The sequence below is a fragment of the Harpia harpyja genome, chromosome 10, assembly GCF_026419915.1.
Source record: "Harpia harpyja isolate bHarHar1 chromosome 10, bHarHar1 primary haplotype, whole genome shotgun sequence".
Lineage (NCBI taxonomy): Eukaryota > Metazoa > Chordata > Aves > Accipitriformes > Accipitridae > Harpia > Harpia harpyja.
This window is the reverse complement of record NC_068949.1, coordinates 40,586,882-40,731,060: the sequence shown is the minus strand read 5'-3', so window position 1 is coordinate 40,731,060 and position 144,179 is coordinate 40,586,882. Positions and strand designations below refer to the sequence as shown.

General features: G+C 38.9%; 1 protein-coding gene across 2 annotated transcripts; it reads right to left on the bottom strand.

Moving 5' to 3' along the window:
• Positions 1–38,944: 38,944 nt before the first annotated feature.
• Positions 38,945–106,862, bottom strand: PLPP4 (phospholipid phosphatase 4). Of its 2 annotated transcripts, XM_052799865.1 has the most exons (8): positions 106,435–106,862; positions 101,986–102,192; positions 86,214–86,322; positions 81,174–81,264; positions 77,698–77,761; positions 76,018–76,142; positions 49,287–49,457; positions 38,945–42,000 (listed from the first exon to the last, which is right to left on the bottom strand). In XM_052799865.1, the coding sequence occupies exons 3-8, from the start codon at positions 86,217–86,219 to the stop codon at positions 41,801–41,803; spliced, it is 657 nt and encodes a 218-aa protein (XP_052655825.1). In that variant the 5' UTR covers positions 86,220–86,322; positions 101,986–102,192; positions 106,435–106,862; the 3' UTR covers positions 38,945–41,800. The 2 variants fall into 2 exon arrangements, with proteins under 2 accessions (XP_052655825.1, XP_052655824.1); XM_052799864.1 differs by lacking the exon at positions 101,986–102,192 and having other exon boundaries at positions 106,435–106,858.
• Positions 106,863–144,179: the final 37,317 nt, after the last annotated feature.

The window sequence follows — 144,179 nt, the reverse complement described above, 5'->3', positions numbered from 1 at the left end:
TCAGAGGTTACAGTAAAACAGCTGCAGTCAATGGACACATGTTAAAGCACGGAAAATTGCTTCAGGCACTGGGGTAAAATTCTTCACAGTATGAGCGGTTTAGCATGGAATAGAGCCCAGAGAGGCTGTGAAATTCCCAGCCTTTGAAATACTGAAACCTTGGCTGGAAAGGACCCGAGCTACCAGATCAAGCTTGAAAATGGACCTGTCTTCAGAGTTGGCTCTGTCCTGGGTTGGGGGGTGGGACTCGAGCAGATGTCCTCTGGACATTCATTCCAACTTAAATTTTCTATGATTCTGTGATACAGATCTGAAATTGCTGCACTGAAACTGGGGGATGTGCCTACACGTTTTGAAGAACCGAGTACACGGGCTGTCTAACAACAAAGCCAGTCGCTGCTTGAACTATACAGGAATGAAAGCTGAGGAGGAAGGAAGCAGCTCAAAGCTAGGCTGAGATAGAGTATTGGCTGTAACATGACAACTTTTTAGTGGTGAGCTGTATCTTAAGCACCAGATATGCTGCATTAAGATCCCTAAAATCCAATTGGTTTCACCAATGATGGAAAGCTCACACAATGTTTCACAATGGTGGGATAAACGAAGATAATCAGAACAGTGGAATAAAATCCTCATAAACATTCACAGCAACACTCCTTAAAAAAAAAAAAGTGCCTTATGTGTTAAACAAAACACGTTATATATCTCTAAATTTGCACACTATTTACTTTAAGGTTACAGGTTATTTTAAGAAAAATCTTGTATCAAGCCCATTTCTGTCCATGACAAAAATGTCTGTTCTCTCCAAGAATTAATGGAAGCAGCTGAGAAGGAAGGATGGCTGTGAGAAAGACTGAGTAGAGGTGCAGACAATGCAGCCATAATCTGGACCTTGCCCTTAGTTTTTGGTCTGTATAGTTGGAACTCGTCTCCACTAGATGAGACACAAAATCTTTCTATAAATAGAAGAGGAAGGAATTTTTGAAAGCAATTTTACTGACTCACCTCTACTTCTGCTCATGTGAGTGGCAGGGACACAAACAGGGTAGCTAAGCTCAAACGCATATCACTTTTTAAATTCCTACCTTAAGATGAGAGGTAGAAAGATGAAGGAGTAGGGGAGGTTATAAGATATGTAATAGAGGTAGTACATCTAATAAATATTGCCAATCGCACCTAAAGCTTTTTCTTACTTTGCTTCATACCATATTAAGGCTTCTGAATCTTATAAAGAAAGTCATAATTTAACCTTGTTCTTTTGGGCAACTTTAATAATTTTAACATTTTTTCCAGTGCATTTTTATAAGTCATGCAGTAGAGTGTTTGCAGAAGAATACCAAAAAGTTTCAAATAATGACTAATATTACTGAATAAAAATATTCAGATATTTCTGACATTATTTTACATTACAACAGTATATTTCATGCGTGGACTGCCTCTTAGCTTCTTCAATCTTATGAATAAATACTGCACTAGTCAGGCCAGGCTTGCAGAGTGCCTTTGAAATAAGTAATATTGCCTTCTCCCAGAGAAATTTCCCACCAGAAAATCCAGGCTTTTCCTTTGAAATCTGCTGTACGCAAACTGGCCAGTTCAAAGTTAGTCAAGCAGTAAAATGACCCCATAAATCACACAATGATGAAGGCGGCAAGTAGAGTTCCTCTGTGGCAGGTGATAGATAAATCTGACAAAAATGAAAGTAATTTTGAAGGGTTCATATTCTTTCTTTCTCTATATTGCTAGCTCTGGGTTATTCATCAGACCTAAACTTTGGTAAATACATCCCTGATAATATTCTTGCCCATGGCTAAAACAACTTTCCTATACAAGATGGGATAATTTGTTTGGTCAGTCATGTAAATTCAGAAAATGCAATTAACATAAGTAATACTTTTTCTAGTCTGAGCTTTGGGAGAGCCCAGCCCCCATAAAGAATAATCAAATTTGTATAATTGTAAGTGCCGTTGGTACAAGCTGGTTTTACTTTTTTTATTTTGTTACTTTTTTACATCATCTGGATTAATGATATTGTGGAAAATTACAGCCCATGCCATTTAAACTCAAAGCATCTACAATTCTTGATGGTGCTCATGTATTCCATTTTATTTGCTATTTGTGCACCAGCTAAACAAAAAACTACATAAAATGGAAGGTGATTATAGTTCTCTTAGAACCATATACTTTCCCACTGCTGCTCTTTTGATAAATTCTATTTGCCACTCTTGTTATTGGAATCAAGTGTTTATCATGTCCAAAGACTTTTTCATTAACTAGGCTCTCAGCCTAGTAGCTTTCCCAAGCTGTGGTCACTGTATTCAGCTCGGAGAGAATTTTGGAAAGCTGGAGGCATGTATTACTTCTTTGTTTCTTAAGAAGTCTGTATGTATTTGCTTGTATTCAAATGTTGAATCAGAGTGACTTTTGATCAGCTCTTAGCTTTGTATTTGTTGCTGAGAGAGAATACAAACCAGTTCAATTTCTCACCTCAGAGCAAACGTTAAATCTGTGTACAACTTTACTGTTTCACTTACCTAATGTTTTTTCATCCCACCAAAAGATAAAACTTCTGTGCAGAAGTGCGTAACACTTAAGCCGAGATTTTCAAACAGGAGCCTAAATCTCATTAAGTCTCAGAAGACTTTGATATACTTAACTTTTGACAATTCCAGATTTAAATAATAATATAAAGGAAATGCTTTCAAGTAAAGACAATGTTTTCAGATACAACTCAACATGGATCTGAGCTGCATTTTTGTGTTCATCTACCAGGCACCCACCCAGCACTTAGAAAGAACATTGACTTCACGTGGATGCCACTGAGGAATAAGTGTAATTGAGAATCTGCTCCCATATTAAATTTCCTGATTTATAGAACAACAAGGCTGGAAATAACCAGAACCACCACCTTTCTGATCAAAGACTCTAAAAAGAAGGGCTGTGCCCAGGAGCCAATACCCAGCTGTACCTCAGTGACTCTGAGATTTCACTGATGGCTTGAGATGCTGGCAGAGTCAATAAAATTCTTAAACATATTGACCCATACAACACCTCAACACTTTGAAGTGCATTTCAGCAGTCCAGCAACTAGCTTAAGCTTTCGTATTGCTACATTTCAATCCTTTCAGATTTTTAGGTTTTTGGTGTTTTTAGAAAGAGTGATTTGAAATTATTTATCACCAGGCTTTGATCTTCTTTGAGAGTTCCAGGTATACAAAATACCTTTTTTTTTTTTTCCCTACCAACAAGTTTGTTCTGGGTTAATATAAGATTACTACAAGTCAGTTGAGCGTTCATTAAAGAAAAGGAGATTTAGAACAGTCACAGGTGTCACATTTGCAAATAGAAACACAAACTGGGGACATGTCTGCTTGTATGGCAAGTCTGCCTGTCCTAAAGCAATGCCACTTGTGCCTGAACAGCTACCTCTCTTCAACCTTCAGATTAGATCAAGAAGAGGTAGGACCTAACTGAACTTTTCCCAAAAGTTTGTTTCTATCAAGTCATTCATGAATATAAAAGTGATGGTCTTCACCAGAGCCTCAACCGTGGGGTTATAAAATCTTTTACTGCTAAAGCAGAAATATTTATCACCCATCCAAGTTTCTGCCTATGACTTCATGTACTTTCAACAACATCTGTCAAAACGAGGACAAGAAACATCAGCTCTAGGAAAACTCAGAGCAATGACATATCAATTTTATCTATTTACAAGACAACTTTTAGCACTTCCTAACATGGATGTGACAATTTCATTCAGATAATTCTTTTACACTCACATTTCCACTCATTGTCATTTTTCTATGGTTATATTCCTATTGCAACTCAATGATGTATTTAGTTACTAAAAACCATCCTAGGAGAAATATAAATAGAAACTGGAAAAAAAGTATTTTTCTCTTCTTTCTAATGAACAGTAAGATCCCAGTAGGTTTTCTAGACATTAGAATAGTTCTGTATATCAGCATAACTAAAATTTACTTCACTTGTATCAAGCAAAGTACTTAGACATAAATTTTCCATGCATGCCTTTCTAAAATGCTTAAGAACTATAAAAGAGTCAAGAAAACAATCTGAGAATTCTGGTTTTTACACTTGATTTCTTTCAACAGTGGGATGTGTAGAAAATTTTTACATTTTTATATGGTACCCAGATGGTTTGATAACCATGGTGAGGAAAAAGAGGACAACAAAGCCAGAAAGATAATGAACTGAGAGATTAAGTTGTGTAAGGCTTCAGAGGGACTGTTTCTCAAAATAGGCTTTTAGCAAAAGTCTAACCTTTCAAATTTTTATATTCATGAAAAAAAAAGTTACCAAAATCTAATTAGGAAGGGTATAACCTGATTTCTGTGAAGAACAAAATAGAATGATGTCACAAGGGAAAGAACCTCCAGAGATGTATTTTAAAGAGCTTCTCTCAGAAACATTAAAAAGGATAGAAGTTAAAATTAGAGCTAAATAAAATGTTCATAGCGAGACTAAAAGGCCAGGAAGAGTTAAAAAAAAAAAAAGTTGGGAAAATGTGTAGACCTATCTTAGGCACTGATTTCCAGGACCAGGTTTTATTTACTGGTACATCCTCCCTCACCATTGCATAAAAGTGACTTTCTGTAACAAAGTATAACAAAGAGCTGATGCCAGTATCTTGCACAGATCTTCTCACTACCATCAATAAAGTTAAAATAAGCAAAATGGAAGCAATTTCTCTCCAAACTAATTTCTTTCTTTAATCTTAAACATTTTAGCCATTTGCCTTTGTCAATATTAAGTTAAATGATTTTTGCAGAGTAGTTAAGTTATATGAATATTAAGTTAAATGAAGTTTGTAGAGATAAGTAAGGATGTCACCCCATTTTTTTTTTCAGTTTTTAGAAAAAATGACAATTTTTAAATTATTTTCCAAATATGTTTGTGTAGAGGCTTTTCTTTTTTAAAGACCTGCACTTAGCCATACTTCTATAATAAGCATTTAGGAAAGAAAAGCAACACTGGAATTTCCATTGGACTGATATTCTCAACTACCATGAAACTTTTCCATCTTATAGGGTCTCTTATTATGTGCTTGCTCTTCAGATTTATCTTTGCTGCTCCTGATGTTCCAGCTGAGGCTGGAGATGGGGCCAACTGCTCTTCTGGCTTTTTACCAAGGCAGGGCACCTCACCACAACCTAGAAGCAAGTTGTCACCTGTCAACTGTCACATACTCTTCTCAAAGGGTTGTCTCCACAGAAAATACTTGCTCCCTACATCTTTTTTTTTTTCAGCTCTCAGTAAATATACCGGGAAATTAACAGATGGAATGAATGCGTCACCTAATTATAGTATTAATATTATGCAAGCACATAAGAACCAGCCATGGTGTGCATGGAGATAAGTCTGAGGAAATGCAGTCTTCAGCAGAGTGAGCAGGAGATGTCTTCAGACATTACTTATAATAATCAAAAGACACGACTGTTTAAAACGCATATAATGTGAAAGATAGCACGTATCGTAGCTGCATACAGAGGGCTCATAGGTCAGATATACTGATTCATCTGTAGTTGATTACTTAAAATAAATGGGGGGTTTGTGGCTATTCAGTGGGGTTCCTGAGGCACACCAGCCTAGCAGAGATTATAGCATTTGAATATGGAGATTTGATGCAGAACCATTACAAAGGCACAGGAGCTCACATACAGGGATCAAGGCATGAAGCATGGGGTCTTCAGACCCCATCATGAACGTGTTTGTGCATATAGGGAGCTTGAATTTCAGTCCATGCATATGCATAACTTTTTGCTTGTCTCTGAGTGCTGGAAAGGAAAAATTGCAAAAGCGATTAAGTGAGAGGCTTTCCTTAAATTTACTAAAATTCAGTGTCAAACATCCTATATTCCAGCTCCCTTACTCTCAAGAACAGAATGACTAGGTTTGTAGTATTTAGGAAGAAATGTAGATGCTTTAGGAATGTCTGTAACCATATATGCTATCCACATGTTAACAAAGCTCCTAGCCATCCATACCTTCTATTTGCCATGTGCTTGGTGCTATGCAGGAGCAACTGGATGCCTGTTTAGCCACTCTTTGAACAGGTTCCCCTGCCAGCTACTCTGATTGTCATTTATTTCCCAATGCTTTTTAATAAGCTGTGCAGGACCAAGGCATTAACACGTTGCATCTGCTGGCCAAGAATTGCAAGGGGTGCCAAATGCCAAGTCTGAGCTCAACTGCATCTTCCGCTAAAGTAGAGAGGCCAGCTTCGCTGGAAGCTGATTTATTGTCACTAGGCAAGGATACAGATCAGGCGGTTCTCTCCACAATCTGAGCCATCTCATCTGGGGTAACCACAGAACCCTGGAGAAAGGGAAATGTGCCTGAACAATATACCTCTAAATCCCAGTAGCCCAAGGCTTGTAAGGTAATACTGCACCCACTTCCTTTCATTGCATATTTTCTGCCTTTACTGACTGATATCAGAAAGAACCTGATTTACCCCCTCTTCATCATACACTTCAATGTAGTGAACTCTTGATAATGGACCAAATCTACTTCCCTCCATTCTGTCACCAGTGGGGGTATAACCCAGAGCATCTGATCCATGCTGAATCTGTTGAACAGAAAGCTTGAGTGGGGATATAAAAATCACCATACGGGATAAGTTGTGATATGGAAATCCTTGTGAGTACATGAAATTTAAAATAACCTGGAGGGTTATAATCTGGTTATTTTCCTCACTAAATGCTTGAAGCAAAGTTAATTGGCCTCTCTAAATAGTTTGGCAATACAATTTTGTAGTCCTCAAATGTACAGGCAAACATTTACTGGAGAGATTATATTTACCAATAGATGCTTAATATTTACTGGTGTACGCAGAAGTCCTCAGGAAAGCCCATCAGCTCTTCATCTTTGACATTCTAACAAAAACATTTCCTGCAAAAACTAAAGCAAACCAAATATTATATTCTAAAGGAGAGACAAAAGGTGGCATAAACAGCATGGAGGAAGTTAGAACTAGAAATAACACCAGAATCACTAAGTCCCTGCTTCCAAAATCCAGGCAGCAAGGTAGAAGGAGCAGGCACGTGAGTTGTTAAACACCCTGTAGAGCCACACCCTCACTGCTTATGATCAGACTTGGCCCAAGTATTCTGGGACAAGTTTTTATTTTCTTACAATACTGCATATTCAGGTCAACCAAAATTGATGCACTAGGTCCCAAGTCCTCTGACATCCTAGAGGAACATTATCATTTACAAAATACTGAAATGGACCATTTTGATTTCTGTTTATATTAAATATACTTTCCGAAGAAATGCATCAGATTCACACCAGACAATTTAGCTGGCCTGGCTGGCCAGATATAGCCAGTCTATTTGTAATTAAAAGATCCATTAAACACTTAAGCAGTTTTCAATTTTTTTACTTGTCTTAGAAATACTTTTTCAAATAAACTACTTAAATACAGGAATGGATACAATATCCATCTGAGATTTAAAATAATAGATTGTACCCAAATATATCAAAACAAGGTGATACACTACAGCACTTTTGCCATCACTATTTTTATTGCTTTCTGGTATCTTGGATGCTAATTCTGTATTCTTCTCATGATTATGTCTGTGTGTGTGGATCTGCAACTGAGATATTCTGCTGTGAGAATTGCAGTGATTTGTCTTTCCTTCTTCTGTGACATGATGAGGAATACAAAAGTCTTACAATTTTTCTTCAGAAAACAATTTTACTTGGGCCTCCAACAATCAGTTAAAGTTTTCTTTTATGTTCTAATTTACATTTCACCTTCAACAACAGCGGCTTATGAGTGAGGGGTTTTTGCATAAGCATACAGATAACTTAGAGACTTCTATAATACAGAGTAAAGACTCTGGTTAGGGAATGGGCTCTATCTTATTAATGCTCTATGTTGCATTCTGCCTGCATGCAAAAAAATGTACTTGCTGCCTTCTCATTGTAATAGCCACTTAAGCACAAAAGAAACTAATTAAAAATATAAAAAGTGGTACTTTTTATAGCCTTCAGAAGTATTTTCATGAGCTGCACAGTGACTCACTGATCTAAACCCTCAAGGGGCATACAGGCTTTACATCAAGTACTGCAAACCCTAATTTTTAGTACCTGCTGCAGAAAGGAATCAGTAGTCCTGTATCAGATACTTTGACCTCGGTTTACAGTGCCCCAACAAAATTTAGGTGCTAGGCATTGCAGAGCCAACACTTTGAGCAGAGATTCATCTAAGTCAACCAAGCTGAGGTCCAAGCTGCCCCCGAAATGGTAAAATCTGGATGTGAGGAGTACCCCTCTTACCAAGGGGATTATGACCAGAGAAGAGCATTATGAGACCTTATTTTTTCTGCAGCACCCCATGAACAAAAGGTTAAAGCTCTCAGATAGGAAGCTGCAGGAATTTAATTTTGTCTGATCTGGAGAACATTCACTTGTAACCATACACCTTGGATCAGTTGGATTATAAATTCATAATACATATACATTGTTAAAGAATGGCTTTCCAAAGCTTGAGGTTAAAAACCCAAACCAACCCGTCTCAGCTGCATCATTATTAGACTTCCCTTCTCCAAGCTGTCCCAAGAATGACACTTTATCCACAGTGTTTCAGATGCACAGATGGCACTTTCTCTCCTATGCACATCAGACTATCATCACTTTTTTCCAGCCTAAGATACTGTATTTGCATATCCTGATTTGCACACAGGAAGACCCAGGGACCTATAGAATGACTCAGACTAATGGATTACAAGTCACAAAGGGAAGGAAAAGGTGCAAATGGACACCTCTGTCCTTGTTTTTCCACCTCCAGCTCACTTTGGGTCCTGAGGCAAAGGAACAGATGCTCTTCTCTGACTCATTCCTTCCCTTTGCCAAACAGCTGGGATAAAAGAGAGGCAAATTACATCTCTCCTCAGATGACAGGGAAAGGAAGAGGAAAACTGTTCCATGACTTCCCTTGACTCATTATGGACTGGAAATCTGAAATTCTGTGTCCCAGACCAGCATTAGAAAATGGTTGAGTCCTAACAATCTCCTCTACTCTGTAGTTTATTCCAGCTCCATCGTTTTCCACAAGAAGTCAAAGCATCCAGACATTAAAACCATGTTCTAGTTTCATAGAAAAGAAGCTTGCAGACATTTCCAGAGGAATAGCAAAAATAAAATCTATTTCCCAGACACTTTTGAAGGTGTTTGAAGGAGACATTAATGCATCCTTGGTTGATATATTGGGTCACAGTATGAAATAGCAAATTAATTCTGTATCAGAAAATACTTCTGCTTAGATTAATCCCTTTTCATGTAATGTTTACCAAGAAAGATTAAGACCTTTGGAAATATTTGTACTTTTAGACATAGCAGATCATTAGCTACTTTATTAGCCAACACTGGAGAGGGGGGCTGTAAAAAATATCATGTTGTTACCTAGAGATAATACAAGGGAAAAACAAATCAAATTTTTTGAGATTCTTTTGTAATAATTCATATATTTTCCCACTTAGTTTGCATAATTTTATCTTTTTCCTCCTCCATTCCTCAGACCTTTAGATAATAAATAAAAATAATAGTGTCCTCTGTAAACCCAGCAAGGTTCCACATCTCTTTTTTTCCTCAAAATCAGTTAAGAGAAGACGGCAAAAGTGGATTTTTTTTTGTGTCACTCCATGGCAGCCAATGAAAGATTATTTATCATCGGATTAAAATACAGGAAAGTTCAGCCCTGTTGTCTTAGGTAAAAGCAAGTAACACTTTGAAGATCTTACAATCCAGACAAATGGCTGAACACATTTACAGACAGAGAAGTGGAAGGCAGAGGCACTTTGAGGTTAAAGAGAGGTCTGAAATACCCTTCAGTGAAGCACACTCCAAGACTCCCATGCTTTCTAACTCCATGGATGGCCCAGGACCTTCCACACCAGAGTCCATTTCCCAGTACAAGCAGCAGTGTGTTAGAGACCAGGGAGCAATTACTGGAAGTCCTCACTGGATACATCTGACCTATAGATACTATGGTGATGAGTGGACTACATGAATGTATCCATAATATAACACAGAATAGAAAAAAAGGGAGACATAAGTCAAGCAAACGGTTCTTAGAGACGTTACACAACCATTAGAAGCACCCATCTCTCCAGTTTGGGACAGGATCTCACCATTTATGGAATGAAAAGCCCAGATCTCCATGAAGAGCAAACTCTTTTTTTTTTTTCCCCCCATCAAAAAGAGTTTGTCCAAACACTACTGTAGTAAAAGAAAAGTTTCACTAAAAATAACCCCCACCCTTTCTAGATGAAATTCTTCAGCCAGCTAAATGAGCTGTGCATTGAGCAGAACTCCCCCCCAGCCTACCTGCAGTTGCCTTCCTTACAGACCTCTAATAAACAGCTTAATACTTTGCAACTTCTGTCTCCTTTGTGTCCCAGGTCCCTCTAGAATCTCTCCAGATCTTTAGCATTATATTGGTCATGGATCATTTTAAGAGTGTTGTTCATAGCTTTCCCTGCTATATAAATGGAATACCATCTCCAATGCATCTAGTAATATAGAGTTGAATTTTCTTTATTCTTATGCCTTACTTGTCTCAAAATGAAGAACTGCTTGATTTCAGATGTTTCTCTGCATTCCCTCCATCCTCTGTGTTTTGTTTTCTGTGAAGCATTGCCCCTGCCTCCTAAGCAGAAGGTCTACTTTTAACTCTGCATCCGTATTTTGAAGTTTCAGCACCATGTTTCTAAAGAATACAGCTGTTATTAGTAAAGGACAACTAGTATAAAAAGCAAATATTCTGCTATTGTTACCATAAATCCAGCTCCGTGGGGTTTGCACTAAGAATGGTTCAGCTCGTTTGGCTTTAATCCCTCAATGTGTCATTTTCTCCATCTTTAAGCAAGATGCGGGAAGGGCAATAATTGGTGGTTCAGAAATAAAGAGGGCTAACTCTAAACCATATCACTACTGTGTAATATATTGTGCCTGAGCCCTGACTACAGGATTTTTCTTTCATAAATAATGATAATACCTAGCTCTGACGCAACATTTTGCACCAATAGAGTTCAAAGTGATTTATAAAAAAGCAAATAACATCTGAGGCTAACTCTGCTAGTTTGCCTAAAGGAAAGAAGTTTACCTTAAAATATAATAGTAAAATACAAATTAGAATTACGCCACTGAGTTTTCACACTTTTCCAGGCTCCTAGAGGTCATATATCAGTGTGACTAGGATTTTATGAAAGCTCCAGAAGCCAGCTTTCTGCAGCTAGAAAGGGCACAGCTAGCAGAGGAAACCATTCACAAGTGCAATTCTTACAAGCTATTTCTGGAATTTGCCCCTCCATCCCTGAAATTTCTTCTTATATTTAATCTTATGTGAGCAATAGAGCATATCTGCCTGGAGGAAATTTAAGGGACAAAAGCCTATATACTCTTCTCTGTGGCAACCAGATCCTGACTGGGAGAAAAAGAAACTGCCATGAACGCTTTGCAAGAAAGGGACTGTAATTAGCACTACGGCTGATAGGCCCAGAATTAAACTGTTAAAAAAAAATAGAAAAGAAACAGCAGCAATATAAAGAAACTAACTACTGCTTTTCTAAGTAAAAAGGATGTCTCAAAGAGCTAACTGTGCTATCGGGAGTCTTTGCAAGTGTAATCGGGGATTTATCAAAGCTGTTATCTTTAACATTTAAAGAGAAGGAAGAGGCGGATGAAAGGAAAAACACCGATGAGCCGTTGAACGCTGCAGCAGGACCAGAATGGAAGGAAAAGAAGAATTAATGCACAACTATGGTAGCATAGAGAAGCAACCTCTAAAAGTAATCACTTGAACTCTGGGAGCTCAAGACAATTGTGATCAGATTCAGGTGAAGGGGTGGAGATTGCAGAGCAGCCTTCAGGGAGAAAAATAAAAAGGTTAAAGATGAAATGAAGGCATGTGATTGTGAAAATGACATTCGGACTTGGGGTAGGGTCAAGGGACAGAGCGTACCCCAGGTCTCCTCTGTCTCAGTAGACCACAGCCCTCTCCTATCTGGTGGCATACCAGGAGGTCCCGGGATGTAGAAGAGACAACTATGAAAGCGACAGTAAAATAAGTGTGCCCAAATCTTGCTAGCGTGTCCCGTCCATCTTGTTCCACTTTTAATGTCTGTCAGCGTTTTCCCCACCCATTTCTCTTTGACCTGCAGCTGCATAGTCTGTCATTCAATGAACAAACAAGTACTTCAGAAACAAAAAACAATTAGGATGACTAATTGCCAGCTTCCTCCGTGCCATAAAGGTGTCTCTACTTCATTAATTTGCCACTCTCAGGATTTTGCATGCATGAATTAGTACATTTATGATACCCTCTAGTTCCTACCTGGGTTTCATTACACCCTTGTAGATCACGGACCTACCGTCAAATTAAACTGATTCCACCCAGCCTGAAAGAAACAGGGTGAAGTGAAGGGTGAGAAGTGTGAAGGATGAACCGAGGAAGAATCATCCTTTTGCTTTACTTGTGCTTTTTTCTAGAAAGGAGTAATGGAGCCGAATGTTCAGAAGACATCCATCAGAAATTGGGAGTAACAGAAGTAGTTAAATAAGGTTAAATTCCAAGATTATGGATCTTGAACAGCTTTTCCAAGATGAAACCCTCTTTCATTTTCAGTATTTAAAAGTGATCTAGTCTTCATTGTAAGTCATGAGACAGCCTTAGCATGAAGCACTGCCTAGCTAATCACCACAGAATCCTGCTTATTAGCAGAACGCCAAGTTCAAATTCACATGAAAAAGTCAGGACTTTTACCCATATACAGCTTGCTTAATATAAAAGCTGCTGAGAATAAAATGAAGTTTCATTATTAGCAAACTTGGGCATCTTCCAAGGAGGGAAAGAAAATTAACAAAATAGGTAGAAGTGTACTGTTTTTATTATAGAGCACAGATCACTATAGAAATACTTTTTCCTTTTGATACCTCTCTCTGATCTAGACGTCCTTGGTATCATGATTAAATTGTTGGGCTGTAAAACAACCTTCCCCCTCCCATTTATTTACATCCCCTTTTTCTCTTGTAAACACTTTTTATCTTTTCAAATAGCCTATTTGAAGTGTTTGTGTTCAGCTATTGTGGGAGTTACTGTTTGAGATAGCAAATAGCTAAAGGAAATATTTTCTTGAAAAGCACAGAAACAGACAAGAGAAATCAGACCCTTCACAAATAATGATTTAATAAAAATTATGTATTTTGGCCATAACCTCTGGAAATAGATTGTGTCTCCATTTTCTGTACTGTACAGGCTAAACATATTATCACACCTAATTATTAATTAATAACAGTTCAGTGAGCAACCTCAGTGTCAATTTTTCTACGTACTTGCAGAGACTACCACATTTGTTATTCGGTCCACGCACATCCTGCAGTATGAGATCATGATTACTCGATTTTCCTCCCATTTACTTTTGGTTTTATCCTAAGTGAATATTTTTAGGCTAATCAGTGTCTGTTGAATCAAAGCAGCAATTCCCTCTCATCAGTTCACATAAGCCTTCACTTTCAGCATTTAACTGTACATATCAGAACCACCACCTATATTTAATATAAGTTCAGGAATATTTGCCATATGAGGACAGAATATGCTGAGAAATTTTTTTTGAAATGCATGCAGCATTCAGCAACAAAAGCACAGAACACCACAGTATATATCACTAAATGCTGAAAAAAAAGTTACAGAAAAGGACGCTCTTTTACATTGCCATTTATCAAAAAGTTCATTTATTAGCCATCAGAGAGAGTAATGACATTCAGTGGGAAGGATGAATAGACACAGTGTAAGTCCCCATCGTCATAGGATGTGCTGAGCAGGTGGTAAGTCTGAAGGTATTAGAACTGTTCTCTTAATCATGTAAGTTATAAATAGTCACCAAATTTCACTGAAGGGAGGCTTGGTAAGGTAAGGCAAATTAGACCAGGAGCTTAGGTCATGTAATATTTTGGTGCTGTGATGCTTTTAAGTTCAAGTAGGAGAATATTTTTAATGCGTGCATCATTGCTGAGAATTGTATTTCTCCTATGAAGGACACAACCAAGATTGAAAATATGTTCATTTTTTAAATTTATAGCTTTTGGTCTATAAACCCTTGGGAATATTATAATGAAAATTGAAATATTTTGGCTGAAAAACCTTTTTGTTCAAAATCCATCCTGATGGAAATTTATTTGCAAGTTTGTTTTGACTGGCATGCATCGCAGAGAAATTTGGGATAACCCCTGTAGAGACGGAAACTCTCAAAACCCAGGAGTACTTTGCTAATACCAAAATGCAATCAACCAATTTAATTAATTGCTGAAGCCGAGTGAAGTAAAACACTGTGCAGAACCAATGTAACTCGTGAAAAGCCTTTTGCATAGGTGGATTGCCACGCAAGACTGAATCAGAAGGGTGAGTTGGCAGACGGAGAGCTGAGATACCCCTCTGCTGTGGGCAAAGAAAATCAGTACCGCTGGCAACCAAACAGGACTTGGAATTCATTAACAAAATACCAACTTTGTGCTCTCGAGGTAGTTGCTCACTACCTGGAGAAAGCACATGAAGGAAGGCTGTCAGCAAAGCACGCTGAGACCACAGTCACCTCTCCCTACCTGTAACAACAACAAAATTTAGTTCTTACTTACCTGAGATGTGTACCCACTTCTGTCAGGTCCCTCAAAGCTAGACTGTAATTACAGAACTGCTGCTACTAAGAGTATGTTTAAATAATGCCTGAAATTCACAGATACACAGATGTTAAGGATACAGAGATATACTTTTCATATACACAAGAGAAGATGCAGACCTAAGTTAAAAAAATGAGCTATCTAGCACTCTAAAACTTTGAATGCAGCCAAACAATTATCAAAAATGAAAAAAAAAAAAATTAAAAAAATCATTGCTTGAAAGCTGATTTGTGAGGCTTTGAGCATGGCTAGATTTCAGAAAATACAGAAAAAATATCACATAACTGGACTCGTGGCGGGCTGTTGACCCCATCTAACTGAGGAATCAAAACCAACTATATGACAGGGTGATTTAGAGATCTGCATCTCTTGGTATCCCCTCTCCACACTTTGGCATCTAAAGGTTTATGCCAAAAACCCCACAGAAATTGAAGAACGTTTATTTCTATTGTCTTGCAGCTGTTCAGACTTAAAAGGCTCCACATAAACAATTAGACCTTATAATATTTATACAAGATGAAACTACTCAAAGTTTTGGTATTAACTTGTCCCTTCTCTGCAGATTGTAATTTTTCAGCAGCAGCTCCTTACGGCGCAATTGAGTTGGAGGCAGCTCTGACTGGAGAGATCATGAGATGAACGATAGCATTAGCCCTGTGGTAAATCTCAAGGTTTTTGTGCTGAGCTAGTGGAATTAGTACGGTAAATTTCAAGTGATGGATGTAAATGATCCAAGGAATCCCAGCCTGGAGCATTAACTGCCTGTGAATTTGCTGAGTGTTTCTGCCTATGGAGATCCTTTACAGAGCACAAGGCTGAGGAGCTGTGGGCTGTATTCCACATTTAGGCACCGAGTCGCTGCATGGCCTCAGGTGAGTCTGTCCACTTTTCTGTACCTAAATTTCAGCCTTCATCCTGTCAAATTAGTAAATTATTAACAAAAAGGCCTTCCCCCTCCACAATATAAATCAACGAAGTCCTTTCTCACATGTGGTCTTCACTATAGATTACATAAATATTCATAATAAATGTTTCCCATTCACCAGTTAGCTTCCTACTCCATAAACTTATTTTAATATTGGGTTTTTTCTTAGTCTGTTTAAAGACCAAGATAATGACAGTATAAACAGAAGCACTTTCAGAGCAAAAAGATGTGGGACTATTATCTGAACGCTTTCCATTTTCCCTTTCATTAACCTTCTGTGATACAAAGCTGCTTCTAAGTCACTGTGTGTGATTTACTGGTGAGACAGAAATGCACCCTCTTCCAATCACTTGGAAAGATATTATATCCATATTTTCAGATAGAAGTACTAGTATCCAGACAAGTATGCATACGTGCCCGAGTGTCTTTCAGTGTTAGGAATTGTGTGGGGACATTTGCTGCAGAAATTCAACCTTGGCAGAAGGATCAGGCCAGGGACATTCCCATCAACCTTGCTGGGATGCCAAAACTGAACCTGTGGTCAGTGCTGTGGTACCCAGCTATGACAGTCCTCAGTCTCCTGCGTGAATTTGGTGTGTTAACTACCTACAACTCCATTTTTTCTAGTTTCAAGTAACACGTTTACCAAGCAAGTCTGTGTTGGAGCTGGTGAAGATTGCTGTTGACAGACTTGTAGCAACTGCCATGGGCTGGATGGAAACATGACAAGCCCAAACATCTTTGAAAAGCTCAGGGTAGTTTGGATTTAAGCCCTGGCCGTTAGGTTCTGATCTCAGACTTCTTGTTATGGTCTTTCTTTTAGGACAGCCTGGATCTTACAAATTAAAAAGTCCAGTGGGCATCAAGACTCTCTGCCTTTAGCAATGGATCTGGCAGCACACGGAGATCTAATTGCAGTGTTTGGACCATGGCACACATGCCCTTGAAAAATCGCTTGAATAGCTACATTCGGACTCCACTGCAGCTGCTCATACCCACAACCTTCTATACTTCAAGAAGGTGCAAGAACATGGAAAAAATACAAGGTCTGATTTGATTCTGGGAACAGCATTGGTGTCTGGACTAAAGCTTTGCAAGGTCCTCTTATCTCCCTTACACAGAAGTAGCACAGCCTCTGCAGGTTGGAAAAAATCAGAATGATACTCCCATTTGTGGACTTATTGACATATTTGAGTAAATTCCTGGAAATCTCATTTCATTTCAAATGTGCTGGTGAATATACTATTCATACCACCAAACTTGGTTTTGCAAGTAAACTTTTGTCCATGTCATGGGTTTTAAATTTTTAATCAAATTACCTGGTACAAAGCTACAGCTCAGTTTAAGGTGACAGAAGGTAAGGTTGGTTCAGTCTGTCAGACACAAATGAAGATGAAATCTACATTTGCAACACCAACCCAAAGCCCACCCAGTTATTCTGAGCCACTCCAAATTTCCTATCAACTTCTATTGAAGCTTCAGGATTTGGCTGTTCCTCATCACTTCTTTCAAGATGAACTTGTCGGCGCAAGGCTTTGAGCCACATTAGTCAGATCCTTATTATAAAGGCAGTAAAAAGCTTAATGTGCAGAGCTTTGTACTACACAGGTTATTAAGATAAAGCCATAGGAGACAAACTGTAGAAGCTGTTAAAACTGTTTATATCCAACTACAATAATTCACATCACACAACTGATGACATGAAATGCTTTTGCCTTCCTAAATGATGGATTTAAAAAAAAAAAATTGTTAGATTTAACTATACAAGAACTACACTTCTCTTAGATAATGCTGAAAGAGAATAGAACCTTTTTAAATTTCTGTATATCCAAGACAGCAAAAGAATGAGAACTGACATCTGAAAAAAACAAGTGAGACTACATGAGACTAAAACTTGGAGAAGTTTAAAAAAATAGTAAATTTCAAATAAAATATTAGAAAATATTCCTAATTCCAATATCTCTCATATTGGAAAACTTTCCCAAGGGAAATAGTACAGTCTTTGTTCTGCTAGCAGGATGGACAAAGGTAACTATTTAATGCAGACCTTTTACGGACAGTAAGAAATTAGAGGTGAAAAACTATTACTTTAAGTTCATATTTTCAATAGCCTGAAAATTGAAGGTTCATCTATCTGTTTTGTACTGGAGTCCCTATCTGCGTGTTCAAAAGAGCTGAGAAGGATTTAACTATCTGTTTGAATATAAGCATGTCATTAGAAGCAAAATTATCCATTTAGATCATGTAAGCAGAGGGTTGCAAGAGCATAAATCATGCACTCAAGAACTTCAGGTGCATTTTAAAGCTCCATTATGAAACTGGCTTTCAGCACCTTGTCATTTCCCTTTTCCAATTTTAAATATGTTCTCGTAGAATATTAAAGATGTCTGTGTTTATTTTGGGCTAAGTGCATTAGCTTGAGATGCTCTTGGAATTGCTGGGCGAATTGTCATAGCTCACTTGATACCACTTCTATGAACTACGTTATGATGGTTTAGGGCTCTCCCTAAGACCATTTTCCCCACACAACTGTTTCCTCATTTTATGATAATAGTTCAGTATTCCTTAAGTCCAACTTCTCCTTATCCAGTGTACGTATTAAAACATCAAGATCTCTATAATTACCATTATTGGCAATGGGAAAGGATTTGTTCTAATTAAGCCAGTATAAAACTAATTATCCAGTGCATTTATATAAAATTTTAATTTTATGTTCATCTGTGTTTAGTTCCTTTTATAAAGTTCCCAGTAAGCTAATAACTTTTTGTGTGTTCTTTCTTCTCTAGAAGAAAGAAACATTCATCCTTCTTGGAGTTACTTTTAAATCCTAATACTGAAAGCTCATATTTTCACATGGGCTACTGCCTTATTGGTCTGTTCTGTGGCAATTCTTTATTGAGCCCTACTGGCACTGAAAACATCAGGAAAACTTGCTTTAAAGAAACCTCGAGTGTCTGCCAGTAAACCCGACACACCTCCCACTGGGGTTTGTGCTCTTGCTCTTCCTCAGCTATGCATGGACCTAAAGCCAAAGTTGTCATGCATTTTTATCAAAATCAAAGCAGCCTCGGGGCTTAGGCTGATTGAAATCAAATGTTGGCTGGTGTCCGCTTTGGCTGAAGAGCTTCTCCAGGCTTCATCCTTAGAGTCAAGGTCACTTCTCTGCCCCGAGAGACACCATTACTCCTCCAAAAAGGACAACACAAACTGTGGAGGGAGCCTGGTACCCGGACAACTTTGTAGTTTAAAAGCCAGTAGGCTTGGCTCATGGGCCTTAAGATTGCCCTATCCAAGTTTTATTACTATGAAGCAGAAAAAATCCCACGTATTTGCTTTGTTACCCAGTATTTTATCCTTTAGTGAGATAAGCCACACACGCAATGCTTGATAGTCAGCGCAGACTTCACAACTGACTGTATTAGACTAATAACATCAGCAAACATTTTGCATACGGACTTTTAAACCAAGATAACTTTTCTTTGGGGTGGATGCTTTCTTTACCCAGTTATCATTCATCACCTGCATCAGAAACACATTCCGGTGAACGGCTGTTCTGTTCACACACAGAGCAGCAAGGGGCAGCACGTCCCCTTTGCTCAATGCTGGTTAGGAATGAGATTGGGAATTTGCAAGAATACTGCCTGCATGGGGGGGGGTTGGTTTTGTCAGCTCAGTGCTGTGCAATTCCTTATATTCGAGTTGATGCTTTGACAATCACAGTCAATAAGACATTTTTAGAGAGCTTGTAGATAATGAGGTTAATGAGTTGACTCTCCTCAAACACATGATTTGCAGTAAGCCTTTCTGCTCATTTCTTTATTGACTGGCACAGTAATGATATCTATTAAACTTCACTCAACCATCAGGTAATACAAACATATTCTTCAGCTGGATGCAGTCAGAAAGGCCAGGCACATTATCTCTGCAGTACATATATTTTCTGAGACAATTAGCAACCTCAAGTTGGTATTAATCAGGAAGAAATTGGACTCTAACAAAGGACCAAATTATCTCTCGCTGGAGCTCTCTGAGGTATGATGTCCACATAAGGATTTTTTTTGTAGGGGTTCATCTAACCCTTTATTTTTCTATTGATAATGAGATAAGTCAGTCAATCCTCAGGGTAAAAATCCTGGTTGCTCTGGAGAACCACCTTGACAAGCAGGAGAGATAGAAACTGCAAGTGCCTTATGCAAAGCACTTTATTCACCTGAGCCCAGCCCAGCAGCTGGAATTCAAGCTTTTAGCATAGAAACATCTGTCCGTCTCCTTTGGAGATGCCTGAGTAACACAGCTAGCAGAAGCAAAGCAAATTAACAAAAACACCTTGAGCAGAAGATTGTAGAAGTAGCAAGATGGTATTTAAAGCCTCAGAAGAATGGAAGGAAAGAGCAGTAAACAGCAGAAGATGCAAGTACCCTGCACCTGTGAGCTACAGATACTAACACATCTAGTCAGAAGAAAACTCGTTTCTGACAATATCTGGGTTTGAGGCACTTGCTGTTTTAATGGTATTCAGTTAATTCAGGAAGATGAGTTTAAATAATGAAATTCTGTTCCAGGAGTTTGAGGAGCTATGCACTCACATGAAGCATACAATATACGTGCTTTAAAGGGAGCCAAAAAGCACTGATATTTTCTTCAGTTTCACCCACTGGACTGAATGGAAAAAATCTTACAACTTTAGCTAAGCAAGACTTTTCTGGGACCTTACCGTGACTGGTAAGAGAAATGAGAAAAACCACGCAGAAATGCAATTGGCCCAGAATTAGCCCCTGACAAGGCAATTAGCTCCTGCAAGGCAAAGGGACCCAGTCAGTCTCAGCAGATCGAGGACTATAAATGCAATAGAAAAATCAAAATGACTCAGTGTAGAGCTCTAAGCTGAACAGGCATACAGGGGAAAGAGCTCATTAATAACAGCAGAAAGAACGACAACAAAAAAAAAAAGCAGCAATTGACAGCACTGGAAATGTAGAAATCCAAGAACTTGACAAGAGGGTCAGGCAAAGCACAAATCCCCAAAACAGAAAAAACGCTGCACAGCTGCCTGTCAAAAGGGTTAATGAAAACATTAACTTCTTCCACCAGCTTTTGCAAAGCTGCAAGGCAAAAAGCATCTGCTATGTTGTAAAGCAGCAGATAGAGCAATAGTTAGCTAAATTGTAGAAAGTGAGATTGGGGTTGGGGGCACTTATTTTAGAGGAAGCCAATAAAACAGAGATACTGCTCTGTAATGAATGTGATATTTTTGGTGAAAAGCAACAAACTGTTCATACAAGCGATTATCAGCTGGAGAATAGATGTGTCCTGTCTGCCTGATGGTGTTGGATGCTGGTACACGTGCCAGGATGGGGCCAGATGCCTCAGGCAAGAGAAAGCAAACAGCCGGAGCCTGGAGAGCAAGCTCTCGCTAAAACACAGGACCTAAAAACATATTGCGGGGGACGTTTAGTAAAATATGTTGGCTGCTATGTGGGTGAAAAGGTTGAATTAATTAGAAAAGCGGGGGAATAAAGCATCCAATGCAGAGGTTAAGGATAGGTTCCTAGAGCAGGCAGAGATCAGAGCTGAAAGGATCTGTGTGGTCCATGAACCGTATAAGCCTTGGCTCTCCTGCTGCAGTGTGTTATCTGGTCATAAGGAAAGAGCACTTAATCCTTTACTTATAGATCCAGCAGCTGCTGATAAACAGATACAGAGGAACACATCCTGCTGCCTACAAAGGCAAAAAATCTGAGTGGGAATGAAAAATATTTAAATGCTGCACATCATTGGGGTTACGGAAGGTATCCCCAAAAATAATTAAAAAAAAAATATAGTAGTAGCTATTTGAGCTACGCTTGGCACCCCAGACACTCCAGAAAGAAGCACGGCAAGTAGTGTAACAGTAGGGAGGAGACAAATACGCCAATAACGTAAGGTTGGGAAGAGCAGCTTCGGAAAAGTCTTCAGCAGCAATGGAAAATTTTCTTGACAGTTGTCAAAATGCTCTTAAAACAGCACTGCAGAATCTTATCATAGTTGATACCGGTCTCAATGCTTCAGTGATAAGCTGAGTGTTCGTGCAAATAGCTCGTTCTCACTGACCTAAATCCACAGAAACAGCAATAATAGATGCAACTGTCACATACATCTAATGCAGCCAGTTGTCTGGGAAGTGCCCCAGCAGGACAGCTCTCCCAGCAGATCTGGGGAGGGTGAGCCCTGCGGGAGACACGGGCTGAACCAGCAGCACCATCCTTCAGGCACTGGCTGGGCTGGGAAAGGTCCTGGGAGCTGGAAGGGCTCTCATGGAACTGATGCTGGGAGCAATGAGAGCTGACAGAGCACGCAAAGCACAGCTTGGTTTGGGGGTCACAACTCCACCACTGCAACACAGGACTGACATAGGATGCCTCAAAAATAGGCGACTGCGCTCATACGAGGCAGTAGGATAGGTTATCCAAAGTTGTCTGACAGCTACGTGAAGTTGCTTCTCCAAACGTATGTACAGTGTAGTGGGTGAGGTCACCTGCAGTCCCCAAGGCAGAGGTAGAAGATGCTAAGTTGGGTTTTCCAACCAAGTCCAAGAAACACAAACTTCAAGAAGCAGGGAGAGCTGCATTGCAGGCATCATCACCAAAACTAACGGAGTTTGTTACCCGACTGCAGTGTTGCTAATACAAAAACCACAAATGAGTGTAAAACAAGGCGATATTAGCAAATACTTACAGGCAGCAGCTTTCTGTATTTCATCAATGTTGGGGTTTATGAAGGTTATTGCTGTGTTTTGCCTGAAAAGGAAGATAAAGGGGGCTGTACCTTCTCAAAGGATTGTGCCCTAAGCCAGGTGAAGGATGGTTGACATCTCCCAGAGGGATTCTTCCTGGGAAACAGTGATCAGTGACAACTTGCACACTGCATTTAACAAGTGACTGCTAATTAGCTTAAGAGCTACCCAAAATTTTAGGAAGTCTTCAGTGCCAGAGAACTGATGGGATGAGAACACATCCCACATTGGAAATGTTTTTTCTTACCCTAGGAAACATAGCTGAACTGTACCTATGTGAAACAAGGCTTCCTCCAGGTTTCCCATGTATAGTTTAAGCTGTTTTAATATATTATTCATTATTTACGCAGAACATTAAGACTTGTTATGTTCCTAACAGGATACTCTCACAAAGAAAACAGCACAGAGTAACGCAGTGTAGGTTATCTTATTTAAGATCTAAGCTTAAATTTATGCGTACAACATTGCTGGCCCTCATGTTCTCCTACTTATGTGGAAGATTTGCCTAATTCTCCAACAACCCGAGGCGTAAATATGATTGAAAGTATAATTAGGAGTATAAATATATGGCAGAATATGCAAGTCTTGAAGTATCTGGTATGTGTGCATTAAAAGCTCCTTTGAAAGAAAAAAGCCTCCTGCAAAAACATCCATATCAGCACAGGGACTGCTGATAACCACTGTCCCTTGTGAGAGATGTATCATCCTTTCCAAGAGCACGGTGAGCTACCAGGACAGTGCATGAGCGAGAATATTTTATCTAGCTGCAATCCAGCAGGAGGTTAGGATACGTGAATATCCTTACCAAAACAGACACATCGCTACTGCAAATCCCCACTTTCAGGGGGTTAAAAATGTATAGACTTCACTTAATCAGAAAATTGTAATAACCATAATGATGCCAGGTCATGGGGCATTTTTATTAGTATCATGTCTACATGAATATAAATCTAATAATTGGGTTCATTCTTGCTCCACAATTTGGAGATAGGCTCAGAGATAAGTTACGGAGAAAAGTTACACTTGGCATGTTTTCAGTGCAGTGGGTAGATCTCCCTTGGGAGCTCATGCATCCAGAGCCAAAAACTCACTTAATTTCTTTTTGCTGGCAAAATTACTATGTAAAATAGATGCCTATTTGCTTGTGTGCATTACCAGGTTAATACTGCTGAATTATAAAGTGAAAAAGACCCCCAAAGCCATTACCTCCTAGTAGATAAAAATACAATAAAAATTCTCCCGATGGCTTTGGCAACAGATGTTTGGAAAATTAAAGTGTACTTGTCAGTCAAAAAAGACTGTGGGGGTGAGGGGGAGGAAAGGGTGAAAAAAGTTTAAAACTACTAAAATAAATCTATGATATATACTTAGCATCCTTGCTCTCCCAGTAAATCCCGAAGACCTAACCTAACTTCCCTTGCAAACTGATGAAATAATTCCAACCTAAGGAACTTCTCTGAAATTATTCCTTTGGACCTTTTTACCCATCACAGCCAGAGTCCAAATTCTAAAGCCAGAGACTGTTTCAAGTTTAATCATCCATTTATATAGATTAATGGATTGTTAAATAAGAAAAAATATGATGATTTTTCTTTAACCTGACTTCCCCTTAACCTGAGATTTAATTAGAGCATATCTTTTAGAAAGGCACACAGACCTGACATATAGCCTTCAAATAGTGGTGATATTACTACTACTTATAATTATCAATCAGAAAGGATTAGGAATACATTGCTTTGGAAAGTGGTACCTTTCTCCTGGTTGATTATTCCTGTCTCAGACTTTCTACCACCAGTTCTTGTTCCAAGCTTTGATTTTTACTTCAGAGATGCTACCTTCAGTGTAATAACAGGTTGTAGGACTTTCAGCCAGGGGTTAAATATTGACCCTGACCCCATTGGGTTTTTTTTAAGCCTGTGGCTATGTAAGACTATCCCTCAGAACGCCGAGGTAGGTGTCAATGTGCGGTGTGCCAAATGTGTGCTATCCCTGGTAGGAAAGATTTTACTGCCAGCTTTCTGCATAGGTACATAACTGCAGCTAAGCTGTTGCTTAACCTGCTCTGGAATGCAAGAGCTGCACTATTATAGTGATTGGTATGCCATCGGTCATTAAAATTTATTAGTAAACATAAATGTAGATTATTTAGCCAACTTTCCATATAATTGATCCATAGTCTTCCTTGGGTATTTCCAGACTTATCCCTGGGTGGATTTAAAATTAAGTATATCATTTATAATGGATAATTCATGACAAATTAATGTAGAGGAAATAAAAGCTGTTCATACATAAACTGTTGGTAAAAACTCAAGAGGTCCAGAAGTACCATTCAGGAAGCCAAAATGTAGAGCTCCTGCCAAAACTCATCTGATGCTATTTGCTGATCAAGAGGCAGAAGCCCTGCAAGCAGAGGACATCTGCAGCCAGCCGGCTCTGCGGAGTGCTGGGGTTGCAGGCAATGCTGCTCTTCGACTGTGTGTTCCTCGGGGGTCTTCAGTTTTTCAAACCCTTCCTTCTCCAGAGACATAGGAATGATCTATTTTAATAGCATCATTAAGGCTTTCACTGAATATTAGAACTTACATAAGCAAGCTACAAAATTTGCCGCCACATGAATGTCTGTCTTTGAACAATTAATTTTGTATTCATAAAGCAGTATTTTCTTTAACATACACTGTTGTGATGGACATGTGCAAAGTACTGTTAATGTTAACTGGGTGGGTTACTGGAGAAATGGAACATGCTAGGTTCTATGAAATTTAATATACAAGCTAAAAATAAATTAGAGATGCATAAGTTACAAACAGTGGATCTTTATAAAAGTAGCTGTGCTAATAAAAAATAGAGAAGTTTCCTGAGTAGAATATCAAAGGCATTAAACTGACTGAGCTGGGGAAGCAAATGCTTCTTTCCAGGAAAGCCAGTCCCTATTTCATGATTAGTATTAGCTGATAAATGTTCTCACCTTTAATAGTTATTTGCTTATGTATAGGCAATAGTTTCCCCCCGCTTAAACACAAGATAAACAGCGGTTTAACTTGGAGATGTTATATAGTTTACAAGTCAATGCAGTGTTTTCTATCATGCAAAAATATGGATTAATGTAATTTTAATAGAATAGGCTATAGATGTAGGATAATAATATATATATAAGGTTATTATAGATAACCATCATAGAAAGGTCAGAGTGATAGATAACTTCCTGGAATAAATTAGTAGCAAATTGGATGGTCACCTAAGGATGGCAAACTTGCTGTTGAATTGCAGTGGGCTCTTTTTGTTTGTTTGTTTCAAGATGTGGAAGGGCATCTTCTGAATGCCCTGAACATTGTTTTGAGTCTTTGGATACAGAACTAAAAAGAACTCATTTACTTGGCTGTAACAAGGCACAACAAATGAGCTCGGCTCCTCGCAAAACTCCTGCTCCCTGGTTGTTTAAGAGCTTGTACTAACTTGAAGCAAAGCTCTAGATTTGAGGACTATTGTTACCTGAAACCCTGGCCTTAAACTGCTTCATATCTTCAGAATATGGATTATTCAAAAGCACTCATCTCTTCTACCACAAGTGGTAGGTTGCTTGCACTCCTACTCCAAAACCCTTTGGGACATGGGTAAACTGGGGCTGAGTTTTGATTTTGTAGTGAAGAATAAGCTGATCACCATTACACCCCATGCTGCACTTCAAGAAGGAACATTAGAAAAGGTGTGCAGTTTCTTGACACCCAGGAATAGGACAGAGTCCACAGGTAGAAAATGAAGAGCAATGCTACAGACAACTATTTGGGGGTAAAAAAAAACCTGGCTTGTTTAAGAATCAAAAAGGTCATGCGATAATGATGAATTTGGCCTACTGTTTCAGAAATAAGATATTTAACAATGATTCTTCATTATCTTTAAGACCTTAAAGTTATGCTCAGAATAAATATAACTAATCCCATATGTTCCTCTTCATTCTGCTGAAAATTACAAATGGTATTTAGTGGAAGTCCCTGAAATATTTTCTTTCACGCCATGCATGATGGAAATCTTTACTGCTTATTTTTTCTGTATGTGCTTATTTTATTTTTATACAAGTAGAACATGTAAATTTTAGGCTATTTCTAGAAAATTAGACTGGGGTTCCAAAGGAAACCACCACTTTTTTTTTTTCCTACTGCAGATGTGCTCCGACAGGTAATCCACACTGCCCTGCCTCGTTTCCTGGTTTGGTATTTTCTTTCCATTTCAGACTTTGCCAAATATTTTAAAGGTCCGAGGTCTGATCTCTTGCCGCAGTCACATTGTATAACACTACTGTACTTTACACAGTGCTCTGATTTTAATTTTGGCCAACAGCTAGAGACACAAAAAGAAGGCAGCTTAACCATATCGTAAATGGCCTGCAGCTAGGTGCCAGGGAGTCATTACAGTACATCTATCTAACCAAGGATAGACAGATTCGTTTGCAAATGAGTGACCCAAATTCAGACTACATGGTTTGAGGGTTTGAAAAAGTTTGCAGGATCATTTATTAGTGTCATTGTCTGCAGCTTTCCACATGTTCTTGTCCCAAAACATACACAAAGGATAAGATCCCGAATGTATCGATAAAATGGTTTTGAGACATTTTTCTACCAGGAAGCACGAAGCCTGGAAAATTAAAGGTGTTCTCCAAAAGTGACTTAAATTAATGAATGACTTTCAATCAAGGCCAGAGGCGGGGAAAAATATCACTACAGTCATTCCTGCTTATATTAAGGTAGAGTAGGTCTCTAATCACTATTGCACGTAAAGAAATTACAGCAGCTTTCCCATGGGATGAGGGATATCTTCCTGAACACCCAGCCAGTACCCCAGGAAAGACACTGTTTCTCAGTCACACACACCATGTTGATAACACATTGCATCACAGGCTTCCATTCACAGCAGGACTTCGTTTAATAATGCTGGTGGCTAATCATGCTGTCACTGCTGTCCTTCACCCATTTAATGAACGTGCACTCCATGGATACCCGCCCAGGGGATGCTGGCCCAGCTCAGACACTGGGAAGCTCTTACATGGGTTGCTAATGCTTGCAATATTTCATCTTTGTGCACCAAGCCACGTTTCTATGGATTTCACAGGTAATTTGCAATGCTAGATGGAACAATTTAATTTAGTCTTACATTTAAAACAAAGCCTGTGGAACTGACAAATCCAAGCAAGTAGCCTCTGAAGTTCATTGTAGCGTCATGGCAAATCAATCTTCTCCTTCATTCACAGGTGACGAGTTTCCTGGCTTGCTAAGTTGTATTACAACTAGCTGACATTAATTTGGACCATACAGAAATGCAGTTGGTCATTAGTGATTGCTTACACTGTGGAGGAAATGGAAATGTTTCTGGTTTTTTCTTGTATATCATGTATGCTCCAGTGCAATTTGTCTTTGTTCCTTTCTCTCCTGAGAAGGAACATCTCTTTTGTAGTCCCAGGCTCAAGGTTTGTAGTACACGGCATCCAGTTCTTTTCCATACTCCATGGCTCCCCTCATTAAAATAGAAATGAGGAACTATTGCAGAAATGGATTACTGCGTATGGCCATAAAGTGTCCACGACAAATAACTACTTGGCAAGTGAAGTATGGTCACTGAAATTTAGAAGGAAAACCAGACCTCCTTCCACATTACAGCCTCATGAGTCGCAAGAACTAGAATGAACAAAAGAGTTGAGGCAAACCATTTCTACTATATCCCTCGCTGTATCCAGAATAAATTGTCTACGCCCTGTCAGGTGAATGGTATTAATCTCTATCTGCTTCAGAGAGAGGCTGTTGGAGTCTGCCCTTGCACAAGGCATAAAGCAGCCCTTCATTGAGAAGCCTCTGAGGCTCACCCCAGCCATTCCCCAGCTCAAGTTTTCAAAAAGATAAACCTTTGCCTTGAAAGATTGCCTGCATCTCCCTTTTCTACGTAGCTATGAAGATAAGGCAGTCAAAATGCAGGCAGCCACTGCCTGCACAAAAGCAAAATGCTCAGCTCAGAGCATCTCAGTCAGCTGCTGACTTTGTTCCTCTAGCTCAATCCTCTGTTGTGATCCCATTTCACTAAAATAAGAAGTGACCCTGAAGCCAGGCACACCTAGGTAACAGTTGAGTCACAGCACACAGTCATCTAACAATGACAAGCCCTCAGTTGTCCAATAAAATAATAAGGGGAAAAAAACCCCCAAGCCCACAGCCCATGAATAAAACAATCCACAAACAAAGCAGGGAGTAACCCCATGTTTCATGTCCAAACTCTAATCAGGATTTTCGCTTAGCACAAAACCTAAGGAAGAGAAAAGCATAATACGTATGATCAATAATTAACCTACTTGATTTTAAGTACCTGAAAGAAAGGTTTATTTAATACCTAGCAGTTAATAAAAAAAAATTAGATTATTCTAACTAGAACTAGGCATTAATACTTAATGACTTGGAATATTCCAGACCTATTGCCTATATAAATACAGGGCTCATACAAACTTCACAGCTTTCCAAGGCTGCAGCGTAACTTTGATTGTTGTGGTGGTGTTAAAATGTCTTTAAGCTTACTCTTCACATCCATTTGCCCTGTTCAAGCAGTTACTAGCTCGGCTACCAACAACAAATCCTGGGGAAAATCTGGAAGGTGCACTTCAACCACATCCTGGAGGCAAAGCTTGATCGTGGACAGCAGCTACAGACTTGAAAAAGTGGGTACATTTTTGGGGGGAGTTAATATCTGTCAATACCAGCAGGATCAAATCCATTCTGAAACTTCAGGAAAAGGGTAGCAGAACTACTAGGTATTCAAAAAGTGAGTGGACAGGGTACTTCAGGACATGGTTTAGTGGGCATGGTCAATGGTTGGACTCGATGATCTTGAAGGTCTTTTCCAACTGAAATGATTCTATGATTCTACATATTCTTCGAAAATATTATCATATAGCTAGTATTATATTTAATGTGTAGGAAGGGATATGTGCGAGACAACACAGTGAATGGGGCTCCAGCAAGAAACACCGAACATCAAAGCGGTACCTCTGGAAGAGAGGCGAGTCAGTGGTGCTCTTCCATGCTTTTCCTGTAGAATAACAGGGTGCTATTATGCTCACTGCAAATAAATTCAGGGGCTCTTCTTTAAGTTGATAGCATTGATGCGAATATTGTTGTCTGAAATATTGCCATGCATCCAGTATGACACGCGTATTTTCCTTAGCAACACACCACGTGAAGGAGGAAGGCATTTTCACTGGACTCATTTAACCATAAAAAAATAGAAGAAAAAAAAAGTCATCAATTCATTACTTCCTCCTGGGACACCTCTTCTGTGGGGATGAACAGCCCTAAACATTAGAAATCATTTCTGTCAGATTTAAGCAGTAAACACTTTTGCTGCTGATACACGTGGCCTCAAAAAAGAATTGTTGTCTAAAAACACAAACCCTCTCATGATCAAGTCGGGTTTACATTTCATTAAACAAAACCTACAAGTCAATAACTTGCAATATTAATTTTCTAATGAGTGTTCTGACATCGGGTTACTGTGAGCCTGGAAAGGGTTAGCTGGTGAGGTTCTCTTGCTTTGGCAATTACACTACTGCAGATGAAGAGTTGAGGCTCAGTTATTACAGAGCCATGGGGGACCTCAGAGTACCAAGACGGTAACTTGCTTCTGTAGCATCAACGGCTTCTGTTTAAACAAGCATGGAACAAAGGATGATTGGGAAAACAGCTCCTGCCTAGTGGAATTTGATGCCAGAAGAGCAAAAGGAAAAATGAGAGCTACTTTTATCCCTCAAGCCCTTTCATGTCCTTCATTGGATGTTATCAGGAATAAAAAAAGAAACACCTTCATAGGTAATTAGAAGTGATTCAACCCATGTGTACTCAGACAACTATTCATCCCACAATCTGCATTTACTGTGTAGCAGGAAAGAGTGAAAGATTGTATCAGAGCTCGAGCATCAGTGTGAATAATTGATATTAAGATTTGTTGAAATGGAACAGTTTGACTGACCCACTTTTAGACTTCAGGGAGGTTTATCTCATGTAAAGAACTATTTTGAGTTTATGATGACTTGTTTAAGAGCATAAGCATGCCTGCCAGCTCACCTTACCACAGACAAATTTATAGAAAATAATGCACAGTATAATGCTAGTATTCCCCAACTGTATTTGGCCTCCATTGATTTCAGCAGTGATCAAAGGAAGTTGTTTCTTAGGGACCAGTAATGACATTAATTTTGGTATACACTTTTCCTTATCAGCTCTGTAGACAGATATCTGTATTCATCCTAAACAGAGTCAGGGATTCACTTGCAGCTGGAGGTTTAAAACCTCCTCTAGAGCAGTCTGAGCACAGAATGGTCTGCTGACTACAAAGAAAGCCCAGAGCCACTAAGCCTCATTTAAGGGCCCAGACTTGGCTCACACCCCACTTATATGAGCCAGTTCCAGCTTCTCTGAACAAAATCTGAACTGCTCAGCTGTGAACTCTGCACTGCTGAAAGCAAAAAAGAAACCATCATTTAACTGAAATCATAAGAGCCAGTGCTTTGCAGGAGAATCTCAGTTTCTTAAATAATCACCTTCGGGAATCACTGTTTAATAATAGTGAGCAATCACCGCACACAAAAGATACTGAGCCCATTTAAAATAACCTCACACCTAGAAACTCAGCTTCTAGACATTTTTTTCTTATGTAGTAACATTAGCTCACAAAAGTTGGTGGGAGCACTAATGTAAGCATTTAGAAATGACCCAAAACATAAACATGCAGCTTAACCTGAAGACAGACATGGTGTGTTTTATGAAAACACATCACTGGACCACAAAACAACAGTTGTGATACTACACCGAGGGCAGGGCTAGAAGAGGAAAGTATCTGTGCATCTTCCTCTACTTACCTGAACACTGTGTGATTAGCTTCCCCCTTTGAACCTAACCTTTATTCCTTTAACACTCTGAGAAGAGTAAATTATACCTCTTGCCCTCCTTTGAAACTAAGTGAAAATTCAGCATCATGGCAAGTGACAGAAAAGCTTTTAGTCGAGTTCAGCTGACAAGAAGATGTATTTTTGTCCTGGTCTTTCCTAGCAAAGCCATTGAAATTCAGGTCACAAGATTGATTTAGATTGTATTGCGCCTGTTAGTTGTGGTGTTTAAACAAATTCTTCACAATCTTGATGTACCTAGGTGAATGTCAGCAACGCTACCGGTGAAGATTTAGCAGAGGAAAAGCAAGCTTACAGTCCTAAACGTATGATTTACTTCACTAGTTTCTGAAGGTGTTGCACATCACATACGATCCTGAATGTTGGTACCAATTACAGCAGTGACTCTAGCTATTTAGTGGATTATCACAACATAATGAGGCAGTTCTTCTATGATTTAACTTGTAAGCACCTTTCTTCATAGCTGCATTTACTGCATTATAAATACTTCTTATTGTGTAGCCATTACCAGTACCATTAAACTCAATAAACCATCCTGTCATGACTGTAGTTTTACAGGAAGATAGTAGTAGAAGTGTAACTTTTCCTCTTATTTTTAGCAAGGACACCATAATGGCAAAATATGCATATTGCATAACAGTTCTGTATAACTCCTTAGAAACTATTATAAGCGTTAAATAGATACATATTCAAAAAACTAGTTGACTTCTTCAGAACAATCATTCCATAAAAGTAAAGATGAGAGAGATTAATAGTCTTGTTTGGTTATAAGCCAGTACACTTCAAGTTCGACACTAGCCTTTATTTAATGGCAGATAGGAATATGCTTAAGAACACAAACTCTGGTGCTTCTCCCTTTATTAAGGGTTAAGAAAAAAATACGAAGCTGAAAAGTTCACTAGGTGATCAATTCCAATTCTCCCTGCTGCAGAAGCCTTCCACAAACCAAGGGCCATCAAGAAACAAGGTCCATTCTTCTGCTCCCCCCTTATCCATAACACAAAGCTCTTCTACAATTTCACTGCATTAAACTGGGCAGTGCTTAAACTTCACAAATTCCCAGCTGAAATGCACTCACAACTAATTTATTTCCATTTACCTTGGGATTTCCCAAACGGAATAGACACCGTTTTCATCACTTCGTAGAAAATGTAAATCCACTTACCAGTCTTGAGTTCCTGTAGCACCTCTTCTTGCACCATAAGCCAGCTCTCTGGCCTTTTCCTGAGCTTGCCAGCTCTTAAAACGTTGATGCAGGAGGCTGGGTTTGTCTGTGATAGTGCTTTTCTCCATTAGCCTGAACTGGATACTCAGATCAGCTGTGCTCATCTCTTTGGGGTTAGTAGCACAGGAGTTTTCTTTTAGTATTAAAAAAGAGGGGACTCTAGCTGATGCTAAAAATAAACTGGTCAAACATTAAAATGAAACTATATTTCCCATCAGGACAATTCACAGAAACAGAAGAGTTGCACTGACATTTTGGGGGAGGTTTCTCAGCCCAGGATAGAATTAGAAAAGGAACAAATTAGGAAGGAAGAAATGATCCACTTGAGAATAACCCCGTTACTATGGGCATTTGCTTGACATGAGTGGGTTGGAAACCTCGAAAGAGCAAGGTGGAAATCATTCTCTCCACATGCTGGCAGAAGGCTTTAGACGCTGAGCTGTATGGAGAGATTGTAAGCTTTTTTCCATTAAAATATTCCTAAAATTCTGAGTGTTATTAACATATGGAATTAAAACTATTTTCTAACCCATCACATGCTTGTGAAATGGAATTCCTGTTTTCCAAACAAGCCTCAGAAACATGATTTCTAGCCTTGTTTCATGAAACGATTTGTTTGAAGAGGCCAGCTCCAGTCTTTTTCACACTCGCTGATACGGAGGATGTTTTAAGTTGCTTTATCTTTGTTGGACAATGCTGCAGATATGAATTCAGCACATTCACTCCACAGACAAGCTTACACCTCTTAGATTAGAGTGACATTGTGACATTGCCGTAATGTTCTTTCCCCCTTCCCTTTTTACAGTGTTATATTGGTTTCAATAGGAACTCGCATCTGAATCTTTTATTGTGGCTTCAAATCCACTGGACTGGAAATGAAGATGAAATGCAGTTTTGTATACACAAATGCTCTGTAATGCTGATAAGAAATTATGTGCACAGAATACAGACTAATACAATAAAATTATATATTCAGCCTGTCTGATAAAGGAGATGATAGTAAACATCACCCTCAGTAAAGTGGGGACTCCTTTCTCCTAATGACCCTGATACAAGGAATTGAATACAAAGCTCAAGGAGATTTTTGACAATAATATGACTCCTGGTAGCCTTCAGTGAGAGTCACCTACTCTGTGTGTCCAGCAAGAGGCAATGGGCAAGGTTGTTGGGACTAATAAATGAAACATTCCCTTGCTTAGACTTCTTCCAGCAATTATGTAATGGGCATATATCTTAATTAGCATGTCTTCACTCTTAATCTTCTGACTGGTGTCAGAAAGTCACTTTGAGAGAGTGATGCTAACTAGAATAGTGGCAAAATTGGCCTTAGCTGTGGTTCTCACGTAAATGCTTCCCATGACGGCAGGTTACTGTCATCTTTATTTCACAGATTGTTTCCATTCTGCTGCAGTGTCCACACATCAAAAATCTGGAGGATAGAAACAGGCTTTGAACGGCAGTAACGTCACAGTGCTAGAAATGCAGAACAAGGGGAATCGGAACCAATTCTTTTATGAAACTTTTGTATTTCACTGAATAGTGCTAACAACGTAGTTTCATTAGACAGTAGTCTGAAGAAGAGCAGCTTTATTAGGTATGCTCTGTCTCGTCTTGAAGTAGCCACATCAGGATTCATGCCATCTCGGATGATAAACCGATACCTGTGCCAGGCTGAGGATGTTTGATGATAGGCTAGACTGAAAAGTTTTTGTATCTCAGAGACTCTTAAAAGTGAAACGTTAGCCTGCTGTGAGTGTAACTGCGTTGGTAGGCTGCCTTCTGAAGGCATCACGGAGGAAGCGAGAATTTTTCTGAATCGTTGTCTCCAAACCACACTCATAGAAGTGCGCTCACTCACGTCACTCAGCACCTCGCAGATCAGATGTGCGATTGCTCAACCTGTAACATCAAAAATGTGAAGAAGAGAAATCTGCTTCTGCTCCAGCTGTGGATCAGGATAAGAATTCCCTTGAACTTGAGAGTGTATTTGGAAACTTCTCTTTACTTATTACCTTTATCACTGCAATACTAAGAATTGTAAAAGCCACTTCTTAAAAGTGCCCTGTGGCTTAAGAGTGAGAAGTTTTGTGTCCCAGACAATGGCGACCTGAGTCCTCCTGTTGGAGCTTGTTTTGATTCAGTAATGATATCTAGTCCCTTAAGAGTTGCATTCTGTGTTGTGGGTAAATGTTGTTTATAAGTGCATTAATTAGACTTGGAAGTTTATAGATATTAATGCTTCTGTTAAGCCCAAATACAACAGCTCCCACTCTGGGGTAAGTGTCTGTATAAGGGATTAAGCTGGGACAGGTTATTATACATATGTATTTAATTCTTAATATTCCAAGCTATTTTATTTCAGTGGTTTTCCCTTATTAATTTATGTTTTGCCCCAGTATGACTATTGCTACTCAGAGGTCTCAATTTCTCCATTTGTTATTCATATGAAGTGCAGATGTTCCAGATTTTTCCATTCCTGAGATTTTTCCAATGCGCAGATCTAAACATAGTGTTTCCTCATGCAGGCTTGCTTAGGGCTGCCGCAGCTGGGGCTGGTGAGGAACAGAGACTTTGTTTTCCCACTCACAGAGCAGGTCTGGAAGAGATTTTGGGCAGGTATTTCCATTCTGCGTGCTGGGTGCCAGGAGAACAGCACTGCATTGCTTAACCCAGGAGGGCCAGGGAAGCGCAGGGCAGACTCAAGTTGCAGTGTTCGTGATCCTGCAAGCTCTCACTGGTGTCGATCTAGATGTGCAGATCACTTAGTGTCAGCCTATTTATTTCATTTACATCAAAGAGTGAAAGTTAACCCAAACAGCTGATCCCAAAGTAACTGCTGGCTGCTTTCCCTGAGCGTGGCAATAACAGAGTTGCAAATGTTAGGTCAAACCATTCCAGCCTGTGAATTAAATCAGTGCCCCAAAGGAGGGGTGTCTGCTGTCTCTATCAAGCTGACTAAAGCTGTGACTTCAGAAAAAGGCAGTTTTCAAACAGGAACGAGAGAATATACAGCAAAACAACAGAGAAGACCACTTTAAAATCCTCTAATTAACATAGAGAGGGTGGAAGAAGGAGAGGAGGGAGACAGACACCATCCAGGAGAAGGTATGTGTAGATGTCAGCAAACACTTGTCTTCCCCTTCCCTTCATCAGCAGAGTAGCTGCTCTGGAGAAGAAAAGAAGGACCCTCAGAGGGGAGCTCAGAGGCCATGGTGGGGGTAATTAAAAGCACAGTTATACCTGGGGACAAGAGGCCAAATAAAAGCCAACCATACATAAACATTGGAATAAAAACCCGAGCCTCCTTGTGCCCAGCCCCATCTACTCCTGGAAATAAACTTGTTTCAGACCATGTGAATTGAGTCTTTATATCAAGTGTTAAACTCTAGTAGGTCAACAGAATAACAGATGACAGCTGTAAAGCTGCCAGTGAAATTAAGAGCTTTTTTGGCGAACTAACAGAGAAACTCAGTCCAAAGGTTTAAGGTTTACGGAGCTGGTTGAATTGCATTTCATGCTTGACATTCTGCAATACTCATGAACTGGTCGAATGCATCGCTGTGTTGTTTTTATCAAGTCAAAGCACTGAGCGAGGATTTTCTATTTCATGCCCCATTCACACCTTGCTACACAGATTGCACAATGTGGGCTACCCCCAAATGCCTCTTGGTTCTCCCTTTGGAAAGTTTTCTCAGAAACTGCCAGCAAAATAATAATGGGCAGATCTTTACTTCTGTAACTTCTGCATATATCTGTTGCAGCTCAGATGTTTTTAGTATAGTTATCTGGGTTCAAACAAGATCCAAATCTGGCCTGAATGCTGATTTCTTGACTATCTCTGCAAGTTTAAGCAAAAATCCTATAGCACTCTGCCAGTGTGCCAAGCCTCTGTAACAGGAATCCCAGTTCAATTCAGTGGTATCAGGAATTATCCACCCAGTCTTGTCATTTTAGTTTCATACATGTTGAGCAAGTTTTAACTTAATGGCAAAATGATAATGTTTTCTCTCTGTTCAGAGCATGTTCCTGAGCAGGGAATGATTTGCACACATGTAGAACAGGACTTCTCTATATAATAAACTGCATGAAACTGGGTGTATCCTACTGGAAACTTCTAATTTAGTTTTAGCCTCTTAGGAGAGCAATGTAGAAATTCTGCTTACCAGATGAGTATGGAGTGTACTGTAAGACAGTAGGAGATTATATACCTTGTAAAGATGGGAAGGAGTAATATGGAAAATACGCCTACAGCTTATACCTGGGGGTGTTAATCCTAACTGTTCAACAATATGATCCTGCTTGCCAATTTTAAGACACACTTCAAACTGTGGGAATAAACCCCCAGTAGGTGCTTTAGTTTTGTATTTAAAATAAAGTCAATTAAATAATTAACTAATTTGGAACTATTTCTAACTGATCTTTACATTGTGTCTACACCCACAACAGGATGACTACTGCAGTATAATACCTATGTCCAGAAAGGAACTATAGGCTGTCCTTTTCACCTTTGAGAGTTTACTGGAAGCAAGATCCAGCCTACAGAAGACCAAAATCTCAAATTTTGCTTCGGCAAGAACAGTTTTATTGTGAAGTAACTCCATGCAGTACAACAGTGTTTACGCTGGTGTAATGAAGAGAATAATTTCTGTTTTCTTTCCGTGAATTAATATAAACATAGCGTAACTCTTCAATACAGGACCTGTACTATATTTGTCCCAGCTGGCACAGCACTACTGTAAGCAGTAACACTCGTGAGCAGGTAATACAGAAATTTTATAATCATTGTTACCTATTGCTTGTGGCAACTCGGAACACATTCTCAACATCAAAAGCAACAGAAACAGGTGTCTATCCTTTTCACTCCTATCATCCTGATGCTGCTGTGTTCAAGACTTTTCCCCTTCTGTTAGATCAGAGCAACCCAGAAGTTTTCTAACTCAGGAGAGAGACATGTTATCACAAGAAAACAAAATTGCAGACAAATTAGTTGCAGTGTTTTGCTAATATACTACTAAAAATGTAAGAGTGTGACCAAAAACTGTGTGAAGGCTTTATTCCACCTATTAGATGTGATGTGCTCAGTGATCCAGAGCAGTTCCACTGAAGTCAACGGAATTTTAGTACCGTAAAACAAAAATAAGGCTGCTTTTTTTTTTCCCCCCAATCCATAGCATGGTATTTTTTGCCATGGAAAGAAAGAGGGAAAATGAGGTTCTCTTTTCACATTAAATAGAAAGAACTTGCTGTAAGCACGGGGAAAGAATAGAAGACCAAATCAGACTAAATTGCACACAACAAAATCTGAGGATGAATGGGCATAAACACTCCGGCTCTATTCCTAATATTGTCCCCCAAATGGGGTTCACTTACCCAGTGTGCAAGCCAATAACACACAGAGTCGAGGTATTTTCAGATTAATTTCATTGATGAGCATGAATGGGTGCCCGTCTCACGACAGCACACCCTTGTCTCAAAAATCCTCACATTTATACACTTAACTAATACATATTCATTGTTATATTCCTTAATGATTGGTTCTTTCTTCTTCACCCCCCATGTAAATTAGTGCGCAGGCTCTGTCTTCTTCCTTCGTTGTCTTCTTTTGAGTAGGTAGTATCATTTGAGTAGGTGGTCAATGAGTCGGTGGTCGCCATCTCCCTCTGTAGGAATTACCTTTTACCTACTTCTTCCCTAATCTTGGCAGTTCCAAGCGGTTCTTCAAGGTTTATTGACCAGACCGCAATCCACTACCTTTTCTGACATAAACATAAAGCCCCATTGTCTAGTAGTTAGTTCTTAAATCCTAAATCATGTCTAGTTATTGTTTCCTTATTTTAAATATTAACTGATGGGGGCTGTACACAGGACTTGAGCAGCTCCCTGGTTATTTCAATCATATCGTACATATTAATTGATAACACTAACACATTGCCTGAAATATGCACTCACTAGGGGGACATTTTGCTGACTGGTTTGCAATCCATGCTTCTCTTGGTTTCAGGATATTTCTGCTGTGTTCGATTAGATTTTGTTATCCTTTTCTAGTCTAACAACATTTGTTATTAAATATGGCACTCCTAGTATTATTTGAGATATGGAACTTGACAAATGAAGGGGACCTGTTGCCATTTAGCTGGTTAAATATTTCAAAATTTCAACCTTGCAGACTTATACTGTACATTTTCCTGGATGAAAGTTAGATAGCATATTTTGGTTAAAGAAGGAAGGCTGTTCCATTTTAGTGGTATCAGTAATGACTTTTGGAACTGCTGTTGTTTATCAATAATGCAGTCACGTTAGGGCTTGTTTTTTGAAATACTCCATGTGGTTTATTAATGAAACTAACTTGGTACCTTTTATTCTTGTCAAAAAAATGAGAAAACACAGATGTACAAACCCACATTCATGTGTTGTTTTATTGGTGCGTTACAACATTACATTTCCTTCACATTGAGAAAGCATGAGATTAAGATACATTGATCCACAAAAATGCCTTCCCTACACTGACTTTGCACTGGTAATTACAGCGCCTACAGATCCCTCCACAAGTTTCAATTCATTAAGTCTTTCATAATTTTAATTACATTTTAATCAAAGCTTTTACATTGTCTATTTTATGACTTTCAATTTAATTATTCCCATTAAAATGTTATTCTTTACTGCTTTGCAAAGTTTACCAAGTACTCTCGCAGTGTAAGTATTTATGCTGCATTACACTTCATATTCCAATCTTTTAACAGCCACTACCCATTTGAGGGCTGTACAAGCTTCCCCCGTCCCAAAGAAGATAGCTTGTTTGTATCAAAAGCCATTAAAATACTGGGAATGTGTACAGCACAGTTAGGAGGCCCCACTCATTTTTGAGAATAAGCCAGATCTATATAAAAACATGCAAAATGCTCTATGCATCAGTATTAAACTTCTAATTTTGATTTAAGTTTTTTTTTTAACATTTGCATATAACCTGGAAGACTAGGGTTCCTGCCGAAAGAAAAAGCTAATGGCTAAGCCCTATACAATGTAAAGACATTATACCCTTACTCTAGGGCTTTCATTAATCCTCCCATATGAAGTAATAGAAAATGATATCCCTGTTACAGAATTCTGTAGGATGGTTTAAAAACTTTATAGAAAGATTAAACCTCCACTAAACCATGTGGATTTCTAGAATAAGACCTCGATTACACTAGAGGAGCGTTCTGTCAAATCCAGTGCAAATGCAATGCCAGAATAATTTTGCCTTGCTGATGCTAGTTTTGTGAACTAGCATATATACACCAGCAAAAGCACAGTTATGTTTGGGTAACTGTCTCTATTCTAGAGCTCAGAATACTGTAACTTTCAGTAAAAAATCCTACCTCTAACTGATGCAGTCAAACTGGTATCAGTTCTACGAGTAGATCAGGCCTAATTTCTACAGAACTCTCCTGGGTTCATGCCTATTACATTCTGTTCCTTAATGTAATTTCCTATTTATAGTTATTTCCAAATATCATGTAAGTTTATACATAGTAAGGTTGCATCCTCTTGTACACAATTATTACATTTATTTTTAAAGGGATTCTAATTTACTTGCTTTCTATAAAAATGCAAGTATTGCCAATCAGGAAGTAGCTCTTCTCAAAAAATCTACAAAGCTTACCTTTGAGAAAAGTAAATGACAAGCCTTACATAAAGACATTGAGCTGTTTGAATCACAAAATGCCTACAAGGCCAATACATATTCCAAGAGGAACACATAAATTATAATTATGGCAGCAGTCTCCTCCAGTCTAAAGCACCGTAATAATGGTCGTTGATCAACGCTATCTTGATCGCTTTAACCAGCAGCTCTGGCCAAGAAATGTTCAACTGCCAAGATGTGGTCTGGAACATTTGCCTGCATTTTCACAGGATAGCTAAGAAAAAAAATTCTGGAATCTGACATTCTGCCATCCAAAGGTACATCATTTCACAGGAATGTGACATATACTGCATAGTACATACATAACAAAACAGGATCCTACCAATAATAAATTAACTAAAGTCATACACTTAGTAATCTTCTCCATACCAACAGTGGTTTGATTCAGGTGAGTTTCAATTCAGGTACCAAGCCAACCTTCGCAAACACCATGCTCAAGAACATGATGAGCTGAAAATGTGGAATGGGTCTCGTGGAGAACTGTCTCCAGCATTCCTCTAGATATGTTACAGGGCTGGAGACCACCACAAGCATACATGGTTGTGCGCCCAAAGTCACAAATGAAAATCTTTGCATTTCTTTAGATCACCAATACTGCAGTGAGTCACTACACAAGAATGAACATGGCACAGCGAGATTCACAGAAGACATTGTGTTTCTTTATCCTCACAGTTTTAGGATTTTTTTAAATTTCTTTTAAAGACTTCAGCTTGTTGAATGTCATGGGTGTTCTTTTCTTTCATTTTGTTTTGATGGTAATTACTGCAAGAGCTCTCGAAAAAATGCTGATGATGTAATACCAAGTTTCTAATCCATCCTATGAATATATATGTTATTGTAAGCTGATAATTTTAACAGTGTGGAGTTTCTTGAATGTCACAATCATCCTGTGGAACTACTAATGCACAAGGCTTGGCTCTTACAAACACTTAGCCATTCATAACTTTTGGCTGCTTGATCATTAGTAGCTCAGAATGACCTTGTCAAAACTTGACAATTAATACGAAGTTCTACCAGCTTGTGGAGATTTTTTTAATGTTAGAAGGCAACAAGATAAACATAAGGACGACGCCCTAACTTACCAAATTATATAAAGAAATGGCTGGCCACAACAGATGCTGAACATCTGATGAAAAGTGCTGTGTGTACTCACCACCCATCAAAATCAATGAGTGCTGAAGACAACCAGAACTTTCTAGGAGATACTCAGTACTTCAGAAAATCTGTTTCCAGATCTACTATATCCTCAACCACATCTTCTTAAAATTACTCTCTTAACCATTTTTCACATGGGATTGTTTTTATTAATGTTCTTTCCCCTTCCCTCAAGTAGTCTATCTGTTTGCAGCAGACTGAAAACAGATAAGTCAGCAAGTGAATATGAATGGAAAATTTAACTTTAAAAGATGATATTATGGCATTAAAAATAAAATACTTAATTTCTCTTTATAAAAAGAAAAGAAACAGAAGAAAACACATGTACAGTAAGAAACACCGTGTTAAAAGACCAGTTTGGAGGAAATGTGAGAAGGCTAAAAGTTCATTCTGCACATTTCTTAAAGTCATACAGGACCTTCAGTTATTCCCTCTAGAGGCAGGCCAGTAGCATTATCTGCTGTAGGTCTCTCTTCTTTCTTCACAGAGTTCTGATCTAGCAGGCTGACGTAAGATTTATGACAAGCTGTATTACCCAAAGGAGGGTAGTGTTGTCTGTAGCAAATATAAGCAAAAATGAGGCCAATGATCCCTCCAACGAAAGCATCTAGATAAGAAAAGCAACAAAACCAGAAGCATGTTACCATGGAAAGGTCAGCTAGTAGTGACAACTGTAAAATAAAAGACATTCGGTTGACCTGGAAGTGTTTAACCCAGAAAATGTGAACTTCAAATTTTCATAAAGAATTTGGAGCCGCATACCGCAATCATGTAGGACACACAAAATAAGTATTTTGCTGGGGACTTCTCCAACATTTTGAATACCTAAAATGTAGATGGTTGGCTATGTTTCAGGAGATGAACAAGGGGAACAGAACGGCCTCCATGGGGCATTAAATAAATATTCATGATGTTCCAGCTCACTGTTGACCAACAACATCTGTGGGTAGGCCACTTCTTCCAGTTTGCCATGATTTTACAATGACCATCACCAGGTTTTCTATTTATGAACAACACAGCTGAACTTTGCTGCTCACAGCATCCAGAGCTCTCCCGCTGACAGGTACACCTCAAACTATTGCACTGACTACAGTGTGCTCCTTGTCTCTGCCCAAGTACCCCCAGGAAAGACAGCAGCTAAGTGCCAGGTCTACTCTTGACTGTTTTGTATTCTGGAAGGCATTCTTCAATGCAGACAGGGAGCAGGTAGGATATAAGATGGAAAATTCTCTTCCTTCAGGAAGTGGGCCACTGTAGCTTGAACAATTCTTCTCACTTGCAGCTCCTGTAAGGCCCCTGAGAAAGACAGCTGTCAAGAACAATTTTAAGCGGGGTGAATTCTTCCTAAAAGCACCTGAAAGGTCAAAGACTAAGCATGCCTGTTAAATGATTTAACGTCTTTTGAATATCTTTCTTTGATGCTCTTCACTATCCCATACTCCTACAGAAATAAAATAAGATAAAATAAGGCCATTGTGTGGGATATTTGCAGCTATCAGACACAGGCAATTTTAAGTTTTCCATGGGAACTGCATAGCACCTGAAGGGTGAGAGGATTTGTTCTGTTGTCAGGTTCTCCCTGCCTCTTACTAATATACTTGCCCGATCTTGCGTTTCATTTTCAAGCAACCAGAGCAAAATTTCACCAAAAATACACACTGACTTTGAAAGCCTCAGATTTGAACACAAACAATAATGGAAGTCAGGCAAAAACTACTGGCTAGAATATGACTCGACACCATGTTTTATTTTAACAAGACTTACTAAGAACCATATCATTTCTGTATACCTGTGTTTCTGTATTTTACTTTCAGTTACAAAGAAACCACAGTGTAATAAAAATGGTGAATCATTGAGTTTAATGACAAAGAAGGGTAAATCAATAGAAATTATTTTTGTCTAAAATACTTAAAGACAGATTAAAGGCCCTAGTTCGTCAGTCTAGACATTAGAACAAAGGGCATGTGCTTCAATTTTCAGTGGGTAATAAATGGCCTGTAATCATCGGAGAAGTAGGATTCTGAAGAGCCTTTTAACAGGAACAGCTAGGGCAAGAAAACCTAAAAAATTTAATATTGAGATGGATAAATTTAAGAAATGTGATTATAAGTCACAGTTGTCTGTTGAGGAAGAGGACTAGACTGAATGACCTAGGAGATCTCTTCTAATCCTATGTTCTCTTCCTACATGCAACAGGACATAAGAAATCTATCACAAACAAATGTAATAGAGACTTAAGTAGATTTTAAAGGTGATTGATTGTGTGTACACAGTATTTGCAAGCAGACAGAATCTTATCCTACCCATACTGGAAGCTGACTGATTTTGTACCATTCAGACTGTCCCTATCAAACAGTCATGGTACAAAAGGTACCAAGGGCAAGAATTTTCACCATAGTATACTATTACAGCATCAATCAACTTGTAAAACATGTAGTTATTGTGACAAGATTCATTTTCTATAAACCTGTGTCGGTTGCAATTCTCAGATTACCCTCCTTTAACTGTGGTTGACTGAATACTGTTCCAGACACTTTTTAATTTTGCTTAACAGTGGGGTCAAGCCTATGATTACTGTTTTTAATTATGGAGAAACACCAGATTTCTGCCAGTCCTCTATAAGTTCCCTGGTATTTCAAGACTTGCTGACAACTTGCCTAGATAATTTCTTTCAAAACATTTACACACAAATCATGCAACTCTGGGCCTCAGTTTGGGCACCATAGTAATACAAATTCACTACATGATTTATGCCAAAGATTTCTAGCTTACTGACCTTGACTAGCAGTAATGAGCAAACACACAGGCAGCTATTTTGACTCCTGTTTTTGAAGACAACATTTCTGTGTTTTGTTTAAGCTCATGGTAGCCACAGCTTCCTTTTTTTTCCTTTTTTTTCATTGCCCATAAAGGAAAAAGAATATTCTTTCAGTCTCAGTATTTATCTTTACTTTTCTTCAGACAAAATTTCCACTTATTTCATGCATAAATTAACATTTTCAGAGTTAGAAGCCTATACAGAGATCTAGGGACTAAAAAGCAGTCAATACATTCAGGATTCATAATGAAATATCCTAATATTAACCAATACCAACACTAAGATCTTGAATACTACACTCTCCAGCCAAACTGAAGGGAGCTCATGAAGTACGCATAATATCAACGTTCTGAGCCCACTCAGTGGCTTTTCAATGTAAGGATACTCTATTCCGTCTTTCACCTACAGTATGCCAAGTCTTGGACATTGTATTGATGGTCCTTGTTCATTCCCCACAGCATAGTTAAGACTCTATCACAAAGCTACCATAAGTAATTTAACACAATTAGTTGACTCTGCTGAGCATAAAAGACGAGGCCTGAGCTTCTCTGCTGTACATTACAGAGTGAATTAGTCTCTCCCTTGAGAATGAAGTTCTTTCAGGTAAAAGCTTATGTCACCTGCAGGATAATGTCTGCCAGCACTGTTCTTAGCTTGGGAAGAGCTGAGTTTTCAGCTCCATCTCCTTAAACTTCAAAGACACAAATATGAGCAGCTGTAATGGACACAGTCACAACCCCTTGGGTGTAGTTTCCTTCTATCATATAAAAAATACAGCATAATAATCTGCCTCATAGCACATGTTTCAGTACATAAATAATTCTTACTCTTGGCAAGAGATAGTACACGCTGTAAACGTGCATTCAAAACTTGGGAGTAAACCTGTACATTCCCATTCACATTCATTCACACTCTTCTCTCTCTCTTTAACACAGAGTTCAAACCAGCCAAGTGTCACACATTGAGCATGAGATTCGTAAATGCCGTCTGTCCTGCCTGCCAGCCTCGCAAGGCACGCGTCTCACGTTCAGCAGCTTTGTGCTGGAAGTTCTCTCCGACTCTGGGTATCCGTGAGCAAAGAAGAGTAATGAGCCCTGTAACAAGACAAGGTGTCTGCAGGAAACCAGGAGACTCCTAAAGAACGTGTCAAGGCTAACGGTTGGTGATTAAGCAGCTATGGGAGAACAGGATGCTGCATGAACACAAAAAACAGAGGAAGAAAAAGCATGGATGAGTCTTGCTCTGGTATGCTGACTGCTGTATGAGATAAGAAAGTGCTCAGTGGGACAGAGATATGCTGTACTTAATTGAAACTATGCAGAAGAATCAACAGAATGATATGTCTTTGTACTGGGTTTGTGTAGAAAGGTTTTGGTAGTGGGGGGGCTACAGGGGTGGCCTCTGTGAGAAACTGCCAGAAGCTTTCCCCATGTCCAACAGAGCCAATGCCAGGCGGCTCCAAGTCGGACCTGCTGCTGGCCAAGGCTGAGCCCATCAGTGACAGTGGTGGCCCCTCTGGGAGAACAGATTTAAGAAGGAAAAAAAGTTGCAGCGGGTGCAGAAACAGCAGCCGGAGAGAGTTGTGAGAAGATGCGAGAGCCCCAGCCCTGCAGACCCCCAGGTCAGTGCAGAAGGAGGGGAGGAGGTGCTCCAGGTGCCGGAGCAGATTCCCCTGCAGCCCGTGGGGAAGACCACAGTGAGGCAGGCTGTCCCCCTGCAGCCCAGGGAGGTCCACGGGGGAGCAGATCTCCACCTGCAGCCCATGGAGGACCCCACGCCAGAGCAGGGGGATGCCCGAAGGAGGCTGGGACCCTGTGGGAAGCCCGCGCTGGAGCAGGCTCCTGGCAGGACCTGCAGCCCCATGCAGAGAGGAGCCCAGGCTGGAGCAGGTTTGCTGGCAGGACTTGTGACCCCGCAGGGGACCCACACTGGAGCAGTCTGTGCCTGAAGGACTGCAGCCCGTGGGAGGGACCCACGCTGGAGCAGTTTGTGAAGAACTGCAGACCACGGGAAGGACCCACGTTGGTGAAGTTCGTGGAGGACTGTCTCCCATGGGAGGGACCCCACGGTGGAGCAGGGGAAGAGTTTGAGGAGTCCTCCCCCTGAGGAGGAAGGAGTGGCAGAGACAACGTGTGATGAACTGACCCCAACCCCCATTCCCCGTCCCCCTGCACCGCTGGCGGGGAGGAGGTAGAGAAAACCGGGAGTGAGTTGAGCCTGGGAAGACAGGAGGGGTGGGGGAAAGGTGTTTTAAGATTTGGTTTTATTTCTCATTATCCTACTCTGATTTGATTGGTAATAAAATTAAAATAATTTTCCCAAGTGTCCTGGTTTCAGCTGGGATAGAGTTAACTGTCTTCCTAGTAGCTGGTACAGTGCTATGTGTTGAGTTCAGTATGCGAAGAATGTTGATAACGCTGATGTTTTCAGTTGTTGCTCAGTAGTGTTTAGGCTAAAGTCAAGGATTTTTCAGCTTCTCATGCCCAGCCAGCGAGAAAGCTGGAGGGGCACAAGAAGTTGGCACAGGACACAGCCAGGGCACCTGACCCAAACTGGCCAACGGGGTATTCCATACCATGTGACGTCCCATCCAGTATAGGAACGGGGAAGTGGGGGTGGGGAATCGCCGCTCGGGGGACTGGCGGGGTGTCGGTCGGCGGGTGGTGAGCAATTGCACTGCGCATCATTTGTACATTCCAATCCTTTCATTATTACTGTTGTCATTTTATTAGTGTTATCATTATCATTATTAGTTTCTTCTTTTCTGTTCTATTAAACCGTTCTTATCTCAACCTATGGGTTTTGCTTCTTCTCCCGATTTTCTGCCCCATCCCACTGGGTGAGGGGAAGTGAGTGAGCGAGCGGCTGCGTGGTGTTTAGTTGCTGGCTGGGGTTAAACCACGACACCAAGTTCGGTCTGTTTTGCCCGTGACGGTAATTGGTGAGTGATCTCTCCTGTCCTTATCTCGACCCATAAGCCTTTCATTTTATTTTCTCTCCCCTGTCCAGCCAAGGAGGGGAGTGATAGAGCGGCTTTGGTGGGCACCAGGCATCCAGCCAGGGTCAGCCTACCAGTCTTAGAAAACAGGTAAACAATATATAACCAGCATGAAGAAAATAATTGAAAGGAGCACTCAGGACCCTGAGGGGAGTATAATTTGCAAGGCCAGCAGTACTGTACCAGCAATACCTCATAAAGCCAAGATGACCTACATAACAGTATCAGAAACACCAAGGCTGGTTTACTTAGCAGGAGACAAGAGTGAAGAAAGACAGGTACAAAGGCAGCAAAAAAGAGGGTCAAGAAATGGTAAAAGGAATAATAGATAGTAGGATTTTTTAACAGTGAAAGTGTAGATGCTGACAGACAGTAGTAAGTTGACCTGCAGACACTGGAGGGAAGCCATGTGGGCAACCTACCAGACTCTCCACCAGGTCCGTGTCTGAAAGACTCAGTATGGGAGGGTAAGGCATGATATAATTCTAATTTAATAGAATGAATAGAATTGTAACTTAGTAATATAAGCGTATAATTAATAAATAGCATAGCCTTCTATATCAGTTATGTCCCACACCTGAATTTTAAAGGACTCTGAGACAACAGTCTTCCTGTGACAGATGCAGCTGGTCTGACTGGTGTTGCGCTCCAGAATTGCCTACTGTGAGGGAAGAGAGGATGCTCTGGCATAGCCCTGAAGCTATGAAGGTCAGTGCTAGTTAATTCAACCTCACTAAGAAACCTCCTGAAAGCTATCTGCTCTAGTTACATTGTAATATAACAATGCCTCATTTACATGAGAATGCTCACATAATACGAAGATCCAAAGTTTCCACTAGAAACAATAAGAAGTAAGAGAAAAAGAGATTAGGATTAAGCATCCTTCAGACTGTTGACACTTCACTTAAGAATACTGCCTGTTGTTCACTATATGTAGCCTTTTAAGGATGCATGTTCATCAAGAGCAGACATTTATACAAACGCTGCTGTTAGAGTCTTAAGAGCCATCTCCCGTTCTGTCAATAACTGTCATTTCTTCACAAAGGTAAGATTTAAGATTGTGTGGCATGTTTCTTTAGCTTTGTGGATGTACTTTACAATCAAGAAAGACACCACATGCTGCTTCAATGACCTACTTATCCATATTGAATACATTCAGCATTTATTTGCAGTTACAGTTTAATGAATATTCATTGGTACCACATGTATGGTATCATACTGAATCCATCACACTAACGTCTAGTCAGTATAACAAAATCAACCTCAAAATATTTGCAGCCCAAAACTATGGAAAATCATTTTTAATAGGATGTAACAGGAAGATAAAATATTTCTCTTCCTTAAGTAGGACCTGACTTTGGAAAGTGTGGAATTGACAGCTTGGGAGCAATTACAACCTTGGCCAAGAAAATTAAGAGAACAGAAAACATCAAACTTTGCAGAATCTGTTACAACTTATGCTATGTAGTTTGGTATGCAATGTTTCTATACTTCTCAAAGAGGAGCCATGAACACACCTCACGCCCAATATACTTTGATTTGAATGAAAAACAGTGTATTACATCATGTGCATCAAATGACCAGAACGTAGACAAATGACTGAGTCAATCTTTTCAATGACTAGCTACGTGAAGATGCTTCAGTCTAGTCTAATGCACATGAAACCACATATTAGCAATCACTCATGTACCCAACAGGTACCTAGCAGGTAACTGGAAAAGCAGTAGGCAAGGACTAGGCCTCACGACAGAGCTACTCTGACAGGCCAGATCCAGCCTACAGCTGGATCCATCCAAGACAGCTATGTCACTGATGTACATTTGGAAAAAATGATGATGTAAAAACACCCACTGATGTAGATAAACATGATGATGTACATTGTGTATATAAAAACACAGAATGATAAAGGACCCCTGCAGTATTTTCAGACATTGAAACCCTCAGCATCAACCCAGGAGCAAGGAAAATCTATAGCATACTATCATGTTTTAACTCACGTGATTTAATGAAAAAAAAAAAAATCAAAGAAATACAAGGTTAATAAAAAAAGTAGAAAAAAGGTATCTCCATAGCTCACCTTGCCAGTGATGTTTGTAATCACACATACGTGACAGGGCAATCATCATGGCACAGTAGAGTGGGAGAATTGCTGCACAAAGCCGCCAGCTCTTCCCCCGGCCATTTTCCGTGAAGCAGTGTAACTTTCCAGCTAAGTAGAAGGTGGTAAAGCCAAGGCCTGAAAATGCAACTGATAAAGAAAAACATAATTACAGTATTTTGTCATTAACACTGTATAATACCATCCCTTAAGACCCTTTAAGATCTGACAGCAGGATCCTTCTACTGCAGAGAAGTCATGGACTTTCTTTCTAGGGTGATGACAGGAGCTAAAGTAAGTTGAGAAGACCCAACTGCAAAAAATTGAGGGAGTTTCATAATTTGAAGGGTGATTCCTATGTAACCACATAAATGATGCTGTTATAACTTAGTATTTTAAAGGGATGTAGCAAATTGCCTAGGTAGAGAGTTTTCTTGTGTTTGTTTTGTTTTTTTTTTTAATAAAGCAATCTTGACCTTACAAACTTTAAAAAAACAGAGGTCTTTGGGGGTTGAATGGGAAAAGGTAGTCTCCCACAAGATCCATGATGTACGTATGTTCTCCACAGCAGTGGTCTCACCTATGTAGCAATGCAAGCAATCAGGCAAGTGAACACTGCAAAGCAAATTGACCTTCTCATAGATACTCAGCTTTCACATAATCTGACATGTCTGCAAATACTGTGGTACCTCTAGACATTCATCTTTCCAACAGCAACTGAAGTTTTTTTCCCTTTAGCAATTTAACTTTTTCCTCTGGGGGAGACGTCAGCTGTGGAAAGAATCCCTGACTTTATTTGCACATTAAATTAAACATTGAGGCAAATTTTTAACTTGAGTCACAAAAGCTCTTTTCATGCTTAAACTTCAGCACACCTTTCCTGATTGTAGACCTATTCTAAAAAGTTAAGGTTTAAAGCAGAAAAGGATTCAGTCAGTTTGTACTGCAATTGAATTACATTTAAGTAAGATTTTTAGGTTCCATTAACCTGTTTCTATACAACATGCACAACTGGCAGTGATGACAGAACTCGGGCACCAAGTTTCTCTACTGAACTTCTTCCCTCTTGCAGCTGTTCACCTTCCAGAGAAATACTGGCTGGATTTTTTTTTTTTAAATATGCATTTTACATTTTTTTTAAAAACCATTTGAACATTTCTGTTGTTGTTGTAGGAAAATTAGTGCTGGGCTGAACAGGTAGCTCTGTGAAACACATCTTCTGTTTTCTCCACAAATGTCATACTCAATTTTGTTCCTGACTGCAGAGATCAAAATAGAACATGAGCACATAAACCACAGACAGCAAAATTATAAATATTTATCCAAGCATTTGAAATCCTTTTTCTTGACTACCTTTATACTTTTTGTCTTTGTGATATCTAAGCACCTCTATAAGAGTTAATAAATCACATTCACAATACGTAATTCTGTTCTGATTCTGCTATCAGTCAATTTAATGGTAAAATCACCATCAGTGCTGGGTCAGACATGCATCTTTTTTCTATTCTCCTGCTAGGGCTTTTCAAATGCCCTTCTCCTCATATTCCCAAACGCTAGATGTGATAATTACTTTGTGTTCTGCTGATAAATCTATGGGATGGTCAATTTTATCTGACAGTACAATGGAGTGGTTTTATAAGTTTATACTACACAGCTGTTTGAATGCAATTACTGAAGATTTGCATTTCATCTTCAGACACACAAATAAATCACTTCTTTAGACTGGCTGTGGCGGGGCAAGACAGAATGCTGATTAGTCATCAAACCACAGAATTAGTTCTTTATAGGATCTGCCACATTTCCAGAAGGAGGTGCTCATGAATGAACATGGAAGTTCAGCAGGATCTATACTTGCACTAGACACAAGGGCAGATTTTACCTTAGATGGTTGATGTGTTCCTCTAAACTAAAGGTCAGGAAGAAAAGAGACTCACAAACACTCCTCCAGGGGAACTTACACCTAATGTAAGATGGAAGAGTAATATAATGATGCTCTAGCTTGTGGCTATGAAACTAATATTCTGCAGAGCAGCTTTAAATTGCAATATTGTAAGACTGACTTCCCTTACCCTGGAGCGTGCACACCCAGAGAGAGCTGCTTGACCCAATAGTCCCAGTGTGTGCAGAGTCAGCAGCAAAGAACATGAAATTAATAGCGAAATGCTCTGGGATGTGGGAGTATCCATTATAAAAATAATTATATATTCTAAGACAACTCAATTGCTGTGCATTCCATGTAGGCAACTTTGCTTGACGGCTATATTTTGAAGATGTTGTCAATCAATAACATTGAGAAAAACAATTCACTCTTCAAGAATCCTGGGCCTGTAGGTGATATTTACACTGAAGAATTGGTCAATCATTAGAATATATCTGAGCATTTTTTTCTGCACCAGCTAGAGTCAACACCTCACTGTATCACAACAAAAATGCAAACACACACATACACGCATCACATGCCCTAACTTATGACATACTGCCTAATATTACAATAAAAATTATCATTCTCCGTAAGACGACAGATTCCAAAGAATCAGCAAAGCAATGCTCCTCATCTACACAAATACTTCTGCTAAGTTGGTTTCTTCCCAGATCATAAGAAATTAATAATGTGTTTATATAAAGAAGGCAAGAGCAACATAAAATACTAACCAGCTCTCTTTGGAGACATTGACACAAATAAAAATAAGAAAATCAGTCTGATTTAGTTTAAAACAATGTTAACTCAAGAAAGATGTTGATGCAAACTCCAGACACAAATATTTAACTGGCTTTAAGTGTTGGAAGAGAAGAAAGGAATGAATCAAACACACAGTATAAAGAAATGAGATATTTTTAACAATTGGTGTAGCTAACTCAAATTAAAGTCCTGATGCTAAAAGTTGCTGAACACAGGAAAACCTCTCCTGAGACAAGCCACATGTTCTCTCAGGGCTTGATAGAATGCGGTAGGTTTTATGAACATACTGAAAGACAGAAAATGGAATATTTGCATTGTAGCAGCTTTGAAAGGTCTCAGCTGAGACAAGGTTACCATTATTCTAAGTGCTATGTAAACACACGGAGAGGACACTGTCCCACAAAGCTTAGCAACTGAAGATACAAAGGCAAAGGACACAAGGTGAAGTGCAGAGAGCGGCAGGGATTTGCTCAGTCACGAATGAAACCTGGCTCCTGGAGACCCCGGGTCTGTACCTTAGCTCAGGCTTGTGCTGCCTCACTCTTCTCCCTCTGCCTTCTGAAAGTTGTTATTGAACTGTTCTCTTTAAATAAGGCAGCTATGGTTTCTTAAGAAATTAACAGAGATGAAGGGAATTTTGGAATGAAAAGGGAAAATTTAAGTCTTACAGGCATAGCTACTATAAGCTAACTTAAAGGGGACAAAAGACTTGAAATGAGAGGAAAACACATTAAGCAATATTTGATTTGTCCCCTTACTGTTTAATTGCATTTCCTGATCTGGTGATAGCATCAGATAATTGGTTTAGGGCCAACAGGACTATTTAAACATCAGTAAAGATCCTGGATTTACAAATCTTTGGACCTTTCAGAAGAGATTCTGAAGAGAGTTGAGATTCATAGTGCATGTTATTCATGTTTTGAGTTTCTTTAAAGGAATCACTGGAATTCACATGTATTATGGGTTTGCTCTATTTATATGGTTTTATTTCAAACTATTGTCTACAAAGAATCTTTAATAATGCATATGCACTCTCCAGATAATACTAACGGTACCTAGATAGTCTCTCAGTCATGAATAAACATTAGTTTGTGAAAAATTAAATCAATTTCCATTCCTTTTTATACCTGCTCTAGCTGTTTCGCTTTTTCATAATGTAGACCTACTGGTTATGTAGACCTGCCAGTCAAAGGTGTCTAACTGATTTCGTTTGCAACATGGCTATAAACCATTCAGAGACTGTACTGCAAGTTCTATCATACGATCCAAGCCAGCAGGGCAGTAAAGAGCAAGCACGTTGTCTCTCTCTGCTCATCAAAATGAATTCCCTGTTCCCACTCTCAGAATGAAACTTTTAAATACTAGTTCCACATGGGATCGATCAACTTGAAGTCACCACTCTAAGTTGGTCCAGTTCATAAAGTGTACTGGGGTTCTTCTCTGCAGATAACACTGCCTGTTTTACTTGCTGAATAAGGGCTATTCAAAAGTTCACAGAGTTGGCAGCCAGAAGGGACCAGCTGTTCTTTTTGTCTGACCTCCTATATATCACACCACTAAGTATGATCCAGTTAGCACCAGAATGTGAGTTTGGATAAAGCATAATTTTCAGACAAATAATCTAAAGATAGAGGAGGAGAACCATTTCGGAGCCAAGAGGACTTGTAACACCAACCACCTGGTGAAGTTCTTACTGACAAAACCATGATCAAATTGTAAACCACCATCATCATGGGCCATCTTCAACTGAGGATCCAATTTGGTAAAACACAACAGAAAGAGAAATATAAACAGTGCTATGTAGGCAAAAAATTAGTAAGGCTCTGTCCTGGTTTCAGCTGGAATAAAGTTAATTTTCTTCCTAGTAGCTGCTATAGTGCTGTGTTTTGGATTTAGGATGAGAATAACATTGATAACACTGTTCTAGTTGTTGCTAAGCAGTGTTAATAGTAAGCCAAGGACTTTTCAGCTTTTCATACTGCCCTGCCAGCGAGGAGGCTGGGGGGCACAAGAAGCTGGGAGGGGACACAGCCAGGACAGCTGACCCAAACGAGACAAAGGTGTCTGCCATACCATATGACATCGTGCCCACTAAATAAATCAGGAAGTTGGCCAGGGGACAGTGCAGCTCAGGGATTTGCTGGGCACCGGTCAGTGGGTGGTAAGCAATTTTATTGTGCATCACTTGTTTTGTATATTCTATTATTATTATTTTCCTTTCCTTTTCTGTCCTAGTAAACTGTCTTTATCTCAACCCACAAGTTTTACTTTTTTTTTTTTTTTTTCCGATTCTCTCCCCCACCCCACTGGTGGGGAGGGAATGAGCGAGCAGCTGCATGGTGCTTAGTTGCTGGCTGGGGTTAAACCACGACAGGCTCTCCAACAGCCTTCCTACAAAAAGTGCTGCTCCCGCTTCACAATAATCAGAACAGGTACATGCAGAATTGATACAAACACTCTTAAAAGCACCTATTGAAGTAGAAGCGAGAGGAAGTATCTGGGTGTGTTTATTTACTCTTACAGCAATGACACAAGCAAAATACTTCATAGAAAAAAATGAAAGCCTGGCATGCCTTCTGCCCAAGGAGTTCATGTACTAAGCCTTCATCCTACAGTTGGATCAAAGGGTGCAGAACCTTGCCACCATGGAAAACCTTGAATGGAAAAATGGCACTCTGTAAAGTACCAGGTCCAAGCCTTGCGGACCTGATGAAAGAGCAACCAGCAGAGGGTAAAAAAATGGAAGAGTCAACCCCCTCCCCAATTGAATAGGTTTTTAGAACTAACTGGATAGCTGTAGACTTCTGTGTGAAGACAAGGAAGTGTTGTTTTGACCTTTATATCCTTTACATCCTAGTGGTTTAGGAATTACCAACTTAAGACAGAGCCTTTCACCTTGTTTTATGTAGGTGGGGTATCTGGAACTGCTATCGGAAGGTGCATTTTAAAACTATACCACAGCGGTACTTGAAGCATGTCAAAAAACAGCTTCCTCTTGGGCATTACCATTACTGGAATACATAAAACTACATTAGACTCAATCTTTCAGTTTGTTTCTATCATTTTCTTTAAAAGAAAAAAAAAACAAACAAAAAAACCAAAAAACGTTCACAGAAGAAATAAGGAGGATGATAGCATCTGGAGACACTGCAGAGTCCATCCTGACGTCTGATTCTGATTCTCTCCAGACAGGGGATCTAGGTGACTTTAAAAACCTATCTGTATGGACCAAACTGATTACCAAGTTGAAATGCATAAAGTGAGAAACTGTGAACAAGAATGTGATCTAAAGCACCCCAAATAAATTATTCATTAAAAATGTAATTGCTTTTGTGGGTGTTTTCTGGAAATTAAACTACCCCATGAGGATCTTTAGCTTCTCAAGTTTTAATGGATGCTTTGCTAAGCACACAATACATGTCTTCTTTATGCTAAGCAGTTTTTGAGCTGAAGAAAAAATCCTCAACTTATTTAAGTGGCAACAAATTATGAAACTACAAAACAACCATTCAAACGACCTATGTAACAATCAGAGAAAATGATACATCTCTTTGTCTGTAATGCTTTATACTTGCAGTGATTACTGTATATTTTCCAAATGCAAACACATATTATTCATCACTGGAATTGCACAGCAGCCTACTGCAATTTTAGCTAAGGCTACCGGTGAATGTTTTCAGTTTCACACTGTTCAACAACTGAAATATTTATCTTTCCTGGAGGAAAAAGTATGATACCAAATGGCTGCATAAATTTTAATGTTGAAATTCAATTCAAAGAGGATTTTACAGAAGTACAATTCCCAGAGAATGTTTGGAGCTTATCATCACAGGCAAAATATTTTTATTTTTTTTCCAAGTGGGACAGTCAATCACCTTCCCTTTGGCTTAGCTTTATTAATTTCTTTTCACAAAGAAAGACAGTTCAGCAGAAGCAACATGAAAAGCACATCACAAATACAAATGTATGCAGGGACTTGGGAAACAAAGAGGAGATATTGGAGACAGAGACATGTTAGAACAAAAATAGACCTATATCATCTGAAAAGCAAGTAACTAGAGTATTAGTCATCAGGTTGTTTTTGCAGGACTGTCACAATGAATTCTTGTGAACCTTTTTTGGTTTTTTCTGACTTATTTTCATGTACCTCTCAAGATATCTCATTACACCTGAAATATCTAAAGTGGTCTCAGGGTACATCTCATTGCTACCAAAGAATGAGAACTAAGTTCTGATTTGTTCAGTTAATGATGCCATTTACAAGAAGTCCTAAAAGTGAACCTGTTCCATAGCCTGCTTTGCCGTTTCTGTTGACAGAAACCTTGAACAAATCCCCTCTCTCTGAGAACACAGTAAAGACAAGCCTAAAAGGGCTCAGATTCTGGAATTACTTTGAAGAGAAGGGGTCAGCACTCATGCACTAATCAAAGCAGCGTTAGCATTAATATAAGCTACAAAAGACTGTCTTGTAAACTCAGCCCTAATCATACAACTGTATCAGACTAGAAAGACATCTTTCTCTGCAAGGTATGTTTTACTCTTTACTCACTGCCAAGATCTCCATGTTTCTCAGTTACACTTGGTGAAATTAGGTCCAACTAACTAACTTGGATCAGATTTAAACCTAGGACAGAATGACATCAGGATTCAGCTGGTCCTTGAACACACCCATGATGGTGCTGCTCTAGTGTGGTCCCTGGCTAATGCACTTTTCTCCTTACAGGCATCAGGAATACCAAGCGTTGACCAAATTTTTTTTGTTAGGTCAGATGTGCATCCCTTTATGAAAGAAAGTCCTGATACTATATCTCTAGTTTCTTGAGAAAATTTTTTTAAAACTGAGATAAGAATTGCCAGGTTAATTCAAACAGGTCAGTACTAATTAAACAGCTACCAGCCTGTTAATTATCAATAACCAGAGAATAAATTGCTCTTTCTGCTAGACCTTAGCATAACTACAGTATCTAGCCACAAGCTTTAGATCATCAGCTCTCCAACTCCCATACAAATTATTGTCACTGGGGGATTTATGAGGTATCTAACTACAAATAATCCTTGTCAAGAGCAATTTTTTCTTTCCAGTTCAACACTGGAATATACCAAGTCCCACATGCTGGCTCAGGGTAACTTCTTGCTTCCTGCTTTGCCATACATATGCCATCGGTAGTATCCTTGATATCAGATCACATCCTGCTCAACTACTTGTCCTTCCATTCACCATGCCAAGCATCAGTCTTTCAGGGATGTGCATTTAATTTAAAATTTGTTTGAAGCGAATTGGCACAAGCATACAGATTAGCATGTAAAATACAGTTAAAAGACATCAAGAGCACCTTGATGGACAGAAACTTTTTACAGTGGAGGATCGGAATGCTTCTGTCAAACACAAGACACAGCATGGTAGGCAGTGTCAAGGAGTTTGCTGGATTGTATCAGTGTTAGTCCTGCCTGCAAATAATCCCCCTATATACATCAAAAAGAAATGAGGGAAACCCCAAGACTATGCACAGCCAGAGCAGTAAGGGCTATATAGAAGATCTCTGCTTCTCTTCTCACGCTGTGAGACCCAGGAGGAATAGGAAAATGTTATGTATTCCTGCTACACTGCAAAGTGCAAAGCAATGAAGCCTGATCTATCCACCACTTGCAAGGGGAACTTATCACTGGGGGGGTTATGTAAAGAAGAAGAGTTTGGGGGGAAAAAAGGCAAGCGATCTAAGCCTTCTTCAACCACACTTTAAGTAGCACAGCCACATTATCCCGTCACTGAATTCAGTGCTGGGCTCCAAACTTGTAAATAACTCTCTTGAGAGAATCAGGGACTGGAAACTGAGTATCTTCATTTCCAATTCAGTCTAGATCCTCTGAAGATAGCAAAAATAAAGTTGCTGCCCATTCTGGAGTACCCAGTAGTACACTGGGATTAATCTCTTTAATCATGCAGAGAAAAGGAGAAAATATATTACCATATACTACCACAGAAAAAATAATGTTATTGTGTTAAATGCTACAGTGTAAAAGACAATGCATAGAACATGTTTGCTAGGTAGAATAAATACCTATGAGGAACCACGGTTTTACACTGACATATGATATGTATTAAAAACCCACATTTTTTTTAAATTCAGGAAAAACAGAAAGTCTTTTGGTGGTATGCTTGAGACATATACATCATCTGAACCTCAAACAGACTAGCAAGAGTAGATTTATTATTAGAGCTGGAAAACTAAACTAAACAGTTCATCTCAGAAGCCCCTCATGAATTCAAACAGCCTTTGTTATTGAGTACTGAGAGGTAAATATGTCAGAGATGAGGTAAAAGCATTAAACACAACCATTCCTGAGAATACTTACAGTTTGAATTAAGCAGCCAATAAACCCCACGGGAGATTTTATTTTTTTTCCCCTGCATATCCAAGAAATCCATTCCTTATTTCCCTGGATTCTTCTTTAAAAGGATGAAATATTTCAGAGAGACACTGCCATACAGCTGTTAATTAAGAGATTTATCTTGAAAATAGGGAGTAGCAGCAATTACTGCCAAAAACCTGTGGCTTGTAGCTCATCTGTTACTTAAAATGTTCACTTTCAACTGAAGGAAATATGATTATCCTCCATGAAATTACTAGCTAAAGATAATTAACAGTTCAAATTTAGATACCCAACTATAATTACATGTACTGCAGTAATATTTTATATAAATTATCACAGGATAGCAAACAATTCTATTGAAATTCAACGATTTCTTCACTCTGAAGCACATAAATCATTTTAATTTTTCAAACAAATGAATGGCTTTTAAAATGTAAAAATCTTTTCATTTTTACAACTGACTAATTTCAACTACTTAGTGAAAAGGGGGAGGAGGAGCTAGCTGTCCGTTTGCTCTAAAGACATAATATTTACCAGTCTCCTTTTTTCTTTTTAGTGACACAGCAAGACATACCACAAATACTACATTCATTTAATTAGCGCTTCATCAAGCAAACCTGCTGCAAGCACGAACTGCATAAGCAGCTTTGATATCATCAGAGAGGGCAACTCCTCGGGCGCAATACAATGTTAATGCACTACACAGTGGCAAACGCCACTGAGTGGAACAGTTAACTGTGGAGATAAAGAGAAAATAAAATATTAACCAACCAGCCAGTCAACAGCAAAGGTGCTATTTCTTTTCACAACTGTTGTAGTATTCTTTACCTGTCTAAGATGACAACTCACACCAAAGAGACTTCTAGTCTGACTGTCAGAGACTTTATAACTGTTATAGAGAAGGAAAAAAACCAAGAGATTTCTCTCTCTTCCTCTCCAAACCAAGGAGCAGACTGGACAGAAAACTAATTTAGGAGTAATCTTGAGAACACTTTCTGCCAAAATAAGCAGAGTTTAGCTAGGAGGAATGGGACACATCCCAACAAATGCAGACACTGGTATGTGAACCAGTTATCGAGACTATAATTGCTAAATAGGCATTTCCCAGGTATGCCATACAACATTTTTTGGCAACAGAATCAAGGCCAGACCCATGAATAGGCGCATCCAAATTATACTCTTGCTCCTCGTACTTAACTCGTACTCATTACCTACCCTACTGCAAGAGGCATTCTCTGGATACAGTGATACTCTCTTTTTCATTCAGGCTGTAGCCTCCTTACCATACTAAACAATACCAGAAAGTGATATACTATTCTATTGCTTGATAATATAAATATCTTTTAACCCTTACCTTTAGGCTTTTTTGTTATTTAAAGCAACTAGTTGTTCCATTTTTCTAGACAGGTCCTTGCTGTGTTCACGCAAACTTATCGATTTCAAGCAAGTAATGAAGGAAGACAGCCAGAGCAGGGAAGACAGAGCAGAACAGAGCAGATAAGAGAATATTTTCAGTTAGAAGGGACCTACAATGATCATGTAGTCCAACTGCCTGACCACTTCAGGGCTGACCAAACGTTAAAGCATGTTATTAAGGGCATTGTCCAAATGCCTCAAACACTGACAGGCTTGGGGCATCGACCACCTCTCTAGGAAGCCTGTTCCAGTGTCTGACCACCCTCTCGGTAAAGAAATGCTTCCTAATGTCCAGTCTAAACCTCCCCTGGTGCAGCTTTGAACCATTCCCACGTGTCCTATCACTGGATACCAGGGAGAAGAGATCAGCAAAGAAGACAGGCTAATACAATGAAGAATAAAATGGCTAATCATATGATAGAGAACTTCTGGCACCACTGAGCACCTTTCACCAGTTCAAATCATATTTAGTCTCAAGTGTCTGTGGAAATGCTCTGGTATCAACAACATCTGGTCAACCATTCTGATTTCTATTTTCTGATTAATTCCCTCAGTAAAATCATCCATAGATTTTTTCCTCCCCCCTCTTCTCCCCCACAAGTGGATTTTTTTAAAAAGGATCTCCTACGCTATTATCCACTGGCAGCTTCACTCAAGAGTCCAACTTACATTGCCTTCCAACATGGTCAGAAACTTCCAACGTTATCATTCTCCAAAAGTTTCTGATTGTTTAAACAGAATGTAGGAACCCCAGACAGAGACTTCTAAACCCACTGTCTTAGTTCAGATTGAAACAAGCAAAAACTAAATGTCTCAAGAAAAAATCACCAGAGAAATCACTTGATTGCAACAAAGCAGTATTAGTTTTAAAAATATTTTGCATAAACATTTTTTGTGTAGGCTTCGTTAGATAAACACTGACTTCATTATTTGCTCAGTCCTCTGCAGAAGGAAGGAAAGAAAAATTACCTACTTACTTATCTGTAATAGCTGGTGCTTTCTATGTAGAACTGACAGTAATAGCAAAATCCAAACAAGGCTTTCTGCAGATGTTCTGTACTTTTCTCTTTCTGGCATAAATAATATGCTTGATTTCCTGCATTTATCTCATAGCTTTTATCTCAAGAGACTTTTAATATCCCCTTGTTTTCAAGAGACCTAAATTAATGTTTTCAGAAATCTTTATGACTGAGATTTCTGCAATTTGATAAATCAGTCAGCCACCTCTAAAGAAAGGTGCCTAGCATTTTAACTTCATAATTCAATTTCAAGGTTTTTATTGATTTATTTTTCTTTTGCTTACAGCAGAATTGTAGCTGATACTCTTTGTTGAAATAATTCTGGATTGACTCAGGGTTATTTGCATTACAAGAACGTGTACTTATGTGAGTCAGCTCTATCACCCTTGCTGCTCAAAAGGGTTTTGAGTCAACCAGGAGCATCTGGAGACTGATCACAACTAGCTCTTGGAGAGTGGAAAACACACACCTCAACTCATAAGGGTGACCACCCTGTAGACAGATTTAAAATCCCCACGAAAACAGAATGGTTGATTTTACTTCCAAGTAGCTCTAGTCTAGGCAGAACACTCTCATACATATTCTGGTTTATTCTTATCATGGGCTCAAAGATAACACCATGATGTGAAACACAGTGCTACAAGAGGGGACTGTCATAACACTGTCTTCAACAGCATTTGCCTGATCAGAATGGAAATGCTGCCACAGAAAGTCTTCCCCTTAGTCTCTACAGATGTAGAAAACTACCCTATCAAGATTAAGAGCAAAGACTGCTTCTAGCAGTCATTCCTGATCAAAATGTTTCACAGCTGATGGGACTGGGGGCAAATTCACACATAAATATCAGCTTCTAGATCTCAAAACATGAATTCTGACTAGACCCATGATTCTCTATTCTCCTCTTTCAAGAGGAGGATGAAGGGATATCCTTCACGAGGCCAAGGTTTGACCTGAAATTAAAGTTAGAAGAGAGCAAAGAAACATGTTTATGAGTGAATACAATGAACGTGCAACCAAAGCACGGTTTTGTTTGGGCTATTTACCCACTTCTCATATACAGTGCAGTAGCCAACCTTCTCTTACCTCCCAAGTGTTGCCTAAAACAGCCCACTGTTGGGCTTACCTACCTTAAAGAAAACTCTACACTGAAGGATATATTACTAAGGAAGAGCTAACACCACATCTGATTTAGAAGCATTTCTACATCTGGTTTGTTCTTACGCAGAAGTGCTACACAAAACCATACCAAATGGATTTCAGAGCGTGATGTCAGCACTATGCTGCAATGGCAATTTCAAGGAATCTCAATATTTGACAGTGCTGTAATGAGACTTCTTCCTTAAAGATGGTCAGAAATTGATGTGCCAGCCTTCTCTGTCAGAGATGAGTTGATAGCCATCCATTTTCAAATTAGTCTTGAGCTTTCTGACCCATTTCGCTCCAGAGAAGAGCTGTCACTGCAGTTCACAGATGAAAATTGATCTTTAGATCTCTAGTGTAACTCAAAGTCCTTTTAACTGAAAAGGTCAGTCAGAAGAACAATGGTCTTAGCTTTACATACAGCTAAAGTCTACAACACCACAACAAAGTCTTTTACACGCTGTGAAATCAAGCATATATCTTAACCTTAGCTTACAAATTTTACCTGAAAAGTTGAAGTTAGGCAAGAGAAAAGGGAGAATTAGACTGAAAGGTAATTAAGCTTCTTCCCTACAAAGATGAAAGCAAACTGAACAGCTATAATAACGAAGAAACAGCAGTAGCTGCTGGGAAAACTGGTTTACTGAAGCTAAGCTCAGAGATTTATTCATACCAGCTCACTTTTTAACTTCAGCTCTCTAGCACTTGAGGAAGAACCATGTTGACTCAGAGTCATTCGTTCTATTCCTCATTAATGACCCAGGATTCAAGATAATTCCATATTTTTGCTTACTCTCCTCTGAAGTCTCACTTTACTCTTGAGTTCCCTGGATGATCTGGTCTCCAGATTAGGAAAAGCAAAAACAAACGAAAAGCCACCCCCCCACACACACACCTCTCTGGTATCCTATGTAAATCACAAATTACAGTGGACTGCAAGTCAGCAAATCACAGTCCTGAGATCAAGAAAGCAACAGGCTTATCTGGTACAATTTCTGATTTTTTATGCAGTCCTTGGTATTGCTAAATAACATGTTACCATGAAGAATCACATTACTTACAGCTTTTCTTCAAGAAGGTCTGCTGAATTTTGCTACATAGCAGAGAGATGTAACACCTCATGCTTCAGTTCTTTTAGTCATTTTAATGAAAAAGTCTGGGTGCTGGTGAGAAGCAAAGAGCTCTTACACAGCTTGGAAGCAAGCCTACTGTTTGCAGAGAAACTGATGGAAGGATAAGGACCTTTCCTTTCACCTTAAGATTTGTTATATTCTCAGACAGATAAGTGGTAAGCATTGACAAAGACGAATAGCATACCTGCATGGCTATATCTTTTCATAAAGAAAATAGGCAGATAAATAGCCACCTTGTTTATCCCAATAATATGCATTATAGCTGCTTGATAAACTGGCACCTGAGCCATTTTTATACTCAAACTCTTGATAGCTTGTGGAAGTTAAGTGTTGGTTCTTCCTAGAAAAAGAGTAGAGCACAGACCTTCAGCATTCACCTTTTCTATTCTGGATAAGGGAATTATCTCCTGAGTATTGCTTCTAAAGTTGGGTATACTGCCATTCCTGGACAAGATGGGATGCTCTGTAAAGGATGAGGTTGGTGATGCACATGGTCATTTCCACTACTGCCACCTGCATTCAATGACAATCATCAAATCCAAATACTGACAGTAATATTAGCTTTCCAGTAGAGACTTCTTCATTCTGTGAGGAGCCTTACTAAAGAGCAGTCCTAAGAAGCTAACATAGAAACTCCACTTCTGGGAAGTACGTCAGTGCTGGAGGGTAAGGCATGCATATTCCTCATATCTGTAGGATGTGGGGGCTGACCTTGCTCACAAAGGAAGGAATGCTAATGCAGTGAAAAAAAGTCAGCTGGGATTCCTCTCTCCTTATTCAAAGATAGGGCTGGGAGACCTCTGCAGAAGAATTTTTCTTACATATTTTTAAGCTTGTTACAACAGATCGAGCAATTACTACTGCCATTCATAATGGAATCTAGCTACTTAAAGTAGGAAATTACTATTCAGGACTGGTCTGAAGATGTAATCTCATTTATTATGCCAGCAGAAATGGGCAACCAATTACTTTTTTCTAGTGCTGTTTGTACTTCCTTTCTTAGAGACACTGTTCTTTCTCCCAACAAATAAGCATAGATGAGCTCATATCCAGTACTCTTATAATGTGCATATCCTACTTTTAATATAAACACAATCTACAATGTGTAACATGCTACACTGGCAAAGTTTTCTTAATACTATGTTAAAGTGCACAGTAGGCAAGATCCCAATTCCTTGGTTACTGCTCCCATTAACGCTGTTTGCTGATGACTTCTTTGATGTAGTAATGATGACTACTAACAGGTTAGAATTCTCCAGACAGTTCAGTTCTGGCATTGATTTTGATCAGAGCAAAATTATGCCCTATGTTGGAAATGGTTGTTTACCTTGATTTGCGATGAGTTTATACCTGTGAAGGCTCATCCTGAATAATGAAACTGTGAAAAATCAGTTCTTCATGATGCTACAACCAGCTACAACCTTGCAAATCTGGCCACTGTAAACGCCAGTTACATTAGCAGTGACGTATTACTACCTATGTCTTGTTTGTATAGAAAGTGCAATTTATTAAAAATACATAGTGAAAGGAACTGTTTCTTTGAAAAACATGAATTTCTTATAAAAATGGGATCAACTAATACATAAAAGTTGAGTGTTTACATATTATTTACCACCTTGTCTATGAAGAGACTGTGAGGGAAGTGTAAACTATAGCTTGAAAGGCAGAGAAATAATTTTTTTCTTCAATTCTAAAAGGCCATTATTCTCTCAAACATATCAAGACACCTTTATTCATCAAGGAGGTAATTAAAAAACATATGACATAACAGTCACTGTTATTGTCCCCACAACCAAATACTCTGATTATGTGCTTCATTTCAGATTTCTGATTAAATTCTCCGATTTCTTCAGCTGTATTCAACAGTAATTGCTACAACTCTCTTTAGCCAATCTAATACAAAGAAGAAAAAAACAAAAACAAAAAAACCACACACAAGAAATAAAAGCTCTTATACAGCACTATGTTAACATTCACTCTGGAAGCTGTACAAATCAAATTGAGATGTTACCACAAATTAATTTCTTCAAAATTTGATTTTTCCTTGCAAAAAGGAACCTCTGGAATCAATAAAGTTTTCTATTAAAAAAAAAAAAAAAAGAAAAGAAAATCAACAGCACAATTTAGCCCAAAGTCAACTTTTCAAACTAATTTAAGGAACTAAATTGCAGCTACAAAAATAAAATCACATTTTATTTATTTTGCTGCTAGTACAGCACTTTTATACAGAAAATGGGGGTTTTTTTTAATTTATTTTATTCCCATGTATCTATCCAATCCAACATGAAATTGTAAGTTTAATTATCTCTGCAGCCACTGTGTTATTCAACTGAATAATTTTTATCAAGTTTGTTTTTCAGTCAGTTGAAGTGAAATCCACTAGCATCAACTGGGATCTTTCTACCTGGGATCAATAGCCAACATGAATCTCCTGAAGTTCAACACTGGGAAGTACAAAGTCCTGTACTGGGGGAAGTAAAGCCAGACTCTTCTCAGCAGTAGCCAGTAAAAGGAGGAGAGACAATGAGCACAAACTGAGGTACAGGAAATTGCATTTAAACATAAGAAACAACATTTTCACTGTGAGGGTGGTCGAACATTAGAACACATTTTCCTACAAGAAAGGCTGTGGAATCTTCATATTCAGTTACATGCAAAACTCAACTGGCCACCGTGCTGAGGAACCTACTCTCGTTGACCCTGCTTTGAGCGGCGGGTTGGGACTTGTCGATTTCCAGAGGTACCTTCAACCTAACAATTCTGTGATTCAAATTATGAGCTAATACAAACCAGACTAGCAAGTGATTATTCACTTATTCATAGCAGACATACCAATTTCAAGATGCCTGTGTGGGTATTCATGACAATCATGGGCTCGATTTGCCACTGACTACCAATACTAAGCAGTACTGTCTCCAAGGATGTTAAATTAAACTCTCACCAAGCCATTCTTTTTTCCTTCAGCACAAAGATATCAAAACCCATTTCATACAACTCCCTCAAATGTACGACAGCAATCCCTTAGCTGAAAAACATAGCTTAAATAGTTCTGACCAATTCAGAAATAACACATTTAAAAATAGTCTCTACATAAAGCTGAGGCCAAAACTCTGGCAACTGCAATCTGCTTGCAAATGTTTTGAGTAGAGTAAGAGCCTAAAGGGAGTTATATCATGACAAATTAATCACTTCCTCTAAGAAAGCAAACAAGGTCAAGAATTTGGCATTTCATTCACACAGGATTTTTGGTGTTTCTAAATAAAATGTGTTGTGTTACTATTATTTACCCATACTCGCTTTTACAGGGACTTCATTACTACGCTCATGTCAGCACGGAAGATATCTGACTGTCTAGGAATTTTTTAGTTATTTATTTATTTTTAACCTAAACAACCTATTTTACTGAACAATATTTGAAGCAAGTCTGTATAGCTGAGATGCTACTTTCTTTTTCTTAGAAAGCTTCAGGAGGTAATACATTCAGAAATCATTTACATGGCAAGCAGATCAAAATACAATACTATGGGTTTTGCTGCTGTTGCAAAGCTATATTTACATCAGAATGGTCTATTACTTGTTGAGTTGAGATATGAAATAGGTCTCTGCACACACCCTTTCTGTGTACATGACAGGGCTTTGGATTTTCCTTTAGCAGTTTAATAATAATAAAAAAATATATTTTTTTTCTTATGACTACCCCAAAAATAGTCAACAAATGTGAAAGAGAAGGCAGGTTATGACACTAAGAGCCCCACACTCCAAGATCACTATGCTATGCTCCCCTCAACCCTATATACCATCACAGTTCACAACATTCATAACCAGACACAGGATGTGGCTGGATGCAGTACAGCAATATTTCTGACTGCCAGCTCAGTGGTGTCCACTTCCTTTAATTTTTATATCTACTTACTGCTCTGGTAAGTAACATATGAACATAAGCAAACATTTAAGGTCAGATCTAATCAGGAAGTTGACCCAGTTTTGGCAACGGGTGAAGGCTCACTCATTAAACTATATTAACATAAACACATAATACTTTTGCAGCACTTTTTTGCTTGCTGTTGGTCTATCCTCGTTCAGCCAGATGAATTCTGGGTCAAAGACTCAGTTAACATGCCATGGGTCAGGTCCTCCTCCCTCTCATTTAGAGCTCTGTACCCAAAACTTGGTATCACCAACTTGGGAAGATGATCTGGATTCATATTTTAAGCCAAAATCTTCACAGCTAAGAGTTTAGGGAAATTAATTTCAGACAGCAATGGAACAAGACTTAGATTTCTATAAATTTGTGCTTCTAAAACATGCTTTCCTTAATTGCTGATTTTCCTATCTTTTGTAGTATCTCTCAGTTTCCACCTCTTCATTCCCTAAACTGCCCACTAGTCTTCCTTCATCATACACTCAAAGCATGCTCAACTCCTTCTCCACCTGCAGTCCTGGTAAATGGTGCTTTAAATCAATTACCAGTCAGAATAGAAATAGTCTAACAATATCCAGTAAAGTAGATAGGTGTTCATTCTTGGTCAAAGACTCCATCTGTTCACTGCAAAACTGTAGCTTTTTCCATAAAGATCCTTCAAAGGATCTTACATAAAATTATTTTTTGGCAGTAGTAATTAAACTATTTGTAACTGACAGTCTCTTTTGTTAAATAAATCAGAAAAAGTAAAATTCTACTGGACACTAAGGCCAGCCTTTCAAAGATTTCAGATAAGGAATGGAAATCTGCTTCAGTTCATTTGCTCCACTTCTAAAATTGCTAGATTTTAAATGCATCCTGAAATTCATTTCTTTGCTTTGCATTATAGAGCGCCTTATGGAATTTTCAGAAGACTAGAGTATATATTGTGATAGCTTCTATTTTACAGGGCATCTATTTGTCTTCAAACACTTGTTCTTCATAGCATATTCCACAAGTGACACTATCTGACAGGAACACCACATCTAAGCTTACCTTTACATAGGCAATTTACAGCATGTATAATTACAACATGCACTGATGATCACTCTATATCACTTGCCAAGAAATGTAGAAACAGGCTTTAAAAGAGAGTATCAGGGATACTCTGACAGCTCCTAAAGCATCATCTTGGTCCTTGTATTAGCTGGCAGTCAGCTCTCCTTGCACCAGTCCCCAAGAACAGTGCAAGAACCAAGGGAAAACATAACTTCTCACGTACTGCTGCTCATTCCAGGACACCATGCATCCCTCCCTCCTCCTCCTCACTGTATCTAGTTCTACCACATACTTCTTTCAGACATGATCAGGTGTCTTCCAATGTTTTCGATACCTGGAGAGTTTCACAGTGCAGTAGCCCAAAGAATTATCTCCTGAACTCCTTATTAGCATACTTGGTGAGAAAAAAGCAAATGTGCTACCAATGATATATATAAGTACAGAAAATGAAGTTAGCATGACAGAAAAAAAAACAAATTATGCAGCAAATTATTGGAACACATAGTAAACTGTAATATTAAACTGTAGCTTAATAGAGGAGAATCATACTGACATGATGAATTCAGAGCAATTTGAAATGAGGCACCAAGCTCAGAAAAGAAATGTCCAATTAGGTGGCTCAAGATTAGATCAGAGAGAGGTATTTATCCTAGACTGAACTCACAAACCATATAATAACTAGCCTAATTTTAAGCTGCAGGAAAATCCTACTCTGTAAGATGCTTAAAATTAATATAAAAAAAATAACTTTTTTAATTTGTCGTGAAACATCTGTATATAGCAATGAACTGATACTGTAAATGATACAAGAAGTCTTTTCCATCTTCAGTGTCTATGAATCTGTGTGGACCTGAAAGACAAAGTCTGTTTCCAGACTGAATTCTGTAAGATTTCAGTGTACGTTGCTTCCAGACCAAACCTTCCAAAACCAGATAGAGGATAGCAGATAATCCCAAACTTCATATGCAAAATCTGAACATTTCTTGCATATTAAGGGTTCAAGAGTTTAACTGAGCTCTACTGTTCAAAACAGGGGCGGGGGGGGAAGAAACAACCCGCAATATTTGATAGAACTAGTTTATATTTGTGACATTACCAGGAGCATAAAGCAAAAAGAGAATTTGCCCCTTTAATTCTCCCCCTACTTACAGCCACCTGACTGGTGATATGGCAACATCACAGCTACCTTACTGGTCATATCCTTTTCTTCTCCTCTGCCCCTCTGTCATGACCACCACTTCCTCTAGCAGCATAATCGTAGTGTATCAGCTACAGATCTCCTGCAGTTCACGTGTTCCACTTGTGAAACTACTGGATTTGAACATGCATCTTTTGCTGCTTCAATTAATAGAGTAAGAACACAGGGGGGTTTAAAACCAAAGTCAGCACCAGCTGATAAAGCACTGGTGTGGTTCAAACAAGTCATCGTTCTTTGTGAATGGAAGTTCTAACCAACTGTGATGAGTGACTTACTGTGCATCTTCCATCCACCCCAGCATCCTTGTGATAGACACCTGCCAAGGATCTGGAAGACTGTTTACTATCTAACCAGAGACAGACAACAAATAAACTTAACTTTTTATATCTCCCACTCCTGGAAAGTAAACGTTTAATCTCCTATATAATCAAGGAATAGCCATGTTAATCACTTCATGTATTTTAAAACATTTCCCTGTGCTTAGGAAAAGAACTGAATTTTAACTGGTATGCAACTGAACTCTGGACTTATCTCTTAAAGCTATAATGTGTGACTGATTTAGGGAGAGCAGCTATATCTGGTATTGTCACTGTGTGCACCTCTCCCAAAACTCTTTAGAGGTCCCAGGGTATGCTTCTCCCTTCTTCTTTTGCAACAATTGTAAGCTGCAACTCATGAACCCTATATGCTTTACAGAAATGTGAGCTCTCATATGGAAAACATGCTCAATATTTCTGTCACCTTAATTAAACATGTACTTGACATACAGCCTTCTATTCACACATAGAATCAGTCTTCCTAGTGCATGAAAAAACCCTGATGGTTTGCAGGCTGAACATGTTCCCTGAAGAAATTTAGATATAGTCTCTAAACAAAGATATTTACCTGATTATAACAATGGTAATTTAAGACTAAAACAGGGACTATAAAGCTGACTTTCTCCCTCAGGATCCCATGGTAATCATAAAAATTCCAAATTTTGTCACCAAAATAAACTCAGACTTCTCTGTCCACATAAACACCGGACAATAAAATACTTGCCGCTTGTAGCCTATTTAAAGAATGGCACATTGTGAAATCTCCCTTGAACTGGCAAATGCATAAAGCTACTTAAAGTAGCAAACAACTGATATTGAAAAGAATCCTTCTGATTTCTTTTCAAGTTTTTAATCACTGAATATCTGGTCTACCTGGAATTGCTCCACTGGATTTAAACCTGGTATTATAAGCATTTATTTACCATGCATTTTCTCTGCACAATAACACATTGGGCAATAATTAAACTTAACAAGAGGCTTCTGCATGATGATAACTTTTCAACAACAACCCTAAGTTAGATGTTATTGATTTCAGAAAAATAACACTACAGGATTCTAGGTTCATATTTTGTTTGTGGAAAGATCTTGTCAGCCTGACACAAATGTCTAAATTACATCAGTCATGAGATAAAAAGGAAGCAATCAATAACAAAAAGCCTTTATATCCATCCCATTAGTATAATGTACGCCTGCAAATTCAGTGATCTTTTCAACTACCAGCTATGCATGTGGCTTACCCAATTAACTGTTCTGTGTTCATCCACCATATTTTTCCTCTTGTCAATGAGTTTTCATGTGTTGCATTCAGTTAAATACTCTTTACTCATACATGACATTTTCCACCAGTTGGGGTGCTGGGCAATCATTACACTTATTAATTCCAGACAATAAAAGGTTTATACTGATTTCTGCATAATTTGTTCCATTTGTTTCATTAAATACACTAAATTATTCTGTCTGTATCCATTTGGCTGTTCATGTTCATTTTTTATCTGTTGTTTGCTGCTGCTGTTTGAACCTTGCTGCAAGGAGAGAAAAACAGTGAAGGGTCTTTTATCAGTCCATCAGCAGTTGCATTATCTACTTTCCAGCAACTGCAAGGAGTGACCTGAGGAAACTATATATTCTCACTTCTGCTGCACATCAGGAAGGAGGTTTAAAAGGGGCAACTATGGCAAAAAAAAAAAAAAAAAAAAGATACTGCAAAGGGCAGTTCCCATCACACTTCACCAAACACAATAAAAAATTTCTTCAGAAGCTCACCACAGAGATGGCTGAACTCCTCCAGTCCTTACTATGGTCAGCACTTTCAGATGGTGTAACTGGCTCAGAACTCCCACTATTCTCAGGGCCATGTTTGAGACTTGCTTATTATTTGGATAACAAGCTTGCAAAGTACATCCAGAACAAACACTGAAGAGTATGTGTGCTTACTCCACAAATCTTGGGAGGTTAGAATGCCATGAGGTACCTCCAAGGCAAGCTGCCTGAAGTCTCTGTAAGATGACTCTACAGAAGACACACAGGAAGGACACAGGCAGGAGGAAGAAATGCTGCATTTCTGATCTTCATAAACATCATTCTTTCATGGACATACTTTTATTCAAGTATGGACATAGAGAAGCTGCATGGTATCTTCACAGGTAGTAGCTTTAAATAGCATAAAATTGCCAGTGGATTATAAAACCATGGAAATACTAAATATGGAAAAATAGACCTACATTTTGGAAGCATTTTAGTCAGAAGAGCTACATGTAAACCTGGGACTCAGGAACACATCTGAGCTACTGGACCCAGGCAGGAGTCTTGGCTCCCCAACCCAAAATGTTGGTTCCCTCAAACAAGATGTACTGGCTCAACTGAAGAAGAGGCAAAATACGCTCCAAACAATCCAGAAGGTCCAGGGACTCCTTTGATCCAGTAGAACATGCGCTACTGGGTGAATTTCAATGGAGTCATTGAATGTTGGCTTGTGCTTGTAGATTCTAAACTCAAGTTGCTGTTACAAAAAGTTATCAACAGAGGTCACCTAACTTCAACAGTCTTTCCAGAAAAGGACAGCAAAAGACAGAGCTGGGAGACAGCAGCCTTGAATGAGGTATGCCAGCTCAAAGTACGTTTTCAGCAGCCACTTCAGGTAGAGTTCTACTCCTTGTTCAGAGAAGGTAGTAACAACCACACTGTCCTCATGTGGGTCAACCTCCTGTTCTGATTTGGTACAAAATGCCTCAGCTATTCAGGCAGCTATAGTTTGCATCTATCTGCAAGTCACTTTTTGGCTTTACAAAATGGTTTGTGCTCCATACATTTTTCTTATTTGTATTACATGCACTCTTTGGCACAGGGAGATGAAAGACATGGTAATTTAAGCCAAGAACATCATCTGTGCTCTAATAAGGAGAACACACTCTCCTTCAGGGCACAAGCTGACTGCCACAGTGGAAGACAGGTAGTTCACAACATTTTTATTGAGTACACAAGGTCAGGTCAGGCCATCTGGGGGTGTCAGTACTGTCACTCTTGTTACACATCCCTGCACTACGTTCTTATAGCACAACATTCACAGCACCACAGACCTTCTTGTTAAAGGCCTCATTTTGCATGGATGAGGTTTTAGATCCTGGTATTACAAAGCTTTTGATTGACAACCTGTCCAAGGAATGCCCTAAGAAAAACTGTTTTGAAGATGAAAATGGCTCTTGACTGAAGCTTCTAACCTCTCTTTATGAGCTGCCTGGCAGCTTTTACTAGTGATTTATTTTTTTCATGTGTTCAAGTGAAATAGAAAATACCAAACTGTAGTGGGCTACTTGCAACTATCATTCCAAAAGAGGTACTATAGTTTATGTCAACTCTCATCCTCCCCACTTACATTTCCATAGCCATGAAAATAGAAAAAAAAAAAAACACCACAAAAAACCCAGTAACAGAAACAAAAAACCTTTTCTTGGTGCTTCGTCACGAATTCCACAGCAAACAGAGAAAGGATGACAGTAATCTGAAGAATGGAACTCCTTCATTTTACCTAGTAGCAATCTTATGCTGAAGGAAGGGAGAAAGGAGCCAAGAAAAAATTTTGGACTGAGTTTATGGAAGGAAAGTTCACAATTACCTACATGTTAAGAAGGCAGAAAGGACAGTTTTTTTAAAACTGAGATAAGAGAATAACGTTTCACAGGGAGTGGGAGGTAGAGGAGGTATAGTTCATACGTTACACAAAACAAAATACTGAAAATGTAGAATTATAGCAAAATTTCCAAATTATTATATCCTCAAAATCCTCATTGCTTCATAGGTCCAGGAAGGTACTACAATGTATTTCCCACAATATTTTTTGCTTTTCACTCTTCAGTCTAGTGGGGGATAAAGTAACAGCAAGAAACTAAATTTATTATCACAACTATAAACTATTCTTGATAAAATAATACTGACAATCCTAGTTATCTAAGTAATTTTGCTACACAGAAGGAGCAGAGGTTAGCATCGTAAGATTATCAAATCAAAATGGTTTTCTTCTCCATTATGAGACTAAAATATGTATGGATTTTAAGGCTTCAAAACACAGTCTTGTCAGAGACTTAGATATTATAACATCAGTCTTCAAACAGCTAAGTACTTCAAGCAGCTGTAGAATTGCCTCACTCTAGCATACACTTACCAACAGATAAAAATTACTGCACATATAATATCTTTTCATTCTTATCACATTGTAATAAAAGGCTTTGTAGTGGGAAATATAGCCAACTCAGCCACATGCTAATATTTTATTAGTCAGTGATGGAGAAAGCTGTTCTCATAATTTTGATCTAAATACACTGGGCCATCATTCTGCTCCAACTGAATTTTGTGTGAGCTGCAGTAACGTAACTCAGTGCTTATAAAATCAATACTGGTTAAAATTAAAACCCTAGTATGCATTCCATGGCTGCCCCACTGGCACAGGAACAAAGCACTTTGTTGTGTGACAAGTAGTCTCCGTGAGAGAACTAGTATGTGTGCCAGAGCTAAGCAGAGCATGCTACACACACAGTGTTTCTAGCCTGTGCAAAAACAAAAGCACATGGGTGTCTTCTGCAACTCACAGTTTGTAGCCTCTGAGTAAACTGTTGCATTTTAGTAAAGGAAAGCGACCAACTATAACACTTGTTGCGGGCTACCCTGTAAATTCTAGTACATCAGTGTATGCATGCACTTATTTTAAGCCTTTGTTGTTATACATTGACAAAATACTTAACCTAGAGGACTGCAATTAAGTGTGACAGCTAGATCTGAAGACAGACTACAAATAGCAACAAATACCATTTGTACTAAGCTGCATATGATATATTCTGCTATTGCCTCTTTAATCTAATTGAGGCTTATAAACAAAATTTGAGACAGCTAAGTTGGTTTATTATTTAGGACTATAAAGCTTGTAACATATCCACAAACATCTACTACTCCCTTATCTGTTTCTGGGACTCAAACAAAAAAAAGGGAGCAAGATCAGCTCAGAATTTCATTCATCTCATTACCCAACTTGTTTGCAATATATAATTCTGCACAATTAGACAACCTGAAGTTATTACTTCAAAAAAAAGAACAGAAGAACAAATTCCAGAGATATGACTTACTGGTACTCAATTGGCAGTTCTCAGAAACAGAACAGCACAAGGCAACAAACAATACAGGAGAAAAAAACCAAAAAGCTCACAGTAATCAAGTTATTTTACAGATGAAAAGAAGTTTTATTAGACACTTGACATAAAACACTCTAGAAGTCAGCTCCTCAAGACAGAGAAAGGAATCTTTGTAAACATCTGAGTTAATACAACTAATTAAATCAGACATACAAGTTTTCATAAAGCCACCTAAACATCTGTCAGGGTACAGCATAAGCTAGGAGTAACTAATTGAACCATCAGACCTAGACTGAGGACCATCTCAAAGCCAAATGGAGTGACAAGTGACTGTGCTGTCCTAGGAGCAGACAAGAAACCACAGAAACCCCAAACTGTGCCAAATTTACCTGTGTTTCCTGCCACCTCTTCCTCTAAATAAGATACTATTGATACACCCATTCCCCCATTAGATGCTACCTCTGTGCTGTCATGCTGACAGAAAAGTCAGGACATTCTATTTATTCTCCTCTGCTTGCTTGAGGTGGGAATAGAGCTACTATTTACTCCTGCCTGTGCCCCAAGAAAAGCAGTCTAGTGGCAGTAGACATCTGAACATGGAAGTATAAGAACCCCTCAGAATCAAGGCCCACACAGACAAGGATCCCTTCTTTAGCCACAGCCAGCAGCGGATACTGTCAAAAGAGTAAGAAAACAGGGAATGAAAGAATCATCCTTCTACGGGCATATTACAATAGCTTCTAGTGCTATGGGGACTTGAACCTCACTTTGTACCCAGCTCATTAGGATGAACAGCATCAAAATGATGCAACCTGATCTCTGTGTATTCCTTTCTACCCCTTCCACCTTCAACCATACAGCCTCCCACGAAGAAACCTTAAAGATAAAAGCAGTTGAACTGTCTTTGTGACTTGAACTTTGGTTTAATAGATCTAGTACTTGAAAGATACTAACTAGATCTTCTCAAAACTATGCAGCTCAAACATGCCTTGTCACATGTCATACTTCAACGGAATGTAACAAAATAAATATTTACTATATAGACAAAGGTTGCATACAGAGGTCTGCATTAGGGAACAGATACCCCCTCAGAACCACAGTTTTCTTTAACCCTGAATACTGCTTCACTCTACTGATAGTCCTGCTATGGCTCTCAGTGAAGTCAGCTGATTCTCAAGATAAGGAAGGGTCACAATTTTATTTCCAGAAGGAAATTTCTGGGGGTGGTGACCTAACACAGAAGTCCAGGCCCCTCCCACAAAAATCAGGCTCATGATCTAACAAAAAAAGAGCAATTTGAAAACACAGGTAGGACAGCTTTTTACAAAAGAGACACTGCATTTAAATGAACTTACAGGAAGAGTGGATACTCGGAAAGCTTTTTCTGCCTTCAGACACCAGATCTGGATCACCTGTGCAGTGCATTTCAGAGTTCATTACTCCATCTGGAAAGCAGCGGTAAAAGAAATCGGGACGCGGTCTACAAAAAACACCATGGATATTAAAAATATAAAAGCTGTAGTAACAAATAAACCTCAGAGTGATTATTACATTTACTGCTTATTACATATACAGTTCATTCCCTCCTGCCTTAACACAGCAACAGAAATCATAGAATCATTTAGGTTGGAAAAGACCCTTAAGATCAAAGAGTCCAACAGTAAACCTAACACTGCCAAGTCCACCACTAAAGCATGTGTCTCAGTTTAAGGTCACTTTTTTGGCAGGCAGGCTTTCTCAGGGAAGCTTCCAGTGCAGCATGCAAGTGGGAGTTGTCTCTGAAAACAAACACGCAGGGTTACTCTTGCCTAGAGCAATCAATCTTGCACAGCACTTCCAGTGCCAGAGGAAAGTGGCATAGCAACCCCACAAAGTTGCACAAGTCTTGCCGACACACCTAGCTGAGAACAGGACTACAACTTACTCTACAAGATTGGCACCAAAACAACCACCAAATTCTAATGCCAGCCTTGACGCTGACTCTCTAAGTGCGTTGAATAAACCTCTGAGTTTCCTTTTGACCCTGCTCTGAGCTGAATGACAGCATGGTGTCATACTGATCCTGAGCTAATAAACCATGTAGAGAAGCAAGGCAAATGACCACAGATTCAGAGACAAGCTGACGGAGCAACTAGTTGGCTTGGAGTGCAGGCAAAATGAGCTCATGTCTGCCTGAAGAAGATGGTGCAGACATTCTTAATTATATTTCAAAAGCACTCTTAAAATAAAAGTGCCAAGTGCCATTATTGTCAGGGGATCGGTACTGTAGCAGAGAGGGTTCATCAGAAACCGAGCACAAATACTGCTTCCTCAAAGCTGCAAAACAGGTGAACAACAAATGCAGCATTGGACTCTATTAAATAGTGTTATGAATTCTAGTCAAATAAATATTTTTCAGCTGAAATTATTCAAACTTTTGATAATGATCCAAAAAATACCTAAAAAAAAAAAAAAATCATTTTCCAGAGAGGTTTGTTTGCTAGTATTTTTCTGAACCCTTCATTCAAATTTATGCTTCCCTAAAAAAATGGCCTACCTAGGACTCCACTTATTGCTTAGCTCCAAGGTTTGTTCTGCCATGGACCTTGATATTACCTGGAAATACCACATTCAGTAATATGCTTCACATAAAATGCATGCACTGAGTTATATAGAGACTCAATTGATTTCTATTTGCAGACCAGTGGCATTGGCATCTGAACTGCCCCATGCTGTGACTCTTCCTTCTGTATTGCCAACTTAATGAACTGATTTCAGCTCACACCTTTCCTTTCAAACCCCTCGTTTTTCCAGATCCACCAACCGGTCAAACAAATAACAAAACACAAGGGCATAGATTCCTACCACAGCTGGATGTCACATAATGAAGTTGTGCAACACCTGCACCAGGGAAAGAACAGCTTCACAGGGGTCTGTTCTAATTCAATGTGCTTTGGAGCAGCAGCTATCTTTTTATTAAGGTGTATTGTATTTGTCAATCTGTCTTCATTTCTCTTAACAGTTAAAGCTATCATTTATAACATGACAAGACTTACCTTCCCACTATTAATTTAATAGTATTTGTGCAGACGCCATTCAGAGCTAGAGCCAAGGAAACAGCTACAAAACAGAATGAAAAAAAACAGAACAATAATAACCTAAATACCAAGCTATAAATTGCAGCATTACAGCATTTGATTTACAGACTGAAACCTTTACTGGACTGGAAACTGAATGATCTTTGCAGCCTACTGTTTTTGTTATTACCCAGACTAAGGACAGACCCCAGAGCATCATCATAATCACATGACTTTGTTCTGCTTTTACTCTTGAGAATCTTATTTCCTTACACAAAGCGAGTTTTCCTATCATGCCATTTGCACAGGCATAAATCATCAGATGAAAACAATTATTAGAGAATCAAGTACTGTGTTTATCAGTTTTACAGTTTACTAGATGAAAATCTTATGCTGTTTGGGTCAAGGAGAATTCCTGTATAGACCTATACGTAATATACATACACACGTACGAGTGTATGTGTGTGTTTATGTATGTATATAAATATGTATATGTATGGCACAATTAAACAGTCCACTTTCAAGCTAAAGAATTGCCTTTTGGCTAAAACTAGAATTGGATGATTTTTTTTTTTATTTTTCTTTCAAAAGGATGTAGGTGTTTTGACTAAAAATCTTGAAACCTTCCCCTTACGTTTGCTCCCAGGATTAACTAATTTTCTTAATAAAATTGGAGTAATAAACAGGAACTGTCATACGAGGTATGACTGAATCATTTTTTTTATTTGTACTTGCATGCCGAGTCCCTAGACTTTCCAAAGAACCTCATCTAAAGATGAACCTCCTCATCTACATGTGGAGATCCCTGCATTGACTTCAGTGGCACTTGGACCCAGTGCATACACTCCTTTTAGATTAAAACTGATTTAATGTTGCAGTTCACCCTGTAGCTCCCTGTAACAACACAAGAGCCACTGAATTTTATTTCCCTTAAGAAGAAAAACTATCAGGCAAATGTCTGATTTCCAGCAGAACAGTCACAGTAATATAACTTTTGATTATGACAGCTACACAAGTTCTTTTCTCATTGGACTGCTGCCCCAGATGCTGCACTTCAGCAGCACTCATCCTGTCTCCATAAAACCATTGCCTAAGGATATTATAGATCATAAAAATGTGTGTGCTATAGGATCTATTTTTCTTTAAGTTAAAAAAGAAAAAAAAGAGGTCCTCCATCAAAGCAAAAACAAAGGTTTTCTCAGACTATACCAATAGCTGCCAGCAAAAATAAAAGAACAAGTCAATCCTAGACACACTGATATTGTTCAAAAGTTCTTCCGCTTTCAACACCTATGTTCACAGTGACCATTCAATCCCATGCCCTCTTTTTCCTCTCAATTGTTTTCTCTCAGTTATTTATGGTAATTCCATGGTGAACTGAAATTTTCCACAAAGTCAAATGCACATGACCAGCAACGTCACAGCACTACATTCCCTTTTTAAAGAATGGGAGATGTAGATACCTGCTTTCTGACACACATGGTAAAGTTTACTCTTTTCACTGAGCTTTGTCTTGATTGTTGATTGCATATCTGACTGAACCATGCTTTCACTGTTGCATATTCCTTACAATGGCAATCCAAGTATCGAATGACTGTGAATGTAAGCTGGTGAACAAAATGAGAGCAAATGCAATTTGTTTCCTTTAGGCAAGATTCATACTGCCCACCAAAAGTCATATAATCTAGTCATTAGAGAGATGTAGGCACTTCCAGGGGAAGGAATAAGGGCACCTACATTTGGAAGCTAACTACTCCTTACCCTACATGCACTGAATCACCTTCTTTATATTAATGGCTATATGAGGGGCAAAGTATTTTACATCCTTTTAACCTTTGAACTCTTCTATGTATGATGCCTAAAGAAATTCACCTTTTGAGGCGCTTCCAATCATTCATTATGAACATTATGTGCCAGATCTCAGCAAATCAGCAAAGCTCCACCACAGTTAATAAATCCTCACATCAGCTTCACATCACCAGACACATTAACATACTGAATCATATTAATTTATGGTACACTTGAACATAAATAAGCCATAAGAAGTTCAACACTTATGGCACATACTGAACAGGGATACCCTGTAGAACAGAACATCAGGCTTGGGTTTCCTTAAAGTCTGGGTAGCAAGGACAATACTGGGGAAGCTGGCAAGTTTTCTCCTGGACATTATAGAGGGAATCATAACAGAAGCCAAGAACAGCAGAAAAAAAGAACATCTCCTTAGAACAAAAAGGTGAGAATAAGTGATGGAGAAACTAATCCAAAGGTCCTTTCCTTCTTAAACAACAGAAAGTGAAACTCAGAACTCTGACTGTATGCATTTTGTGAATCAGAGTTATTTCTACTGAATGGACTTGTCAGTAAAATATCACTATGGGACATTTCAGAACTTAATACAAATGACTGGCAGCAGCCAAAACAAAACCAGGATCTTTTCACATTTGTGTTAGAGAAACTGGAGAAAGATCAAGCTATGGGAACCCAGCCTTATCCAAAAGAAATTTTCAAAGGCAGATACATAGTGCCATTTACGTCCTATCCAGCTAAGACAAGGCTGAGTATCAGTTTGACCTTATGATCCAAGAGCCAATAAATTAAAGTGTAAATTAGCCAGTGAAACAGAATTTCAGAATCAGGCATGTTTCAAACATACTGCCAACAAAAACATTTGCACTTTTTAGTGCTTCACAGTATCCTCTGCCAATGAAAGTGCTTTAGTCAATTTTGGTCTCTGACAATATCCATATAAAAAGGATCTGGGGATATATCAGTAAAAGATCTCAAAAGATAACCACAGGCAGAATTAGCTGGAACAGTTTAAGACTTACCATCCCCATTGTTTGCCTGCTCCTCTGCTTGAAGTTGCTGCCTACAACTGTAATTAGACTTCAGCCATAACACAGCCATAGCAGTTCACAGTCCAGGATTAAGTGCACATCTAATTCCACTGGCAGTTTAAGATGAAACACCAGCTTGTGATTAGCAAAGCTGAGCCATGAGCACGCATTTTGCAATGGGGAACAGTAAACTCCAGGAGAAGGTCAGAGAAAACAATGAGAGGAGTAATTTCCTACACTAAGCAGCTGAGTCTCGCAGGACTTTCCAGTCAAACCCTTAATTTAGAATAGCTGCAAGTATAAATAAGAGGCAAGTAATAGACTGGCTTTGACAGAAAAATATACATCTGAACAGTCTCTCAGATGGTCTTGTCTTTGCTGATCAAATTCTGGCCCGTGCTAGCTAGATTGTGGAATTAAGGCACAGAATTTGTACATTTAGAAACATACATAAAAACAAAGGCTTTTGTGAGATGGCCTGCAACTATAACTGCACTGAAAACTACTGTAATGGACTGTAATGGAGACAGGTTTTCTTCAAGGCTTAAACTACAATTGGAATCAATCTCTGAGAGCTATCACACATTTTCCATCTTGAAGTATGACATACATTACCTAAGAAAGCCTCTTTAATTTCAGTCTTGTCTGTTCGCCGGATTATTTTCACCACAAAAATGACTGCTAGTGGCGTAAGGAATGAAATTGCCTGTAAGAGGTAAAAAATATCATGTGTGAGAGCATCCATTCTTTTTCAGTCCAACTGATTAATAATTAGTTCCAGTTAGCTCTATTTAAACTGGAAGGCTGAACGATCTTTGTCAAACTCCTGACCTTAAGCAAAGCGGGATGATTTGTCTTTGCAACTACAGGGCAATGAATACATTAAAATCGCAATATAACTGTGGGTTATAATTGATTTGTTATTGCCTGGAGCTGCATTTAAAATGTCAGCTTCATAAATGAAAAAGCAACAGTCTATAAGGTCCACAAAATTCATACACTGATCCATACAGATCTTGTACATTTTTTTCCACACTAAGCATTGCTCCAGAAGGCAGCCCAATCCAGGCTGTGCTCTCAGTGAGACCCTATTCAACATAACAGACTCCAGCACCAATCTCCTGACATTTTAAAATGCTTTTTATTTTACTTTTTGTTTTCTTTTTAACTCTCATTCTTGAAAGCATTGAGAAGATGTCCTGGTTTCAGCTGGGATAGAGTTAACTGTCTTCCTAGTAGCTGGTACAGTGCTATGTTTTGAGTTCAGTATGTGAAGAATGTTGATAACACTGATGTTTTCAGTTGTTGCTCAGTAGTGTTTAGACTAATGTCAAGGATTTTTCAGCTTCTCATGCCCAGCCAGTGAGAAAGCTGGAGGGGCACAAGAAGTTGGCACAGGACACAGCCAGGGCACCTGACCCAAACTGGCCAACGGGGTATTCCATACCATGTGACGTCCCATCCAGTTTAGGAACGGGGAAGTGGGGGGGGGCAGGGATTCACCGCTCGGGGACTGGCGGGGTGTCGGTCGGCGGGTGGTGAGCAATTGCACTGCGCATCATTTGTACATTCCAATCCTTTCATTATTGGTGTTGTCATTTTATTAGTGTTATCATTATCATTATTAGTTTCTTCTTTTCTGTTCTATTAAACCGTTCTTATCTCAACCCACGGGTTTTGCTTCTTTTCCCGATTTTCTCCCCCATCCCACTGAGTGGGGGGGAGTGAGTGAGCGGCTGCGTGGTGTTTAGTTGCTGGCTGGGGTTAAACCACGACAGAAGATCATGTTTTTATGATTCTTTCGTTTACAAGTGTTTGGATGTGGAGCAAACTGCTTGATTTTATTCAAAACCAGAAAAACAACACCTGAACATCTACAAGTATACTCACTGGTTAAGCAGAACATATTCTTTTATTGTCAGTGCTGTAGGACAGGATTCCTCCTACAAGGAACCTGAAATGGCATCTGCACATCAATGCACACACTTGATTTCCACAAACAGCATCTCCATTATCATAGAGTAATTTGGACTATGGTTGATGATTCACTGTAAATGTGCCAGTTATCCAAAAAGCATCCTACTTTGTGCAGTCTGTCCTCCCAGAGCAGCTATTTATTGTCTTTCTCCAGAGAGACACATCGGTTTCTCCCAAGCACAATGCCAGGAAGTTTTTCTTTAGTGGCTTGCCATAGAAACTATGATTTTGTTCCCAGCTGGTCCTTCCATCATCCCTTCTGTCTCAGACCTTCAATTGCAGAGGTAAAAGCAACTTGTAGGTAAGGATGTCCATTTATGCTTCTTGCTGGTTCCAGTCTAAGTTAACCAACTCCTTTCTGGAATCTACAAACCTCCTCACCATCACATTTGTTCAAAAACAAATCAAGGTCTTTCAAAAGTATTTATTCTCTTGAAGTGAAAATTACTGGGTTTTTTTAAACAAGGCAAAAATTAAGCTGTATATGGCACAAGGGGTGCCATGGCTTAAGTAAGATTATACTATCTTTACCGAGGCTGAACAGTGCCTTACTTCTTAAACAGCCCCACTGAAATTAAAAACAGGCAGGACAGACATGTTATGACAAAAGACATGTGACTCTCTTCTTTTTATAATACAGATTAATCCCAGTCCTCATTTTATGCTTTTAGAACATCTGAGTAGGGAACAACAAGAAAATGTACTATACTTGTTATTTTGGAAGTACATCTTGGTCCACATTCCTCTCACCTGCATCTGCAAAATATTATCTAACTCAGTGAGCCATGCAGATTAAAACACAGTCTGGAGTCTGATCCCCCTTTTTACATTTAGAAAGGCAGGCACCAGGTTTGGTGCAAAAAGATGCACCATTTCCACTTAAAACTCCCTTCTGTCTACAGTGTGTGTGAGATTCAAGTCAGGGTGCCAGTGTCACGTTACTGCTCCAGAAATGTTCACTTCTCTCTATCCTCAGCAATAGTTTATTTTCTGCTTTCAGAGACAAAAAGTGAAATAAAAAAAAGGTTAAAGCAAAACCTAGAATTATTAGTTTCATTCTAAAAAGTAAGGATTGCCACCAGGAAAGAAGAAAGATATCTGCATTCCATTGTTGAAGAACATGTAGAAATATAGCCAGGCTGACAGGCTTATAGTGGTGGTTTAATAGAGTTAGAAATCTTTTGAACAAGCAGGAGCAGAAGAAAATATCAACAAAGAATAGAATTCAAGTGGTAGCTTGTTCCAAACTACTTCACAATCAATCTTCAGAAATCTGGTAAAACTGCAGATTTCCTCATATTTCACAAGCATATGGATTTTTGAGAGAGATGAACAACTATTCCTGTGTGCAGTACATTGCTGTTCCTTACACAAAAGCATCAGCTGGAAGGTGTTTTTTATTCTGCAGCAAAATGTACATATAAAGAAAGTTTGGCTTGCTAAAGACTCCTTTTTCTTTATTTTGCAAAAAGATTCTGTATGGCTCATATCCATAACAGATTTGGCAACAGTCTAATGAGCAATACTCTCCTCAGATACATCTCAGTAATGTTTTCTTTTCCAGCAGTGAAACATTCCAACATTGCCTTGCTTTTGTGAAACATGGACAAAATCCCTCTCGTTCATTATTCATCCTGGCAAGCCAGAGATATTCTAAAGTTATAGGGACTCCCACATACTTCCATGCATTCAAGAGAAGCTGACAGTACCTTGTGCTTTCCAAGACAAGGAATATCCACTGATAGAGACAGAACAAGGCTCATGTCTTTCCAGTCCTTGTGGCTTACTTGCTACCCATGCAGAAGTCAGCTTTGTCTAATTTGAACCTGGGTTTGGAGTATTCACAACATTTCTCTTGAATTCAAATCTCTCAGTGTATAAAATAATCCAGCAGTTCATAAATTCCTAGAGATTGCTTTCTAGTAAGCCACAGCCATATGTTTCAGATCAGAGTACAACACTAGTGGCAAGAAATTCTTTACATAATGAAAGCTTGTGATCAATGCTAGAGTTGGATTTTTCTTCTTTTTAATTAAAGAAATAAGAAAAAACATTTAGAAGTTATCTACGTTTCTTAATTTAAGAAGCTGTTCACTGAGTTACTGACATGTTAATGGTCTGAGCCAGAATGAGAACACAGACCATACAAACGTTACTGACTCAGAGCTGCCTGGAAGTTCCACCTGCCATGAAGTATACCAAAAGCTGGCTCTAGGGGAAGTGGTTAACAGGGAAATGTACTACACATATCCCAGAATTGTGCTTCCCAGTGGCTACTGCCTAGAGAACAGAGGATGGACCAATGATTATCCCAACTGGTTTCAAAAATAGTTTCACCACTGCAGCAAACCCCTGTACAATGATTCACTATTAGTTCTTGAACTCTTCAGTTATAAACACGGTTCAGAGAAACCATGTAGCAAGGTAATGCTCAGCATAAGGAAAAATGGCAGAATTAAACTCAGTCTTTCCTAGCACAACAATTTAATGTTTGGGTTTGGGGTTTTTTTTGTTTTACACAGCTGTCTTGCATTTCAGGAAAAACATATATTTTCACCCATCCAGGCTGAAAAAGTCCTTAATAGAGTTTCTTCTTAATGCAATATAAACAATATGTTGGTGAATTTAAAACCAGGCCTTCAGCCTCTGTCACAGAAGGCTGGGATATATTGTTGCCTCATAAATAGGAAGCGCCTTCAAGTGTTCCTTACTTAATTAAAAAGTTTCTGTAACTGAAAGCCTGAGCCTTTAAAAAAAAAAAAAAAAAAACATTGAAAACAAATTACATAGCTGATTTGCATTTATCCTGAATTCAAGCCTTAATCTGAAAAGTAAAATCCTGGCTTCACTGAAGACACAGGAAAAGATGCTTTGATGTAAGGGTACTAGGATCTGACCTCATCTGCCATGCCCATTCCTGCAAAATCTACACTTTGACTGATGAAACTTTGCAAAGATTGACCTACTTGTTTTAATAGCCTTAACTATACCTGTAATTTCTTAGCATTTCTGTAGTGGTCTATACTGCACTCTTATAGTTATATATGTAGATTATTATGATAATTTGATAACCTAGTGAAGTTTATCAAAACCATGAATTTTGATAACCAGACAAACCATCAAAGTCACACAGCCAGTCTGCAGGTCAACATGAGCTGTGCTGGGGAGAGCCAGAACAGTGACAGCAGGGCAGCTCTACCATATATTTTGTATGCTTGTTGGCAGAAGCTAAAACAAAGGTTTTGTCTACATGGGAAAAAAAAAAAAGAAGGATATGGAGGCAAATATCTTAGTGTCTAACATGCCTAAAACAAATTGGATTTCAAAATTTAAGCACTTAACCTAATAAGAGCATGGCAAGGTTTTGCCAGGTCACCCAACCAGCTAATTCAAAAAGCTTCTCTAATCACTACTCTAGCATCCCTTTAAGTTAACACTAAGCTTAAATCTTAAACTGTAAAATCAACATTCATAAATTCAGTCACCTGGTAATGCTGCTTTTTACAAACTCCCCATGATTGCCTACATTTTGCCATTTTGGACATCCCCAGTTTGGAAAAAAATTGTCATTAGAATTAAAGGAACATCCTATACTTCTGAAAGACTTCCTACTGCTAATCAAATGAAAGTGTACTTAGTTCACAGCCATCAAATGACCAATAAAAATTTAGTACTTACAAACATAAGACGCGTAGGTATGTTGTCTGATTGCACCAAAGGATTTTTATACAGCCAGATCTCTTCTGGCTGGATAACCCGCTGGAATGGATCCAAAAATTCTGTAAAACTGAAAATAACAATTTAAGATGCAATTTTTTCACAATTTGAAAGGATGACCAAAAAACCCAGAACAGTCCTGCTGATTTAAAACTTCCCCCAAAGTTAATTATGGTATAGCATGCATGAATTATCCTTATAATACATTACTATCCTACCTCACTGCTTTCTAGTAATACAACCTTCATAAATATACCCTCAGGAAAACAATTATTAAAAGTCTATATTCTACAACTTTATAAAAGTTCCATGAAGTTACTGTGGAGATGTCATAGTTTAAGCCCAGCCAGCAACTAGGCACCACGCAGCTGCTCGCTTACTCCCCACCTCCCAGTGGGATGGGGAGGAGAATCAGAAAAAAAGTAAAACTTGTGGCTTGAGATAAGAACGATTTAATAACTAAAGTAAAATAAAATGTAATACTAACAACAATAATAATAAAATATAATAATTGTAACGAAAAGGAATATAATAAAAAAATAAAACCCAAGAAAAAACAAGTGATGCACAATGCAATTGCTCACCACCTGCTGACTGATGTCCGAGCAGCGATCCACCCCTCCAGGCCAACTCCCCCCAGTTTATATACTGAGCATGACGTTCTAGGGTATGGAATATCCCTTTGCCTAGTTCAGGTCACCTGTCCTGTCTATGCTCCCTCCCAGCTTCTTGTACACCTGCTCTTTGGCAGAGCATGGGAAACTGAAAAATCCTTAAATTAGGATAAGCACTACTTAGCAACAACTAAAACATCAGTGTGTTATCAACTTTATTCTCACACTAAATCCAAAACACACTGTACCAACTACTAAGAAGAAAATTAACTCTATCCCAGCTGCAACCAGGACAGGAGAATAAATTGTCATTTTATTTTTTGTGGGAAAAGCGTGCAAAGAATATTGTGGGATTAGAAAAATCATGTAGCAGGTATTTTACACTGAAGAAATTATATACCAGATATCGAATACAAAATGTCAAGATCCAAACTTTGAAGTATGACAGTTGTATTTGCAGGATCACAAAGCAGGGAGAAAGCAGCAGCCCAGACAATTACTTCTACTGATAGAAAGAACAGATAACTTTAGAGAATATCTCAAAAAGAGACTTACTCCTAAAACAGGATGGGCTTGTAGAAACACATTTTTTATTTTTTCAGATTGCCAGTATTTTGATTTGGCTGTCAAGCTTAAGAAGAATCCAGCTCTACCAGAAATGCCTCATTCTACCAAAACTGACTGTTTTAATTTCATTCTTAAGTCATTTAGCTCTCTTAAAAAACAAACAAACCAACCAACCAAAAAACCCCCACAGTTTTGTAATTATGTTATTTTGAAATGAAGAGCATCAAAATAAAATGTTAAGGTTACATTGTTACATAGAAATTAAATTATTTGTGTGGCTATCTTCTGTCCAGCAACAAAGAGGAAGCAGGAATTGTGATCTTTGTAGTAAGTTTCAAAAGCTTTTTAGGACTACATAAATTGTCTCTCTTCATTTAAATCATACTCCTTTTTCCACAGAGTCCTTTAATTCTTCCTAGCTTTGAAGTCATATCAGACTTCCTGGGAAATTTGCCTTCACTTTACTCATTTCAGGGCTAGTTTACTAGGACTGAAAGAATAGCTGCTGAGAGAAGACCCAGGGACCAGTTTTCTGCAGATTGGCCTTACTAGGTAAACCCATGGAGCCAGAATACAGATGTGTAGTGACCCAAAGCTTTTTTTACTGCAAATTTCCCAAAGCCAAGGGCTTTAAACTCCTCCAAAACCTGGGTTTATACAAGTAACAGCTGTAACAATTTACTTTGTAATAGAAAAAGCTCAAAGCAATTTGTAAAGCAGAGTAAAATTAAACCATATATATGCAACTCTCCCCTGTGAAGATGAGTCCTCAAATCTAGCCAGGTCAGCGGTTTCCTGAACAGCAGCAAGCCTTATCCAGTCTTCTGGGTCTTAGAAAATCCTTCTTTTTACCCCTTCTGAGGACTGATCAGCTGTTTTTTGTTTTCTCACTGTAGTCTATGATCTCTGCATTAGCTACAGTCTCCCACGCCCCCAGCACACACTACTGCTGAACCCCTTTACCTGAGCACCCTCAGACTCCCACTAGAGAGAAGGTACAAAACACTGTCTATTCCAAAGAGCCCAACCAACCTCTTCTTCCTAAAGAAAACCAACAAAATCTGAGGACCAAACATGTCAAACACACTCTTGTCACTTGTACCAGTAGTTATGTTTCCCTTACTGACCTACGTGGACAACCAGATTCTTCTGGAAACTTAAGGAGTCTGATATTGCAAGGATGTTTACTATCATACTCAGCTTCTTCAAACCCAGAGTCTGACCCTGCTCTCCAAAGAAGGTGCAAGGTGAATTTCAGAAGTGTCAAAACACTTTGTTTCAGTGTTTTCAAAATGAAAACTTAAATCTTTTTAAAACAATTTTAAAAAACAATGGCTTGTGCAAAACATGAAAGAGGGAAACATTTCTAAAGATGACCATTTCCAGGAAATAAAACACCTCAAAAATTCATTTTACAGTTTTTCTCTTCAACTAGAAAAATAAAGGTTGATTTCTAGACAATGCAAGCAACTTTGTTTCCAAATTTCAACTGAGAGTCCTAAAGTATATTATTTTTATTTTCAGTCTTCAAAGACATTGACAGCAGCTAGAAGCAGTTAACTGCTCATTAAAGAGTTCAGTTGCCAAGTCACAGGGCTGGGTATGACATCCAACATGTGTCATCTGGGAGAGTTGAACAGCAAAGTTCACAGCTATACTGTCCAGGACTTAACATTTGTTATGAAGATGTATACAGGATCCATGGCCAGGAGGTGCTTCACCGCTGTCATCTAAACGTAAATAAATAGATAAGCACGTGCATGTCTGGGCATACGAGAAGTTAAAGAAGCCAGCTGAGTTTCAATGACTACATCTTTCAGGCAGTCACATCTTTTCTGACATACTCCCTCAGGTATCTGCTGGTCTGACTGTTTTGAGGCAGTTCTCAAAGCAGAGACACATTCATTGACATATCTAGGCCTTGAAGCATTTCTACTAAGTGCAAAAAGCAAACAATACACAAACATTTATGCTTCAAGGTGATCAGAGTATATCTGTGCACCAGCACACTTTTGGAAAACATGTCATATTAGACCAGAGATTTGATTAATTTGACATTAAGACATTTGACATTATAAGCAAATGCCAACAGAGTTAAAGGTTTGGGGCTCTTGGTCTTTTGTTTCCTGCCTCCTTGTAATGTAAGAAAACTATGATTAAATATAGTTGTTTAAATCTGAGAAATTAAACAAAAATCAAATTCATAGTTCTCACATGAATCATACTATGACACTGCAAATGCGTGCTAAGTCATAAGATTTAATTCCTTTAAGGACAAAATAACACGTGCTAAAGAGATGAAACTAAAACAACATAAATAGTATCTGATTCCAATTGAGGACCGATTTTCTGATTAGTATATACTCACTATCTTTGTACTCTTCTAAAGAAAGATTCATTTCAACAAATCTATCAATGACAGTAATAATTATTTTAAGTATTATTTTATTTAACAGCAGTTTTGTATCCACCACATATTAAATCTGATTATGTAACCACTTCTTCCTCTGACTTTTATTCTGAATGTCTTCCAAGAACAGTGTTCAAATATGCTGAAACATAATGAAAAAAGAAAAAAGGAGAAAAAAAATAGATGTAGAAGGCAGATCTTGTCTGTGTGAACAATCCAGAAATACTAAGTAAACCGTTAAAGGAAAGTGACTATATAAAAAGAAATCACTTTTTTTTCCCATCTTCAGAAAGAGCTCAGCTGCTAATTAAATTTTTATGCCAAGACTCATAAGAGAACAATTCTCTTCTTTTTTTTGAAGCATCACCGATGGGCGACTGGATACAAGATTTCACTAGGTTGAAGGCAATTCCCTATTAAACAATCATGAGGACATACTGCTTTCTAAGCTGCCTGACACTTAGTGATTTATGTTCCTTCATCCTAACCAAAAGTACAGTCTATTACTATTCATAAGCTAGCACAAGCTTGTTTAAATGACTAGATGTTATTAGAAATGAATGTAGTCCTTGGATAAAGAAAACTAGTTCCTAGATATTTTCTATTATGGCTGAAAATACAAGCTTGATCATATAACATCCCCTGGTAGCAGGTGGGCAACTTAGGAAGCTTACTTTGTATTAGTACATGAAATTTTAGCATTAGCTTTTTGGCCTTACATTTTCTGCGTGTTTACATATTCATCCAATATTTTTAACAGTTTAACAAGCAAGATTTTGAATACTTCAGCCTGATAACATATATTTAAGACATAAAAGGACTTCCATTAACTTAAAGAGCCTTTAACTTTGACTTTCAAAGCAACCAAAGGGAAACAGGAACCCTAATTCCATTAAAAACATCAGTGAGGAACAGGTGCCCAAGTGCCTGAGGTTGCTTTGGACATCCCAACATTACTGCCTACAACACTACACTAAATAAAAATGTTGTTCTTTTCTGAGGACACAAGCACTTCCTGGTCACATTAACTTCATTTCCATTTAACAGCATGTATCCCTTTAAGATAATTTCTATGCAAGCACCACATCACAGACTGATCCAGGTAAAAGTACACAGTTTTGTGATAATACGGACTAATAATTTTTTTTTATGAAGCCATTCAATGGTAGCGAATGAATCAAACATTGCATAAATATCCTCAAAGAGTCTTTGAACTGTGGTTCCACCATGGTTTCCACCTCCCATAAGTAACAGCAGGGTATTGTTTAGCACCTCACCTTATTGTTTTAAAAACTGCTTACAGTAGCTACCGTTCCCTGGCATTCAGCAGCACGAAATCAAGCAGCAATGACATTTGGAAGTTGCTAAGATCAGAGAAAGAGCAATAAGCAGTACTTCACTGGCAAAGCTGGTAAGGTAGAAATCTTTACATGTTAAGAGTAGAAAAGTATGTTCCCAAACTAGCAACAAGAACAAGACAGGAATAGGACAGATGGGCCCAGCATTAGCATTGTATCGTTGTGTCCTGTTAGAGCAAGATAGAAGCTACCAGCAATGAAATCATGACTAGCATTCACCTTAGAAGCACTTACTAGCCTTACAAGGACTGCCACTGGCCAACGGATCCAGTTTCAGTGAGTAACAATATGAAATCACACAGAGGCTTTGGGTCTGGCAATCTTGGGGACTTTGATATCTGCTTCGTCAGAAGAGTTCACAGCACATTGGAAGGTTAGGGATTGCTTCCTGGTTTTGAGCATCAACTAAAGGATGTACAAGGGGGGGGCTGTTTGCTGGGAGGGGGAGGGTTGGGGTTTTTTGCCTCTTGCCTTGTCTCTTGCAGACAAGGCTTGACCCAAGTAACAAGTGACAATAACTAAGACAGGACAGAGAAGTACACATAGCATGACAAAGCGCCAGAAGAGAATGAACATGAACTTGTGACTGTGATACTCAGTCTTTTATACCAGATACCTAATGACCAACCCTCCTCTTTCCTAAGCTTCATCTGTTGATAAGCAGATCTGATCCTAAAATGGCTTTGGATGCAATTCCTCATTGGAACAAGTAATGAAGAGAGAGCAGGTGTTCATAAACCTCTCTTATAAATCACCTCTGAGGGCTTGTGGAAAACAAAGTTTGGCTCTGAACACCATTCCCTGACTGCAGAACTCTGTGATGAGCAAACTCACCACTGCCTCTCCCACAGAAACAGGTTAGCTGTAACTGTGCTACTGGAACTCCATTGTGCACTTTCTTACACGGCTACTTCCTTGAGTATTCTCCAAACTGCGTCTCAAATCTAGTAGTAAAAGCTTTTATAGTGTACCTGCCATGTTAAATTGTGCAATCAGTTGTCCTAACACTAAACCTGCATAGTTGTGAGCAGCATCAGTGATGCTGAAGTTGGTAGGGCTCTGTATAGGTTGGCCTAATTACAGAATATATACACAATACATAACTCAGAGCTTCTCACGCAACAGATTTGCAGTCCCAACATTTCAAAAGAAGAGCCATAAAGCAGAACACATCATAGGGCACAACAGCTGTGGAGATAAGAAAATTATATTCTGAAAGAATTTGCTTTAGGGGTTTCCAACAAGTGACATAGGCTAAACAGAAAGAGCCCAGTGCTTACACTGGCTGGGTACACTGCGCTGAACACTGCTTTATCCACACCACCTTTACTCACATTTGAATCCAACACTTCCAACTTACCCATTCTGAAACATACTAATAGTGGCAAAAGTATTCATGTCATGTTATTTGATACACCTGCAGAGAATAACTTATTCTCATGCCATGAGAAAACCTAGTCTTGTTTATTCCCTATAGGTAATTTTAAGGAAAAAAATATAACTTTTTAGTGGTTATTTAGGAACTCCTGCAAAGACAGACAAAATATTAAAAGCTTGAAATGGTCTGTGGCTGGAATGCAAAATTAACAGAACTGAAGCAGACAGGATAGCGATGAGGCGAGATGAGAAACAATGCCTGTGGTTTATCACCGTCATTCTGCTCATCACAGAGTTGGAGGAGCTCAGTTTCTGAAGTGCTGCTGTCTATGCGTATTAGCATGACGAGATAGCTTTGTGTTACCACAGAGGTTGGCATAAGGAAAGAGATCCAAGTCATTTAATTTCTAAAGTAATTTGAGAAATCTACAGTTCCTCAGCCATCAAGAAGGGAATTATGTATTGGGGTACAAAAAATATGACCAAGGCCCAATTATTAATGATGAACTGTAATTTCACCAAGGAAGAAGCTGACATGAATTAAAAATATAACTTCAATAATATAAACTCTAGTTTTGATAGAAAGAGGAACTTTCCCTATAGTTAAGGCGTAACACAGGGTATCAAGAGATTTGATGTTTTCTGCAACTGTTTTACAAGGCAAGGTAGGGCAATTCATTCCAGCAAGTGTCAATATCAGTATCAAAGCAAGACTCCTAATGCTGTAGTTTGCTCATTAACTGCACTGGTATTCACATATGCCAAGTATGCACTGCTGACAAGCATTCAAGAAGGAAAGCAAAAGCTTTAACTTCTCTATGGAAATCAAAAGCAAAGAGTTAAATTCTAAAACGTATTAGAATTTATATTGCAATAGATATTGATTGCATAAGAAGCATGTACATCAGAACAGAAAATAACGTTTTATTGGTTCTTCATAGGCTTTGATGGAAACGTTATTATAACCATCATCTTGTAACTGCACTCTAACCAATTCATTAATTTACATTCACACTAAAAGATACAAAAGTAGCTGTATCAATAAATTATCTCTACCTTTTTAACAGCTAAATACTTTTACTTCCCCATACAATGCCATGCAGTGTATACACCTACCGCTTCTGATTAACAATCTATAATCCTAATATGGAGCTTTATTGGGTTGGAGTGTCCTGCAGGAGACAGGGTAGTTAATATTCACCAGGAACACCCTACAAAGATAATTCAGAAGCTGTTTTTATTGCTATAGAAATGAGAAGATCTGATGCCTCTCTTCATTTGCAGTAACCTTCTGTTTGCAGGCACAAGTATTTACGAAGACTGAGAGGAATACTGGCAGAAAGTAAATGGTAAGAAAAATGTTGCAAGAAGCTTCTCTCATTCAGTCCCTATTCAATGTCCAATACAGCTCTGGGAATAGTGCAAGCCGATAGGATTTTTTACATTTCTGTATTTTTAAGAAGCTAGAAACAAAACCATCATACCACTTCCTGATAACATTTGATAATCTAATCTGAATGCATACAGCTTTCCCCACTTTTAATTCTGTGGGTGCACTTTTATGTGGAAAGGAGCCCAAAGTCAATGGAATTAAATCATGGGACTGATAAGGCAAAGGGCGGGGGCAATATTTTTGTTTGGGGTTTTGTTGTTTTTTTTTTATTTAATGTCACTGGCAAGTAGAGAACTGGTTCTCAAGGGTAGGTTTGGCTTCAGATGAGTCAGTATCACTTGATGTAAAATATTTCTGAATATTTTAAATTATCTAGCAATTGCAGTGTGACATTTAATTAGCACATATGCCCACATTAGCCCTTCAGATATATGAGAAATCATTTTGATTAAGAAGGGATTGAAAATAAATTCTGATGCAGTTTTAAAAATATACATATTACCATGGCTGTCATATTTCCCAGATGTGCTGAAAGAGGAGAGTTTCCAGCATTTTTTTTCAGTCTTACTAGCAGGTTTCCCAGATTTGCCTCATATATCCACTGATTTGACAAATATATATTGGGGTATGACTTCTTCCAAAGATGAACGGCCACCCTCTTTACTCTCCTTGCAGCTAGCATTGCACCCCAGTCAGGGTGAACTATACTATTACTGGGCCAACAAAGCCAACCGTGATGCAAGATGTTCTTCAAACAGAATATGTCTAACTAGATGATGGAGTCTGTGCCAGTCAGTGTCTCTCAATGATTACTGAGCCACTGGACCCTTCTCTGATATAGCATCTGGGGTTGTATTTATAAAGGCTTCATCAGTTGTGCCTGAGATTAGGCTCAAGTCTGCTACAGCACTTGACTTCAGCCGCATGTACCCACATGGAATATACATATGAACAGAAAGAGGTTAAAATCAGTCCCAACCCCTCTGCTCAATTTTTTTCTTCCTTGTTTGGTCCAAATTCAAGAAACAATATGAATTAAATGAATCAGCAAGGAGGCAACAGCTGGGGAGTCTGGGCTCATTTAAAAGCTCAGATTTTGAACTAACAACAATGTAGATTCATAACATGAGTCCTGCAGCTTATGAAATAATATGTAAATGATAGACAAATGTTCTTAGAACACCTAATATGAAATAGTGAACCAGCAATCTTTTCACAATGCTGAAAAAAAAAAGAATAGCCTGGAGTTTTAGAACCTAGTGTTAGTTGCCTTAGTACCTAAATTATACCCTCTACTGCTTTCTCAGTCCCTGGAATTTGAACTCTCTGGGTAAACCATTTCCTTCCTGTGACATTATTTCAGTCATATTAAACCTAAGAGGAAAGGGAAAGGATTATCTGAGCATGCATGAACAGCACAAGAACAAGCAATTAACATAGCCAGCCAGTTGTTCTTCTGCGCCTGAAAGAATCCAAAAACTTCCAATCCATATATTCTCCTTGCTCGTGGGCTGAGCACTTTGCATGCAAGTAGCACCAAGTATCGCTGAGTATCAATTGCCAGCATGAAGTGACTGAATCTAGAAAACTCCCATTTAATCAGAATAAAAATAGGTATCCAGGCATTAAACTACTTAACTAGCTTAGATACAACCTTTTCATCATCATTTCTTACAGAAGCAGAATATTTAGAAATGAGCAAAGTGAAAGGAAGAAAGAGGGAACAGTTGGTTATGCTGCATTGCAGCTTTGAACAGAAGAGCAGGAGACAAGAGTGGCTATACGGACACTGCAAAGTGAGTCAAATGGACATATTTTGGCTTGGTTTACATTTTTAAAACTTTCTTTGACCTAATATTGAAGGTGATCTTTGCATCTTTTGCTTTCTGGTCAGCAGAATATAAAATAAACCATTCTGAAACAAAAAGATATTTGTTTTGGCAGTTAGCTGCTCTTGAAGCAGTTCAGTTCTTGTGATCCCTGCTCACATGGAGCAGTGGTGCACTTCAAGCACAAGGCAAGCAGGTCAGAGCTGCTACTTACTATGTCAATGTACAATACTTAAGGCAATCCAGTACAGCTGCACTACTGTAACAGAGATAATCAACAGTGATAGTCTTACAGAAATAACAGATACCAACAAAGTGAAAACTATTGGCTACTGTTTTCATTGCATTATCTCTCATTTTACTTAATAAAAAGCACAATTTATGGTATTAATCGTTGCCTCTCTGCTCTATTTTTATTAAATATACCCTATGATGTAAGCTATTTCACAAAAGCCATTTTCATGTGTGTGTTTGTTTGGGGAGGAGGGATTAGAGAGGAAATCATCAGTATATGAACATTGATGTAGCCCTTAGAAGTTTCAAAGGTGGTAGTTGTACGTTATTCTAAAGTGAAAAACAGAATTCATATTACAGGCTTAAATCACCTAAGCACATATCAATAATGAACAAAAACACACTATGGACAGTCAAAATTTTGCTTTTTATGTTTTTTAATGCTTGTTTTTATCACATCTCAAGCTGTTTTCAGCCAAACAACTCTCAACAGTTCCTTGGACAACTATCCTAGCTGCATAGCAGTTTGACTGAGCTGAGTAGTCTGATAAAGCTTCTTCTGTTTTCATACCTGCACGCCACACTCCTATTGACTATAGGTTTGGACTTGAAATGAAAGTCAGGGATTAAAGTCACAAAGATGCTGAGTTTCGCTTAGTGACCAAAGCTCTCCCTCCCAGTTATTTCTGTCCCTGCATCACTCCTTCTCCAGAAGTCCTTTGGAGCTCACTGTTACTTCAATGCTTCTCACCCCTTTCCCTCCTGAGAGAGCTCTTTAAGATCTTGCTTGGGAAAAGGTTTAATCAGTTGGAAGCGTCAGCTTGGCCCTAGCAGCTTATTCAGGAGCAGTGTCTGCAACACATTAATATGTTCCTCCATGCTGCAGGCTTCAGCCACTGCCCCCCACCCAACCTCTTCAAAAGCGCCATATCAAAAACCTACCACTTCAACACAAGAAATTTTCTTTCTCACTCACTCAGCTTTTTGCCAGAACCTGAATTTTAATAATATGAACACAACTTGATAATTTGCTGCCAAGTAATATTTAGTCTAGAATGTTTATTATGTGAACATTTATGATTTGTATCCCATTCGCTATGCACCACTGTTCCCTTTAAACATACGATGGATAGACAGAGACATGATCTTGAAAGAGGACCTGTATGGCAGTGAAGCCTATCCCCACGTAATGCTGTACCTGAGGGGTGTAGGCTGAATAAAAGCGAGGATTAAGTAGTATCAAACAAATTTTCCACAACTAGAGCTAAGTCCCAAAACACATTCTCAGACCGTTTTTTCGGACTAAAAACTCCGGAGCTGGTAAGGAAGTGATGGAGGGGAGAAATTCTATGGCCCAATCTAGAAGGCTCAATCAAGAGTTTCTTTATTTGAAATTAAAACAACTTTTGGTCAAGCAGGGATGTATCATTTTAACCCAAACTGAAGTGAAATATTTTGTTTGAGCATCCATTAAACTAATTTTAATAAAAAATGCATTTAAAAAAGCACATTTTAAAGTAAAACACTTCAGTATTAATAAAGAGACACTTTTTTTGGCCAAGTTATTTACTACATGTAATACAAATTTGCATGCTATTTTGTTCCAGTTTTTCCTTCGTAGTTGCTGAATGCAATGACTTCATTATTCTCTGGGAATAGGAGACCTGCATAATGATATTCACAATCAAATCCAACTATATTAAAATCACTCAATCCAAAAACACTTGTGTGAATAACTACATGTTCCAGAGCATTAATAATGATTTTTTTTTTTAAAAAAAGCTATATAGTAATGGGGAATAGGAACATCACTTTTAGCATTTGTAGCACTCACTAAAGTCCAATAGCAATAGTCACACGCCTGTAAAGCATCTTGGACACTAGATGAATGGAATTATTAATGGCCTCTCTGCAGGCTATGAGAGTACAGTCAGGCTATTAGATCTGTTCTCCCATTAGTGAAAATTGGCAGCTAATGAAAATATAACACTTTATATCAAATGATACTCTCCTCTGTTGTTTTTGATTTGCAAGGCTTCACAACACTTGGCAGGGTGCCACAAATCCTTCAAAGTTGAAATATTTCTGAGCTGACATTTACACCTCCATTATAAATTCTAAAGTAGTAAAACTTTTCACTCAAAATAGAGTAAAATGTTGAACTGCAAGATTGCAGAGTGAAACATTTCACCTAATCCAGGATTTCATTTCCCCCACAATCTCATCAATGCAGAATATTTAGAATGTGATAACTGGCATGGCACTGTCCTCCAGCCAGAAGGGATTACCTCAGGGATCTGCTCAGTCTTTGCTGAAGTATTCTCCAAGTAACTCTGAATTGGTTAACACCGATTCCTTTTCTGCCCATCAACATGAGCCAAAAATCTCTTACAAGAAATTTTGCTCTAGTGGCTTTCAACTTTTCCCTGCACACCGGGACACTCTCAGGCAGTATAAAGCTCAGCCTACTAAGCTGATTTGTGCCAGCTTACAAGGCCAGCTAGTCTGTCTCCTCGCAGCTGTGCAGCAAAGCAAAACTTTATGTAAAATACTCCCAAGATACTTTTGTGTAAGTTGCTTTTTAAAATTTCCATCGGTGGAGATTCTACATATGCCTCAGGCAACCTATCACAGCACTCAAAGGTCCTTACAATTAGGTTGTATTTCCCCACACTCAGCCTAAGTTTCCCTTGCTACAAGTTTAAAAATCTTCCTGTTCTGTACACTTCCCAAAGACGTGAAGAGCAACTTGCCTTCTTCATACATCTTTATAGCAGCTGCTTACATGTGAAGATCACTGCCATGTCTCCCAGATTTCTAGATTAAACAGTTCAATTATTTCTATCTTTTCTCAGAAAAGGTGTTTTCTATACCCCCTCACCATCTTTCTCACTCCTCCCCAACTCTCTGAAATTCACGTACATAAGTAATCTTAATCAGTCACTTACGAAAACACCACTTGTAAACCCTATTACTCTAGCTTATAGCAAAACAATTCCCACTTACTGCATTTTATCTATATGCTATTTTAATTAAAATTCAGTGGTATTTTAACAAGGAAAATATTTAGCCATTTGGATAGTAAAAGCTAAAAGTGTTTTGAAATGCAGAGAAATAAACAAATACAATATACAGTGACTGTAGGAACCTGATTCACAACAAAGAAACTTTCCTAATCTAGTTTTCTGCAGAATCATATAGATCAGTCAGAGTTTCTTGCACAGCAATGACTTGTGGTCCAATGATCACAAATTTACCATTTACAAGGCAAGGGAAAAACATGAACGGAAAGTACCTTAAAACCTATGTAAGGGTGAAAAGCTTAGTTCAAGTGCCACATCTGATGACACCTTTGTCTCTTCTATGAAGACAATCTAATTGGATCATCTGAAAGCAGTTATTCAGGAATCAGTGAAGTTTTCTTTAATCATTCAAGTGTAAGTTCCTGATATTCATTAGTGGATCACAACCAATACTTTAACTAGGGACATGTGTTGTCTTTAGCTTTCTCTCTTAGTCTACTAATCCTTGTCAATATAGATACGGCACTCAAACGTCCCCTGTTCAGTACCAGTACAGTGCTTAGTACAGAAAAAGTTACAAGACACACTAAGTGTAATCCTTAATCCACTTTTAGCATCAATAATTCTGCCAACTATTTCTGAGTACTCACTTTTCAAAGTCACCAACAGATTGGGAGGCTATAAATATCTTGGTCTACTGTACCAGCTACGAGTGCATTCTCAGCAATAAGAACGTACTTTTTATTAAAGTCTTTGCCGTAAGAAACACAGTTCTGCCACAGCTTGACTGTGCTTACATCAAAGTATAAGAATCAATTGTTTTGAAGAGAAGTTTCCCTCACAAAAAAACCTGTCAGTCTTAGTAGCATTCTCACTATAAAACATCCTCAATCAGGGCTGGGAGAAAATAAATACAAACTGCCAAAGTCAGCGAGTAAATAGGATTCAATGAGAAGAGACACAAAGTCACCATTTACTCCTCAAAAATCTGGAGCAGATGCTTTGGCGTTTACAATAACATCCTTTTTTAGCATGTGTTCAGCTGTGAGTTTAGCCATGGACATCAACTGTAAATCTCATCTTATTAACAGGACAATTAGAATTCCTGCCTTTAAATCCCCCTTCCCCGCCCCGGAACTCAGGGAAGACAAATGAAATAAACTTAGTTCCACAATCTAAAAGTATTGATACAACAGGCTGTAAAATAGTCTATCTTTTGCACAGACCAAAGTCTGCACAAAATTCAGGTGCGCTTTCTCCTGAATAGCTGTTATCTAAGTCAGTAAAATCCTACCCTAGTTTCAATAAATAAAATAAGAAAACAATGGAAACAGAAGCTTCAGCTCAGAGGAACAGCAAGTACCAAGTGTCTCTGTTAGCTCGGTGATATTTCATAGATATTAGGACAGGCACACGGTCGTTTTGTTGTGTGCTTCATATTACACAAGGTATAACAGGTATTTATGGCCTTCTGTTTTTGCAGTAACCTCTCAAGGATGCAGAGCTGAGCAAAGTTAAAATTCGGGTTACTTTCTGATGTATCAGCTGCATTCAGCGAGCTACAGAAGCTCCATGGCATTCTAATTCTTCCATCACTTCAAAGGTATAACGGACTCTGCTGAGCACTGGAACAAGTCTGTTGCTTGCCACTGGAGCTCAATATGCAACCTTTGATATATGTTCTCAGATCCTAAGCACCAGAGAGGCTAAGGTTTTTTTATAGCAGGGCTTTCCCTTAACTGTTCATTAACCCTACTCAGTGAACTAGACTTCAACCTGGGCCACGAAACTAAATCTTTCCCTCATTTTAGTATCATCAAAATTATGGTTTACACTACAGTACCTATTTTTAAACAGCTTAGTAATCAAATATGTTGATGTTCCCACTTCCTATTATCATTACTATTTGTGTAACTAACACTGAAAAAGCTCCAAGCATACTCAATATTCAATGAGTTTGGCTACTGTCCACATACCTCACAACAAAGAATTTATCACCTAAATGAACAAAGGGTGAGAAAAAGAAGTATTACTCTCCCTTTCTTGATGAGAAATTAGGGTACAGAAGAACGAAGTCCAAGACTTTCAAGATCAGAAGCCAAAAATCAGGTTCCAAAGTCAGAATTACGGGATACTTAAATCGAGAATGTAGGACACAAATCGAGTATGTAGGGGACAGAAAGACTAAGAAGCTCATGTGGCCAAATACCTACTTCGCTTTGAAATGTTCAGCTAGAGATCCTAGGCTTAAGAGGTGCTTTGAAATCTTGGTCCAACTGATTTGTGTAATTTGGCAGCATCTGTGTCAGCATGAGGAAATAAATCTTAACGTCTCAGAGTGGTGATTTCTTCTCAATACCATTTTGCTGATATTCCCTACAGATCTCCGACTGCTCATGATTCTCAGCTCAGTCTATCCTCCAAAAATCTGGTAGATATGACAGAGAAAAGGCAAGCGCGAACTGTGAGAAAAGTAAAGCAGAGTGCAACATTGTGGAATTTCCTCAGCTAATTGATTTTCTGTCTGTGTTAACAAGACAATACATAGTATCATTTATGAAGGCAACATATGCAGAATATCCAGAAGATCACAACCCATGACAAAGCAAGCTACTTGAAAGAGCTTTCCACACTAAATCATTTCATGCATATTCATAACTTGATTAAAATCTTAATATTGTAAACTTGTAAGAAACCCAACATGCACAGAATCAGCTTTTATTTACTTAAACCAGAGTCCGAACATGGCACACACATGAAAGATGTCAGCATTAGTCAATACTGTACACTCACATGTGTGTAATATATATGTATGTTAGCCTGCAGATAAACATTTATTCCCAAGGGAGGCTGCTAATGAGACTGTGCTGTAGGGAAGATATCCAATTACTCTGAATGACATTTATATTTTAATCACATCACACTCACTGAAGAGCTCAAGGTTTGATGAAGCAATCCTTGAAAGACTGTCTTTTAAATCAATTAGCTCTAGAAACATCAGCGATATGCTGTTGACAAGTCATTGGGCTAAATATACTACAACACATGCAAATTCTTCTATCTTCCTACCAAGACAATGATGTGGTCTTCTAAAACTTTTGAAACAGATGAAAAAGTTTTCCTTGTAGGAGACACCTAAAGCAGAACAACATGTATTTTCCTAAGAAACTAAGACATCCCTACTGGCAATTACAGGCACACTCTGAGCTACCACTCAATGAATTCTTTTTAGGACAGATGAAGAACATTGTTTTAAGGGCATCACTCCTGTGTACAAATACTAGACTTGCTCACAGATCTTTTTACAATTGCCTTAACTCAATAAAACCAAGTCAGTCAAAACAATTTGCTTTCATCAAGCATTCAGTAAGCGACAAATGCCACTGCCCACATGGAGCAGATGAAAGACTGGCCACGTGTAACATGCTTTAGCATTAATCAGGCATCTTAAGATGCTCCAGGACATAGGAATAAGTACAAAATGAAGAAAACAGAGATGCAAGACGCTAATTCAATCATTCTTCAAATTAGTGTTTGATTTCTTCTATAAACAAAGCACACACTAACAGTTGTTATATTAAACAATAGACCATTTCTACTTCTGAGACCTTACATGAAAAATATCACTTAAAAAAAAATCCAGTTCTGTAATCAGATATATCTTAATAAATAAAAAACTAAACAAACAAAAAATACGAAGTGAGAATTGATTAAAGTCAAGGTTTAACTGAAAAATAATTGAAACTGCATAATGCAATGACAATGTAATGATCAAATTATAGCGTGAGAATGTTCTTTGCCTCGTAAGTAGCAAACCACCTACGCTCATTAGGATCAGTTCAACCCAGTCAAAAGGTGTAAGGCTAAATATTTTGAAAATTAAAAAAAAATGAATTTGTTGATGTTAAGGAACTGGGAAAAATTGTAGGGCAGAACAGAAATATCACTAGTCTCCTTACAGTTTGTAACTTGTGGCTCGAGAGCTATTTTGCTGAAGGTACTAAAAGAACATCTATTTACCTTTCCAGTAAAGTGTGCATCAAGCATGTTTTTGACTGCCAACAGTTGTGTTTGGGTTTTGGTTTTTTTTTTTCCCCAACTCCTGCTTCTGAATTTCAGGCAGTTGTAGTTCTAATAAATCTCTCCTAACTAATCCTTCCTTCAACAGTAGTAAATCCTGAGGGCTAAAATGCCCTTCAGCACAGATCTTTGTGAACACACAGAAGCTTGAGTTGCTTAATTTCAATACCTAAACCAGTCTTTAATTGCTAAGTGAACACTTAGCAATTGCTAAGAACACAACACCTAGAAGTGAGTCAGTTGTCATCATTATCCTCCCTGAAAGTCTGTTGAATTCATCCAAACCAATACACAACCATCAAAAAAGTGTATTATTACTTGTGTTCATTTGCATGATAGAAAAGATCTTAAATAACAAGTATAGATTTTTGCCTTTGGTGGGATGACTAAAGTTGATAATTATGGTAACTGGGGGGAAAAAAAGGTTGCCAGTCTTAAGTATAGAAAATATGGCTGTTGTTGCTGTAAAATACATTCAAATTGGCAATACATTCAATTTCAGCAATCATCAACATAAGTTTTCACACCTCCATTTTTATGAAATGACATTTATCACCAAGCTACACTACAACATGGAATATGCACCTTTTTCTTTTGCATTTTATGGTACAAAATATGCCAGTATATTACTCTGAGTTATATTAATCAGTAGGTTGAAGCTAAAGAGACATCTGGGAGGCACAGATGGCTCATGATTGGCAAACAGCTATGGAACCATTACCTTCAAGGTCAGACTTTTAACACTACAAAGGTAGACAGTGACCCAAAGTCATCAATACCTATTCAGAATGAACTAATTCTCTTCAGTCCAGTTCCTGGTGGGCAAGTATCTATGTCACAGCTGGCATTCACAGCAGAGATGATCTCAGACCTACTAGCCTCAAATCATTGATGTTAATGGCATTCGTTTCCAAGGGAGGTGGGAACTGTACACCCTTTTCATTCCTAGAAATAGGTTCTGCAGTAGACCTTACATTGCTGCTGCATGGATTCCAGTTCCAGAGCTTCCAAATCCACCAGTAATTGTTCATTGTTGAAGAGATATTTCAGTCAACTCAACACTCCATAAAAATCCTTACCCTTCTGCCTACAAAACCACAGAAAACACAGTATTTAATCCCCTAAAACACTCGTATTTTGAAACTTTTATAATTGCCTCTTTAGAAAAACTAAGACAAATATTGAATACTATTTCAATAGCAAAAGATTACTTTGGTGTTAAGATTATCTGAAGACAAAAATTATTCTTCTGGTCTACCTAGAGATTATATTCTTGCAACCATTACAGGCAAATAAAGTGCAGTTCTTCGTGAAACTAAGCACCAACCTGGATTTAGAACACTATGGTGTTCAGTACTTTTAGATGTCAATGACTGCTCTAAATGACCTATTACAGTGTCAGAATTATTCCCCAGAATTCCAAGAAGGCAGGAGCTGAGCTATCTGAAAATGTGAGAAGTGCTTGCACAGGCATTTGCCATTATGGCAACTCTACCAAAAGCTTTTCCTTTAGCCAGCCCTCAGCTGATTTTAGAACAACAGCATAAAGAATAGTGAAAATTACAGAATCTTTTAAGAGAGGAAATGAAGACAGAAAACAAGCATAACCAAGAAATTACTACTTATAATGGGTCATGATTACATTACATGGTAATAAGCTATATGAAGAGTTCTCTTACTGGAGGGTGCAAGTGATGAATTACACACACAACCGTAATGAAGAGAAAGGTTCTGATGCAGCATCAGATTCTGAGGTCTTTGCTCACCTTGTAATTCCATATATTCCAGAAAAGAGTTCTGCTGAGAGGAACAGGTCTACTTTCAAAGTAAGATGCAACTGAACTGAAAGGTATCAAAGGTACCTTACAGGTTTTTGAAGGTATCAAAGTTTATCCTAAAATGAAGTGGATTACACTTACCAAACATGTTGCAAATCAAAAGATTTGCATCAATATTCAAGCAAAATGAGCACCGAGAAAAAACCTCAAATACCAGTAAATCGCGCAAGTTATTCATTAACCATGAGAGGATCAGAAAGGAATGGCATCAAAGCATCCCAGTGTCACCAGCTGTAAGTCAGTATCACGGCTTAATAGATGCCCTATACTATTACTGCCTGCACCTGTGACCAACAGCATCCATCGTGAAGTAGACAAACAAGTAAACAGTATCAGAATCGATCCAGTTTCTGTGATACTTCCGAGAGATCACAAAGATTGAGAATACTCAAACGTTAAGCAACTGAAACGCGAACTTATATGAAGAGTGGAACTTTTCATTGTTCAAATGCATGGAGAACACAAACTGCCAGAAAGAAGAAACAGGTACAGCTCTGAAAAGAAAGGGGGAAGCCTGCCTGAAGTACACAGAGCAAAATAATACCTAACAGCCTCCTCCTAAAGAAGGCAAAAAGAAAGAGTGTTCCTGCAGCAACAGCTGCACATCTTTCGGCAACCCGATTGTCAAGACTTTCCTTCCTACACACCAGCGTGGGGATATGCTTCTCAAACCCGGCCACGATCCATTACATCTCACGTTCACCCTGAGGTCCTTGCTCGGCTCCAAGCTGTAGCTCTCCCACCAAGGGTGCCTGCCCCAGAGCTCACTCACTGCGGGTTCCCGCTGCTGCAAGCCAGCTGTTGAGGTGCATTTACAGCCTCGGCAGATGAGACCTTACAGCAGGCACTATAGTCGTCCAAACGAAACCAGCAGCAGGTTTTGGGTTTGGTTTTTTTTTTTTTTTTGGTTGGTTGGTTGGTTGCTTTTTGCACGCTTCTCTCGCAAACAGTAGTTTCTCCGACAAAAATTTTCCCGCAGGTCTTCGGCAAAATCCCAGGGCAGGGAGGGGGCTCCCCGCCGCTCCTGCAACGACTCACCCCGGGGAAAAATTCCTTCCCCCCCCCCCCAACCCCGGACGGGGGAACGGCGGCAGCCCTCCCCGCCTCGCTCCGGGCTCCCGAGAGGGCCGGCGGCAGCCTGGGGGGGGTTCCCCCGCCGGCGGGGCCCCCGCCTCACCGCCAGAGCCCGCCGGCGGGTGGCTCTCCCTCAGGGGCTGCGGGGCGGTTAACCGCCGTCAGCCCGCGCTGAGGGGCGGCCAAGCCCGCGCCCCCACCCCGCCTCTACCCCGCAGTCCCCCGGCCCGGCGATCCGGACACGGCGCCCGGCTGTGAGGAGAGACTCGGGCACCACAGCGGCCGCGGGCGACGAAGGAAAGTTGAGGCGGTCTCGGCGGTCACCCGCTGGAGCCGTGTCCCCCCTCCCCGCCACCTGCCCTCCCGCTGTCCGGCGGGTACTCACACGAAGACCCCGAAGAGCAGGACCCGTATGCCGATCTCGATCGCCAGCTCCCGCATGGTGGGTCCCGGCGGGCTCCGGCAGCCCCGCGGCGCCGCCTCTCATTCCCCGCGCGGGGCGGGGGGGGGGGGGGACGACACCCGGGGCAACTCTGCCGCCTCACGCCGCCCGCCGGCAGCCCGCCCCGCCGCCCTGAGGGAGGGCGGCCGCCGCGCAGAGCCCCGCGAGGTGCAGCCCGGGTCCCTCCATCCCACGCACGCACACACACCCCCCGACCCCCGCCTCAGCCTCGGCGGCTGCCCGCGCCTCACGGAGGCGCCGCGTCCCGTCGGCTGCGCGGGAAGCGAGGAGCGGTGCTACCGCCGGGCTGACGCGGCCGCTGAACGCGGCGGAGCCGAGCGCCGGCACAGGGGGAGGGTCCCGGTGACTAACGCCGTGTCTCCCCACGCGGGGGGCCGGGGGGGGGGGGGGATCCTGGGGATTTCCCCTCCCTCCCTTCCCCTCCCCGCCCCCGCGGCGCTGCCGAGCCGGAGCCGCTGCCGCGCCGTCCCGCCCGGCCCCTCGGGACCCCTCTGCGCCACCGGGCCCGGGTCCCGCCGGCCTGGGCCGGCCCTTCGAGGCGGCCCTGGGCTTCTGCCCCCGCCTAACGCTGAGGAGGGGTCCCGGGCGCCCTTCGGTGCGGCGCGGAGAGGGCTTTTTCTGTCTGCTTTAACGCAACGCTCCCCCGTCCTTAGCTGGGAAGGGATTAACCCGCTGGCCATCAGCGCACAGGGCTGACATTGCGTCCCGTGGCACAGCCCTGCAACGTGCTGGATTTCAGACCTCCTGGGTCCGGTCCGGCTCCGGCGAGGAGCGGGGCTGGCGTTTCTGTGTTCGGCTCTGGTTTCGTAATGACACGCCGCGCTCCCGAAAAGATGGAGCAAAAAAAAAAAAAAAAAAAAATAGCCCCCAAAACCGGGGGGTAGCACCACTAGGCACAGATACAGCGGCTGTTCGCGAAGACTTAAACTGCTGGTCGTTTGTGCAACGGGCAACTACATACCAGACCACTCATGCTGACACTGAGCTTGGCACGTTTACTTAATCTTTGCATGAAGGATTAACAGCGTTTGAATACTTCCTGCAGTATGTATATAAAAGGCTTTCCACTCATTTAGACATTCCTGCCATTTTAAACCCTACAGCTTATTGTTAATGCAAATAACCCAGCATGTCACTCCTGCTTTGCTTTGTCAGATTCTGCCCAGTATGTGATATTATAGCCTAATTGTGCGTTTAGTTCAGCGTCTGTTCATTCCCAGAGCTGAGCCCAGCTCAACAAACGGGCAGAGGAGGTAGTTATGTGGGACTGCAAATTGCTGGGATGGGAGAAAGGCAGGAAAACAACCATGGCCTTGGTTTACTCCTGTGATTCCTCCAATCCATCCTCCATTCCTCCCAGTGGCAAGTTCTGAGCCGCCCTAATCCTTGTATTGCTTTAGCCTAGTTTTGCACAGAGTTCATTTAACTTCCTCTCTGCATGGTGGGATTGAATCCTGAACATCTTTATTGTTCAGCCTTAGGCCACAAAATGCAGCAAAATAATTGACATTTAAATGTATTTAATTATCTGCTTTCTTGTGGCCTTGGAAGGCATGTCCTTCAGGAAAGCGTTCATAGCTATTAATACTGCACATAGTTACAAAACAACCATCAGTATTGCAGTAGGGATCCAATTCACTTTACTACGTGATTATTGCTAGAGAATTAATGCCAGAGAGGCTTTATTAAACCTATCTGCTTAATATATCCACGAGGCATCAAACAGAAGCTTCGAACTCTGAATCAACTAACACATAGTAAAGCTTTTATTGACCATGTTTGTGGAAGAACAGAGGCATAAGCTTCCGTACTAACCTTATCTACAGATAACTACACCAGTGCTAAATTTGTTGCAAGGAGTGTGACTGAAGCACAGAAAACACAGGTGTGTGACTGGCATTGGAGAGAACACTTCAAATGTTAGCGTTACTTAAATGAGATCTTTCTCCCTTGTATGCCTTATTTCACTAGTTTTCAAGACAGAGCTTGGTCAGCTATTTATATTCTGGATTTTTTTAAATGTGATTCTGTTTCAGGAGACAAAGCTAAATTGTGAAATCTCCATCACCAAGCTAGTGGTGGTGGTGGTAAACAACGTCCCCTTCCTTTGAGGACACTCGATTGGTTTGTCTTCTTTTGTCAAATATTTGTACTTCCTCTAGTTTGTGCCCCCAATGACTGAATGTGTGCATGTACATTGTTTCTAGGTGTGCAAAAGAAAAATCTTTGGTTTCATGAATAGTCCTTCTTTACAGAAATAACCTCATAATTTGTGTGAATCAAGCCAGTCATGAAATGAGGAGCTGCAGGGACTATCAGATAATGCTGGCAGTCTGTACTGCAGTTACCGGTTCCACACAAACTGTGGAGGAGGCAGGTGACAGAAGTGAGTAAGCTGTGTTTGCTCTGCTTGAGCATCTAGACGCCATGTATATAGTGTTTCAAGGGGAAAGAGTTAACCAGTCACACATCTTTTTCCCTTTTCATTTTTGTCCTGGAATTGCATGTATCTCTCAAACTGTGTTGCCTTAGCCTGTGGATCCTTCAGCCCCTTTGACTTCGCTACAGTACCTTCACTACTATCCTGCTACAGAAGAGGGGATTTTCCTCACAGATTTGTACTAGCGCTTGGAATCACACAACTCTTATCAGCAGAGCTAATAAACGGTACTAGTTATAAATTAGAAATTAAACAAAATTTGTTCTGCTGCAGCTATCTGCTTGCAGTGTTCTGATTCTCCAATATGTATCAGCTGATGGTGATTTATGAAGCATAAATACTTCAGATTGATTTTTTTGAAACTAGACCCAGCTTGCAGCTGGCTGCTGAACAAAACTTGCTTTGACTTTTAAACCAAATATGAGTTATAGGGATAATTGGCAAGGAACAGATTTCAGGCTACATTGTGGCATAAGCTACAACCCTGCAGTAGGAGCAGTGCAGAGTCACTCTGCTGCAGCAGATTCGCAGAGCAAACCACAATGACCCTGGGAACAACCCAGTTTCCTATTCATCCCATCCCTACAACAGGCACAGCAGGTGCTCTCAATGCTGGTCATCTTAGGTGTGACTGCAGAGGAGAGAGAACTGATCCTACTCAGATGGAGGTAGCTATCAAGCCTTTTAGGTGGCTAGCTAGGGTTCTCAATGTTTTTCTCTCACAAGCATTAGTCTCTATTTGTACTGACTCCAGTTGGGGAGCAGAAAGGAGAAAGCTACTTGAATTCTTTCCTCAGCTGTATACTTAGAAGGAAGGCTGAGCCACCTGCAGCCTACTTTCAGTCCACAAGGAGATGTTCACAGGCAGAAACAGCTGCATAGCTGATACGGCTTTTCTGGAGGTTACAGCTCCTTGCCAACGCAGCAGGATGTGTGTGTGCTTCTTACCTGCCTTGGGGCAAAACCTTGCAGCTCGTAGTAAACTGAGTTTAAAAAAGACTGATTTTTCCATCAAAGCAGATAAACTCTCTCCTATCAAAAAGCTGTGGAAAGCAACAAACTTGCAGCAAAAGGGACATGACAAAAACCTAAGTGGTAGTAACAACTGAAACTGCAGAAGCTGTTTTTTCTGATTGTTTCCTAAGAGCTTGTAACTCCTCTGGGATCTTAAGGACAAAAAAACCTCACTAGAAATAATGTTGTCTGGCCCATTCTTAGGTCTTGTCGTTGTGGAAGCTCATAAGTCCATGGAGTTTTACGGGCTGGTGATAGCTTTAATTCTGTATAAAGGATTCTTAAAAGTCTAACTTTTTTAGTCTTACATGGCTACACGCACTGGTTAGTCAAAGTAAAATCACAGGTCTGGACCAAAACGCTTGTTAGACAATGCTACCATCTCCGTCTATGTATTTTTTATGGGTTTGTATCAGAGACAAGTATTACCTATGAAAATTGATAAATCAAGCATTCCCAGGCTTCCCAGGTGAAGAAAAAATTCACTGGTGAAAATTCACAGTGAAAATTCACTGGTAGTGTTTCAAAAGTTGAAGAAAAACATTTCGATCCTAAGGAATGCATCATCAGTTGGAGAATTCATAGTTTACAGGAGGGGAAGTGATAGCAGATTAATTTAAAGAAAGAGTATTGTTCAGTTACTTCACAGTTCAGATTAATACTTTTTAACAACCTCTGCTGTTCATATCACTGCAAAAATGTAGAAGATTGTAAGTCATATTTAAGCCCCATTGAAGTTGATGGGAATCTTTCTGCTGGTTCAGGACATTGAAATCTGTCATATATCTCCAAAATGAAACATAGCAAAATTATCCTGAAAAATTCCTATCATTGTGCTTGCTCAAGAATTTCCACTTGAAACTAAATTTCACAAAATAGCTCATTATTATCATTGATAGAAAACAAAGGATGTTTTCTATTAGGACTTTACATTTGTTCATTCTTGAATCATTTAAAGTAGTGATTATGCTCACTCTGCTTTCAAACTTTTTTGGACAAAGTACATTTTTCTTCTTTTGTTCTTTCAATGCTTAGTATTAGTGTCTAATCTATGAATATAAATACAAATACTTTGGTGTGTTTTTTTACAAAATCACATAAATTAAATTATGTCAGAAATTAAAATAAATTTCAAATGGAAGAGCTATTTAGATCCCTAAAGTGTACCTGTTGATTGGAAACATATAAAAGTGGAGTATCTCCTGTATTTTAAATTGTGTCACTTTCTTCTTTTTTTTTCTTTGAAAGAAGAATTTCGTGGATCTAGGCACTTTTCAGAAGTCCAAGTTTTCATTGTAAGGATCACGTATGTAAGGGTCAGCACTTGCAAGATTGGGGCCCATCTACACAGTAAAACTAGCCCATTTCTTAAGTAAAAGTTTTCTCGGACTTCCTAACTCTGTCTGGGTTAGCAGAATGCAGTGGAAGTTGATTGAGCTGCACTCTGAGTATACCTTACACATGGGTTTAGGTGGCATATGTGTGCAGTCAGCTCTTTTACCCGAATGAGGTAGCAAATGGGCAATGACAGTATCAATGTCCCTGTGCTACTCAACTACTGTACAAAAAGTGTTGTCCCTTTGAGTAAGAGGGATGTCATAGTCCTGCTGAGGCAGTGAGGCTGAAGGCAGCGGGCAGCCGGAGGACACAAGCGCAACTTGAGGACTTCATCCTGTGCAGGCAGGCCCTTTTGTGTGCCTGAACACCTAATGAAAACCAGAGGGCTTTGTATAGATCTAGGCGTCCGCCCAAGTCAGTCTCGTTGATTCTGTGGTGACATTATTAACCATGTGAAACTCTTCCATTAAGTTGAACTGGTGCAACCGGTTCACATAAGTCAGTGAACAAGAGCCACAGCTTTTGCTTTTTCTTCCCTGAACTTTTTCCAGAATGTTGTAGTTCCATAGCCCTCTTCTGTCTGCCATTCACTATTTTAGGTTATTTAACCTAAACCAAAATGATGACAAATGAAGAGAATAAGAAATTTGGAACACATACAAGCACATAATTTATTTCTGAGAAAATGTCTATGTATATGTATGAGTACCTCATGGGAAACTCTTAAATCTGCATAAGTCATTTCTTAATCACTAGACCTCATTCCAGAAATGACTAGCCTATATTTTTTGTTGTTAATTTCTGTGCTACAGAGCACATCTACAGAATGCTTTAGCTGACTGCCCAGAGAAAGATTGTGTGACAGGTTTGTACTACATTAGGTAGGTCAGATCCACACACATACTTCAGAACCATGTTATTTAACAGTGAAAAATGGCCATTATTTTGTGTTATTACCAAATTACAGTTACTACCAGTAATTACTGTTATTACTAATGAAATTATGATTCCTTGAGATCTAAAAGATTCCCCAGAAAAGAAAGCCAAACCTAGAATTTTAAGATACCGCACGGAGAAGTTTATCTAGAATATCTGAAACAATCATGCTGTCTATGGGCCAAACACCATCTCTCTTACCGTTTATAACTTTACTGAGGCTTTCTACTGAGTAAATGCCTCACTGTTGAAACCATGAAATCACTGGTTATTATTACCTTTATATATAAAGGGGAGTATCTGAGAGCTGAAAACTTGGGTTTATATTTCCTCATGATGATGCTGCTAGTGTTGAAGTCAGCCAAGAGTGTACTTTCAGGAAGAGCCTTTCCTTTCAGAAAGTAAGAATTATGCCTCCAGCATATAATAATATCTTAAACAGGTATTAGATAGCACTTACTACATAGCTCAAGTTTAGTACTACCTCTAAGTGATATAGGTTCTTTGTAGGACAAAGGCAGCAGAGCATTGATTCTTTGTAAACCCATATAAGGAGTTTGGAACAAGCTCTGAAACCAGGCAAGGGTCTTACCCCAACACATATATATGAAATAATTTTGTATGTTTTAAGAATGATTGAAGTGATGTTGACTAAAGCTTGACAATTTTGTCAACTGTTCATAGTTCTGATGCAAAATCAGGTACAGCTTGGCAGCCAACTTTCATTTTGGAGTTGCTTACACTCAGATTTGTTCACATGACATAAAACTGATGTGGGTTCAAATTCATTCAGTTCATACACTAAGACTTGTCTGGATGAACAAAATTTCCAGTTTCCCATTGCCTAAGTCTATAGACAACCAGATGATTAAGCAAAAACAGCTGGGCAAACAATCAGTAAAATCAAGCCTGGCATGACAGTTGAGTAGCTTTTTATTCTTCAGCAATTGCAATCTATTAAAAAAATCTACTTATTCTTTCAAAGACATAAATGAAAGGCTATTTTAGCTCTTTTCTTACACTGTCTTTATTTCTGTCAGTAATTTTTTCTTTTACCTTTTACTGCTTCTCTTATTCTTCGTCATGTCTCCTTGACTAATTAAATCTAGGTCACCATGGTAAAAGCCCTCATTTTCTCTTCCTCTTCTGCACACCACATATCCGGATTCCCTATGCATTCTCACAAAGTTACCCTGATGTAACTGCTTTGTGCTGATTGACATCTGGAGCAATCAAGACTGAAGTACAGGCAGAGCTCTCTTCTAGGGGAGTGGCAGCACAGAGCTTGAACTTTAACTGTCTTTTGCCAGTTTATGTGAGTCAAGAATTTTAGCTTTCTGAATTGGTTAGACTTCTTGGAGTAGTGGAACACTGCCAGCACAAAATAGTTTAAATAGTTTAATTCAGGAGATTTTGTCTATTACAGGTTATTAGCCTATTACAGGTTAGCTTGCTAATTTTGGTAAATTAATTTTGTATGAGATGTAAAAAATTAATTTGCACCAACAAAACCTGTTTCTAGGTCTTAGCAGCAATCTTTGCCTAGTATAGGACAAATGTCTTCGGGTGCCGCTAAGGGTTCAGAAATTAGTATATGTCAATGAAAAGACAGACTTTATTCTAGTTCTAACCTCCAACAACTTCATAAGGATTGACTAGGGGAAGAAGTGTCCCGGTCATTAGAGAAAGCTAAGTAGCACTGCTGGTCTTACTGGACAGTTTGATTTATGCAGTGCACAGCCCTTGGCTGTAGATTTAGCACTAGAGTAACTCCAAAGTCATGGAGGATTTTGTTAAGGAAACCAGAGTCAAGACTGAGACCTTTTTATTTATTCTGTACATGTCTATACAGATGGATATGGCAGCTGGGAAGTTCCCATCATCAGTGGACTTGTCTTGCTATTCCATATATACTGCTGATGGTTTCTTTCCTAAGTACCTACTGGTACTCTGACGGACAAAAGAAACTTCAGAGGACAAAGCTCAAAGGAATTACAAACCTCAATCAGCACGATGTAACCATGCACATCTTAATTGCCCTAGATATCATATAGAAACATTTATAAAAGCAAATTGTTAACGTTTCTGTTTAGTTACTATACAAGTGCCTACAATTGGCTCATGATTGTGCCTAATTAAACAGTTCTTCTAAACGTTAATGTATCAGCATATTTCAGTAGTTGGCATTTAATGAAATTGTGTCAAGTATATAGCCTGAAAATTTATTAGGCTTGAATGTATGTGCTTGGAGCCATCTTGTGGCCCAGAATTACACTGCAATACATGTGCTACTGCCCGTCCCGGGGCACGGGCAAACCTGGCCAATACCCCCTGCACCCTGGGCATCCCACCCCACCAAGGCAGCGAGCCCCACGGACCCCACTGTAGCTGCTTTCAGTGGAATTTGTCTCCTGAACCCTGGCTCACGTCTTTCAAAATACATCATTTATAACTCTGCTTGACCACGATGGACTGGGACATATTTTCAGCCGGCACGCTGTTGCACCTAATAATCAGCATGTCAGTGAAACTTGAGAAGTCTAAATAATCAAATTCATGTATATATGAAATTGGCATATATTATTTATGAGCCAATTGACATTTGCAGCACTGTAGCTTTAGTACTCAATGTACTGTGTATATTGTTGTGGGGTTACAGTTGTAAAAGTATTAATGCTCCCATAATGAACTTGTTATAAATTCAAGGCTTTAACATTTACAATATTTAGTATTCTGGTGCAGTGTTTAATAGGAGGCTGTGACTTAAAGCAGACATCTGCTATCTTTAGTCCTAAGTAACACTTCATGCCAAGAATGGCCTTATTGACTTCCATGAAATGGTTGTGTAATTACTTTTTTCTTTTTTTTTTTCTTGTAAATGTAGTGGAAATGTGTCAACAGTTGCCACAGTCATTTCAAATGACTCTTGACCCAAAAGGGAACATAATGAAGCAGACAATTAAGAGTTAAATGGAAAAACAAGCACAAATAACATGAGTAGTGCAAAACAACGTAAGATGGCCACTTGGGTTGGACAGAAGTTTCAAAACATACACTCCAAAGTTTGAATATGGCCTGATGGATGGTTCAGTACTCAGTAACAATAAATGACCATTTGTTCAGGTTTCACTTGGAATTTTTGAAACTACTAGCCATTTCATCTGGATTTTGTGTAATAAAAAAGCCAGAATATTGAAGCTACTCAGAGCAGGATTTTGTTCTAACCTAATTCTATTGCAAATAGCCCCGGGAACAGCAAAATGGGATGAGGGAGTGTATTGATACAGCTTCAGACTGCATTCCCCTTTAAGCATGCCATTTGTTGCATAGCCTTAGGAATCAGACTCCGTAACGGCACACTCGAGTGCACAGGGATCTGCATTCCCAGCACTGGAGGAACGCTGCGTTCCGGTGACTGTGCTCACTGCAGCGGTATCTGAGAGCTTCAAAAACAATGCGTCAGGGGTTTCCCAGCAGGACTCATGTTTTATTGCTGTTCTGTGTGTTTCCTCAGCCACCGATCATGTCAGTGATACGTAGGAGGAGAAACAGGATTTTCTGCTAGGTGAGAATAAAACCAGTTTCTAAGTTATAGCTGTGAGCTACTGCAAAAGCCATTTCTAAACCCAGGACTAGGAAACGACACCAAGGACTTAATTCCTCTTTAAATTCTGTGATGTTGCGAGATTGGGTACATTCACCCACGTTGCAGCAAAAGGAGCAATCTACTTTATCCTACATCAATGCCTTACCTTATTGAATGCTGAACTGTCCAGTCAATAGCTGCAGAAGTAGAAGAAGCGCTCTTAATTCCATGATCGGGATACATCAACGATGTTTTATCAGACACATAACACAGGTCAGAGGAGGACAGAAACATCCTGATTTAGTACCAGTTTCCATGAATGCCACTGAAGGCAAACTGAAATTAGATTTGAACACTTTATGCTACTTGTGACTGAGGTGGCAAAACTTCGTTCCCCAGCTTGAACCCTGGAATTCATGCTTCATAGCACACACTTAGTCATAATTTAGGTGCTTGTTTAAATACAGAAGTCATTGCTGTCTGGCCTATCTAGCATGATGTAGATTTCCGTCAAATAAAGATATATGGTTTAATTTGTATAATTTCCAATACATAGTAAAGGATATATTTCACCAGTAGTCAAGAAAAGGAAGTACAGGGCAAGCGTCAAGGAGTATTACCTTTTAGATGCCTAGAAAATGTATTCATAATTTCATTATTTTCTGCAAGGTAGGCTGGGAAAGCCTGAGAGAGCTTGGTGCTTATTTTTACCTGAGCCACACTGTGACAGCCTCAGTACTTTCTTTCATTTTCTTTGCCTTCTGTATTCTCTATATTTAAAAAATCAGCAGCTCTGCCACTTGAGTAGGCTAAGGAGCTGGTTGGGTGTGTATGCATGTGTTACTGCTAATTTTGCATATCTTGCTGTAGTTCCTCAAAGTGAAGACTACTAACTAATTAAACACAGTGGCTGGGTCCCAGCTCTACAGCACAAAGCAGTCTGTGCTCCAAGCCAGTTTGATCAGCAGCCATTCATGTTGCCTAGCAGGGAAAATATACACCATTTATGTAATAATCCTATAGTTCTGGACATCAGCAGCTCCATGAGTTGGCAAATCTAAATGCACTTCTCTAGGTAAGCCAAGGATTGACTGCCATACATAAGTGGAAAATGGTAACAGTTGTTGATAACGATGAAGTAAAATGATAGGCAGCTGATTTAAATTAGCTCCACCAAGCTTGGTGCCATCCCAGGCTACAGCAATGTGGATGCTGGCCACTCTGGGCATGTAAGGTTTCATTTTATGAGGTAACTGTGTCTCCTCTTAGAAGTAGAAATAAGCAGTTCTGTTGCTGGGCAATTTTCCCTAGGAAAGCCAAAAGCAAACGTTAAATATTTATTTGACTTTTAAAACGTATTACAAAACTTTATGTATTGATTTGTAAATAATGATAATTAAGCAAACTAGAGCAAAATCAGTTCATACATATTTTACTTTCTACAATTGCAGGCAGATTTTAATTTAAAGAATAAGTTTTTATACTGTTTGATGGTAGAAAGAAAGCTGTTTAACATTATGCTATACCAACACTGCTGTGTGTAAATATTGAACTGTAGAACTATTTTTGGCAAAAGGATCTCTTTCTGCTGTGCAAGTACCCACAAAAGGATCCTATTGCGGATTCAACCACAAATTACATGGTTTTGAAAAGAATGTTGATTCAGACTAAATGAAATTGTGGGTTTCCTACAGAATTCCATATTCATTGAAATAGGTTTTGTGTATTTATCATAATCAGTGTGGTACCATAGGAGTGATAATGACTAGCTACGTACTGTTGGATTTTAGGAAAGAACCTAATATTACTCTGAATGTTTAGTCTCTGTGAACAAAAAAGAACAGAGCATCTTTGTTAGCAATTCAGCCCACAAATATAACAGGCTTTCTGTTAAAGTTTCCAAGGCTTTTAGTGGAAGGCTTGTCATGTTCTGTGCTCTAATTTATTCTAGAGGGAATATTTAACTCAACTTCATTGGAAGTGGGATACAAGAAAGCAGTAGGTGCTTACTAGAGTTAAGTTAGAGGCTTTTTCACTGGGCTGGCACTGTAAAGTTGCAAAGATATACATTAGCTAAAATGCTTTAAAATCTTTAGGAATGCATTTAATTAAGCACACTGGAAAAATCCTGTGTAAGCAGTAAAGCTCCTTTTTTTTTTTTTTTCTGCCATTAAATTGACTTCACTAATTATTCTGAGATTTTTTTTTCCTTTTCCTACTGAATTTTTTATTTAAAAGAGTAGTAAGAATAAGCGAATTGCTACTTTTAGAGAAAGATATGAAAAAACAATGTCTTCAAGAGTCTATTTATGCAATTTTTACTTGAATAATTCATCTCTTTGGTCCCCAGTGTTGTTAATGATAATGTATGAATGTGGTAAGTAATCAGTTATGCTAGATTTGTGTTGAATATAGCAAAAAAGAATACATGAACATATCAGACTGCTTTCTAATTATTAAAATTCTTAAAATAATTTCCTTTTCTCAGGATCCTCAATCTTCTCATTTTTTCTTCAGTCTTGTAATTTTCTTACTAGTTGAGTATTAGAACTCGTACCATCTTGTCTTGTTTTCTGCTAGTAAAAAATACTGAGTATTTTCTAAACAGTGGACATGAAATATTCATTATTTGTATATACCAAAATAGAAGGCTAACATTAGTAACAATAATGAGAAAAGCACTTTTTTTTTTTTTTTTTTTAGGTGGTTCTAAAACTGTGGATCTCCATTTTGCCCAACATTCCTGAAATTTGGACATAGTTTTTCGGATACTGGCATTCCATCCAAGTTTCCTGCACTTGGGAGGAATAAATTGAATGAATGAATTCTTGGAGCCAAATTACAAGTTCAGTTATGCTTACTTTTCAGTCCTCTGTGATTTTCTGATTCTCTTTTTCCATGTCTCTTCTGAGTCTTTCCTTTTTTTGTTCTTCTTCTTCCCCAATCTTTTTGGTTTCTTTTCCTTCTTCAGAGTTATGCCTTTTCCCAGCCCCATTTTCTTGTTCCAGATAATCAAAGCATATTTACTGCACTGCTGTGTAGGTATTGGAGAAAGGGGATAAATTACCAGCTGATGTTTTAATGCTGGTATTAACATAGTTAATAGGAGTGATCCTTTTCATGCTCAAGAACTGGAATTGAGAGAAGTTTAGACTTATAGTGGTAGAAAAATATCAAAGCATTCTCACATCAATATAATCCAAAAATAACCTCAATTTCTTATTTCTGAAGCGACTATGACTTGCCCTCCTTTGTAATTTTCTGCAACACTAAAGAGCAGTTGAAAGGTTATGTCTCTCATTCCTGCTAGAGGTAGTGACAAAAGAAGTTCTTTAGATTTATAGTAGCAAACAAAGGGTTTAGCACTGTAGTGGAGAAGGCCACTCTTGAACAAGGGAATCAGGTTGCTATTTGTTTCAATGCTGTTTTCAATCCACAGATTTGGACTGAAAATTCCCATCACCTCTTTTGGGACTAGGTCCTTTAGATCCTAGCCCAGAAGACATTGGGTTTATTATTTCCTTGCTTTTAAAGGAAGCATCTGGATATACTATGAAGTTAATATTTCATGGTATATTTGTTGTGGTGTAAGGGTATAGATATTTATTTTTAATGAGAAAACATTAGCTGCAGTTTGACAAGCTATTCATTGGCATACCACTGAATCTTCAGTGGTCTCTGAAGTACTGGCAATGTTCCCACTTATTTATTGTTGTGTTTTTATGACACAACAATTGTGTAATGTAATTATTGTGAGAATCTGATTAGTGACTTTTTGAGAAGGGCATGAAGGTTTACGTTTACCAGGTTTAAATTTAAATTTACATGACTAGATTGATAAAAAAAGCATAATCTCAGTTTACTGTAAACTGGGAAAAGATAGTCATGAAAAGGTTTAGCAAGTATTGTAGAACAAACACAATCATTTTATACCTCTACAAGGTGCATTTTTTCATCTGCAAGTACTTGTAAATCATGAACACTGGATATTTGCTCACAATTTGCCTTTCAGTGAATGAGGGCACAATAGTTTTCTGCAACTGTATGAGCTTCATAGACCTGGCAGAAAGAGAAATTTGTAACTTTGGTTTACTAGGGGTAATTTGAGAGGAAAGTGCTGTACTGGAGCACTCAGTCTTTGAAGAACTGAGACTGTGCTACCTGCTGTCTAGGTAGATGCTGTAGTAACGGTAATCCAAATTAGCCCAGTTTCAATTTATAACCAAAGCAGTTTCCACAAGTCACGCCGAGGAGGGTTTTTGAAAGAAAGTAAGAGTTCACTGGTTTCCAGCTCTAAAGGTGTCAGTGGGGGATCTGAGCCCTCCTTTTGTCCTCCAACAGTAGGTCACAAGACAGGCATACATCTTTGCATCAGACACATGATGGAAAAGGGTCCACAGCACAAGTTTCTGCAAGGGAGAAATCCATGTTTCTTAACTGTAGCACAGAGGTGCAACTTCCTTTGGATTTTCCATGTCTTTCAAGCTCTCTGCAGAATCAGAGCAATGCTAAATTGTTGTCAAGAGAATAGAAAAGTGAGGCTAAAGCTTCCTGAGTTCTCCTTCTTGCCAATAAACCTGTTACAGCTACTTACTTTGTATCTACAGACAGAAAATAAGGCTCAGAAAACATATGAGCAGCCAGTCTGCGTGTTGAAAGTGCCTGATTCACTCTCTGAAATGTAAAGTGCCTTGAATAAAGAAATGAAAAAAACAGAGGCATCAAAAATCAATCAAAAAAATTGTAGCTCTGTATAGATGATAATGATACATGTAGATAAAAATGAGAGAGCGAGAAAAAAGACAAGTTCAGCTCCTGAGATGCAACTGTATATTGCCATTATGCTTTGCAATTTTAATTGAGTCATTCAGCTCTCTTTTATAAAGCACCTTCCACAACAGTCTGAAACTTTTGATGTTCAAGAGATCAGACGTAAACAAAACCACAGTCCTGTGCACAGTGGACACCTGTTTTACGCTGACACCATGCAGTATTTATATTAACATTTTAAAATTTAGAATACTCTCTTTACTCAAAATTGAGTTTGTTTCAAAACAACTCCAAGCTGAAAGAGACAAAAACCCCCCAAAACCCCCATGTTTAAAGCTCTTTTTTCCTTTGAAGACAATATCAATTTCAAAGGCACACAAAGCCATCACAGTCTAAATTGAGATGAAGCTACCAGTTCCTAACCAAAGCACCATAGCCTCTGGAGTTCTTAGCCTTCTAAGAATTACTTGTAATCCTTAAAAGAATTGCAAAAATATTAAATAACATACTTGATATTACAGAATGTATCATATACACTACTTTGCATATATACTTATTATGAAAGTAATAGCTCAAATTGTTGAATGAATCAAATGTTGCCATGCCATATGGGAAAGCTATCTATGATTTCATTTGCTGTTATTTACTGCATAATTTTAAATCTATTTCCTGCAACATATCTGTAGTAAAATAACTGCCATAGCAAACGCTGTAATACCAACTCTCGAAAGCTTGCATTTTGTTTTGCCATTGTTAGGACAAAGGCAGCAATGATATTCAGTGTTATTTCAATTTATGATTTAAATCTTGGGTACTTTGTTCTCTCCTATAAGTCCCAAAGATCTGGGTTCTCTCCCCAGTAACCTGTGTGTCTTCAGGCAAGTCAATTACCTTTAGTGGGAGCCGAGAAACTCCAAAGTGGTGCTGAGTTCTGGGTGACCTTCTCCAGCCAGAATTTTGAACTGTGAAACATGAACAAAAATATCCCCATGTTTCCAAGGTATTTACACATGCTAAGCAATCTTAGGGCTTGTCACAAGTGGGTCATTTTTAATAAAAGATAGGAAGATAGGGTACATTTTATAGATATGTAAAAACAAAAGGCAGAAGTTGTCATTTATAGGTGTTCAAAATATAATTGCAGTAAACATTAATGTTTTGGTTTTAAATTCCTCTCTTTCAAAAAGTAATTGAAATGAGCAGGTTGAAAAGTCTCTATCAAAACTGGAAAATGCAGGGTTTAGATTGAATTAATTTCTTCATTGAAAGGATCTAATTTCTGGGAAGTCTATTTTTATTTTTCCTGCAAGGCCAAAGAGTAGAAACATTTTGCTTCTCAGGGGAAAGAAAAAAAAAAAAAAGAAGAAAATACATCGTTTTCTGCATAAACATAGAGTGTCTGATCAGCTTTAGTGAAACAGTGATTTCTCTATGAAATACCAGCACTTCCCAAGTTGGCAGATCTTGGCATACATGTGGAGAATGGGGACAGTTTAGCTGCTTGCACAGCAAATGACCTCACATCTAATGAAAGGGGCATTACAGTGAAACATTCAGCTTTCCTTTCCTTTTTCAACATCTCCCAGCCCTTGCTTCTGTAGTAAGTTGACTTTGCGTGCCAATAGCAAAGCAGATGGGAGACTGCCCCTGCAACAAGCAGATTTTAAGTCAAGGTGTAGTGATAAAAACTCTGAAGGCTGTCATCAAATGAGTGGAATAATGTCCCACAGAGAGATGGAATTGCACAAGCCACACTTTACCTCAGCAAGACTGAGCATCTAAATGTAGGGGTCACTTTATGGGATGCTGAAATGATTTTATATTTCCTATAACATTTCTTGAGCAAAAAAGAGAAGCTCAAAAACTCTCAAGTTATTCATTTCAGGATTGGGCAGAGTTGGAAAATCTTAGGGCTAAGGTGCTGTGCTTTCAGCTGTGATTATATCAGTGGAGCCTCTGAAAAAGGAAAACAAGTTATGTGGTAAACAAAGGGGATCCCAGCAGAGCAAAATCTTACTGTAACATCTGTGTTTATCTTTTAGCTGTTCTGGAGCTCTTTTCATGAGGAACACCTGGGAGAAAGTTTTGAAAACAGGGCAATATTCTAATCCTTACTAGTATGTGTTGCATATGTATATATGCTAACAGGTAGCACAGCCTACCAGGAGTGGGGTTATAGCGTGAAATGGTGCTGAGCATTTAGTGTCTGTTTTGTGTATCTGGGGGGGTTGCTCCAGGCTGTATCTAGGCTGGTGCCCTGAACTGAATCCCCGTGAGGGCATTCATTTAGATGAGGTTTTATTAAAAAAACTCATTAGATAAGTTTCCACTTCCCAGATTAGGTGGGTCTTCCAGTTAGTTTCATCCAAATAAAACTCAGTTTCTGTGCTCTGAGACGCAATGACATCCAGCAAAATGTGGTAAATGGAAATGATCAGGAGATTCTCTCAAGGAGCACACTGCTGGTACTAATACACTAATGAGGACACAACTTCAGACACCAGCTGCAACAGTGAGACCAGCTAATGTTTATGTATCGATTCAGGCTTTCAGGTTCCCCAACCTCAGAAACGATTCATCACTGCACTGGAGTGCCTAGCAGGTTATTCACTGGAGCTGGCTTGGACACATTTCAGACCCTTTTGCTATGACTCGATCCTTTGCTGACTCCATCCACTCTTCCACAAAAACCGTGCAAGGTACCAGAAAGGGATATCACAGACAGTCCGACAGAGCTGTTTGTCCAGTCACCAGGCTGGCAGCTATTGTTCATTCACATTCTACTTCCCCAAATCCCTTTTCCTGTATTTATCTATTGACCATATGAGAGTGTAAATGCTAAAATATATGTTTGAGACAGCTGGAGTGACTATTTGAAGACTGTAAAAAAGAAATGTTTCTCCTCGTTTACATCTGTGCTTCCTATGCTCTGTTTTTATACTGGTTCACTTCTGAAAGGAGGATGCCTTTACCAGTGAAGAAGAGCCAAGTAGACCAGGAAATTGGGAATAAGTTCCAGGGCTATATACAGGTTAATTCCTATTTTCCATCTAACCTTATGCAAACACCTTGCTTACTGTGTAGCATTGTAACTGCACCAAAAACTGAGCTGAGTAACAAAAGAGGAGGAAGAAGTTCATAAGGATTTATTTAGATCCCCTGTTGATCAATGCATACCTATTCTACTTAGAATTTAGTAACTACAGATGAGCAGGACCTATACAATCTAAGCAAAGCAAGACACCCAGGCATATCAAACAAAATACCTCTGGCTGAGATGAACTTCCATATAGTATGGGATTTTATAGCGCACACTGGCAAGAATCCATCAAATGAAGGGGAACCGACCTGGAAGATCCTACAACACATTACTGTCAAGTCAGCTGCAAATCATCCGTTCTGGAATCCAGAAGGGAAGCGAATATGCTGTGTGCAACTGATTACATGGGCCAACACTAAAGCTGAGTTAGGAACAGAACATAACACATCTCTAGCATGAAAACCTAACTAAATAAGGACTGGATTTCAGCATCTCATCTGTCTACTGTTGTGATCTGTTATTGACAGCAGCCTGGCCCAAATTGGTCAGGAGCCTTCTGAAGGATGTGAGATCTCAGAATTAGAAGTGGGCTGCAACAGAACATGGCTAAAATTTTTTGTCACCTGGTAATAAAAATAAATCCCAGGAATCTTTTTTTCTATGATGGTCAGAGACCTGTATGAGAATGAAATATGCAGCAACTACCCAGATTATCTCTTTTGCAAAAGGGAAGATCACACTCGACTACAGAGAGGTTAAAGTGACAGGTCAGAAGTGGCTCAGGAGACGAGGGAATCTCTCAGAGACATTTAACTAAAGCCCTGGGATTCAGGGTCCAAATCCCTGAAAGAAGATGGGAACAAATGCTACTCTAATGAGTTCTAATGCCAATTATAAATGGTGTCTTCTGCTTGGTCATGAAACTGCATATGGCAGTGCAAGCAACACATGGGGTTTTTAAATTATCTGGGTTTGTTCCACACACAAAAAGTACATCCTTATTACTTCTTTTTATGAGATCCACCTCTGGTACCTTATGCTTAATGATCAGTGCAATGTAAAACATCAGTCACTGCTACAAAAAGGAACACAAACAAGCCATGTTACTCTGCTGATTTATACCTAGTGTGGCTGAAGAGTAAACTAAGGAAATGCCTTCTCCTTGCCATATTAGAAGCTACAGATTATAGTAAGCACATTTTCAATATTTACTCTGTGCATCTTGGCTCAGGGCTGTCAGTGTTCTTAGAGTAAAGCCTCTTGCATGTATTCATAACTTAATTCCTTACTGAGACCCCTCAGATCCGTGTCAATAAATAGTTTCTTAAGATGATGTTACTATTTTAAAAAAGGCCTTTGACTTTTCAAATAAGAATATATTTTAAAAATACATTGAAGAATGCTTTCATTTCACGTTCGTGGGACTCAGTGAGAGGGGAGGGGAAAAGTTATGTAGGTGTTTTCTCCCTAGTGTTTCTAACCTTTAACATGTTCGAAAATGCACCAGTAAACAAAGCAACCTACCTAAAATGCTTTAACAGTTGCTAAAATGTTTCTGTCTTTTTGTCCCCTCCTGCACTAACCCACACACAGTTCAATGATCTTTGTGGAAAAGTCAGCTGAAATGTAACAGAAAATGATGTTCCTTTTATGCTATTTTACGAGATGAATTTCACAGGAAATTCTGTGGAGTCTCTTCCCCTAGAATATTTTGCTACTTTATAAATAATCTTTCTACATACCTATTCCATTTCTATGCTACATATGTCCAGAGTAAAATCAATCTTAAGTCTTCAGTTTTTTGCACTTCCATACTGTGGCAGACTGGAGATTGTACAGCAGCTGATAAGCTAATAAATATAACATGAAAATACATAATACATTCTATTGTTAGCACTATTTATCAATCCTATTACAAACAGCTCTTAGAGAATAAAATTAAGTCAGTGTTGCTGTGGTGCTTATATGGTGTTCATATAACAAGGAGCAGTCCTGGTCCAGGAAGCTTACATCTATATTGTCAGGTCAGAGGAGAAATCGGGAAGGATTGATATACTGATGTCAGGTATCAAAAGGGCCAATCTGAAAAGCATTCTTCATTTAAGCCCTGTTGCCTTTCCTAGAAATTGGGATGCTGAAAAAACCCTAGCTCTGAATGTTTATCCAAGAATCTGAATTCAACATGGTATTCATATAATCTCAATTTGTCATCTCATATGTTGTGTAATTTAAGATGGTCATTTACACTCCCTTTACAGTCAATGTAGAGAGAGTTGCATCTTCAGAGAGGAGGTCATCCTGTCTATTTTTGGTACAGATTTTATGATGGGATAAACTGCTTTATGAGGTACCTATATAGGGTGATATGGTTGAGTATAATGCTATTCAGGAATATAAAAATAAAGGCAGGTGAACAGAAGCTAATTAAGATATTTTAAGGCTTTAGTTCTCATGAGGGTTAAAACGCTTTCTGTCATTTTTTTGTGATTTCACTTTTGCTTTGTTTTAAGCTGTCCTGACATTTTTTAGTAAGGCTGAAAAATAATCCCACTGGGAAACATACTTAAAAATATGCATGGATTCTATTCAATGAAGTCATCTAAACAATAAGATCATTAAACTCTAATCACCTATTTACATGTACAAGTTATATGTTACCTAGTCTCATGAGCTTGGCACTAAGAGTGACATTGCGTTTGGAAGAGGTATTTCAAGCTGACTTACAATCTCTTGAGAGAGAACGCAGTCAAGCCTAGAGTCTTCTGCTGTATCACAGATTTTAGCAGATCCCAGACATTATTAGCTATAAGCATACAAAGGTTAGTTCACAAGTCAATGGTAATGATTAAACGTTGCTGTAAAAGGAGGTAGAATTTTAAGAGTGTACTAAAATTCTTTCTGAAGATTGCGCTTTTTGACATCAGCCTATCCCTCCTCTGGCAGGGGCACCATTCCAGCTTTAAATCTTAGGCAATTGCTGCTTCTCATAACTTGTTGCTAAGTTCACAGCCCCTGTTTCTCACAAGGACGCCCAGCTTGCTTCAAATGAACATAAGCCTCTATTTAGGAACCCTTTCTTTCAAAATCAATACAACATAAAAGTGGCACCAGGCAGAATTTTGCAAACAACCTGACATTTAATACTCGTTTGGAATGTGTTATTTTAGGATCCTTAAATCAGAAGGGAAAAACCAAAATTAAAAATATATCTCTGCTTTTGACACTGCCTATCTCCTTGTCCTCTTCTCCAAAAATGTCAGCTCCCCCTCTGTAATGTTCAAAATGTTTCCCTAGTTTCCTGACATATTAATTCTTACATTCTGAGTGGCAGTCATGCTGTTTTCAGAGGTTCCGTTCTTGTCTGCCAAAGGCTAAAAATATGTCTGGTCACCAGTGCATCCAAGGTAATCCTATTCATATGTTGATGGTCCTTGAAAAGCCCTTCATTCCAACCCGGCAATGCCTACAAGTTACCTAATTCCCTTCAATTCTGCTTTTCTAGAATAGAAATTTTCCCTTAGTCCTGACAGCATCAAAGTACATGGGTAAAATGAGCCAATGCAGCAACGTTCAAAAAGATGAATGGGTAGAATGAACCATATCCATCTTTCACAAGAATAATGCTAAAATTCACCACCCTGTCCCACAGCTACTCAAAAATTATGCCACTGGTTTAAAAATAATGAAATTTTGAGCATAGAAGCTTGGATTCTTTTGTATTCACACCAGAGGCATCCTTACTTACGAGTAGGGGTTACAGACTCTGCCCTAGAGTGGGATGGTCCAGCACAGTGCAGTGAGGGGGTAGGGAGGGACACGAACAAGGGCAAGACAAAAGAAAGTTATCTTGATACTGGAATATTAATTCCCGAACGCTAATGCTCTGTATTTGACTTTTAATTAAAAGAGAAAATTTCCTGGTGAAGCGTGAGAGGGTCCCAAGCATATCCCCCCCCTCTTCCAGGAGGGAGGTTCCAGGACAGCACAGCGGAGGGCTGCCCCTTCCCACTGGGAATGCTCCCAGACCCCGCTGCAGCCAGCCCCTGCCCCTTGGGAGCTGCTTGAGCTACAGCTACATAGTAAAAACCAGCTTTGCTTACAAAAGACAAGAATGTGTTGTGTAAAAATGCAATTAAGGATATAGCCCTGAAGAAAAGTAGTTGTAGTACACCCGTAACTATAATCTCTTAGCTCTGATAAATCATTACAGAAACTGGTGTTAAAAAACTCTATAGTGTTACCAGGATTACACATTGAACTGTCTAAAGGCTCCAAATGGTTTCTTCATGAAGCACTTGCTCCTCACATATTGGCTTCCCCAGTAGCAGCTTAGGTCTGCAGTGTTACAAAAGTCAGTAATCTTCCACGTGTAAGCTGCTGTTCTGTTCATCCCTCCCTTGCCAGGGAGTGAGACTGTGTCAGAAAACATTGGGATCCCACAAAAATGAGTGCAGGTCATGAATTATTGAAGACAAGTATTAATATCTACAGAATGAATAATATATGTTGAGGCAAAGTCTCATTATTTTTCAAACCTCTTTTGTAACTTGACTCATTGCTCTCTGCATGTGAAATTATACTCATATAATCTACATTACAATCAACTAAATATTATTTTCACAAATCCAAATGTTAACTCACTTTTTTTGATACTTCAGGTTAGCTCCATGGAATCCTCCACTGTAGGAGGAGTCATTATTGTTCCTGGTGGACCAGAGATGGGTTTTGAACATCCCTAAAGTTTTAGAGAGAGGAGATTTGAAAAACATTACATTTGGATAATTTACATTTAAAAGGTAAAAAGAAATGGAAGATTAGCCAGGGAGCCATGACAGTCAGTCTAAATTCTTTTTTGTTGTGCAGCAAGTGCTATTGTAGTGATAGGTACCTGAGGATAGTGGGAAGATAAAAAGAAGTTAGAAAGAGGGAGTCACAGGATGTCAGGAGGTGATAAGGCTGAACGATAATACATTTGTTAATAGTGACATTAAAGCTTTTTGCTTTGTCATATACAGTTCTAGAAGCATGACTATGTGACAGCTTCCCAATGCAGTATTTTTGGCTCTTTGTGGAGATATAATCCTCTCAGAAAAACTACCATTGCTCTGGATTTAAACTTTTGGCAAGGATCCCAGGAAAGAAATTTTGCAAGGGACTAAATTATGTAGGTATTGAATCAGCAGATAAAGAAACACATTTTTAGAACCATATGTGCTGGTACAGCAGAGCAGGAAAGAAGATGTCACATATGAATATACATTTGTATTAGACTTTTCCCTTCAAATGACATCATAGCCTCTATTTTCAAGAATGTGCACTACATTTTGTAACTGCAGTTGCCTAGAAGGTGAAAAACAGACCATGATCAAATTATTCCATGCACGACATCTCCTAGAATCTGTGATTGTCTCTCCTTAGAACAGCAGTCTGGTTACAGAAAGGGCTGAGATGGCACAAGGTGTTTTTCCTCTTGGGTGTGGAACTCAGGTACTTCAGGTTGACACATAACAGAGGCTGGATCCAGTTACGATAGAGTGTAGTAATCTGAAAACAGGAAAGAGTAGCTGTGTTTCCATCAACATTAGAAATGTAACCATTTTTATTTGAAAGAATTTTTTTAAATCAGAGTTAACAGAGGGGTTTAATTTACTCTATTTTAAAAGTGAGGATTCTCATGAGAACTCCAGCTGAAGTTTTCCTGTTCCATGGTTGGTAGGCGAGACTTCTCAAGAATGCAGATTTGAATGATACTTGTCATAGGTTGTCAAGGTCAGGTTAGATGGGGCTTTGAGCAACCTGATCCAGTGAAAGATGTCCATGCCCATGGCTGGGGGTTGGACTAGATGATCTTTAAAGGTCCCTTCCAACCCAAACCATTCTATGGTTTTATGATTCTATGATTGGACTAGGTGCCCTAAGGTTAGTCTGCCTTTTGAAGTCTAGAAATTCTTCTAAATTGCTTTCTCATACTCGTGTCCAAAGAAGGCCACATGATATGACCACCACAGATCCGTGAACCACAAGTCCACATTTCTAAAGTAAGCAGCATGCAAAGGCTGTCCCAAAATTGTCTGAGAAGACAACAACAAGCCAACCTAAGCCCGCTCTGTTACCAAAGGGGACCATCCCATCCTTCCTCTTGATCCTGCTTCCACATAACTACCCTTAAGTAACTGCTAGTATTATGTGGCCCACAGGGTAAATTTCACTATTCAAATGAAAGTGAACCATTTAATTTTTGGAGGTTACATTTGCAGTCTGATGATTCACACAGAACTGCATGAATACTAATGCTTGCTCAAAGAAGCACAAGGGAACTTGCAGTTGGAGGAGGTCAAGTTAGATAACCCCTTGAGACAATGAACCCACTTATGAAACTGCACCCTGATATTCTCCAAAATTCCTTTATTCTGAATAGTAAAGCTTTGAAATATTGTGCATAATACATAGCAAGTTCATATCCCCAGAAAATTTCAACTAAATAATTTCTAAAGAACAAGAGATTTTAACACAGAGATTCAATCATTACATCTTTCATTAAAGAAGTGGTAAGACAGTGTGCCCTGTATCACCTCACATCAGAGCCAGCTATAAAACATGCAGCTGCATATTCCAATTCAGGAAGCATTGCAATTTTTATGTAGCTTGATTACTGTTAAAAAAAAATATTATGAAAATGAGTAATGTTTGGTGGACATACTGGCTGATTCTGTTTGCGCAATGACTGTGTAGACTCCCTGTAGGATGATCAAAATAAATAAATGCAAGGACCAATATAATTTCCTGAAGTGCAGTGAAAAAGTACAAATAATATTTCAAGTAAAATCTTTGCCTCCCAGCCTTAACTGTGCTGTGGATAAAGAAAAATACAATAGTTGCTCCAGCATGCTCAAGATTTCTGTGCTCAGAAAACAGCTGTGAAATATCACTTTTCTACTGCCAAAGAAAATGTTTAAAGTAACTTTTCTTTGTAATTTAGCTAATGTAAGCACAAAATGCTTTCCCCACCCTGTTTTTAATAACAAGCTAGCTTTGGTTTTGTCTTCTGTCTTTTCTTAAGTATCTAAATTATAAAATGATAAAGTTATTAACTTGCTTTCTGTGGTGTAATGGGAAATCTTAAAAAAAAAAAATCAATTCAACACCATGGTGTTCTAGGCTGGTCCACTTTTCTGTTGCTCAAATGAAAGTAGATAAATTTATGTAGCCAACTTAGCCCTCAGTAATGCCACTACCCTGTTTTGGTCCCACAAAAATGTAATTACTTTTTGAGTTACTGGAATTCAATGCTCTTCAAATCTAGGCAGTTACCTCTGTAATAAACAAAACTAATTACGAAGAAAACATAAAAGTGTGTATATACCATTTTGACAATGAGATATAAAAGGTGCTTTATAGTAATACTGAAATGGAAAGCAAATCCCATAGCCAAAGTCCACTGGTTAAATTCCAGGAGAATATTCTGTATGCGGAGCTAACGTAACACATAAGAGTAGAACCACATATAATTTAATACAAATAAAGTAACTGGAATTTTATTCATTAACAAACTGTATAGTTTAATAAATTATTATAAATTAGTATATATTCAAAGCCTTATTATTGTATACACAAATTAGTGCACTTTTAGAATATAGATTTAGTCTCTTGTAATCCTTGTCAAGTGATCAGACTGTAAAAAGTAAGAAATGAGACCCAAAATAAGAAAGCACAAGTTTTTATTATTGAAACCCAATCAAAAGCAGACTGCAACAAATCTGGCTATAGCTTTTCTGTATTGCCACACTACAATGTGTACAGCACCAACAGAAAAGATTTTTAAGAAGGTAAATTAAATAAAACCCTTTTCATGTCTTCAGATGGGAACTCATTGTACTGTTTTAACAGAGGCAGACAAAGAATCCCAGCATTATGTTTAGAGTTTAGCCAGGTCCTTGAAATACGTGACCTCTGATAATTGTACTGTTATTTGCCTGTTCCCATTTTGAAAGATCCATCTATACCTTCTAATATATTTTCTCTTTTGTTGAAATTAATGATCCAGCTCTGTAAAGATTTTCTTGTTAACGTGCGCTAGTACAGTGGATATAGATCTCCCTGAATCAAGGTAAATGTTTTATAGCATCTGGTTCTAAGCTGCAGATTCTTTTGAGAAGTGGCAGGAATCTGGGACTTTATAGTAGCTAAGCAGAGTGGGCAGATCACTTAATCACTGAAATCAGATTTGCATGTTTGATTTTTGCAGTATAAAGGCAAAGCACCTAAGAGAAGACAGCAATTCAAGAGATTCTACTATCTCTGTGATATACAGTAAGTTACCGTGTTATACAAGGAGTATTTCAGTAAAGATTGCTCATTTGAATTATTTGCTGCTTGGACTAACTGAATGGCTGGAATTCAAGATCAAGTTTGTTGGACTCCGATGGACAGACAAGTGATGTATTATATTTATGTGTAGAGGAAACGAGACCTCTACCCCTTCACAACATATGCAGTTTCAGGTCTACATATAAAGAGGGTGATAAAATAACCAAAGCAGGTAGGAAAGAAGGGGCCAGTATACTGATAAGCACATCAGCTTTTTAGCATGGTGCTAGGAGGATAAATGCAAATTCTTGTCCTTTTTCATGGGAATTAGGGGAATAGTTTGCCTCTAAGACAATGTTTTATCGAGGCTCAGAATTTCCTTGTGCTGAACCTTCACCAGCACAATTTGTGAATTCCTGTGCACTGGTAATCCCCGACCTCAGGTCTGCAGGAACCATAGCTTTGCTAGGAATTGTGTACTATACTCAAAAGTAGAGCTGGTTCTATTTATCAGTTCAGTTATTTCCTCAGACTTGCCTGGCAATTCCTTCAGCTCTGCAGTTCATCTTTCCTAGTACCTTTCCCCCTTTGAATTCCATCTGGCTCAGTATTTATTGATTTGCTAGGAACATTTTGACTTAGCTTCTCACAGAACAGATCAACTATTCAAAAATCCCTCTTGATTTCCTGCTTATGTACATTTGCTTCTTCCTATCTCAGTTTCCATTAATCTGTCGATATCTCTAGATGTATCCCTTCACCAGTTCTTGTACTTAGTCGTTTCAAAGTTCTGTGCACTATTTGGCATGTCGTCCCTGCTTTTCTTCAGGAGCTAACCATTGTTTGCTTTTGGGTTTGGGGGGGTTTGTTTGTTTGTTTTGATTTGATGATTCTAACCTTAATTTCTTGTGTGCAGTTTTGTTTTGTCATAGCCCTTTTGGGAGGATTCCCACCTGCAGTGTGAACTTTAAGATCTGAATGAAATGCTAACTGTTCCATCTTCATCTATCTCAGTGTCTTCGACTTGATCCTTGTGCTCTGCAATTCAGTAGAATTCCATATTTAAATATGTATCTTAATGCCTTTGACATCTTGGAGTAAACTTTTTTTTTTATACTTCTCTCTTTTCGACTGTCAGTTCGAACCTGTCAGTTCCACCACAGAAGCTATCAGGAGCTACACAAAGTATACACATTTTGTGAATTAATATTTATAAAGACAGGCAGTGGGAGGTGATTTTCATGAAAGAGGTTTTGTGCTAAATACAAAGTATTTGTGTGTTAAATTGTCCATCAACAAAGAACTAATGCATCAAAGAATGACCTTTACTTGTTCATCTATGCCATCAGTCTTAATTCAGAAACCCAGCAATACCCTTAAACAGGATAATTATGTAGTTAACCTCACTCATAAATCTTCAGTGTAAAAATTAGGTATATGGGCTGAATGATATTTTAGCTTTCAGTTTCCATTTTATAGCATTTTCTTGGGCTAACAAGAAGAAACAGAGGAATAGCTTGTAAATTCAGGGGGCGTCATCCTAAGCCCTTGCTTGAATTCAAATCAAGGCCAAAAAATCTGTGACAGAAATACCTCACATTATTTGCTTAATTTTGCAAAAATCTGAATACCATTTTAGTGAAGGCTCGCCTGTTCTTCTACTGTAGAGAGCCTGGGATTGAAGTGTCATGGCAGTGTAAGTGTAACCTCAGCTCCCATCTCCCGGTACGTATTCTGGGGTTCCTGTATCCATCTTTGATGAAAGAAGGCTGATTATGCTTCCCTACAGAAATACACTTTCCTGAGAAAAGGTATCTAGAAGCAAATGGGCCTCCTTAAAACAGCGTATAAATATTGAAGGTGTGTAACATTTGATGTTTCTACCCTATAATAAGGAGACTGTTGTTTGTAGAGTGCCTCCTGAAATACACATTACTGCTGCTCAACATGCAGTCCGCCAAGGGCATTGTGAACGAGCTAAAGCACAGGCTGAGCACCCAAGGAGCCACTGCATGTGTAAATGCTGTCAGCTTAAGGACCTTTACTTCCTTAATGGCTTATTCAGGGTTATGTCAGTAAAGGAGAACTTCATTAGTAGAAATCAGGGTGCTGTCCTGTGCTGTCATGATTTACAACTTACGTTCAGACAAGCTAGCAAGATGCAAAAATAGCTTTAAATCATATCTATTTTTCATCTTAGATCTGGTCAGGAACCAATGTGGATTTTTTTCTGCAATTACAAGTTAAAATAAGTTTAAAAATTTGCCCTAAAACTAGCAGACAACTGTCCTTTCTCAAAGGTTGCGCTGACAGCCAGGGACTGGCAGAATGCAATTTGAAGACATCCATGCAGAACAATGTCATAGGAGCTACTGTCCTGAGAAGATTCCCTTCCTTTCAAAGTATGTCTGGATAATCTTTCTCTACTGCCCAATAGTTATTCAGTGATTTCCATTTCTGTGTCTGTGCCTTTTCTTCTTGTCCAAAAGGATCTGTCCATCCTTTGTGATCAGATTCAGAAATCGTTCCAGAGGTAGTGTTTCTAATTACAGGCACGCTATTTTCATATGTGTATATTGCTGCAGCTATTTCTTTCATCTGCCTTTCCTCCTCAGTAGACTCTAAGATGTTTAGTCTTAACTTAGAAATTCTGACCAAGTCAGTTGTGGAGCACTGGGCAAACGTTAGCTACAGGGTGACTCTAAGCCGATGCCTAGTATAATTGCTTTTCACAGTAGAAATGCTACACTTTCTCTTTTCATCCCAGAAAGAGTAGCATCCTTCTTTCTCCAGCTGAACTAGTAAAATCAATACAATTGTAATTTCACTGAGTATCATGTTCTTGCAATTATGACAGGCTGCATTCTGCGAAACATCAGAACACGATAATCAATGCAAAGAACTCCAAGTATTAGACCAATTCCCTGTTTTTCTGTAAGTAAACACATATACCATTTATCTCATTCAATGCAAATTCCATTAGATTCTACAGGGAGTTTGGGCTCCATCTGCAAATGCAGCTGATTGTACTTTCCTCATGTAGATCTGCTAACTCCTACTTTCAGACAGCAGATTTAATCACTGAAAATAAATTACTCAGGAATTAGCTTCACAGGAAAAACTGGCTCAAAAATTGATCAATTGTATTGTTTCAGAAAGTTCATAAGTGTACCATTTTTCCCCAACAGACACATCTCTCAGAGAGATATTAACTGTAATGGAGCAGGTTAAATTATTCATATCTTTATAAGATGGGCAGGCTTATCATGATGTGAAATCGGTAAAATAGGTGAGCTATGGAATCTATGGAGGGTCATCTATCATAATGTACTAGGTAACCTTCACATACACTCCCAAGCGTCTTTGATTAAGGGCTTTTCTTCCATAACTTGTGATAAATGCAGGAGTATTAATATTCATTAGCTTGTTACTGAAGACAGAGAACATATTCCAAAACAGGAATTGGGCAGTAGCTAGAGAGAGAAAACTTTAAGCTTTCGGGTTTAAAAAAAAAAAAAAAAAAAAAATTAAAAATTGCCCACAAGAGAGAAGAAAAGGGAGTTAGTTGTAGCAATGCCATTATAAGTGTGTTGTAAAAGCTCTGTAGGAAAAAGGTAATTTATTCTAAGACTACTAAATTAAGCAAAGGATGTAACAGGAAAATGGCTTTAGTAGTTGCAGTCTGCAGAGTTCCAGCAGCCCATAATATAAATAGGGACCCAGTCTGTTAAAAAAAGATATCTGCTACAACTATGACATTTCTTCCCTCTGATTTTGTGTAGCAAGTGTCTGTAGCATTAATTAATGCAACATGTTGTTTGCCAGAGATTCATACACTTTTAAAGAGGGCCCTCTAGGCATATTTGGAAAAGTTCCACAAACTGATTGCTGATTTCTCTTTCTATTCCAGAAATAGGGGTAACCTGAGTGCTAACAATCATTGTATTTGGAAAGTAAATTGATTAATCTAAAGAGAACAGAACAGAGAGTGAGAGAGATTGAGACTGCAGGAAAAAAAGGTCATCTGAAATGATGCTAAAAAAATGTCCGTGAGACTGACATTCCATTCCTTTGCTCAAACATCTGTATGCTGCTTTGTATTTTTTATAAAAAACAGTTTGGGAATAAACATTGATACGAACACCCATATTTTTATGTGACTTTAAATTTCAGAAGCAGACAGGAGAATTAACTACTTATTGTTTTCCATTCTCATGTTTATAACTTAAAAGGTTCCAGTTACCTGGTTAGACATCAGAAAGAATAACATGGGATATAGGTGACCAATTACTCATCAAAACCAAGGAACAAATATCCCTCAGGATATAAACTTCTTGTCTATGCTGTTCAGCTTTTGCCTTTGGGAAAATGAATGCATTTTCAAAATTTTGAACTGTTTTTTTCAGTGAGTAAATTAAAAAAAAAAATTAAATTCAGCAAGGATCTTGCAAGATCAAGCCAATATGAACATTTTATTGTGCAATGAAATTCATTCTTTAGCAGAACTTGCAGATAATATGTAAAGTCCTACCAAACCATATACAGGAAAGATTGATTAGCTAGTAGCTGTAAAACCTTCAGCTACACCCCTATCAGTTTGGCTCATGTCCTGCTCTGTTAAGTCAACAAGGTAATAGAGAGAACCTGATTAAGGCAGAAGCTGTTTGCATCCTCATGTTAGATGCTTTGATATTACTCCAAGCAGCTGTGGTAAGCTGAAATAATTAGTTGAGGTCATCTCAGTTGTTTACTCTCCAAAAATCAGTTTCTGCTTCATTGAAACTTTTTTTTTCTTTATGGGCAGAATATCTGTATTATCTTTTTAGCTCTTAGCCTCCTCTTCAGTCCCTGTGCACGCGGGACAATTCTGGAACATGAAGGTTGGTGGTGTTTAGCATTTTAAATCACTGCTGCTCTCCCAGCTGTGCAAAACATATTATTGCTATTCCACCAGCTACATTTGGCTTTACAGTTCTCTTCTCATGTGGCTTCCAGAAATCTGAGGTGAGATTTCACAGGAAATTCATCCCAAAATCAGAGGGGATCTGTTTTGCTAAAGCCTCATGCAGAGCCTAATGGCACCAATGGAAAGATTTATTTTGATTTTCACAGCTTTTGTATTGCATCTCCTACCTATCCGTACAGACATGTCATCTTCCTCTTCTGGCAGATGGTTGCCCAAGAAACAGCTTCAGCATTACTACTCTTGAAATATCAGGGAAATCTATTCCCACACAAGTTCTAATATTTGGGAGTTATTCCTCCAAAATAAACTCTTGACTGACTCTTTCTAGTACCAACTCTAGCTGCTAGATCTTATACAATCCATTAAATTTCTCTTTTCTTGTCATTATAATGGCTTTCTTTTTTATTTTCTGTTCATTATGTATTTATTGTTTAGAAGATAAAACTTTAATCTTTCCTTTCCCTCATTTCTAACAGTTCAGTTATGCTTATCCAGTACAAACTTGATTTAATTTCTTAGCAAAAGCCACAGGGAAATTGAGGAGGTGCCCTTCATTAGTGTCTCTTGTAATTACGTTTCTAACTCTGCTTTCTAAAATAGCTCTTAGGTGCCTTCAGTTCTGGGGCTGGTTTGAATCTGATCAGTGGCTCATTATCTGACATTTTTTTAAAACTGCTGAAACAGATAAACTAGCCTAACTTGGAGAGTACTTAGTGTGTGTCCAGTAATTTTAAGTAGGAGAAATTGCAAGGAAATGCATCAATTCCACGATGGATTTGTTTTCTCTGAACATTGTGATATTACTGCTAGTGAATAATAATCCATACAGATTCAACCACTTACAATAACAACGCTTAACTCTATTGCGTCCATCATAAGGACAGTATATACTCGATTACATAGGCAGAGTCAATGTATACATTTTCTAGTATCTGGAACAGCTAATATGCCCCTTTAGCTGACCGATTGACTATTTTCATGGTATATGAGGGAGACTGCAGTATTTTTCTTAAGTTGGCACAAATTTCCAGTCTATGGAACTATCAGTTCTTTCTTTATCTTTCTTTTCTGTGTCTTCCCTTTGAACATAACCCCTTGGAAAAGGAGTCTGTTCCCCCTTGATGAGCAAATCCAATTTAGGAGGGTACATCAGGACAGAAATTCCTGAAATCTATATGGCTGCATAGGGAGACAACAAGCTCCCTTTTTAGAAGTAAAACCCTTTTGCATTAAGAAAGAGATCATTGCTGCCCAGAGGAATTCAAACTATTGAAAAGGGATAAAAAAACAACCCTCAACAGAAAGCAAATCTGACCTCCTGAACTTCTTTCTCCTGGACTGATGGAGAGTCCTCTTGGTCAATGTCATGAGAGTCCTGAGGAATACATAAGACTAGCATCCCTCAGGTCACCATTTGGCTGTGATACAGACTGGATCACTAAATTTTTCTGTTCTCAAATGAACGGTCTTTGCTCTCTGACCTATACGATCTGGTGTGACTCTAAAAATGAGGGAGAAGGCAGGGGGTGGTCAGCCCTCACATTTCTTGTGAAGCAGCCATCAAAATTGCCATTTATTTGTTTCCCTTTCTGTAATGGCAAATATCCTACCATTGGAAACTGGACTGAGAACATTATTATAGTTTGCCTTGAGGTTAATTCATCAGATTAAGAGCACTATAAAAAAGATAGTAGCTCCTTAGCCTACTAACTCTAGGCTTTGTACAAAATCCAGCTCCACAAGCAAACCTGAGTGTTGGTGGCTAGTGGCATATAATACATGCACAGTACAGCAGCAAGTATACAGGTAGTACCTGCTAGGATTTTCAAAGACTGTCTTTGCAGCTGCTTCAGCAATAAATGAATAGTATCGTTTGGCTCATGTTTTCTCTTCTACCTCATCTGACCCAAACTCTCTGATATCAGGAAATTGTGGGTTAAAGAGTAGAGTGACTTAGGTTTATCCTAGTCTTTTCTGCTGGAGCTATTCCATAGCATATCTGATTCAATATTCCCTGCATCTTTGAGATGCATCTCAGACTCAAATCTGTGCCATGCCCTGAGAGCGCTCCAACCTGTAGGCTGTAAACTCAATTGTAGATATCTTTATTTCATTCCAAACCACTGAGTACTTAATTAATTTTACAAAACCCTACAGCTATGGCAGATTAAGCCCTCTGCAAAGATTACCTATCATCCTCTGAGAGCACTTTCCTGGGAGGTAAGAAATGTGGTTTGGACCTTATTTTCACATGTATTAGAGGAAGACCTTCTCTCACACCTCAGAGAAGTGTTTTAACAAATATGCCACATAAGCAAAGGGTCCAATGTCCCTTTACACTACTTAATGAGTAAACTACACAGGAAGAAATTACTTAAGTGTTCACTTAAGAGAAAGAGAGACTAAAGGCAATGATGTTCCCTTGGTTATGGTCTATACCAGCTAGCTAGCTCTTGGCAGCTCCCCATTCAAATTGTTGGCTCCTACCTTTCTGTTAAGCACTTCCAGCCATTGCCCGGGGATCCCAGGAACCCTAGGACTCAAGGCTTTCATCAGCCCTTGTCTCCAGCTTTTCAGGACATCAGTTCTGCACTTTCTCCCCATGTTCTGATCCTTTACTCTCATGCCACCAGTTATCTCTCTAGGTCTTATCATTCACTTACCTTCTTTCCCAGATGCTGCACACATCTGGAACAGGAATGCTAGAAAATTACTGGAATTTGCATCCTACAGATAGGCTCACATCAACCCTACAAATCACCCTAACTAGGCCATCAATCCTCAGCTCTTCTTTGACACATCTGAGCATGTCATCTCTCCCTCTACCTCAGCTTTCCCCATCCTCAAGCAGGATCTTACTGCCTTTCCTAAGAAGTGCAACAGGATCCAGTACTACCTTTTCCTGTCTCCTACCCTATCGTTCTCCATCCCCCTTGCGATGTACCTTCTCTCCAGATATACCCCTTCCTACCTTTTCAACCAAGTATCAGTGACAACCCTTCTACCCATTACAGTCACACACAGGGAGAGACATGGTCAGCCCACGTGCTGTAACTGGCAATTAAGCTGCACATGCTGTCTACTCATTTGTCTCCGTGAGTATGAGCCTCAGCAAATCAAGCATCTATTTCAAAATGCTTTTTTTACTCTACTAGACAAATGAATGAGACAACCCGACCCAATTATAGCCAAAAAGATGCTACCCTGTTGCTCATAACAAAAAAGTAGTACCTTAATCTCAAAAGAGATATCTATAATTAATTCCTCCACTCCACCCTAGTCTTTTTCTCATCTTCCACTGGAGACCTATTAAGTCTTTTAGCCAAGTCTCAAGCTCCTGTTCTGATTCCTATCACCTGGGCCTCTTTGTTTCACCATCTGCTTTTCCACAACCTTAAAGGACCCAGGCATCCTTTCTAGCTGCTGCCTTCAGACGGGTTAGAAATCTTCAGAAAGAATTTTCCTGTCTGTCTGGTTACCAGTAGAAGCCTCCCTAATTTCCTGCTAATTTATTCATCCAGCACAAAGTGAAACTTCATGCCACACTGGGTCATAAATGTCTTTTGAAATTTGAAAAGGATTGTGGAAAGGGAATTTTCACAGCACTTCTCCGGAGTATGCTCTGACATTTCAAAATCCAGTGGGGAATACAGATACCCAAAACGTGCAAAAAATCCCAGTTCCATAACTAGAGACAAATTTTGATGTCTTCCTTGCTCTGAAAATTCTGAGAAGTACAGTTTAATCTGAGAGTGATTTGCATCTCTCTCAGGTCACCTCAGTTTTTTCAGCTTTTACTTAGCAATGCACAGTTTACACCCATTTACAGACATCTCTGGCTTTGGACCAGCAAGACTCTCTTAAGAGGTGATTGAATTTATATTCATCACAGAAAGCAATTAAGTAAAGGCAAAGCATGATTAAGGACAAAGCAAAATACAAGGATGGAAGCAACAGAAACAGAAATAATGCAAATACCCTGTTCAGTCCCTTGAGTCCTTTTGCCTGCGGCTATACCTCATCTCTTTTTTTCCCAGGGACTGTCCTTACTCTCTTGTTCTTGGCAAAATCTATACTCAAGATTTTATCCTGATGTTAATATATTAGAATTGAATGCCAAGAGCACTACGATGGGATAATACTGGTTTTAATCCCAAATGAATTAACTGCAATTACATAGAACAAAATACTAAATCAATTATAAATGTTAGAAAAAAAGAAAATAACATGATTTTGGTTTTCCTTTTCTCTGAGTTAGTCATCTGATTTCATTTTTCATCTTGCAAAGTACAGTTTTTCTATGTCTGTCTGTTTCTAGTGTTAGTGTATTGCTATTTTCACAGCCAGAAAAACTGCAAAACTCATTACTCTCTTGGTTTTGTGCTTGCTTATTAATTTAGTCTAAACTATCAAAAGGAATTCTACTGGAGCATCAGTTCAACATTAGGAGCTAAGCTGATCAAAAAGTAGAGGTTTCCATCTTTAAGGAAAATTCTGTTACCAGAATAAAACTTACATTTTTTCCCAGAATCCAGACCAACAATTTGAGTTAGAAATGTCCAAAAACCTACAGGTTCTCAGTGAACCTGACATTTGAGAGCATTAATTTAATTGGGTATGTGCAATGCATTTCCAGGGATTTCTACAAAACACTTGCACTGCAGACTGGCTTAAAACTGTGGCCTGAGGAATTTTATGATGAATCTTTTGGACCTTGTTTTGAATTCAGAAGGAGTTCATTAAACCCAAAATGTTTTGAATAAATTTTCAAAAAGAATTTATTTAGGTAGAAATATCTATTAACAGCTCAAAAAAGAAGTGCCATTAGTGGAAATAGGTGACATACATATATAGCTTTTTTAAGAAGTATATTGTCAACTTCACCAGTGTTTCCTAATAAATCAGAGATGTTTTGTCATAATCATTAAAAAATGCCATTATAAAGGTTGAAATGTACTTGCAGATGAAGCAAGAAGAAAGATTTACAATTTCTTACTAGCAAAACCAGAGCCTTTTTATGTCAAAACTAAAATTTTCCGTAATACTGAAATGTTAATTAAACCAGTTTTCAGCAGTATTTTATGCACTGAAAATCACATGGGTTTTTCAGTTAAAAAAAAAAAAAAAGGCAAAAACCAGTCCAGTGACAATTTTGAAAACTTGGTAATAAAGTGAGTTAAATATTGATTAAATATTGCAAAGGATTTAACTTCAAAATTGTTTTCAGATTTATCTTCATCTTTGTTTGTTTGCTTCTCTAGGTCCAGCAGCCTATAAACAAAGTGAAATAATTCAATACACACTTTTTGCATACTTCTTCCCAGAAAAGCAGGTCAAGATCTAAGTTAAATCCAGGTGTGAATGTGGTGTAAACATCCTTGTTCAGGGAAGGATTTACCTAAAATCGGGGGATCAAAGGCCGTTCCCTGTTACCACTGCCTGGGGCTAAACACACACTGGGTCACAAGATAGAACCGAATTATACCAAATTCTTGCCAGCAGACCTAACCTGAATCTGCATTGCGACTGGATCAGGCCTTGCTGTAGTACTTGCTCAGATAGCTCATTCATAAAGTATTACTTATATGGGTAGAAAACAATAATAAAACCAAACAAACTCCAGAAATATTGTCCTCATCTGGCATCTTCTGTGGTCTAGCCAGTACCAGTGGAAAGGGAGAGACTGTATCATCGCCCAGCTGCCAAAGCCACAGTGCTAGGACTAGTCCCCAATTTGCTATGTACAGTACCATCACGGTCTACATCGTGCAGCAAGAGTTGAAATGAAATAAGTTTTCAGGCAAGTTCTTTCAGTGCGCCTGTCAGGTGTCACACAGGAATATAAGATACTGAGATGCCCACAGACAGGATCGACAAGGAAAGATGAGGTCCACAAACACTACATGAAATTGTGATGTAACTTCCCACGGTTAATTCAAAACAAAGGAAGGGCCAAGATTTTACATCAGCTGGGCATTGCAAAAGAACTCAAGTTATTCCGGACACTAGAACTAAATGGAACTGTTTCTGACTTTCCTCTTCCTCCAACAAGCAGGTGCAGGTCTAGCGTGACTTCTTCCTATAAAAACCTGTCCAAAAATATATTACTGCAATAGGGTGGCATCCTGAAATGAGGGTTTATTTGCCAATAAATAGTGCCTTCAGATCAATGCAAAGTCTCTGCACTGGGGTCTCTTGAATCTGCACAAAGCCTCAGCGGAGTCTGCAACTAAATCCCAAGCTCGAGGGTCTAAGCAGGAGAGAACCATGCAGCTGGAGATCCTTGCCAGGACTTCCATCTGACTTCACGTATCTCAGTCTGGGTACTCCTCTCTTTGGAAAATCATTATGATTGTGAGTATTCTCATTGTTATTACCTGTGATGCAGAACTTCCAAACAAAGGCATCAGATGTAAACAAAAGTAAAAATGTGCCACTGGATTTGATTTTTGGTGGCTTTTGTCACATGTATAGGTGTTATAATTTTTAAGACTATGCGTTTCTAAACATCATAAGTAAAACTGTTGCCATTATTACAAATAGAAAAGAGCTTCAGCATTGCATAGGCAACATTACTCCAGTAATTTTGGAAAGGTATAGCCCTGAGTCTACCAGTATTAGTAGCTGCAAGTTTTTCATATATACTGTTTTGAGAGAGCAATGAAAAAAGTGTATGACAGAGCAGCTTCAAGACGAAACACTACACCATACTCACTAGTTTTTCACCTGTTGCAGTCATTTGGAGTTTAAAAGAATTTTGAAATTGAGAGAATTAAAAACTCTTCTAGCTGCCTATGAAAGGCTGATGGGAAATTACATTCTTCTAATTACCTTAAATAGTTTTCATTTGGTATCCAAAGGCACTGCACTACAATAAGAAGTTGTCACTCCCTCCATAACCACTAAGAATGGAAGGCTTCTCCCCAAGTTTGAGTGGGCAATAGGAAGGCCAATATAGATTCGTTACATGTGGAGTAAAGGAGCGTAAGATCTGGTTGTGGCTAATGCCAGGACAAGGTGCTGGAGGTGCTTTCGTCATACTGCTACGCTGAATAATGAAACACATTCATCAGCACTCCTTGCTTTGGGGAACACGAGGGAAGTATATACTGACATTTTGAGAACAGCTAGCATTCTCTTTAAGATTTTATATATTTGCCAAACAAGTAATTAAGCTATTTTGGAAATGTGCTGTAATGACAATAAAAATACAGTGGAAGGACTCAGGTAATGAGCGTCGTGTGTTGCTGGGAATGGGTTGACTTGGTAA

Coding starts and splice junctions, on each gene's coding strand:
- PLPP4 (XM_052799864.1), bottom strand. CDS start 106,490: ATGCGGGAGCTGGCGATCGAGATCGGCATACGGGTCCTGCTCTTCGGG. Junction 49,458..76,017: donor TCCGAGTATCCACTCTTCCT/GTAAGTTCATTT, acceptor TTTCTTTATCAG/TTGCATTTTCAGGCCTTGGC. Junction 42,001..49,286: donor TTACAAACATCACTGGCAAG/GTGAGCTATGGA, acceptor TTTCTTATCTAG/ATGCTTTCGTTGGAGGGATC.